The 123,498-nt window shown below is 34.5% G+C and overlaps 2 protein-coding genes across 2 annotated transcripts; one reads left to right on the plus strand and one right to left on the minus strand.

The window, feature by feature from the left end:
* The first annotated feature begins 3,250 nt into the window (after positions 1 to 3,250).
* Positions 3,251 to 99,013, plus strand: SLCO6A1 (solute carrier organic anion transporter family member 6A1). Its single transcript, XM_025993006.2, has 13 exons — positions 3,251 to 3,623; positions 16,888 to 17,148; positions 19,646 to 19,828; positions 21,848 to 21,944; positions 26,127 to 26,248; positions 27,074 to 27,183; positions 39,664 to 39,808; positions 52,869 to 53,064; positions 67,949 to 68,102; positions 77,031 to 77,218; positions 93,489 to 93,553; positions 95,825 to 95,962; positions 98,759 to 99,013. The coding sequence occupies exons 1-13, from the start codon at positions 3,311 to 3,313 to the stop codon at positions 98,893 to 98,895; spliced, it is 2,109 nt and encodes a 702-aa protein (XP_025848791.1). The 5' UTR covers positions 3,251 to 3,310; the 3' UTR covers positions 98,896 to 99,013.
* LOC112915544 (ubiquitin-conjugating enzyme E2 N) lies at positions 13,399 to 15,640 on the minus strand. The gene is given in 3 exon segments (XM_025992991.2): positions 13,399 to 13,885; positions 13,888 to 14,058; positions 15,610 to 15,640. Coding segments are annotated over 3 exon segments (534 nt in total). The 3' UTR covers positions 13,399 to 13,553.
* Positions 99,014 to 123,498: the final 24,485 nt, after the last annotated feature.

Raw genomic sequence — 123,498 nt, forward strand, 5'->3', positions numbered from 1 at the left:
AGACTTTTATATTTTAAAGATACAGTTTTATTATATTCTGGACTGCATAGTTTCTCATAGTATAATTCATATTTATTTATTTATTTATAGATTTTATTTATTTATTCATGAGAAATACAGAGAGAGAGGCAGAGATACAGGCAGAGGTAGAAGCAGGCTCCTTGCAGGGAGCCCGATGTGGGACTCGATCCTAGGACCCCAGGATCATGGCCCAAGCCAAAGGCAGATGCTCAACCGCTGAGCCATCCAGGCACCCCTGATTTATTTTTTAAAGTATTTTTAGTGTAATTTACTTTAAAAATTTGTTATTCCATAAATTATATTTCTTTTTTCTCTCATTTCCTTCAAACTTCTCTAATAGGGCTTGATTTTTAGCAACTTGACTGGGATATGTTTAAGTGTGTTTTTCTTTGTATTTATCTTGCTCGGCATTTTCTGAGATTGTTGCTTATGTGGTTCTACATTTTTCATTAGTTTTGTAAAATTTGTGACCCTTCTATCTTCAAATAATTCTTCTACCTCATTGTCTCTCTCCGGTACCTCAGTTATACATGTGTCAGACCACTCAATGCTAACGTTCAGATGTTGTATATGAAAATATATTTCAGACCAATGTATTTATACCTGGGATTGATGATTCTTCTGTTAGGGTAGATGTGTCAGCGTCAATAGGAATAGAGATGGATTTGGATATTGTTTTTGCTCTATTTTTCTTTAGTGCACCACAGGCTTAAAATTCTTCTAAAGGGGATTGAAACTTCCTTATGCTTTGTCTGAAACCTTGAGAGTCTTTTGTCAGTGTAACTACTCCACTCTCAGCTTTCAGCAGGTATAGTATGCCTGTAACTACAGAGGGGGTCTCTCTCTGCTCTCTTGAACCACTTATATTGGTGTGGTGCCATTGACTTTGTATTCATGCAAAGCTCAAAATGGAAACAGAGGAGAGGTTCTCCTGGACAGCTCTAGCCTTACTTAGGCCCTGAGGATCTAAGCCTCAATGGTTGGACTTTGCCTTGTTTTGGTGGCAAGTCTTGGAAAGATGCTGTTCCTGCCCCTCTCGCTTTGTCAGATGATTTGTATTTCTACCCTTCCCTCTGGTGGTAGCCAACCTTCAGGTGGGCCACAGAACAGAATGTTTTCCCACCTCTTAATGATACATGGCTTTTGTTCTGTTCATCTTGCTTTGCAGTGATTAGGGGGCAGGAGAGTTTCCTGCCTCAATCCCAGGGAAGAACTACTTTGGCTTTGCTTGTTCAAAGGCCCAGGAATATAACACTTTGGAGTAGGAAGGTAAGCAAGGATCCCTGCTTCTCTCTCAGCATCAGTCTATCATCACCCAATGTGTTCCTCGTTAAGGAGGGTTCTCTTGCTCTGTCAAATGGCAGAGATCTGATACGTGGGTATGGATTCCCCTTGTCTCTGAGGTTCCTAGGGTTTCTAAACTATTATGCTAGCCCTCACTTGTCCTTTAAGAATTAATATTTCAAATGTTTTCTTTTAATCTTATTTTATGGTTGCTATCTCTTCCTTCTGTGTTCAACAAAAGATGAAAGAGTCTGTGTCCTATCCTTCTTCCTAGGAGTTTGGAAGCAATTCACCTGGCTGCTCCAATGGGCTTAAAAAGCGATTACTTTTTATATTATCCAGGTTTTTTTTTTTTTTTTTTTTTTGGTTATAGTTGTTAGAGCCAGGTAACATTCTGCTTGGCTTTCTTTCTTTTTTTTTTTAATTTTTATTTATTTATAATAGTCACATAGAGAGAGAGAGAGAGAGAGAGAGAGGCAGAGACACAGGCAGAGGGAGAAGCAGGCTCCATGCACCGGGAGCCCGATGTGGGATTCGATCCCGGGTCTCCAGGATTGCGCCCTGGGCCAAAGACAGGCGCCAAACCGCTGCGCCACCCAGGGATCCCTCTGCTTGGCTTTCTATATTCTGAGTAGAAGCAAAAGTCTTAGAATAATTTCTTTTGAATAGACCCATATTTTTCCCTTTGCTCTCATGTAGTGCCCAGTTGGGTACCATGGCACAAGAATCAGAGTCCTTCTACTTTCCTTCCTCCTAGGCATCCTGTTTCATTTATGCTGATTAATGTCATGAAGCCCTGTGAATGGGTGTCCTAGTTGAGTATGATGAATATGGAAAAACTAGGGTATTTTTTCTATTTACGTAGTGACCATATATTTGACAAACGAGGTCTCTTAATAGAGGCAAATGACTTTTCCACTCCCTGATGGGCATATAGTAAGGCAAGTTAAAGGCTCAGGTTGAAGGTGGAGTCTGTGATATCCTTCTCCCCAGCTCTTCCCAGTGGTTTTTCTCCTGGTCTACCAGGCCTAGCACTTGCTGGCTGCACAAAATTTTGTTGAAGATCTGGATTGTTTGTAGAAACACAATGTCTCATCCACTGGAAGGAAGATAGTTTCATTTCTCCTGTAAAAACATCTAGCCTGTATATAGGGCCTGAATAACTTATATTTCTGTCTCAGGAAAAAAAGCCGAAAGGAAGGTAAGTTTTTACCATAAAAATATACACATTTCACGTTCTCTTACTGTTCTCCTAAATTCTTTATTTTCAGTAAACTTTTTTTGTACCTGAGAAAATAAATTACACCCTAGGTCCCATCCCCCTCTTTAGAGAGGAAAAGAATAATCCTTTCTATTTTTGGTCAAGGATAGTTTCTCTGATAATAATTTCTTTTTGGGAAACACTTCACATAAGAGCATTCATTGGGATATTGGTTTTACCATCTTTTTGTTTGATTTTTCTCCAAATATGGCAGAAATGTCTTCTTTTCATGTCTCTGATTTCCCCCTGGTCCTTCAGCAATTTTCGGGTTGTTTACAGTGAGATCATCCAGGTCAAAAAAAAAAATTAGGATAAGATAAGTGTGGGGAAACTGGGGGACAGTTCCACTGTCCCCTCGCTGCACGGTTGTCTTTCGTTGCGTCCTAGCAAAAACTATTAAATCTAGCATCTTCTGACTTCCATTAGGGTTACTCCAGCTAGAATCCAGTAGTACTAGCTTCCCTCCCTCCCCACCCCCCACTCCTCTTCCCCACGTGGAAGCAGAGAAGGAAACAGCCTTGGAAGTTCTCTTTGGGCAACTGTCAACCTTGCAGGGACGTTTGCTTTCTGCTCAAGGAGAAAGGCTCCCTCTGGAGGCTGGGGCCTCTGGTGGCCACCGGTTGGCGGTTGGCTGACGTCTGGGCCTGCTGGCTTTTCGGTGGAGCAGGGGTAGCGGGAGGCCCCTGGGAGCAGCAGGCCCCACCTCCCTCAGCTGCCGCCCCCGTGTGACCCCAGCCCCCCACCATGCAGGACGCCCTAGCAGAAGTGGAGCCCGAGGTGGCGCCGGCCCAGCTTGCTGAGAATGCTCAGGGCAAGGAGGACAGGAAGGACAAGAAGCGAGTCTGGCGTATAAGGACAGTTCCCACTAGCCTGCTCAAGTTCCGTGCTTTCCAAAAAGGGAGAGGTCAGCCTGAGGCCAATCTGAAGAAGACTCGAGAACGGAATGAAAGTTTGGAGGGACGCTGCGGCCTGGGTTGCATGGTTATTCCCTGCTGCCAGCGTTTAAACAACATCTATTGTTTCATGATTTTCTACTGCCTCCTGGTCACCTCTCAAGGTGAGCCTGAGTGGGAGTGGCTGTCATTCTGGTGAGGGCAGCCCCCAGGGACCCTTGGGGTTGCTACCTGGTGGACGAGGAGGCCAGGAGAGGGATGAGGCCTGAGTGGAGGACTCCTTGGGGTGCCCCAGCTTGAAGCAGCTGTACGTTCTCAAGGTTCTCAAGGTCTACCTGGAATCAAAACAGGTTAAAAATGGGCCATTACCTCCGGTTTGTGCACCTGTCATTGCTTCAATTCAGCAGGTGCCTGAGGGAGCCAGTCCACCCTAGGGAGTGTGAGGCCATATGATGGGCTTGGCCTCCAGAGAACAGCCGGAGGGAGGGTGGTGTTGAGTCATTTAACATTGTTTGGTCACCAACCCTGGGAAGTTCAAGGTTAAATTATTCAGGGGGATTAAAATAAAATTGAATATGGTGTCTGTGACCACCCATTTGTTTCTGCTTCTGCTCACAAATTGGAGACATGCTGGCCAAGCTGCTCCCCGCCTGGATTTGGTATCCTTGTGTATGAGTTGAGGAGGTGAAGTGGAACCTCAAACAACCCATGTTAGAGATGGCAAACTGGAAGGTGTTTATCCTTGTCCACACAGTTAAACAAAGGATGTGAATTTGAATGCCTTTAGAGAGGGTATTCATTCTTTACTTGGCCACAGCCCTTACCACTCCCATTACACGTAAGATCCTTTACTATCCTGTTTACACTGATGGTATTCAAGTTTGCCAGGCATGATCTGGTTTTGCTCTAAAATGTTATTTCTAAATAAGTACAAAAAAAAAAAGGCTGTATGTGATAAGAACCATATGAGAAGAATGCATAAATAATGATCAGTTTATCTTGATTTTATTGAGGAACTTTCTTGGGGAAGGGGCATCTTAATTATACCCTAATAAATAGGGTACAATTGTAATAGCTGGAATGTAGATAAGGAGTATTTACTGTAAAAGGAAATGAATGAATGAATGAATGAATGAATGTTTGGATAAAAAAACCACTCAGTTACAGGAAAGCCTTGTTTCAGAATGGTGAGTGATGACTTTGGCTTGGATGATGGTTTCATCTAAGCACCAAAAAGAGTAATTATATCTGTTTTGTTCATCATGTCTCTCCAGGACCTAATTACTGTGACTAAGACACTTAATTAAGTATGTATTGAATGCATAAGTGAATACAAAAGAAGGAAAAGACAAGTTTTCAGCACATTATGAAGGTCTATAAATAAATACCAGACTGAAAATTTTGAGAGGATACTAAAAGGTGTTCACCTCACTAATGTACGGGGTGATGAGTAAGGTGCTTTACAGGTATTATCTCACTAAATATAATCCCTTCACTAGGTTGGTAATGAGGAGCCATTGAAGGTTTTTGAAGAAGTGGTTTGCAGTGAATGTTTTTAGCTCCACTACTGACTTCATATAGATCATTAGCTCAGTTTGGGTATAACATTGAGCCTTCTATTCATAAAAACAATATATCTCTTCTTGTATACTTATCCGTTGATCTATTTATTATTTGTTGTTACTTTTTAAACAGTTTTGAAGTAATTTCGAACATACAGAAAGGGTGCAAAGGTGATACAAAGAAACAGGTGGCCCCTCACCCACATCCTCCAGTTGTTTGCATTTTACCACATTTGTTCCTTCACCATAATACGTACAGACTTTTTCAGACATGGTGCCCATTACTGCTAAAGATTCCAGGGTGAGTTCTCCCAAAGTGAGGACACTTTTCTCACCACTTTTCAGTCAGGAATATCAGTGCAGCACTACCATCAAATTAGGAATTGGTGGCCCCACTCAGATACTGCCAGCTGCCTCACTATTATCTCATTTTCCTTTCTGGTCCCAAGTTCTATCCAGGAACACACATTGGATATAGCTGTAATATTTTAGACTTTAATCTGTAGCAGTTCCTCGCTTTCCCCCCTGTTTCTTATGTCCATGCAAATCTTAAGGTATATGGGTCTTTCATTCTGTATGTTGAATTTCAACCTGGGTATAGTTTGATGTGTCCTTATGACCAGACTCAGGGCATGCCTGCCTGATTGCATCCAGACTATAATGAAATTGGTGTCAGGCATAATGCCAGAAGATATAGCCATAAAGGTGGGATTTTAGGATTGGTTTTATTATACCTTTAGTCTTGAGGTTCTGAGCCGTTTGGGCCGTGGGAGATGGGTAGTCATTTTTGGCATGTAGTAGCATTGTAATGAATCAAGCTACCACTTGTGTTTGATTGCGATGAGGTACAGCATGTATCTTAGAAGCCCAATTGGCTCTACCCTTTACCTTCTGGTAGTGGTAATGACTGTAAAGGTGCTGGTGATGGATGGAATCTTTTGAATGTTCTTATGAGGAGAAAATGACAAATTCAGTTCTGCTAACTCTCAGCTCAAGTCTGAGAATGCTGGAGCCCCCCTCACAGCCCTAAAAGAAGTTCTCATTTGTTTTAACCATAGAGCTTATATTTTTGGAAATCAAACACAAATTTAAGTGTATGGGTTGATGAGTTATAATGGCAGTTGAATGCACAATCTAGTCAAGTTTGTCCTGCATCTTGTCTTCTGTTATGTATCCAAAAAGAGTTATTAATTTTTTTAGTCCATTAAGTTCGTTACATATTAGGACAGGGTGGTGACTTCTGAGCTCTTACATGTAGAACTGGAACAGTATATAAGTGTTTGTGTGGACACATATTTTCATTTAGAGAAGTGATTTTTATACCCAGGAGTGGAATTGCTGGGTCCTATGGTGACTATGATTCACTTTTTAAGTGTGTAGATTTTTCATATATGTGTTTTATTAGTGTGAGGAAGTTGCCTTCCATTTCTACTGAGTATTCTTATTAAGAAAATGTGTTGGGTTTTGTTAATTGCTTTTTTTTTTGGCATTCATGTGGCTTTTGTCCTTTATTGTATTAATATAATGAATTACATTGATTTCTTTTCATATTGTGGTATGAAATTAAGAAGCCCCATGGCTTTTGCACTTTTAAATTTGGTGAAATATTCAAAATAATTGTAAACAGAGGCAACTTATTTGAAGAGTTTTGTCTTTCAACAAGGTACTTGTCAAAAATTCTCTGAGAGTATTTTGGCAGAACTATTTCAATACAAAAAAAAAAAAAAACGTATTTAGTAGTGTTTCCCTAAGCTTACTAGATATTTATAAACCCCTAGAGAGTGATTTCTCAATTAAAATGTGACCTACAGTGAAGAGTCATTTGGGGCTTCACATTTATTAACTATATAATTGGAGATCCGTACCACCTCCTCATTCAGGCTGAATGGTTAACTAGAAGGATGTGGGACTCAGAAAGATGTTATACTCATGGCTATGACTTATTACAACAAAAGGATACAGATTAAAATAAGTAAAGAGAAAAGGCCCATGGGACAAAATCCAGAAGAAATCAGGAACACACTTCCATGTATCCTTTCTCAGTGGAATTGCATGGACATGCTTAATTTTTCCAGCAGCAACGTGTGTTAACAAATGCAAACAGTTACCAAACAAGGAAGATTATGTCAGTCTTGGTGTCCAGGGTTTTTTTTTTTTTTTTTTTGGATCAGTCACGTAAGCATTTAGCATCTGTGTGATTGACCTTAGCTATTCAGACACCATTACCCCACTCTTGCACGCACAACAAAGAATACATTCACCAGAAATCATATTATTAGCATAAATTATGTGATCGCACTGATATGTGGCCCAAGGCCTCAGTCATACAACAACACATGTTCACCTTGAATCACTTGTTTAATATAAACGGTTAGATCAGAGGGTTCTGTGTGGTCCAAGGCCTCAAGCAGAATATTCCAAGGGCTCAGAGTTATCTTCCAGGAGCCAACCAAAGGCCAGTCTTGAAGATAGGGATTCTTTGAGCAACCAAGGCCTGCTGAAGTAATGCTTTGCTGCAAAACTACACAAAGCCACTTGGATGACTTGCAGCTAATTTGATGAGAACAATTAGAAAAAAGCTCATGTTAAAAGTATACTTTTAGGGATCCCTGGGTGGCGCAGCGGTTTAGTGCCTGCCTTTGGCCCAGGGCGCGATCCTGGAGACCCGGGATCGAATCCCACGTCGGGCTCCCGGTGCATGGAGCCTGCTTCTCCCTCTGCCTGTGTCTCTGCCTCTCTCTCTCTCTCTGTGACTATCATAAATAAATAAAAATTTAAAAAAAAAGTATACTTTTAGAATATATTTCAGAAAAAAGTATGAATAACATTTTATTAGCGATAAATATGGCTAAGAAATTAAGATATGTGAGTACATATCAAGAATCACATTTTTAAAAAGTTATATAATATAAAGGTGTTTGAAAAGTTTTTGAATAAACTTAGCTTCATTAATGTAATATAACTAATTTGCCTATAAATTACAAAAATTATATGATTTTTAAATATACTACTACATACCAGGCATTGAACCAGGAAAAAAAACAAACCATCAAACATAGAATCTAAAGTTGGTTATCTGGTGTGATTAGGCTTGAAAGCAATGCAAAAAAGCAGTATTTGTGCCCGTGAAAAATGGTATACTTGAGGTTTATGTCATGTAGTAATAAGAGTTATTTAAAATGTTGCCTAGAATGAAGTTCTTATTGAAGGCAATACTATGGGAGATGAATAGCTTCTTCAACTGACTTCTTTGGTAGGACTTTTGACTAGAAGGGTTCTGGGGTTGATTGACCGCTTCCAACTTCCCTGGGAAGTTTACAGAAAGATAATAAGAAGGTTAGGGCATGGTCAGGGAAATGTATGAGCTTCTCTGATGGTTCTATGAGATTCCCATCATTGTTAGCCACACACTGCATGTCTTGAACAGTTCCAACCCAGAATTACAACCTAAGCTCAATGCACAGATTCACCAGACCAGTTTTGTTAGAGTTGAGATATTGACTGGAGAAGAGTGGAACTGTAAGAATTGGGTAAGGGCATTTGGCTGGAATTCAATGACTCTGAGGACCATAAGTCCCCAAATCCCAAACCTCCTTTCCCAGTAGGAGCAACTATTTCTCCTATGTCTAAAAAGAGCAATTCCTTTCTTGAAGACACCAAACTGACCTCACCCAAGTTAAGGGAGTGCTGATTGCCCTTATGATGCACTCCACCAACCCTTATTGCTGCCAGACTTATAACTATAATTAGATCCCAGCCTTCCCAGAATGACTAACATAAAGTCTATCCTGGGAGATACTCTACACCACAAATTTGCCTGCCACTTCAGTGATATTTCTAGGAACAATTGGCTTGGAGTATGAGGGCTATCTCTTCTAAAATGAAAGAAAAGTTTCTTGTTTTACTCACTGTTAAGAAGCATAATCTTCAGTGAAGTTGTGGGTTTCTGAAGGTAGAAGTGTGTTATGGTAGCACTATAGCTTCACTGAGGAGCAGCTCTGAAAAAATAGAGGTAAAGGAAATCTTCCTAGTGGGCAGACCATTGAACAATACATCTGATGGTCCAGATTGCCTCAATACTGTGTTGCAACTGCCCAATGGTTTGACCATTTGATGACTAGGAGAACTGGGTGAGTGGCATGTTCCTTTCAATAGGCAGAGTTATCCTATGTGGATGTTCACTAAAAGAAAAACATCACAGTGGAAGATTTCGATGAGATAAGTAGTCATCCTGTGAAATTAGCATCTTCCCCTAGTCATTGTATGTCTTGTTCAGCGAGCTCATATTTACAGTGACAATCCCATCAGGAACGGAGGTTAGGCAAGAACTGAAGGCCTGGATTTATCTTTACCACTGCTGGTGTGGCTATTGTACTTATTAAATACCTTATACACACACCATCATGGTCGTCTTATTTGTTATCACATTGCTTTAAATGAAGGAGTTCATTTTATTAGAGAAAAAGTGTCATCTGGAAGTTCATATTCATCATGGTCTTACCACATATCTCAATAACCAGAAACTCTTGGCTTTATAGAAAATTATAATGTCCTGCTGAAGACTCAGGTAAGACCCAGTTAGGAGAGAACAATTAAAAAAAATTGTGAATGCTGTTCTGTAAGGTGAGGCATATGCTTTGAGATAGAAACCTGCATATGTCATGTGTGATCAAGAAGTAGAAGAGGGGTTGAACAGTGAAAGAAGGTTGTAAATAGCAATTGTGTTTCCATAACCATTTAGAGAAATAAAAACTGCAGCAACTATGAATTTTTCTAGCATTTGTTTCATGTGTAAACACACACACATATACACGTTTGTGTGTGTGTATTTAATTTTTTTCTTTTTCCCTTACTGTTTGATAAAAGAATATTGTGGGATATATTCTTACAAATCCACCTCTGGGTTACAAAATAACCCTGAGAAGAGGAATTTAATATCCCAACCCCAGAGATAGACATAGTTACTGACAGGACATTTATTATTTTTTTTGTTAAACATTTTTTAAAATTTAAATTCAATTTGCCAACATATAACATAACACCCTCAAGTGCCCTCCTCAGTGTGCATCACCCAGTTATCCCATCCTCCCATCCACCTTATTTTACTCAGCATAATACCCTCCAGTTCCATCCATGTCAAAGCAAATGGTGAGTATTCATCTCTTCTGATGGCTGAGGAATATTCCATTGTATACATAGACCACATCTTCTTTATCCATTCATCTGTCAATGGACACTGAGGCTCCTTCCACAGTTTGGCTATTGTGGACATTGCTGCTATAAACATTGGGGTGCAGGGGACCTGCCGTTTCACTGCATCTGTATCTTTGGGGTAAATCCCCAGCAGGGCAATTGCTGGGCCATAGAGCAGTTCTATTTTTAACTCTTTGAGGAACCTCCACACAGTTTTCCAGAGTGGCTGCACCAGTCCCCATTCGGACCAACAGTGCAGGAGGGCTCCCTTTCTCCATATCCTCTCCAACATTTGTTGTTTCCCATCTTGCTAATTTTTCCCATTCTCACTGGTGTGAGGTGGTATCTCATTGTGGTTTTGGTTTGTATTTCCTTGATGGCAAGTGATGCGGAGCATTTTCTCATGTGCTTGTTGGCCATGTGTAGGTCTTCTTTGGTGAAATGTCTGTTCATATCTTTTGCCCATTTCATGACTGGATTGTTTGTTTCTTGGGTGTTGAGTTTAATAAGTTCTTTATAGATCTTGGAGACTAGGCCTTTATCTGATATGTCGTTTGCAATTATCTTCTCCCATTCTGGAGGTTGTCTTGTAGTTTTGTTGACTGTTTCCCTTGCTGTGCAGAAGCTTTTTATCCTGATTAAGTCCCAATGGTTCATTTTTGCTTTTGTTTCCCTTGCCTTCATAGATGTGTCTTGCTAGAAGTTGCAGTGCCCAAGTTCAAAAAGGGTGTTGCCTGTGTTCTCCTCTAGGATTTTTGATGGATTCTTGTCTCACATTTAGATCTTTCATCCATTTTGAGTTTATCTTTGTGTCTGGTGTAAGAGAATGGTCTCGTTTCATTCTTCTGCATGTGGCTGTCCAATTTTCCCAGCACCATTTATTGAAGAGACTGTCCTTTTTCCAGTGGATAGTCTTTCGTACTTTGTCTAATATTAGTTGATCATAGAGTTGAGGGCCCATTTCTGGGTTCTTTATTCTGTTCCATGGATCTATGTGTCTGTTTTTGTGCCAGTACCACACTGTCTTGATGATCACAGCTTTGTAGTACAACCTGAAATCCAGCATTGTGATGCCCCCAGTTCTGGTTATCTTTTTCAATATTCCCCTGACTATTCAGGATCTTTTCTGATTTCATGCAAATCTTAAGATGATTTGTTCCAACTCTGTGAAGAAAGTCCATGGTATTTTGATAGGGATTGCATTGAGTGTGTAAATTGCCCTGGGTAGCATAGACATTTTCACAATATTTATTCTTCCAATGTTTTTCCATCTCTTTATGTTTTCCTCAATTTCTTTCAGAAGTGTTCTGTAGTTTCTAGGGTATAGATCCTTTACCTCTTTGATTAGGTTTATTCCTAGGTATCTTATGTTTTTGGTGCAATTGTAAATGGGATTGACACATTAATTTCTCTTTCTTCAGTCTCATTGTTAGTGTATAGAAATGCCACTGATTTCTGGACATTGATTATCCTGCCACACTGCTGCATTGCTGTATGAGTTCTAGCAATCTTGGGGTGGAGTCTTTTGGGTTTTCTATGTACAGTATCATGTCATGTGTGAAGAGGGAGAGTTTGACTTCTTCTTTGCCAATGTGAATGTCTTTTATTTCTTTTTGTTTCCTGATTGCTGAGGCTAAGACTTCTAGTACTATGTTGAATAGCAGTGGTGAGAGTGGACATCCCTGTCCTGTTCCTGATCTTAGGGGAAAGGCTCACAGTGTTTCCACACTGAGAATGATATTTGCTGTGGGGTTTTTGTAGATGGCTTTTAAGATGCTGAGGAATGTTCCCTCTATCCCTACACTCTGAAGAGTTTTGATCAGTAATGGATGCTGTATTTTGTCAAATGCTTTTTCTGCATCTGTTGAGAGGATCACATGGTTCTTGTTTTTTCTCTTGTTGATGTGGTCTATCACATTGATTGTTTTATGACTGTTGAACCAACCTTGCATCCCGGGGATCAATCCCACTTGTCATGGTGAATAATTTTCTTAATGTACTGTTGGATCCTATTGGCTAGTATCTTGGTGAGAATTTTTGCACCCATATTCACCAGGGATATTGGTCTGTAATTTTCCTTTTTGGTGGAGTCTTTGGTTTTGGGATCAAGGTAATGCTGGCCTCATAAAAGGAGTTTGGAAGTGTTCCCTCCCTTTGTATCCTTCGAAACAGGTTTAGTAGAATATGTATTATTCTTTCATTAAACATTTGGTAGAATTCTCCTGGGAAGCCATCTGGCCATCGACTTTTGTGTCTTGGGAGTTTTTTGATGACTGCTTCAATTTTCTCACTGGTTATTGGCCTGTTCAGGTTTTCTATTTCTTCCTGTTCCATTGTGGTAATTTGTGGTTTTCCAGAAATGCGTCCATTTCTTCTAGATTGCCTAATTTGTTGGCATATGGTTGCTCATAATATGTTTTTAAAATCGTTTGAATTTCCTTGGTATTTCTTGTGATCTCTCCTCTTCCATTCATGATTTTATTAATTTGAGTCTTTTTTTTTTTTAATAAGACTGGCTAATGGCTTATCTATCTTATTAATTCTTTCACAGAACCAGCTCCTGGTTTTGTTGATCTGTTCTACAGTTCTTCTGGTCTCTATTTCATTGAGTTCTGCTCTAATCTTTATTATCTCTCTTCTTTTTTTTTAGAATAACAAAAAATATTTTACTAAAACATAAGATTTACAGAAGTTTCCAGACAAGCCATACAAAACGGTCACAAGCTTTTTCTTGAAGGAAGGATTCTACACTTGACAGCAAAGTCACAATGTTATTAGTGAAGGCTGTGATGTTTGTTTAATGTTCCCATTTTGGTTCAAACAATCAAGCTTGTTCATCTACAGCGTCTAAATAAAGTTAGACTTGGCTAGAGAGCATATTCTAAAGAACTGGTTAGCTGCTTTTAATCGATGCAATTAGATCACCATAAAAAGGGGGAAAGGAGCCCACAGAATTAAAATAAAACTACCTCTCCCCCTCAAAAATAATAATAAAGCAAAACACCCACACCCCTGCAGCTAACCCTGACAACTACCTTCATTCACAGTGCTTTATACTTAAACCATGATGGGGGAAATGAATAAAAGCAGAGAGGGGCCACTGCTTTTAAACGTTTCACAACAATCCAGATGGTACTTCTAGCCTCTGCTCATGCTTTACAACAGTGAATCAGGACAAGACATAGATTTGCTAATGTGCATTTAATCACCAAAGGACTGAAGATGTCTGGGCTTTTATTCTGTAATGTTTCTATGATTGTGTCCATTAAATGCAAACAAAAAAGGAAGAAGTCTTGGCAGAACAGGAGAAGTGATGCACACTTGATGATCAGATCGGTTTTAAATATTATTCATGGCATATAGCCTAGTCCATGCTCTAGCTGTTTCTATGGCTTGGGCTTCGTTGGTCTTCCACTGCTCCGCTACATCATTTGCTAACAGATCATCTGGATTGGGAGCACTTAACAAAGCCTGGATCGATAGCAGAACTGTGCGGATCTGCAGTGCTGGGGACCACTTATCTTTCAAAATATCTAAACATATTCTTCCCAACTTGTCTACATTAGGATGATAAATTTTGGTCATGAAACGTACTTTAGGGGCTGCCATCAGGTATTCTTCTGGAAGGAATAGTTCAAGTTTAAAAGTCCCTCCCTCAAAGGGGGAATCCTGGGGCCAGCAATGACCACATGAAAATAACGGGCGTTGCTCTCATCAGGTTCTGCTTTAATGCCAGGAACCGGTTCTGCCAGCAAATGCTGGGTTTCCTTGATAATCCTGCGGGGCAGCCCGGCCGTCTTGTCAGATCCCGAGTTCGGCCTCTGCTCTCGACTCCCGCTCTGCTCTCCTCACGCATGAGTGGAAGTCCCTATTATCTCTCTTCTTCTGCTTGGTTTAGGTTTTATTTTCTGTTCTTTCTCCAGTTCCTTTAGATGCAAAGTTAGCTTGTGTTGAATTTTTTCCAATTTTTTGAGGGAGTCTTGTATTGTGATGTATTTCCCTCTTAGGACTGCTTTAGCTGTATCCCAAAGATTCTGAATGGTTGTATTTTCATTTTCATTAGTTTCCATAAGTCTTTTAAATTCTTTTCTAATTTCCTGGTTGACTCATTCATCTTTTAGTAGGATGCTCTTTAAGCTCCATGTGCTTGAGTTTCTTCCAGATTTCATCTTGTGATTGATTTCTAGTTTCAAAGAATTGTAGTCTGAAAATAGGCAGAGGACAATCCCAATCTTTTGGTCTCAGTTGAGACCTGATTTGTGACCCAGTATGTGGTCTCTTCTGGAGACCATGTGCACTTGAGAAGAATGTGTATTCAGTTGCATTAGGATGGAATATTCTGTTTATGTCTGTGAAATAGTTTTGGTCGTATATCATTCAAGGGCCTTCTTTGTTGATGTTCTGTTTAGAAGATATTCTTTTGCTGAGAGTGCCGTGTTGAAGTCTTATACTATTAGTGTATTATTACCTATCTATGTCTTTACTTTGGCTATTATTAATTGATTGATACACTTGACAGCTCTCATGTCAGAGGCATAAATATTCATAATTGTTAGATAGACCCTTTAAGTATTATATAGAGTCCCTCTTCATCTCTTATTACAGTCTTTGGTAGACTCTAATTTATCTGATCTGAGGATTGCTACCCCAGCTTTCTTTTGAGGACCATTTGAATGGTAAATAGTTCTCCACCCTTTCATTTTCAGGCTGGAGGTGTTCTTAGGTATAAAATGAGTCTCTTGTAGACACCATATAGATGGCTTTTGCTTTTTTTATCCAGTCCGATATCCTGCGTCTTTTGATGGGATCACTTAGCCCATTCACATTCAGAGTAACTATTGAAAGATATTAATTTAGCTGACAGGATGTTTCTTGCTTTGGCCATTGTTCTTCTTGGCCACATCTAAAATGAGAGTTGAAGAAAATTCTTCTTTTTGATGCAGCAAAGATTTTATATCTTGTTTCCTGCTCGTCTTGATCTGTCAGACTGTTGTTGCTCCAAGTCTGACTTACAGTTTCTTTTTCAGTACAATTCCCTTACCAATTTAGTTAGGTCTATGATATGTTTGAGAAGTTATTTGTTTTTACCTTTTATATTTTTTATACAATTTATACCTGTGCAATTTACTTTTTATATTAAGAAAATCCATTCAGATTTATGATTAACCTAGAAGATGGGTTAACATTACCTTGAGATGGTTATGATGACTGGACTCTGTGTCCTTGTTTTTTTTTTTTTTTTTTTTGAAAGAGTAAGAATATTTTTACAAAAATGAGAATCATGCAATGTTAGAAGCATGACAATGTTGCTGTTAGTTTGGTATGCTAGTTGAAATAGAGGAAGAAGGGTGAAAATGAGTCCTGAGTAGTCTAAAGGCTGAACTCTGTAATTTACTTGTTTTTTGGCCATAAACTTCATTATTCATGATCTGGACTTATTCCTCTTTACAAGGGGCCAAGGGGCCTATGAACTACATTTTCCAGTCTTTCTCACTGGCTTCCACTTAGGCATTGCCATTGAGAGGCTATGGCAGTAGATTTGAAAAAAGGGCAAAGGAAAGCCTCTTTTTTGTTTTTCTCCAGTCTCTGGTGATGTTTTTGGCAATAGCCCAATGCAGGTGAATAAGATCTCCTGGATTTATGCTCAGGCATCACTGTAACAGCTCCGTCAGCAGCAGCAGTGGGTGCTTCAGCAGCCAAGGCTTATGGCTCTGGCTCTGCAAATGCATAAGTTTTGATGAGTAACTCTTTTCCCTTTTCACTCCAACAAACGTACTACTTTTGTAACCAATCTCTATATTAAATTCTTTGTTTCAAATATTTACTGTGATTATTTTTTTCCTAGTTGGTTAGAGAGGGATAGAAATACAGGTATTTGATATCATTTACTTAATGTTTAGAGCATGAAAATTCTTGGGATCCCTGGGTGGCGCAGCGGTTTGGCGCCTGCCTTTGGCCCAGGGCGCGATCCTGGAGACCCGGGATCGAATCCCACGTCGGGCTCCCGGTGCATGGAGCCTGCTTCTCCCTCTGCCTGTGTCTCTGCCTCTCTCTCTCTCTCTCTCTCTCTCTGTGACTATCATAAATAAATAAAAATTAAAAAAAAAATACTATTCTTTAAAAAAAAATAGAGCATGAAAATTCTCTATATTGTTCAAGGATATACACATCGTCCAAAAAAAAAAAAAAAAAGAAAGCATTTAAAAGGGTCAGAAATGATAAACTTTAAATACAGGATATGGGTTACAGAGAGAGAGGGGAATGTGTTTAGGGAACACATGATAGGCTTCAAATATTTTGATGTTTTATTTCCTGTTCTGGTTTGTAGATAAATATTCATTAGATTGCTATTTATTCATTTTTTATAATTGAAATACAATATATTAAAATAAAGATGAGTCCTAAGTAAGATGACTAAAAAAGATCAGCATTTTTCAATAAATAAATACAAAACTGGTACAAAAATTCAATTAGCAAATATTATTATTGATTAAGGCCTATTAGTATTTTAGAAGTCAAATTATGTGCTTATAGATCTTAAACAGTCAGAATATTGTAAAATAAACTTAAATCAATGCAAATTGTTTTGGTTTGTAATGAGTATCATGGTGTTCTGTTTTGTCTCTTAAAATGCATATTATTGCTTTCTTTTTATTTTCTTTTTATATTTTAGGTATTGTGTTTGGTCTCATAGATCTAAGCATTGATACTTTTCAGAAGGCCTATCATCTGAGCAACGTTGAGAATTTATTGTTATCTTTGACTTATGATATTTCATCTTGCCTGATAGTAGTGTTTATATCATACTATGGAGGAAAAGGAAACATACCAAGATGGATTACGCTTTCCTCCTTTTTGGTAGGATTTGGATCACTTTTATTTGCTTTTCCATACTTTAGTGATGGAAATTATCAATCAAGTATAAACATTGAAGGTAAGATTATAGAAGGTACATCTTATTATTCACTTAAACCATTGGCTTAGGAACTTAAAATAGTTATTTATAATATTGGTCTGTACATCTATCCATCTGTACCTATGTATATTACCAAGTTTATTAAGATAATTAATTGTAGCTCCCTACTAACATATGTATGCCATTCTCTCATCTTCTCATGATCATATATACTTTCAAGTAAGAGATAGGCATAGGAAGAAGAAAGAATATTTTGGGATAATTGTTTTATAAAATTGTTTTTCTTTTGTCAGTTTTCATATGTATTATAAACCTCTTGAGAACTTTGGTAATTCCTTATATCTCCCACAGTATATTTTCCCTAATCCTTTATTTTGACCTCAACACACATACATAAAAGCACAAATAAATACGTAAACAAACACACAGAAAAAGAAAGATCAGACTCCTACCATTTCAAAATGGGAGCTGCACTTTGGCATAGGGCTTGGAATTTAAAAATATTAGTGGCTTCTTCACTTTGTTCATTAAAAAAAAATATTCCACAATCTTTTTGCTATTGCTTGTAGATAAAGGCTCTTTTGAAGTTTCACAGAACTATTTCTGGCTCTGTTGTGTTGGCTTCTTTCTTAGTATGTATAGGTCATAACAATGTTAAAATGTTTTTAACCATTTTGGCAACTTTAAACTGGACTTTAGCAAGACATGGTGGAAAAAGTCAATGTGTGTATGTATGTATACATACATGCTTATGATATTTAAAAGTATGCTTATGATGTGTGCTCACAATATAAGTAAACAGTTCACATTAAATGCAATTTATATATTTATGTGCTATATAATTCATATATTAAACAGTATGTTGATATATCATCAAAATATGAACTATATTATATTCACATACATTTATAATATTTTGTTCCCTTGGTGGAAAACATTTGTTTTCAGATGTTGGACAGCAGGGGATTTCAGGACTTTGATCGCTAGGAGAAGGGAAACACACAAATTGAATTTTATAGAAGTCAAGAGTAGCACACTAGCGACATATTTGATTATCAGGAGGCTGAATGATACCCTTGAGTTTCATAATTATGAATTCAAAGTGAGATTTTTGTGGTTGTTTATTTTCCTCCAGCCATATTCAGCTTTACAAGTGTAATAGCAAAGCTGGGAGAATTTAATTTGATGAAGGTTGCAATTTTACCAAGGGATTGCATGATAAGAGGGCAAAGGATTAAAAGTGCTAAGATGTCAATGGGAGAAATTAAGGACATGAGAGGACATTGGGATGGTGAAAAGGAGCAGGATCAAAACCCTAGTGGATTTTAAGGATTGTTGGAATTGGTTACTAGAAGTGAGCTAGAAAGATAGGGGTGTTTTGAGTGTGGAATGCTTGAAATTGCAACTAAGAAGGGTTTGTAGTTGTTGGTTTTGAAAAGTTTAGAATTAAGTGGAACACATATATTTGGGAGGAGAAGAATTGAAGGGACTAAGAGATCAGGAAATTTAAAATATCACATTGATACTGATGTCACCACAAGTTTAATCTATCTATATAAAATTGAATCCTCAGTATTTTGAATCACAATTCTAAAACCTCCTCCCACTTGACATAGCGTCAACTAGCATTCAATATGGATACTGAACCAGACAAAAATTTCCATTAGCGTACTATTTTGCTGTGTGCATTCTAGCCAGTTTTCCATGAAAATATTTTAAGAGCATTTGTTAAATTCCAATCAAAATGAATACATTCAGAGTGATCTAAAAGCATTGCCTGGATCTACCAATCTAATAACAAATGCAATTCTAAGAAACACCCATTTACTACTGTTTTACAAGCATGTGAATAGAAAAAGCATAAGAAATAGACTGCCACCTAAACGAATTTAAAATCTCATGAATTACTATGTAATGACTAACAGAAATAAATTTTTGTTGTATAATGCCTTCTCCTTATGAACCCATGTTCAAGAAGTTAGTGGGTCTGAAAAGGTAAATTATTTAAACAGAGTGACACAAAGTTAATGTGAAGATGGCTGAAAAAATAGATATAGAACTAAACTGATAATGCAGAATTTGATAATCTGATAATACATATAATATATAACATTAGAAATACTTTTTTCCTGGGTGTCAAAACTCAGGGGTGTCAGACGCCAAATTTAAGAGAAATGTGTATATATGTATATATATATATATGTATATATATATGTATGCATAGGTATGCACACATCATTGTGTATATGTTATTGTGCATACACTTATATTTGGTTTATAATATGTTCATATTTTCCAGTATTCCCACAAATTTCCTTTTATAACTTTTTTTTTCTGAGAATGTGATGGTTGATTTTAGAACTGCTACATTGAGTATAAATGAAATGTTAACTTAAAAAAAAATAAGGTGGAAATAGCTTTGTAAAAGGTAAAATATTTCATGAGAGATATTGCATATTTCTTGTATGTCTGACTTTTGACTCATTTAACAAAAAAAAAAATATCTTTTCAAAAGATATTTGCCAAGAAATGAAGACTTCCAAGATTTGCAAGAAATCCTCATCATTCTCAACAAAATATATAGCTTCCTTCATCCTGGGGCAGACTGTGCAGGGAATAGCAGGAATGCCTCTTTATATCCTTGGAGTAGTCTTTATTGGCAATAGTGTTGCCACACACTCAGCTGGTATTTATATAGGTAAGTTTATTTTCCTCTCTAATATGATTGGCCTATTTTGATTTTTAATTGAGCTTTTATACCTTGGTGCACCTATCTAAACTGATACGCAAATGCTAATTGCTGGCCCTATAAGGGCCCTATAATCATTATAATAAGTGATAACTGGTATGTTTGACTTCAGAATCACATTGGACTACCTAATTCTGAGGAACTTCTTGAAGTTTTGGAATTGTAGACAAGTCATCTGAAAGTCATTAAAGAGATAAAGGGAAATAGGAAAAATAAATATTTTTTTATTAAAGATTTTTCATTTATTCATGAGAGACACACACAGAGAAGCAGAGACATAGGCAGAGAGAGAAGCAGGGTCCAGGCAGGGAGACCAATGCAGGACTTGATCCCGGGACTCCAGGATCATGCCCTGGGCAGAAAGCAGGCGCTCAACCACTGAGCCACCTAGGCGTCCCAAATACATACTTTCTTAAGTAATAAAAACTATAGTCTTTCTCTCTCTAAATATGTGTCTAGTATACATATGTTTTCATATCAAACTGTACACGCCACATTTCATTTCTCTAGGAAAAAGTCTCAAATTGTTTGAATTGCTTGAATAGTCATATGTTTAAAGTGGGAACATAGTTGGGAAGTTGCTGCCATCATGTTCATAAGGGGATAGAAGTATTGTTTCATGCCTCCTCAGTACTTGACTCAGTGTGGTATTGAAATCATCATCATCCTTGTACTAAGCCCTTTATGTACATTAACTCGCTTCATCTTTTTGAGGAGCTCAGATATTTTGAAGTTAATGAAAGTATAATCTTGTTCACCCTATCAAGTAGAGAACTGATAGGCTGTTTAATTAACTGCAGTGTAGTACCCTCTGTTTCCAGTGTTTTATGCCATGATATCCTACAGTAAGTTAGCCAGGGGCGTATCTCACAATGATCTGTATTTCTTTATGTTACAATAGCCCTGGTCTTGGTAGATCATTTATCTGTACAGAGTTATCTATCATGTTTTTATAATTAAAATTTTTTAAAGTATTGTGAAGATGACAAGAGTAAATAGCATGTGGCCCCAAAATAATATTTTTTCCACCAGAAATAAGGAAAGTTATGTCAATAAATTAAAATAGATGATATTCATATTTATGTCTGCTTTTAGAAAAAAATTGTAGTGATTTATTAGTGTTAGCTGAGGGTGGCAACAAATCTGCTTTACTTTTGGTTCTACTGCATGGTAATTAAAATGCACATCTACACACTGCAAAAAGAAATCTACTTTATTGCCTCCCCCTGCCACTATGGTAGCTAAGGTGAAGTAAACAAAGCTTCCACGAATTAAAGTGAAATTGGCTATATTGAATTTATATTTATATTAAATGAAAATATATTTATATTACATTAAATATACAGATTAAATGAGATACAGTGATTTGTATAGTTGCCCTATCTAAGTTTCTTTAATATGTGCATTGGATGATACATATGATGGTTGATTTTATGTGTTAACTTCTTTAGATTTGTTTGGTCAAAGATCAGTTTAGATGTTTCTGCTATACTTTTTTTTAGATCTGAGTAACACAATTAGTAGATTTTGTTTAAAGCAGATTACTTATGTGAGTGAGCCTTATCTAATCAGCTGAAGGCTTTCAGAGCAAAAATTGAGGTTTCCCAAAAGAGAAGCAATTCTTTCTCCAGACAGCTACATAGAAACTCTGCCTCAGTTTTCCCATCCTTCTGGGTGACCTCGTGGATTTTAAGCTTCATTATGGACTCAATATTGTAACTTTAACTCTTACCTGGATTTCAAGCCTGCCAGCCTGCCCTACAAATTTGGACTTGCCAATAAATTGCATGAGACAATTCCTTAACAATCTCTCTCAATATCCTATTGGTTCTGTTTCTCAGGAGGACCCTGACTCATATGATAAAGTATGCTATGAGTCTTTCAGAAGTAATCTATTTCAGTGATATAATTTTTATCGTGACAAAACTAGCTTATGTAGTTGTTTTATAATCAGTATTCATTTTACAGGCTTAATTGAATCTTCAGTAGTGCTTGGATATTCTTTGAGTTATGTGATAGTAGCACTCCTTATTAAGGGCACTGAGAACAGTACTTTTGCATTTAGGTAAGCCATTTTATTTCCTTATCTGTTGTTGTTCACATTGTATAAAATATTTATTGGATAGATACTGTACCTATAAACATATATATTTAATTTTTAATAACCATATTTATAGGGAAAATATGTAATGTGACTGATATGCACATGGGTGTACATGTAAATCTAGAATGTACACTTTAATCTTTACTGTTTGAAATATAATTTTAAAAACACTATAATGACAACCTTATTAGTAATTCTGCATATATGCTTTTGAAAAATTGTGGAGAAAACACATGACTTAAAATTTACATCTTAGTCACTTTTAAGTGTACAGCACAGGAGTGTTAACCATGTGTACATTGTTGTGCAACAGATCGCTAGAAATTTTTCATCTTGCAAAACTAAGCTCTATATTCATCACACAGTAAATTCCATTTATCTGCTTCTCCTCAACCTCTGAAAGCCACCATTCTGCTTTCTATGACTCTATTTTATATACCTCATATAAGCAGAATCATGCAGTTTGTCTTTTTATAACTGTCTTATTTCATTTAGCATAATGTCCTTAAGGTTAATCCATGTTGTAGCATATGCTAGTATTTTCTTCCTTTTTAAGGCTAAATAATATTCCATTGCATGTATATACTTCTTTATTCATTTATCTGTCTATGTGGATTTAACTTATTTTGTCCACCCCTTGGACATAACATGTCCACCCCTTGTCTAGTGTGAATAATAACACAATTAACATGGGTGAGCAAATATTTTTTTGAAATTCTATTTTCAGGGGTGCCAGGGTGGCTCAGTTGGTTAAGCGTCTGCCTTTGACTCAGGTCATAATCCCTGTGTCCTGGGATCTAGTCGCACATCGGGCTCCCTGCTTGGTGTGGAGCCTGCTTCTCCCTCTCCCTCTTTCTTGTGCTCTCTCTTTTCAAATAAATAACAAATATCTATCTATCTATCTATCTATCTATCTATCTATCTATCTATCTATCATCTATCTATTGAAATAAACAAATATTGAAATAATATATTTTTAAATATGTAAATAAATAAATAAATAAATATTTCCAATAAATAAATAATCTAAAAAAATTCTATTTTCACTTCTTTTGGATATATTTACCCAGAAGTGGGATCGTTAAATCATCTATTTTTGATACTTTTGAGGAAGTTCCATGCTACTTTCCGTATATGGTTGCACCGTTTACATTCCTACTAGTAGTACACAAGGGTTCTAATTTCTCAACATCTTTGCCAACACTTGTTATTTTCTTTCTTCTTCTTCCTCTTCCCCACCTCTTCTATCTTCTTTCTTCTTCTCTTTCTCTTTCTTTCTTTTTTTTTTTTAATAAGCATCCTGACAGTTATAAAGTGAAAGCTTCATTGCGGTTTTGATTTTCATTTCACTGATGATCAGTGATGTTGAGCACCTTTTCATTTACTTTTGCCTATTTGTATGTCTTCTTTGGGGAAATGTCTAAACATTTAGTTTATAACATCTACATATAGTGCTTCTTCTATCAATACCATTCAAAGACACAGATGCCATATTCATCCCTGTGGTTTCTCATACAGTATTGCCTCTGACTAGGGAGCATCTGATAAGACAATAAAGAGTGACAGTATGACAACTATAGATTTCTCTGTCCCCTATTATTCAGAAATATCTGACTTGATAGAATGATGTCATGACTTGGTACCCTCAACAGTTCTTTATTTAGGGTCATATTGTCTTCAGAGATAATTTTACTCATTCCTTTCTGATTTGAATGCCTTTATTCTTTTTCTTGCCTAATTGATCAGGCTAGTATATCTAGTGCTGTGTCGACTAAAAGTAGGTATCTTTGCCTTGCTCCTGATCTTACTTTGTCATGTATGGTCTTTATTATGTTGATGTATATTCCCTATAAACTTAATTTGTTGTGAGTTTTTATTCTTTTGGCAAATGATATTTCTACATAATCAAAGGATTTTTATCTTTTGTGCTTATGTGGTGTATCACATTGATTGATATGCAGATATTGAACCATCCTTGTGTGCTTGGAATAAACCCCTCTTGATTGTGGTTTATGATCCTTTTAATGTATTGTTAAAATTGGTTTCCTAGTGTTTTGTTGAGGATTTTTGCTCATCAGGGATATTGGCTTATACTTTTCTTATAATATCCTTGTCTGGTTTTAGTTGTGCACTTAAATGCAATGTCCAGTTTCCATTTATTTTTTTATATGACAAATGAATCAAGCTTATGTTTTTCCCCTCAAAGGGATATCTCATTGTACTGATGACACTTATGGAACATTCCATTTTTTAAAATTAATTTATGTTTTACTGATATTATACATTATCTATATCATAAATTTCTTATATACATGGATTTCCTTCTTATCTCTTGTCTCTCTAATCTATTGTCTGATCTATCTCTCTATTCTCATTCCAATACTACAATTTTTTAATAAGTACACCTTTCCATATGATTGTAGCATTTATTGGATAAATCCTTCCTCAAAATGATTTACCAAAGAGCAGAGGTTATTTGTGCAACATTACTCTTTCAGATAAATATAATAATCTCAGGTTATAATTAAAACATTCTGATTTGAAATACTTGAATTTAATGTATCAAGTTGGGAATAATTGTCATCTTTCTATGCAAGAATATGGTATATGTTGTTCTGTGTTCTCTCTTCTTCTTTTATGCCTTCAAAAAAAGTTTTATAATTTTCTTTATTGGAACTATTCCATTAAGCTTATTCCTAGTAATTTAAAGTTCTTTGTTACTATTGTGCATGGAGTCTTTATATTATTAAACTTCCTAATTATTTCTAGTAGGAGGAGAATCTATTGGTAATAGGGCACCCTATTAAATTCTTTGCTTGCTCTTTGTTTTTTCTTTGTTCTTTGCTTACACTTTTAGTTTATTTTCCTCATTCTTCTTGGTTATCAATTATTTACACCTATGTAACAATCATATGTAGCATAATGCATATGGTTATAGTACTTAGCTGGATTCAGAAACAAAAAGAGAAAAGAAAATTTCTAAATATTATAATCAGTGAGGAAACACATAACCCTAATGACAATCTAGAGTTGAAACTCCTTGTGCATAGCCTGTCCAGATATATATACCCATTGGATAATGGAACTCAAGATTGCAACCTTGTAGCATTGCAAGTTGGAACTAGTATCCCTGAATAATGTAGCAATGGCTGAGGAGTTGTCTCATAAATGAATAAAACTGGGAATATTCTCCACCTTCTATGAAAGGCAAGGTCTATATGCAAGCCCCTCATCAGGTCTCTGTTGACAACAGAATTGCCTGTGAGAAACCAGTACCTTCAAAACTGTGGTTCTTGAGTATGTGGATATTTTCCCACAACAGGTGGTTGGACAAGGTCTTACATGCCTGTGGAACTAAAGACAGTGGTAACTATATGGTAATGAACTTTCTCAAATCTTCTCCCTAAATGATACAAAGTAACTTCACAACTATGGAAACTTTTCCAAGATAATGGCCTTAACATGACTAAAGACAAAGAATGTTGAAACTGCAAAATGAACAGTGAGTAAAAAGAGAAAATCAACAAATCCAGCACAGGATCCTTCACATTCCTATCCCACCCCATTCACTGCAAAGTCTGCAAAGGCAGACCAAGGAAAACTACAGCGAAGATGGAAGACAAAGCCTAACAAAGGGTCCTATGGGTCATTAGGTGGTCACTAGAAGGGTAATTAATTAACACTCCATCTGAGTTGAGCCAGAGAAGGAACTATAAGAAAGAGATATCCAAACATAGGTGATTTAAAGAGTCAGATGCCAGATAAAGTGTTGGTTGTGCATCTTAAAGGACCAGAGTCACCCTAAAAGGTGTGCATGATTTAAAGGAGCAAAAATGATTTTAAAGAATAGGTGAGGTTTAAACAGGTAGTCTTCCAAATACATGGCTTCTGCTGGAGAAAAAAAAAATTAAGAAGAACAAAGGATTACTTTTGCTACCTGAGTAGACGTGGGAAAAGAAAGAAACGGGAAAAATTTAGAATCCTGCAGGATAAAAGAAAACTACGTAATTGGAGGACTTACAATCAGCAAAACAAATAGGGACAAATTAACAGAAAATGCTTTTCTCTGTCTTTCTCTCTGATTATGGCTTTATTTGTAATGGAATACACAAAGTTGAAATTTTTAATTTTTCTCTGTTAAAGTGGTGAAGACACTGATGGTGATCAAAGATGGATGCAGAAATGGTGGATTTATTTTGGTTTGGTCTCACTTATTGCATGGTCTACATTAATACCATTATCATGCTTTCCACACAGTATACGAGGTGACTATAAAAATATAATTCATTAAATTAAAAGATGGTAGATTCCTTGTCCTCACCCCCATCTCCCATTGTCAGAATATGGCTGAACTACATTTATTTTTGTCATGGAGATATGGGGACATATGCTAATGTTATTTGAATAAATGAAGCTGCATGTGGCCAAATATTTTATTATGTGCCAGGCTTTCATTAGTATGTATCTTTGCTTCTTGTCATTTTTTAAGTGCTAGAGTTCATAAGTTTTCTTTAAAATGAAACATGTTTAAATCTATTTACCTAGCATAATTTAATACATGTACTTTCTGAAAGAATTATTGTAAGATAAAATAATAACTATTAAAATTCTTTTGGAAACACTAAAAAATTAACATGCAACATTAGAGAAATCAAACACTCTCCTAATGTCAGTACATTTTACTGGCACAGCATATTTTTAGCAGTGTCAAAGATTAGTCTTTTACATTTTAGGGCTTTGCTGTCAAATACTAGTCACTTGCAGCATGTGGACATTTCAATTTCAAATTAAATGAAAATTAGAAACAGTCATAAGAGCTACATTTCTAGTATTTAATAGCCACATATAACTCATGGTTACAATATGAGACAGTACAGATATGGACAATTTTCATTATCATGGAATGTTCTTTTTGACAGCACTGTTTTGGGAGAATGTGCTTTTTGCTTAATTAGACTGGCTTTAGTTTGTTTACAAATAGCTCACTTGTCATTTAAAGAAAAATTGGGTTTATTAAGATATGTGCATATGTTTGTATATATGTTTTAATTATTTAAACATATAAGATTTTTTTACTTGTTATCATGTAGGTACAGCAAAGATAAAAGCTGAGAAGCGTAAACAGCCTAATCCATTCAAATTAAAAATTAAAGATCAGGAATTTGGAACCAGTCTCAAGGATTTATTTTCTACTATTTGGGTAAAGTAATATTTTACATGAACAAGCCAAATAAGTTGACCTGTATACTTTTCTAACAATGGATTTAAGAAAATAACCATAAAGTGTCCGACTTAAATCTGAGAGGGATTAAAAAAAAATCTGAGGGGGATTTTTGAAGTCTTAATTAACTTATTCATTTTATATATAATGGGAAATAGGACCCATCCTTACCTAAGTGGCATTTCCAGAAACAGGTTAATGTCAGAGGATGGTACTAGTGTTTTCCTTCTATTTCTTTTAATTTTACTTTGTGTTTGTTCTTTCCCTGAAGAAATAAATAAGACATTTAATGAGAAGGCTTACAGGTGTTAACATCTTTTTATTATGCTTAAATGATTTAGCAGAGAACTCTAGAAGTTAACAAATATTCTCCCAAACATCATATTTTATGGAAACTCTCTCAATATCAAATGGAGAAGATATCTTTGCTCCTCTAAGTGAGAAACATGGCCTACAATAAAGACATAGTGGGGTTAAAAAATTCAACTATTTAAATTTTTTTAAAGATTGTATTTATTTATTAGATAGAGAAAGTGGGGGTGGGGTGGGAGCAGAGGGGGAGAAGTAGAAAGAGGAAGGGAGAAGGAAAGAATCTCAAACCTATCCCTTGCTTAGCATGGAACTAGACATGAGGTTCAATCCCATGACCCTAAGATCATGACCTAAGCTGAAAGCAAGAGTCAAAAGCTCAACCAACTGAGCCTTCCAGGTGCCCTAAAAAAACCTCCAGCTCCTAAGTGATTCTATATTCAATTTGCTTTCTCTTCTTTTCCTGTACATTGTGGGCAGAACTGTATTGAAGATATAATACTAACACCTGTGCCTTTATGGAGCTATGTTCTTGTGTGGATCTCAGGTCTTAAAAAGTGCAGAGATTAAAAAAAACACTGATTAACAATTGTGTAGAGAAAATTCCATGTAAAATGTAGTTTAGATATGGGGTAAAAGCAAGCATCACTGAACAGAGAGCATTTAAATGGAAAACCCTAAAGCAAAAGAAGGAATTATCCATTTGATGAATGGTCATGAAGAAAATTCTGGGCATAAGAGACACATGCGGAAACATCTTGAGGCAGTGAAGTTTTGGCTATGTTCAGTTTAGAGAAGACTTGTGCGTTTTGAGCAAAGTTGCTTGGAGAGGAGAGTGAAGGAACACTTGGTTGGAAACACAAGCGAAGGCTAGCTCATGAAGGTCCTTGTGGGACATGGTAAGAACTTTAGAGTTTGTTTTGAATTCAATAGGAAGTCAATCTAAATAATAAAATGATGTTTTAAGAACTTTAAAACATGACTTTGTGTAAAAAATGCATTAGAGTAGGGTAAGAATTAAAAAGGCAGTATGATTTGGGTGTTGTTACAGGAAGTTTTCTCTGGGTATTATAAATAGTTATTTTTTTATTCAGCTGTAGTATATGAGACCAAGTTGTAAGAACCAATTAAAGAATTACTTGGCATTTATAAAGTTCAGGGCTATGGACAATGATTTTTCCAAGAAGGAAAAAGTAAACCTTTCACATGGCAACATTATTTGAGCTTCTGGAGCCTTAAAAAAGAAAGAAAATAAATTAAAACCTAAGATGTGGGGAAGCAAATGTTCTAAAGTCTATACATAGACATATAATATTAAGAACCACTAGAAAGCTTATGTATCTACACTCTTGACTTTAACAATTAGCAGGCTGAGTTCAGAAAGAAAATAGAGGGATAATGGGCCATACATTGGGGAACCTTCTAGATTTTGTTTGCCTTGTTTCATGGCTTAGCACCTGCCAAAGCTGAATTTCTCAGTAAAGTACATCTACTGAGCCATGTTGGTGAAATTATTTCATTTTACTTTATTTTATTTTTAATGTTGACAAAATTTAAGTTGAGCGTGTCTTCTCTGATGATAAGGGAGTCAGCTCATCTTTTCTACTATGTTGATGGTTACTTGTGAGTCAGTTTAGCAATGCTATTAAATAATTCATGCAAGGTAGAATGGAGTTGAGCTGTGAGTAATGGTTATAATCCCTCATCAAGGAAGGGCTAGAGATGCTATGACTTTCTGGGAATGAGTAGAAAGTGGAACTAAGGTTAAATTTATGCTTCTCTGTGGTAGATCTCACAGGCAGAAAAATTTTCTTTGTTAGGGTTTGTTACTTTTTGCCCAAGCCCAAAAGTGAGACTATGTGCTAGAGACTGGCCACCCAAGAGTAGCTTCCTTTTTTCTTTGGTAAAAAGTTTTAAAGAGAGCAAGCTCTAGCCTTCTCTTTGTGCTCTGTGGTTATCCAAGGGGTAAAAGGCTAATGATGCATCAGCTCCCTCTCTCTATCCATAGATTCTGATCTGTTAGCAGGCCTAACTGTGAGTAGGCCTACCCATCAGGGACATTATATAGCCCTCCCTACAGGTGATACCTTATGCAAACTTCTAGATTTCTTTGATTCTGAGACATACTTTTTTTCTTCACATTTTAACATCTTTAAACTTGGGTTGGTATTAATTTGATGGAGTCTTGAAATAACTGTAAAGGAGGATGTAATTGTGACATAGTAGATAATGCCTGAGTATGGGTAAACTTGGTCATGGCTGTTCATATTATCATTACTTTACATTACATACTTTAGTGGTGCTGTCCCTATTGAGTGAGATTGCTGGGTTAATTTTTCAAAAAAGATGAATGCAGTATTCAAGCATGGGATTATAAAGTTTTTATATATGTATTATACATATACATATGTATATGTATAATATAAATAAATACATATATGCAAATATTTGATGTTGAAGGAATGACCACTAGTTCACATTTTCTTGTAAAGTAACATCCAGGCATTTTATGAAACTTAAGTAAAGGAGTCCCACAAGTAGAGATAGCTTTAAGATACCTACCACATGTTAAGGTGTACAGCTGAGTCAGGAAAAATTGGCAAGTCCTTCTTAATAGATCTAATGTATTTCAAAAGCTGGGGAGACTAATACCTACATAGTATAGGACTTTCCTTAGAGCATTATCTCATTATGTCAGTTGCAGTGTTTTTTTTCTTAGTGGTACATAAAATAATGGTGTTTCTTACTGTTGATTGTATTTTATATTAAATGAAATAATGGTGTTTTAGCCTGTCTGAGCTCACTTTCTTCAAATAAGAAATTGGTACAGTAATGGTATCTTCCTCATGGGAATGTAGGGTGTATAGATTACTGCATATCCCATAGTAAAAACTCAATAAATACATAATTAATATGAATACCTACTTGAGAGATATTTCTACTTTTAGATTAGGGAGGGAAAGTATATAAAAAATAGGGGAAAAATTCATAAGATTTTCCTTTTATCTTGAAAAGAAGAGTGGGTTATCAACTAGAAGATGAATTTAAAAGACTAGTGTGAAGAATTTGAATAAAGAAAGATCTATTGTCTTCCTATACTACTAACTCTATAGTTCAGTACCTCCTGGTTCATGACACTTAATTGATATTGTTTGTTTGAGGTTCAATGTCTAGTTCACAAACTCCCGATGTAAGGGCTGACATAAAATCATTCCAACAAGCAAATTATTCCAGTCAGTAAAATTATCACCGTCATTATAAGACTTGCTGACTAATAGCTAGTTAAAAAACACATCTCCTCATCTTTTAAGCATAGATTTTTTTTTTAAAGAGTCTTCTTGTCATCAATTTTTATTAAAAGGAGCCAGAGAAGTAGCTGTTTTTAGAATGTTATTCTCTCTACTGTTACCATATTTCTTTCTGGTCCTTATTTATATATTTTAGGAAATTCATCAATTAAGGAAAGAAAAGAGTTTTACTCAAATGTCAGTAAAGCTAATTTTAATTCTAAAATAGGTAAGATGGGAATAAAGAAAAGATAAAAAGCCAGAACAGAAACAAAATATTTAACATACTTGTAAAGTTATACTCTCATTTGCAAAAATTCTAACAAGATATTAGCAAATCCAATCCAATAGTACATTAAAAGAATTATTCATTGCAATTGAGTGGGATTTATTCCGGGGCTGCAAGAGTGGTTCAGTATTTGTAAAACAATCACCATGATGTACTACATTAATAAAAAAAATGGTAAGAATCTATGATCCTCTCAATAGGTGCAGCAAAAGCATTTGACAAAATATAGCATCTATTCTTGATAAAAACCCTCAACAAGGTAGGTATAGATAAAACATATCTCAACATTATAAAGGCCATATATGAAAGATCCACAACTAATATCATCTTCAATGGGGAAAAACTGAGAGCTTTTCCTGCATGGTTGGGAACAAGACAAGGATGTCTATTCTCACCCTTACTATTTAACATAGTACTGCAAGTTTTAGCCTCAGCAATCAGACAACAAAAAGAAATGAAAGGTGTCCAAGTCAACAAGGAAGAAGTAAACTTTCACTATTTGTAGAGGATATGATACTTTATGCAGAAAACCCAAAAGACTCCACAAAAAATTGCTAGAACTGATACATGAATTCAGCAAATTTGCGGAATACAAAATTAGTGTACAGAAATCTGCTGCATTTCTAAACACCAATAATGAAGCAGGAGAAAGAGAAATCAAGGAATCAGTCCCATTTACAATAGCATCAAAAACCATAAACTACCTGGAAATAAACCTAACCATAGAGGTAAAAAATCTGTACTCTATAAACTATAAAACACTGATGTAAGAAATCAAATTATTTATTTCCACAAATAAGTAGAAAAGCATTCTATGCCTATGGATTGGAAGAAAAAACACTAAAATGTCTATACTACCCAAAGCAATCTACATATTTAACATAATCCCCATCAAAATGCCAGCATTTAAAAAAATACCAGCATTTTTAACAGAACTAGAATATCCTAAAATATGTACAGAACAACAAAAGCCCCCAAATAACCAAAGCAAGTATTTTTCTTGAAAAAGAAAAAGCTAGAGATGTCACAGTTTTGGACTTCAAGCTATATAACAAAGCTGTAGTGATCAAGACAGTATGGTACTAGCACAAAAACAGACAACATAGGTCGGTGGAACAGAACAGAAAACCCCGAAATGGACCCACAACTACCTGGTCAACTAATCTTCAATAAAGCAGGAAAGAATATCCACTGGAGAAAAGACAGTCTCTTCAACAAATGGTGTTGGGAAAACTGGACAGCAGCATGCAGAAGAATGAAACTGGACCACTTTCTTACACCATACACAAAAATAAATTAAAAATGGATGAATGATTTAAAAATCTGAGACAGGAAACCGTCAAAATCCTAGAGGAGACACAGGCAGCAACTCTTTGGCATTAACTGTAGCGACTTCTTACTGGACATATCACTAAAGGCAAGGAATACAAAAGCAGAAATGAGCTATTGGGACTTCATCAAGATAAAAAGCTTCTGCACAGCAAAGGAAACTAAATTAGAAGGCAATCTATAGAATGGGAGAAGATATTTGCAAATGACATATCTAATAAAGGGTTGATATCCAAAATTTATAAAGAACGTATCAAACTCAACAACCAAAACTCAAATAATCCAGTTAAGAAATGGGCAGAAAGGGATCCCTGGGTGGCGCAGCGGTTTGGCGCCTGCCTTTGGCCCAGGGCGCGATCCTGGAGACCCGGGATCCAATCCCACGTCGGGCTCCCGGTGCATGGAGGCTGCTTCTCCCTCTGCCTGTGTCTCTGCTTCTCTCTCTCTCTGTGTGACTATCATAAATAAATTAAAAAAAAAAAGTTTAAAAAAAAAAAGAAATGGGCAGAAGACATGAATAGATATTTTTTTCCCCAAAGAAGACATCCAGATGGCTAACAGACACATGAAAAGATGCTCAACATCTCTCATCATCAGGAAAATACTAATCAAAACCATGATGAGATACCACCTCACACCTGTCTGAGTGGCTGAAATTAACAACACAAGAAATACCAGTTATTGGTGAGGATGCAGAGAAAGAGGAACCCTCTTGCACTGTTGGTGGGAATGCAAACTAGTGCAGCCACTGTGGAAGACAGTATGGAGGCTCCTCAAAAAGTTGAAAATAGAGGAACCTGGGTGGCTCATTTGGTTAAGCATCCAACTCTTGATTTTGGCTCAGGTCATGAGTCAAGTCCCTCTTCAGTCTCCCTGCTCAGCGGGGAGTCGCTTGTCTCCCTCTCCCTTTCCCTCTGCTCACACACTCTCTCCCTCAAATAAATAAGTAAATAAATCTTTTTAAAAAGTTAAAAATATAACTACACTAAAATTCAGCAATTGCACTCTTGGGTATTACCCAAAGGGGACACAAAAATATAGATTCAAAGTGGTGCATGCACCCCGGTGTTTTTAGCAGCATAATCACCAATAGCCAAAATATGGAAAAGAAGTCAAATGTCCATCTACTGGTGAATGGATAAAGAAGATGATGTGTATATATACACACACACACTGAAATATTCTCAGCCATCAAAAACAACATCTTGCCATTTGCAATGATGTGGATGGAGCTACAGTATATCATGCTAAGTGTAATAAGTCAGAGAGAGACAAAAACCATATGTGGAGTTTAAGAAACAAAATAGATGAACATATGGGAAGGGGGAAAAAAGACAAGGAAACAAATCATAAGAGACTGTTAGTGATAAGAACAGGATTGATGAAGGAAGGTGGGTGGGCGATGGGCTAGATGGGGAGTGGGGTTAAGGAGGGCACTTGTTACAATGAGCACTGGGTGTTGTATATAAGTGATGAATCACCAAATTCTATTCCTGAACCAATATTGCACTCTATTTTAACTAACTAGACTTTAAATAAAAATTTGAAGAAAAAAATAAGTTATAAAATCCATGAGGCAAAAAGTTATAAATGTCTATGGGTTTAAGCTAAGAATAGAAAGTAGAACAATGAATAACTATAGCTATCAGAATATAATCGATTAGAAGTATATTTTAAAAGAGTAAAAATAGAAAGCTTGGGAGTTAGGGAAATAAATTAGGGAAAAGAAAAAAACAATGAAATTAGCACTGGCTAGAGGCAGATAAGGAATAAAATTTTATAAGAGAAAACTGTTTTTAAATGTATGGATCAGAGAGATGAACACTTTTACCTTGTTTTTCTTCATCTCCTGCCTTAAGTCTCATACCTTATCAGTGGGGAAGACATTTATATACTAGAATTCCAGTGAACAAAGAAGTGTCAGTGACTATTTTGATATGAAAGAACTTTTTGAACTACAGAACTTGGTTCTGTAGAACCAAATGAATATAAAGCATTATTTGTTGCCTGTGTGGCTAGAAATGGATGACAGAGTACATAAAAGAAGGCTAGTGTCCACATTATTTAGATATTACACTCTGGGTGGTCAAAATATTGAATGTTCTTTGAAAGCAGGTAAATTGCTATCATAGAAACTAGAATCAATCAATGTACATTTGACACAAGTAACATGATTCTTAAAAAATATATTTATCATTTGTATTTATATCAGGATGACGTGTACTAGTTTTGGTCTCTGAATTGTCTCCTAGGTTTGGTGGAATAAATTGGTATTTGTAGAAGCAGAGTAAGTGAGGTTTCAGGATAGATGGCTGAAACATTTTTCAGCTTGAACAAGCAACATTTTCTCGGTGAGGTCTTTTATTCTCCTTGACAGATTTAATGAAGATAACCATTACTTATTTTCTGTGGCTAATTATACATGTTCTTCATGAGGAACCAAGACCAGAGAAAGGGAGAAGTTAAATGATCAAGTAAAACACTTGGGAAATTCAAAGGAGCTTATTGGTCTCCTCTTCAACTTATATTTTCCTCCTATTTGTCTATAGACACTAAGGCCTTTTACTGGCAAGGTCATTGTCTCCTGTTATGCTACCTTGCTTAGAGTAGGAAGTAGATGGATGCTTCTCCCACATAAAAGAAAAAGTTCTGCAATTAATTGGGACACTACACATCCCATATTCAATGAACCTTGGTTCATGCAATAGCTCCCTTATTAACATTTGTTTCCTGCTGCTACTCGAGACCTGTCCTGAATCTTAGTCTACTTGTCTGTGTTCACTAGATAATTTACTTTATATTTTGCTGATATTTGCTGATCCTGTTCTTATTTCACACTCATACTAAGTAAGTACCTGCAGGAGTACCTAGTCGGGTTTGAAACCATACCTCCCAGACCACCACGAGCCTCCTCTGGCGTGTCTAAAGATCTTGGTTTTAGACAAACCCAGTGATTGACTAGGGCTGAGAGCCAGAGTGCAGAGAAATATTCTAAGCCATCAAAATTTATCTCTTGCTTAAATTTATCTGCTACTGTGAAGACCTAATTTGATTTCTCCTGTTGTACATTTACACCTATCATAATTCAACCTACCATAATTCAGCCTGATTTTATTACATGAAATCCCTTAAGAAAAAAATAGATTTTTTTTTTAAAGAAGAGAGCCTGGACATTTTATTGGAAAGGTCTGTTGTATTCTGAGTTAGTTATGGTTACAGTTTCTTTTTAAAAAATATTTATTTATTCACGAGAGACACACAGAGAGAGGCAGACACAGGCAGAGGGAGAAACAAGCTCCATATGGGGAGCCCAAAGCTGAACTCATTTCCGGGACCCCAGGGTCACACCCTGAGCCTCAACCACTGAGCCACCCAGGTGTCCCTACAGTTTCTTTCTGAATAAAGTGCCCAGAAGTGGTTCCTTATGCATGAGTTGCCATGCTCTATGGGATGTAGTTCAACTGTCATACTTAAAACTAGGTCTGGGATCAGCACTTGAACCCAGATAGTAACTCCTAGATTTCCCAAAAACCTCTTAAATAGCTTGAGAAAATACCCAATAGGGACACTTGTTAAAAACTGACTTGATAATTTCTCTTTCTTGGGAGAGTATAAATAGGAGAAAGTCTGGGAAACTCAAACAACACAGCCTTAATAAACTGACATGGAATGAATGTGCAAAGGCTGTTGAGAAAGAGGAGCAAATGGAGAGACAATGTAGTCAGAGGCTGTAATAGATGTAGATATAGACACAACAAGCTGATAGAAAGAAGCCGAACATCTGGGCCTTTGAAACAGTTAAGAGAAAGCAGTGGAATGCTCACTAGGGAGCAGACACCAAAGCTGCCATTTGATTCTGAATCATGTTCTGTTTCTTTATGAGTGCTGAATTATTCAGCTACTTGGAAAATGTTTTTGGCTTTCTTACTTTACTGAGTAAAATCAACTGGATTAACCTTTGAATCTATTCATTTTAATTCTAAAGAGTCCAAACACAAAAATTATCTAGTGCTGGTGGTTCTCAGTGTGGCTCCCAGGCCATCATTATCATCATCATCATCATCATCATCATCATCACCTGGGAATTTGTTAAAAATTCAAATTCTCGGGCCCGACTCCAGACGTTCTAAATCAGAAACTCTGAAAGTAAGACCGGGCAGTCTGTGTTTTACACCCTTCAAATGATTCAAAGCACATTTGCAAACAACAGATCTGATAATCTAGCGTGACCCTCTTATTTTATAAATTATGAAAATGATGTGTATGCAGTCTGTGTTTTACACCCTTCAAATGATTCAAAGCACATTTGCAAACAACAAATCTGATAATCTAGCGTGACCCCCTTATTTTATAAATTATGAAAATGATGTGTATGCTTTCCTAGGTACCTTCTATATGCCAGAAACCAAATTATTGCATATATTCCATTCTCATGATCACCTGGAGATACAGATATTATAATTTCTATCTTACAGATGATGAACCAGTAATTTAAAGAGGACGAGTAAAGAAATAAAATGAGTAATTTTTCCAAAGACACATGTATCTTTGGATGTGCACACAGGCACATGCACACATACACATATAGGTGGCTTAATTGAGGTTAAGAATATAAAAATATCTCATGTGACTGACTCTAACATAGTTACTTTGTCTACTATTATTAATACTGCCTAAAAAATAGGATATGTAGAGATGTGATTTACTAGTTGTTCCAAAAATCAGTTGCAGAGAGGAGGGAAAAGCTAGGTTTTCTGTTCCTCATTCTGCCTTTTGTATCTAATACAGACTGCCATTTCATATAAAATCATGGCATAGACCAATGGGACAAAAGTTATAGAACTCAGCAACAGGTTAATGCATGTAAAATCTTGCTATATGATAGAGAAGGCTCTGCAAGGATAGCTGCTCAGTTAAGTGTGGGGACAAATTTGATTCTATGGTGAAATGAAGTTGGGCCTCTCATACAAAGGTGATTTCTAAGTTAATGTAATGTGATTAGAAAAATGCCAGCAGAGTTAATGCTAAACCAGGAAAGAAATATCTTGTGACATAAAGGTAGGAAAGGTTAAACAAGTTTGCAAATGTGTAAAATATGAAGTAAAAATTAATGGGCTAGATTACAATGAAGATTTCTGTTCTGTGAAGGAAACTGCATACTATGTTAAAAGATGAGTAAGAGATCTCTTAGTCTAACAAGAGATTAGCATTTAGAATAAACAAGGAAGTCTTGAAAAATCTCTACAGGAATTTCAGGAAGCCTAATAAAAATGTGGATAAGCAGTTCACACATAATAACTGACCTGAAATAGCTATGAATGATGTGAAGAAATGCTCAGTTGGATCTGAATTTAGAAAAGTGCCAAGCAAAGCATTGTGTGGTATGATTTTTACATCCATCAGCATGGCAAAAATTTAAAAGCCAGCTAATAATATCAAGGATTTGTGATTATGTGGGGGTTTACCAGATATCTATTGCTATGTGACAAACCATCCCCAAACCTAGTAGCTTAAAATAACACAAACAATTTTGAACATTATTTTGAAGAACACAAAATTGTGAAGAACACAATTTTGCTCATTAATCTGCAGTTTTGTCAGGGCTTACTCTGCTCAGCTCTACTTGTCAACTAAAGTGAAGTCTGGAGAATAAAATAACCTGAAGGCTTGTTTACTCAAATACTAGCTTTTGAAACTGTCTGTTTGCTGGATTACCCATGCATGGCCTGGACTTCCATCCGGCCTGGACTTTCTTACAACATGCAGAAAGATTCTCAAAGCCAAAGTTCTGAGAGAGTGAGAATATACAGCAGGAGTCGTACTGTCGCTTTATGACCCAACGTCAGATGTCATGCAGCATCTCTTGCTTTGTTGCGACAGTCATAAAGGACTTTCCAAGGTCAATGCCTCCTGATGGGAGCATGGCAAAGTTCTGGAAGGACTTGGAATGTGGAATGGAAAATACTGCTTGTGGTGAACTTTATAAAGTATAAGTTGCTCCATGAAGAATATGTAACTCTCCTACGTTATGGTCTGATTGTAAGCTGATACATTTGGGGAAAAAAATCTAGAGAAATAGTGGAAGGAGGTATATAGTAGATCTTAATGGCCCAGCAATCCTTGTATGGATATATAGTTCCAAAGACCGTTGACCCTAGTCCGTAACGGTGCACGTACAACGATGTTTAAGACGGCCTTGTTTGTAACAATGGGAGTTGAAGTGAGTCTGAGCATTTAACCCTGTGGGAGTTAGACAGCCCTGAGAAGATGAATTAGATCAATATAGAGAATTTGTTTAGATTTTCAAAATGGTATTTAGGACTAGAAAAAAATTAATTTAACAGTATATACAAACATAAAGCACCACTGAAATTTTCAAAGATATATAGGTATATAGGAAATAGAGAAAGCAGTTAAAAAGTTAGTATTTGCATGTCAATTACTGTCATGTTAATTACTATGTATAGTGTAATAGTATAATAGGTAATAGTACAGCATCACTATACATCCTTGCTAAGGTTTCTGAATTAGTTAAAAAAAAATTGACTAAAATGCAAAATGTAAATGACTTCACTCTATATGGAATTCCCAGGAGTAAAATGTTGTAGAATCTTAATAGTAATACTAGTGATTTTCCTTGAATGTTGCTTATCTTTGTTTTTTTATTTAGGTAAAAAGATTTATTAAGAAAAAAAATAGATTAATTAAAGTAAAAGGACATTCTAGACTCCTGGTTAATGATATCTTTTTTTTTTCCTTAAGTTTTCCAGAAAACTGCCAGACTCACAAATAAAAATTATAGGTGGTATGGAGGTCAAATTACAAATAAAAATGGTTTTGTATTTTAAAGATTTTATTTGTTTATTCATGAGAGACACAGAGGGAGAGAGAGGCAGAGACACAGGCAGAGGGAGAAGCAGGCTCCATGCAGGGAGCCCGACGTGGGACTTGATCCCAGGACTCCAGCATCACGCCCTGAGCCAAAGGCGGTGCTAAACTGCTGAGCCATCTGGGCTGCCCCTAAAAATGGTTCTAATACATGTCTTTAATAGTATTTATATATTGGTGAATTGCAAATTTTGGTTTTTATTTATATATCTATATCTATATCTATCTATATATGTGCATTTTCAGTTTAGATTGGGAGAGGTAAAAGTTTGGCTGATTGGTCATTACTATGTGATTGAAAAAAAATCTCTTCTTTGCCTAACAAGATAATTTGTGTATAACTTATTTCTATTTCAGGTTCTGTTGAAGAGTCCACTATTTATATGCCTAACTCTGGCCAAAGCTTCAGAATCTTTAGTTTATATTGGAGCTTCTGTATTTTTGCCTATATATATAGAAAATCAGTTTATATTAACACACTCTACAGCAACTAAAATTGCAGGTAGACCTTTTCTGCTCATTGTACTTATTTTGAAGTTTTTATGTAAAATTTTCTTGTATGCATCTATGAAATATTTCAAATAAGCATAAAGTAGGAGTGAGAGCATTTACTCAAGTTTTATTTTATTGTTATTTTAAAGTGATTCCATGTATTACTCAATACTCATCACAATAAAATATACTCTTAATCCCCTTTATTTTACTGACTTCCCCACCTGCCTCCCCTCTGACAACCACCAGCTTATTATTTGTATTTAGAGTTGGGGTATTTGTCCCTTTTTTCTTTCTTTGTTTTGTTTCTCATATTCCACATATGAGTGAAATCATATGGTATTTATTTTTTCTGACTTATTTCACTCAGCATTGTACTCTCTAAGACCATCCATGCTGTTGTGAATGGCAAGATTAAGTTCTTTTTTATGGTTGAGTAATATTACATTGTCTATATATTCCACATTGTCTTTATCCATTCACCTATCAATGGACTCTTCAGCTACTTCTATAATTTGGCTTTGTAAATAATGCTGCAACAAACGTAGGGAGGCATATTTCTCCTCCAAAATAGTGTTGTTGTATTCTTTGGATAAATTCCTAGTAGTGGAATTACTTGACCATAAAGTAATTTTATTTTAAAATTTTTTCCATACTGTTTGTACCAGTTTGTATTCCCACCAATGGGTGCACAAGTGTTCCTCTCTCTCCACATCTTTGCCAACCCTGTTTCTTCTGTTTTTGATTTTAGCCATTCTGACAGGTGTGGTGATACCTGATTGTGGTTTTGATTTGCATTTTCCTGATAATGAGTGATGTTGAATAACTTTTCATGTGTCTAAAATGTGTTTCTTGTAGGCAGCACATGAATGCTATTTATTTATTTGAGAGAGAGAGAGGTGGGGAGAGGGACTGAGGCTGAGAGAGAGAGAGGTGGGGAGAGGGACTGAGGCAGAGAGAGAAAGAGAGAAGGAGAAAGAGAGAGAGAGAGAATATCTTTCAGGCTCCATGCCCTTCGTGGAAACTGACATGGGGCTTGATCACATGACCCTGAGATCATGACCTGAGCCCAAATAAAGAGTTGGATGCTTAACCAAATAAACCATCCAAGTGTCCGCCTTACTCTGTCTATTTTTGTAATTCTTCTCTGTTTCTTCTTCTCTTGTAATTAATGACTTTCTTTAGTGTAAAAAATGACTTTTTTTTAATCTCTGGATTGCTTTCACTTTATTTTTTATATGTCATTATAGGTTTTTGGTTTTTGGTTACCATGAAGTTTTATATAAGATCCTAAGTATGTGACAATCCATATTTGATTGATGATTGCTTTAGTTTGAATGCATTTTAAAAGCTTTCTATTTCCATTCTCTACCCTCCATGTTTTATATAGTGCTTTTGCATTTTTAAATTTTATGAAACCCTTAACTAATTTTTAGATGTAGTTGGTTTTTACTACTTTTGTCCTTTAACCTTCATACAAGCTTTATTAGTGATCTACTAGCTTTACTATATATTTGTTTTTACCAGTGGAAATTTTCCTTTTATAATTTCTTCTAGCTATGGCTTTTTATTTTCCACTTAAAGAAGTCTTTTTAACCTTTCTTATAAGGCTGGTTTAATGGTGATGAATTCTTAACTTCTGTATGGGAAATTCTTTTTCTCGCATAAATTCTGAATGATAATCTTTCTGGGTAGAGTATTCTTGGTTGTAGTTTTCTTCTTTCAGCACTTTGAATATTTAGGCTACTCCCTTAGGGCCTGTAATTTTTCTACTGAAAAATCAGGAGATAACCTTACAGGGTTTCCCTTCTATGTAACTAGTTACTTTATGTAACTATTTGGCTGGTGTTTCTTTAAGCACTTATGAATTATGAATATGAATATCCCTATGGCCTGAATATACCATTTTCACTTGACGAGTAAGTAAGACTGGTCAAATAGTTGTGAATCTGATTTGGTGTATCTCAAAATGAGAATATCAGTCCACAGAGTCACAAAGCCTGCTTGCATCAGGGCTTCAGTTCTGACAAGAGGCTAGTAGTAAGCTAAGAGTTGTTTTTCCAACTTAGCTGTTTTAGGGAGTCAGTGAACCCCAGGGAATGCTTCTGAACGGAGGCTGGCTCCCTCTTACAGAGGCTCTAGTACACTAAATCATCAGTTATAGAGACCTGGAGCTCAAATGGGTCATTAGGTTTGTGTACCTCAAAGCAAGAAGTGTACCATAGCCTGTTGCTTGGCTTTAAACGTAGGTCCAGATTACACCCATTGTAGGTTAGCTGAGAGAATTAACCACTGAAATAGAGTATCCATATGAGTCATCTACTCTCTGTAATACTCAAGAGTCCAAAGTGATGCCCTGCGACCTTGTGGTTGAGGGGAAGAAGGACAATAATTTGTCCCTAATTGCCAGAGTGGTTGAGCATTTTGAATCTGTCTGCATTGTTCCCCCAAAACTTAATGAGCTGTCTTCTGGGTTTCATTGAGCTTTATCAGTCATCTTTGCTGATGAAGATATGGTTACACCAAAGTTGGAGCCTTTGAGGCTGAGACTTCTGACCTTCCATCCAACCAGATATTTATCTATCATTGAAAGCTTTTGGCATTGGTGAGTAATGTACTCACAATAAATCCTGACCTACCTCTTTGTAGTAGGAAATGTTAGGGGAGTTTAGGGAATACTGCAGATTTATTATTCGTGGCCTTATAGCGTGAATGAGAATTGGTCTTTGTCTTTGGTTGCTAATGGGATCCAAAAGAAGGTTTTGACAATGTCCAAGACAGCGTCTCAAAGTGCCATTCATGTGTGCCATAAATTTAGTTACTTCATAATATCTGGAACTTCAAGGGATATAGGAGCAACAACTAAATTGAATTGGTGGTTAATCTGTTAATCTCAATTCTCTGATAACCATTTTCGGTGGGCATAAGTTCTGTTGAATTGAGTTCTTGCTCAATTCTTACTCTCTTACTAGCCCTGCTTCCTTTAAGACCATAAGTAAGCCTGGGATTTTTCTTTCCCATCCTAGGATTCTATGTTACTTCTGTTAGGCAAGAAGAGACAGGGGCACAGTTTTGGGTATTTCAACTTATGTATTTCATCTTTACTTTTGAAGTTTAGGAGCATGTATAGTACAAGTTTTAAGTGTAATTACCAATTATACCTTTTAGAATTGAACATACAATTGAAAGCCACATCATTAGTATATTGAAGCAACAGCAAAAGCACATTGAAATTGTCCAAATCCTCACACACAAGGTCACTTTGCCTCCTTTTCAGAGGCATTTTAAGAATCCAAAGTCTGTAGTGCCTCATCTATGATTTTACACAGGAAAATGTCTTTCTTAGGGTATCTTGCTGAGAGGGTGACAATGTTATAGAAAAACAACCCTGAGATGTTTTACTTTTGTCTTAGAATAGATCCAGGTTTGGCATAATAGACTGTAGGAGGAATCGAGCCCACAGACAGTCCATCTATGACCGGTTTGTTACAATGGGGCAGACCTGGGATTTTTATGGTTTCAGATCTCATATTTAAGCCCTTAATCCATTTTGAGTTTATTTTTGTATAGTATAAGGGAGTGGCCCAATTTCATATTTTTGCACATCCATGTCCAGTCTTCCCGACACCATTTGTTGAAGAGACTGTCATCTTTTTCCCATTGCATATTCTTTGCTACTTTGTTGAAGATTAATTAACCAAATAGTTTTGGGTTTATTTCTGGGTTTTCTATTCTCTTCTGGTCTATATATTTTTCTATATATTTTTGTGCCAGTGCCATACTTTTTACAGCTTTCTAATGTAACTTGAAGTCTGGAATTGTGATACCTCCAACATTGCTTTTATTTTTTAGGGTAACTTTGGCTATTTGTGATCTTTTATGGTTCCATACAAATTTTAGGATTGTTCATTCTAGCTCTGTGAAAAATGCTGTTGGTGTTTTGACAGGGATCGCTTTAGATATGTAGTTTGCTTTGGGTAATATGGACATTTTGACCATATTTGTTCTTCTTCCAATCCATGATCATGGAATGTCTTTCCATTTCTTTGTGTCATCTTCAATTTCTTTCATCAATGTTTTATAGTTTTTAGACTACAGGTCTTTTACCTCTTTATTTAAACTTATTCCTAGGTATTTTATTATTTTTGGTGCAATTGGAATGGCAATTTATTTATTTATTTTATTTTATTTTATTAAGTTATTTTCTTAACTTCTCTTTATGCTGCTTTGTTATTTGTGTATAGAAATGCAACAGATTTCTGTAGATTGGTTTTATATATCACGACTACTGAATTTATCAGTTCCAATAATTTTTTGGTAGAGTCTTTAGGGTTTTCTATATATAGTATCATGTCATCTGCACATAGGAAAAGTTTTACCTCTTCCTCACCAATTTGGATGCCTTTTATTTCTTTTTGTTGTCCGATTACTATGACTGGGACTTCCAATACTATATTGAATAAAAGTGGTGAAAGTGGGTATTCATGTCTTATTCCTGACCTTGGGGGAAAAGCTCTCAGTTTTTCCCCATTGCAGGTGATGTTAGCCATGAGTTTTTCATTTAAGGCTGTTATTATGTTGAGATATGTTCACTCTAAATCTACATTGTTGAGGGCTTTTATCATGAATGGATGTTGTACTTTGTCAAATACTTTTTCTTCATTTATTGAAATGATCATATGGTTTTCTAATTTATTTTTTGATCATATGGTTTTTATCCTTTCTCATTGATGTGATTACCACCTTGATTGAATTGTGAGTATCAAATCATCTTTGTAGCCTGGCAGTAAATCCCACTGGATTGTGGTGGATAATTTTTTAATTTATTGTTGAATTCAGTTTGCCAATATTTTGTTTAGTATTTTTGCATCTATATTATCAGGGATGTTAGCCTTTTGTTCTTTTTTTTCATAGTTCTTTACCTGGTTTTAGTATCAGGGTAATTCTGACTGCATAGAATTAATTTGGAAGTTTTCTTTCCTCTTCTATTTTTTTGGGAAAATTTTGAGAACAAGTATTCACTCTTTAAATGTTGGGTAGAATTCACCTGTGAAGTCATCCTGCCATGGACTTTTGTTTCTTGGGAGTATTTTGGCTACTGATTCAAATTCATTGCTGGTAATCAGTCTGTTCAAGTTTTCTTTTTCTTCTTGTTTCAGTTTTGTTAGAGTATGTTTCTAGGAATTGGTCCTTCCCGTCTAAGTTGTATGATTTGTTGGCATATAATTTTTCATAAGATTCTCTTACAATCCTTTGTATTTCTGTGGTGTTGGTTGTTATTTTTCCTCTTTTATTTGTGATTTTATTTGAGTCCTTTTTTGTTGTTGCATCTGACTAAAGGTTTGTCAATTTGGTTTATCTTTCCAAAAGACCAGCTTCTGGTTTCATTGATCTGTTTTTTTTTTTTTTTTTGTAGTTTCTGTATCATTTATTTCTGTTCTTATCTTTATTATTTCCTTCCTTCTGCTGGTTTGGGGTTTTGTTTGTTGTTCTTTTCTAGTTTCTTTAGGTGTAAGGTTAGGGAGTTAATTTGAGATTTTTCTTGCTACTTGATGTAGACCTTTATTACTATGAACTTTTCTCTTAAATTTGCTTTTGCTGCCTCCCAAAGATTTTAGACTATTGTGTTTTCATTTTTGTTTTTCTCTATGTAATTTTTGATTTGTTTTTTGATGTCTTGCTTGACCCATTCATTGTTGAGTAGTGTGTTATTTAGCCTCCATGTATTATGGTCTTTCCACATTTTTTTTCTTGTAGTTGATTTCTAGTTTCATAGTATTATGGTCAGAAAAGATACATGGTATGACTTAAGTCTTTTTGAATTTGTTGAGATTGTTTCGTGGCCTAATATGTGATTTCTTTTGGAGAATGTTCCATGTATACTTGAAAAAAATTATAATTTGGTGTTTTAGGAGGGAATATTCTGAACATATCTGTTAACTCTACCTGGCCCAGCAGGTTATTCAAAGCCATTGTTTCCTTGTTGGTTTTCTGTATGTAGGATCTGTCCAGGGCTGTAAGTGGGGTGTTAAAGTGTCCTACTATTACCATATTACTATTGCTTATTTCCTGTATGTTTTTTATTAACCTTTTAGGTATTTATTTGGCTGCTTTCACGTGGGATGCATAAATATTTACAATTGTTAGGTCTTGTTGGACTTTACTTTTTATTATTATAGAGTGTCCTTCTTTGTCTCTTGTTACAGGTTAAAGTCTATTTTGTCCAAAAAAAGTATTGCTACCCCAGCTTTCTTTTCACACCCATTTGCATGATAAATATTTCTCTATCCCCTCACATTCAATCTGTGAGTATCTTTACATCTGATACCCATCTGATACCTGAGTCTTTTGTAAGCAGAATATAGATGAGTCTTTTGATTGGAGCATTTAGTCCATTTACATTTAAAGTAATTATTGATAGATATAAATTTATCACCATTTTATTACTTGTTTTGTGGTTTTTCTTGTATTTCTCATCTGATCAGTTCTCTTTTTTGCTCTCTTCTCTCACAGTTCATACTTGGGTTCTTTTCTCTTTATTTTTTTGCATATTAATGGGTTTTGATTGTGGTTACCATTAGGTTTGTATATAACGTCTTCTGCATATAGCAGTTTATATTAAGTTGATGGTCACATATGTTTGAGCTTGTTCTTTACTCTTCATCCTCTCCTCCCCCCATGTTTTTGGTAAGGTATCATAATTTACATCTTTGTATTTTGTGTGTTCCTTGACTGATTTTTACAGATATGCTTATTTTTCACTGCTTTTTACACTTCCTGTTTTTCTTACTCTTATTGTTTTTGTTTTTCTCTCACAAAATCTCCTTTACATTTCTTGTAGGGCTGGCTTAGTGGTTAAGAATTCTTTTAGCTTTGGTTTGTCTGGAAACTCTATCTCTCCTTTTTTTTTTTAAAAGATTTTATTTATTTATTCATGAGATAGACAGAGAGAGAGAGAGAGAGAGAGAGAGAGAGAGACAGGCAGAGGGAAAAGCAGGCTCCATGCAGGGAACCTGATGTGGGACTTGGTCCCAGGACTCCAGGATCATGCCCTGGGCCGAAGGCAGGTGCTTAACTGCTGAGCCACCCAGCGATTCCCTTTATCTCTCCTTCTACTCTGAATGTTAGCTTTGCTAGATGGAGTATTCTTGACTGTAGATTTTTTCCTTTCATGCCACTTTCTTCTGGCCTGCAAAGTTTATGCTGAAAAATCTGCTGATAGCCTTATGGTGCTTTCCTTGTGTGTAACTGTCTTCTTTTCTCCTACTGCTTCCCCTTGCCCTTTCTTACTGCTTTTAAAATACTCTTTTTATCACTGCTTCTTGCATTTTTAGTTACTGTGTGTCTTGATGTGGCCATCTTGAGTTGATTTTTTTGGGAAATTTCTGTGCCTCCTGGATCTGGATAACTGACTCCTTTCCCAGATTAGGGAATATTCAACTATTCTTTATTCTTCTAGAATCACTATAATGTGAATGTTACTATGCCTGTTGGAGTAACTGAGTACCCTAAGTCTATTCTCGTTTTGCATGATTTCTTTTACCTCACCTGATCAGCTTGATTACTTTCCATTATTCTGTTCTTCAAGTCTCTAATTTGTTCTGCCACTTCTTCTATCCTGCTATTTATTCCATCTAGTGTATTTTTAATTTAATTTGTTGTGTTCTTCATTTCTAATTGGTTCTTTCTTTGTGTTTTCTATCACTTTTGAAGGGTGTCATTGATATTCTCCACTGTTTATTCAAATCCAGGGAGTATCTTCATGATCATTATTTTAAATTCTCTATCAGGCATATACTTCTATCTGTTTCACTTAGATATCTTGCTGTGGTTTTGTTTTTTCCTCTTCTTTCATTTGGGACATATTTCTCTGTCTCCTCATTTTGTCTAACTCTCTGTGTCCATTTCTCTATGTCTGCCCCCTAGTTTTGAAAGTAATGGCTTTATGAAGAAGAGGTCCTGTAGTGCTCTGCAGTGCAGAGTCCTTTTATGTTGACCAGAACCTGGCACTTCAGGAATGCTTCCTGTGTGTGTTGCATGTACCCAACTATTGTGTCCTGGCTAATTTTCCCTTCAGTTTAGTCAAGTTCAGAGGCTCTCTTTGCCTGTTGTGTGCAGTGTGCAGTCCCCAGTCAAGGTGGGGAACAGTTTTAACTAGGTACACCTCAAGCTTCCACAGGGCGTACTCCTCTTGCTGGAGCTGAGGCCCCTAAAACATATGAGTTAGGAGGTATGGTGTTGTCAAGATTTGTACCAGTCTTCTGGAGAAAGGGACCTACAGCCCTGGGACTGAGGTAAATATGACTGGAAAGGGTGGATCTGCTGAAGTCTGGGGGTTCAGGGCATGGTGTAAGCAAGTTAGGTAATGAATGTGGGTACAACTCTGGGGGAACATAATCTTATAATAGATAGACAGTAATCATGCTCACCTTTTGATCCAGAAGAAAACATTATCTTTGTTATACTTGACAGTAAATGTATCTTCTCTTAATTCTAGGAGGGACACGATAATCTGTTTTCCAAAACTATGAGCAAACTTGCCTTCTTCTCTTGAGGAGAACACTATCTCTATTATCCAAGGCTGTTTTTTCACTATACCCATATCCCTGAAAAGATAGAACAAAGATAAATCAGGGATTCTGCTTGCTAGATATAGATAAACATGAGATACATGGAGAATTGCTGCCTGATAAATATAATAGTAATTATATTACATAGGAATAAAGATTTTCAGATTAGTCTGACAATTCAGTATGTTACCTGCAAGAGATACTCCTTAAATATGAGGAAATGAAAAGGTAGAAAATCCAGGATAGAAAAAGTTCTAGTATGTGAATGCTAACCAGAAGGAAAGATGGTATAACTATAGTAATTTTAAATGACATATTCTCCAATGCAAGAGGCATTACTTGTTATGAAAAGATCATTTATAATGACAGGACAGTCAGCCAGTGAGGCAGATGAAACAGTTATACATGGGCATACCCTCAACAATGTAGATTTAAGATAAATAAAACAAATAGATCACTTAGATTTTGATGACATTGAGTCAATTAGGTATCCTTATGCAAAAGGTAAATGTTGACCTCTACCTCACTACAAACACAAGTATCAATTCTAGATGTATTGTAGATCTAAATGTATATGGTAAGACTATAAAGCTTTTTAGAATAAAATATAGGAAATTATTTAATGGCCTTAGAGAAGACAAAGATTTTTTTATATAGGACAGAAATCACATAATAACCATAAAGGAGAAAAATGGTATTAAATTAAAATTTAAGAATTGTGTTCATCAAATGTCAGCATAAGGAGTAAAAATGAAAGCAGACAATCTTTTCAATAGAAATATTCTACAAAGAACTTAAGTCTATAATATGTAAAAATATCTATAAGTAGTGAGTTAAGTAATCCAATAAAGATGGACAAAAGTATTCTATAGAAGATGATATCCACTGGACATTATTCATATGAAAGTGGGTTCACTTTCATTGGTTTTTAAGGAAACACATATTAAAACCACAAGGCAATACCATTATTCATTCACCACAATGGCTAAAATGAAAAAGAGAAATACACGTTGGTATGGATGTGGAGTGGTGGCATTTTATCCACTACTGGTAAATGTGTAAATGGCTTAATCATTTTATAAATCTGTTTGGCAATATCACAAAAATCTGAACATGTACATATTCCCTCATTCAGGACCTCCACTCCTAGTTATATACCAAACATAAGTTTGTCTCTTAAGAACATACCTAGAAGAAATGCATATTTTTTAAAAAGGACATGTACATGAATTTTTAAAGTTGCATCACAATTCACAATATCACAGTGAGTAAGTTGTGGTGTATATATATTCTAGAATGCTATTTAGCAATGAGAAGGTATCATCTATTGTCATATATAAAAACGTGGGTGAATTTTTCAAAGATCATACCAAACAAAAGAAGCCTTAATGTACTTATACTTTATGATCCATATTTTATAAAATCCTCTAAGTGCATGAAAGAACCTCTAATCTTCTGGCAATGTTGGATTTTTTATATGGGTTGTGGCTTCATAGGAGCATTCACTTTGAAAACTCATAAGTATGTACAATTGTGATTTGTGTACTTTTCTATATACCAGTGAAATCTTTACGTAAAAAGTTGATTGGAGATTCTGTGCATTGGTTGATTTTTCAACTGTTTAGTTTCCTTTTGGGAGAGGCTTCAAAGAGCTGGCCATTTAGTTTTTGAAATCCCTGCATCCAGGATTTTCTTATCGCCCAGTGCAATTGGCCTGACAGCCAATATTTTCTTAGCTGAGTTGCATTCTCAGTTTTCTGCTCACAAATGTGCTTGGTTTCCCCAAATCCGATAGTTGTTTGGTTCAAGTTGAATAAACCAAAGGTCTTTTCCTGGGTCAGTTATATGGAGTAGAGATGGAGATAGGACTTGGAGCTAACATTTTATATAGACTGGCATCCATTCCCCTTGTTTTTACCTTTATCCCCCTCCTTTTTAGTGGTAGCTCATTGCCCTTAATTTCTGAGACTCTAGGGTAAAATATGGTTTACTTCTTGATTTCCCTACCCACAGGCTTACTTCTCTGAAGTCTGCTGACTCAGTTCCAATTCCTACAATTTTCTTGATAAATACTGCCTCCACTCTATTTATTTGTATTTTTTTGCTTTCTAAAGAATTTGTTTGTAAGTCTACCTTTTATCAAATACTCATATGTTTGCTTTGTGGCCAGATACTTTTCTAAGTGTTTAAATATTGACTCACTTAATTCTAACAACCTTATCATGGTGGTATAATTATTTACAGATTTTCCTTAGTAGCACCTCATCCACTTAGGTATAATCATTATTTTTCTGTTCTAAGTATTTTAAAATTATAATTATCATATTTTCATTTAAGCCATATTTATTGAGAAAAGCTTTTAGTTTCTAAATATATGGTTTTGTTTCTCTTTTTAGATAACTGTTCACATTGAGTATTAGTTTCCATAGCTTGCTTTCTTTCTTCTTTCTTTCTTTTTTCTATCTATCTTTCTTTCTTTTTTCTTTCTTTCTTTCTTTCTTTCTTTCTTTCTTTCTTTCTTTCTTTCTTTCTTTCTTTCTTTCTCTTTCTTGATTTTATTTATTTATTCATGAGAGATGCAGAGACAGAGACACAGGCAGAGGGAGAAGCAGACTCCTTGCAGGGAGCCCAGTGTTGGGCTGGATCTCCCAACCCATGATCCAGGATCATGCCCTGAGCCGAAGACAGATGCTCAACCATTGAGTCATGGTCTCCCCTCTTATTAACATCTTACATTAGTATAGTAGTTTTGTTATAATTAATGAACCAATATAGTACTAAGTAAAGTCAATATTTTTATTTCCTTAGCTTTTACAAAATGTCCTTTTTTCTATTCCCGGATCTCACTCAGGATACATTACCTTTAGTTGTCATGTCATAGAATTCTATTGGGCTTGACAGCTTCTAAGTCTTCCATTGTGTTTTATGACATTGGCTGGTTTGAGGAGTGCTGGTCAGGTATTTTTTAGAATGTTCCTTTTTTGGGAATTGTCTGATTTTTTTCCCCCTGTGATTAGACAGTGGTTATGGGTTTTATTTATTTTTTAAAATTTCCAGGCGCCCTGGTTATGGATTTTTTTTAAAAAGATTTATTTATTTATTCACGAGAGACAGAGAGAGAGAGAGAGAGAGAGAGAGGCAGAGACACAGGCAGAGGGACAAGCAGGCTCCCTGCAGGGAGCCCGATGTGGGACTGGATCCTGAGTCTCCAGGATCAGGCCCTGGGCTGAAGGCAGGGCTAAACTGCTGAGCCACCAGAGCTGCCCCTGGTTATGGATTTTAGAAGGAAGATCACAGAAGTAAAATGACATTTTCACCAAATCCTTTCAAGGGTGCATATTATCACCATGGCTTATTACTTTGGAATTTGACCTTGTTCAACTGAGTCATGTTAACCATATTTCTCCACTGTATTCATTGTCTTTTAACTACTTGTTTTGGTTATTCTCTTTTCTCTCTCTCTCTCTCTTTTATTACATAGGGGATGAATAATGATGTTCTTATCCAATTTATAAGCTTTTCAAATGTCTCTGGTCTGGGACTTCCATTTTTATTTTAACAATTATATTTTTAAATGTCTAGATTTACTGTTTTTTGTTCATCTGCGCTTATTTAATTCCTTTGACTTTTTATTTAATTTTTCATTTTTATGGAAGTTATACTGTCATTTATCTTTTTGAGCATCCTAAAATTAGTATTTACAAGTCTCCCACAGACTCTCAATGATATCAATTTAATCTGTTGTTAATGGGACTCTTTTTTTTTTTTTTTGCCTTATATTTCTTTTGCTATATTACTATGTAAATCTACCACTTTATGTTTAGAGCAAAGGAGATTACATTGATATATGCATTCACTGTGCTACTTTCATATGATTGAATATTTTCCAATTATTATATATTTCTTATATTTATAAATAATTATATTTCTTCTTCCTCCACATCCTCCTCTTACTCCTCCTGCTTGCCTCTAACCCTTTATGCTTGATTGAAAAGAAAACTATTTCTCATAATGACTATTCTGAAATCCCACTTTGTTGTGAGATTTCTAATATTGCACACCCATTCACAGAACCAGTGGGTGGCTTAGTTTAATTTTTTGTAATGAATCTGTTTCTGAACTCTTATCATGGGCATGTCTCTTGCTATAAACTATAAATCCAGGCAGCTATCCAATAATAGTTCTGAATAAGACAGTTCTTGTCTTCTGTTTTGCATGGATAAGTTCTGGGTTTATCTTAGATGCCATTATCACAAAGGAGCAAAATTTCTCCATCATTCCATTAGGCCTCTAGCTTCAACCCTATTCCCAAATTAGTACTTCTTTTAAGGTTCAGGTTCATTGAGATATTTATCATGCCTTTAGATTTTCATTGTCTTTTTATTTAAATCTATGTTGTTTGGAGCAGAGGGATTGCATCAACATATGAATTTTCTGTACTATATTTAGCTGACTATTTTTTTTTAACTGTTTTCTTCTCCTCCTCCTCCTTTCTTTTAGGATTTGTTTTATTTCCAGGAGGTGCACTTGGCCAACTTCTGGGAGGTACCATTGCTTCCATGTTACACATGTCTTGTAAAGCCCTTATGAGATTTGTAATGGTTACATCTGTTATATCAGTTATATTCTTTGGGTTTGTAATTTTTGTACACTGTGATCCAGTACCATTTGCTGGGATCAATGAAGATTATGACGGGTAAATATTATTTTGTATATTTGATTTTTACATTCAAACCAACAATGTATTTCTCAGTTAATAATTATTTATCTAGTAACCCAATATGTTTATACCATTCTTGGAATTATTCAACATGTAAAAGAAATATAAAGCATACTTTCACCTTTCATAATAACGGCAGAAATATCATGATGGTAGCTTGTGATACGGCTGCTTATGTATTCATAAAGTACTAATAAAAAAAGCACTGAAATGGTTCAGAACCTAGAAATCATATTCTGTATTAAAGTGGCTAACAACTAGGAGACAATACTATCTATACAAAGCCTTACCTTGTGTTCCTGAATTGGTATGTCTGTCTTTTTATAGACATCAAAGAATAGAAATGAAGTACATCTGAAAGTATGGTATAGTAATGTCTCCTTTAAGGTAACCATGCAAAAATTCAAAGAACTTGGCAGAGATTGATATTTAATACAGGGGAACAGAATTCAAATAGAAAACCTTAGGACTGAGCAAGTAAAATAAGTAAGGAGAATAAGATTTTCAGTTCTATCTTCAATGGAGTAGCTTGTGGCAGGTCTATAGGCCCACTGAGATCAACTATAAAAATACTGAGTCAAGTTTAAAGACCCGTCTAAAGGCATCAGAGGACTGTTTAGGCAAATAGGAATTCAAAGGCCAAAATTCTGGAATGAGGCAGACCCTTAAGAAGTATCTTTCTGCAGTTGCATACTTTAAAGATATTTGCTAATTCTCAATACTAGCAAGAAGCTGAGAATTTGGGCAAAGGTCTGGACAAAAATCACCTATTAGATGACAAGAAATCAGCATACATTAGTGACTGATGTGTCAACCTAGAGTCAAAAACAGGGTCGAGCAGGATATCAGAAGAGAGAGAGACAAATGAGACAACACTCTTGGGTTTTCACTCAATACATTTGCTGAAGCTGAATACATTTGTAAGAGGCTGAAATCAAGCAGAAATCTTTAAAAAAGTAGAGGAAAATTCTAACACTATTGTGATACTCTGTAGATAAGAGTGAGTTTAGAATACAGTGAAGAGAGGAACCATGATGGACACTAGGTATTCTCAGCTGATATCTCTTTAAGGCTAAGACGTAAGAGTGAGGGCATTCCAAACATACTGTAACCTAGCCAGGAGTTAATTTGGCCACTAATTAGATGAATTTGGTCATCCAGCACTTTACCCAGCAGCAGAAAGACCCAACACTCTAAAAAAAAGATAATGCCAAAAATTATGAGACAAAACAAATAATAGAACAGACCATAGGGGATCCAGATATCATCATTATCAAATAAGAATGTTAAAACAATTTTGATATGAGCAATAACACAAATGACTGAATTTCTCTTCAGAAACCATGTGTTCAGAAGAGAGTAAAACAATATCTTTACAATTCTGAAAGACAAAAATGAAACAAAACAAACTGATGACTCATAAGTTATTATCCAGTGAAAATATCCTTTAAGAATAAAAATGAAGTAAAGATATTCTCAGGTGAAGGATAACTAATAATTTATTATTAGCACTAAAAGAAATTATTAAGTATTTTTTAAGTCTGAAGCAAAATAATCCTAGAGGAAAACTTAAAGGATAGAGGAAGAGTAAAAGAAGTAATAAATATACTAGTAAGTAGACTAATTTTTCATCTTAAGCTTAAAACATAAGTAACTATTGAAAGCAAAGAAATATAACATTGGTATAGTTTTTCAAAGATATATATCTATATCTATATCTATATCTATATCTATATCTATATACAGGACCTCTGTGTTTATAAGACTTATACAATTTAAATAGAGTGGTAAAATATCAGCTCAAAGTAGAAAAGTAAGTATGTATATATAGTTTAGGTACATATCTATCTATGTTTCCTGTTTATATGGTCTGCATACTAAGATTGTTTTTATATTATTAAGTATTGTGAAAAACAATAAAGAACAGTAGGACTTATAGTTACAATAAAGAATAGTAGAACTTATAGTTTCTACTCCATTATGTTAAGAGCTTGTAAGTCATCACTCCTATCCTCACAATAAGAAAAGAGTTGAACAACAACAAAAAATTAACAGCAGAGGCAGAGCGGACAAAGTGCTGTCCCCCTAAATGGAGAGATAGGCAAATAGAGAGAATTGTTTACTGGGAGCAGAAGCCATTGGAACTGAGTATTAAACAGCACTTGATTAATTACTGGAGGTGGAACATGGGATAACTTGAGAGTTGAAATCTCCTGGCGACCCAGTTGTAGGACTCCACACACTTTTATGTCTTTTACATCCAGGTGCTCTACTAGGTTTTCAGAGTAGAAACAGGGGAAAAAAATTGTCCTGTGTTTTGGGCAGGAGAGGGAAAATAACCATTTGAAATATGCCCAAGAGAAGTCTGCTGTCTGTAACAAAAGCCTATCCTGTAGGAAACTACTTTCCAGAATTTTCCCATCAAACTTTAAAAAGGAAGACAATCAGACAAGTCAATTCTTTTCTAACTTTCCTGTCTCACATAGGGAGGAAGAAAAAAGGCTAAGAAAACTTCTGAAGTTGACAGCTTAGAGATCAGGCCCACTGGGGTGGAAGAGACACAAAATATAAGGTTTAATCATATGATTTTAGAGTGCTTTCCCTCAACAATATTTTACCACCACATCAATAGGTATTTAGTTTTATAACAGTGAAGCACAACTGAGAGAGCTGCAAGGCACACTCTATTTAGTAAAAAGATTCTAGGGAAACCCAAAGATAACTGGGAAGACGGAATGAGGATACCATGGGAAACTGAAGCCTTTGTCACCTATAGCTACAACAATCTTTAAACACAGCCTAACTCCTAGACAGATAATCATAAAAACCTCATACATAAAAGCCTATTTACCTCTTTATTTTATTTTATTATTTTATTTTATTTTATTTTATTTTATTTATTTATGATAGTCACAGAGAGAGAGAGAGAGAGGCAGAGACACAGGCGGAGGGAGAAGCAGGCTCCATGCACCGGGAGCCTGATGTGGGATTCGATCCCGGGTCTCCAGGATCGCGCCCTGGGCCAAAGGCAGGCGCCAAACCGCTGCACCACCCAGGGATCCCTACCTCTTTTTTTTAAAACCTGATATATACTATCTGATTTTCAACCACACAGTACAGGGTATTCTAAAGGCAAGAAAATATGCAGACTGAAAAACACAGAAAGCATTAGAACCAGACTTAGATATAGCAGATGTTTGGGAATGATCAGACTGGGAACATAAAAATAGCTATGATTAATACGCTAAGGGCTCCAATGGAAAAAAGTAGACAACATGAAAGCAAAAATAGGTAAATGTAAGTAAGAGAAAAAAATTCTAAGAAAAAACAAACAAAAAAGTAAGTTTAAGGGAGCAAAAACTCTTTAAGAGGGATGAAGAATCCCTTTATGGGCCCATCAGTAGACTAGGGAGAACTGAGGAAAGCATCAGTGACTGTGAAGATAGATCAGCAGAAACTTCTCAAACTGAAAAATACAGAGAAAAAGATGGAAAAAACAAACAAACAAACAAACAAACAAAAAACCCTGCCTGGAATACAATATGCAAGAACTGTGCTGTAATTACAAAGGTATAACAAATATATGACATAAACACTAGAAGTAGAAGAAGAGAGAATAGAAGTGAGTAATAATGACAGAATTTTCCAAAATTTGCAAGCACCAAACTACAGATCCAGGAAGCTCCGAGAATACCAAGAAAGAGAAATACCCCCAAAATTACAACTAGGCATAGCATATTCAACCTATAGAATCAGAAAATAATGACAAAATCCTGAAAGAAGCCAGAAGAAAGAAACTCACTGGTAGAGGATTGAAGATTATTTATTGCAGACTTATCTTACAAACCATACAAACAAGAAGAGTGTGGAATGAAATATTTAAAGGACTGAAAAAAATCATTAACCTAGAATGGTGTATGCAATCAAACTGTCTTTCAAAACTGAAGTAGAAATAAAGATACTCTTAGATAAACAAAAATATATGGGGATTGTAAACCTGCTTTGCAAGAAATGTTTAAGGAAGTTCTTCAGAAAAAAGAAAAATTACATGAGTTAGAAATTTGAGTTATATAAAGAAAAAAGAACACCAGAGAATGAATAAATGAAGGTATAATTTTCATTTTTTTATTTTCAGTTGGTGTAATAGAGAACTTGTGTTCAAAATAATAATGGTGATAAGATGTTAAATGTTTATAGTTGCTGTATAGTGAAATGGATAACAGAAACCTTATAAAAGATGAGAGAGAAATTGAAAATTCTCTCTTCTGAGGTACCTGCACTACCCATGATGTGGTATAATGTTATTTGAAAGTAGACTTAACCTGCTTGTATTCTGGGAATTCTAGGGAAACTTAAAACATTAAAAAAGTATATTTTATTTATTTATTCCTGAGAGGCACAGAGAGAAGCAGAGACACAGGCAGAGAGAGAAGCAGGTTCCATGCAGGGAGCCCGAAGTGGGACTCGATCCTTGAACTGGGATCATGCCCTGAGCCAAAGGAAGATGCTCAACCACTGAGCCACCCAGGTGTCTCCTAAAACATTTTTAAGAAATATAATTGCTGTGACACCTGCGTAGCTCAGTCGACTGAGTGTCTGACTCCTGACTTTGGCTTAGGTCATGATCTCGGAGTCCTGGGATTGAGCCTCCTGTCGGGCTCTGTGTTTGGCAGACAGTCTGCTTGGAGGTTCTCTCTCTTCCTCTGCACAGCTCCCCTCCCCTGTGCATGCACATTCTCTCCCTCTCTGTCTCAAGTGAATAAATCTGTAAAAAATAATAAAAAGTATAATTGCTATGCTAACAGATGAGAGAAGATGGAATGTCATAAAATAAACCCAGAGGAAGCAAACAAAAAACAAAAAAAACCAAAAACAAAAACAAAAAAAGAGGAAAAGATGAAAGCAAGAAAGAACAACTCGTTGGCATGTAATTGTTTATAGTCATGTTTTATGATCTTTTGTATTTGTGTTGTGTCATTTGTGATGTCTCCTCTTCCATTCATAATTCATTTGTTTGACTCTTGTTTTTTCTTTTCTTGGCAAGTTTAGCTGAAAGTTTGTCTATTTCATTTATCTTTTTTTTAAAAAAAAACCAGCTCTTGGGACACCTGGGTGGCTTAGTGGTTGAGCATCTGCCTTTGGCTCAGGGTGTGATCCCGGGATCTGGGATCGAGTCCTGAATCTGACTCTGCAAGGAGCCTACTTCTCCCTCTGCCTATGTCTCTCTCTCTCTCTCTCTCTCTCTCTCTCTCTCTGTCTGTCTCTCTGTCTCTCAGGAATTAATAAATCTTAAAAAAACAGAACAAAACAAAAACAGCTCTTGGTTTCATTGATCTTTTCTATTGTTTTATTAGTCTTTATTTTATTTGTTTCTCTTCTGATCTTTGTTATTTCCTTCCTTCTATTAACTTTGGGCTTAGTTTGTTGTTTTCCTAGTTCCTTGAAGTGTAAAGTTAGGTTATTTATTTGAGATCTTTCCTTTTTCATAATGTAGGCATCTATCACCATGAACTTCTCTCAGAATTTCCTTTGCTGCATCCCATAGATTTTGGTATGTTCAATATCCACCTTATTTATCTCAAAGTATTTTTAAAATCTCTTTTATGATTTCTTCTTTGATTTATTGGTTGTTCAGTAGCATGTTTTTAAATCTCCACGTATTTGTGAATTTTCTAGTTTTCTTGTTGACATTGATTTCTAGTTCCATACTATTGTTGAAAAAGATGCTTGATATGATTCCAGTCTTCTTACATGTAATAAGACTTATTTTGTAGACTTCTATATGATCTATTCTGGAAAATGTTCCCTATGTACTTGAGAAGAATATGTATTCTCCTGTTATGGATGCAATGTTCTGTAAATGTTGGTAGGTCCTGCTCCCTCTGCACTGAACCCTGTGGGAATAGCTGATTTAGAACCATTTCTTTGTTTGTTTCAGTACTATGGAACTCTGCAAGCCCTGTTGGTTATGAGTCAGACCATCAAGGGGCTCTTTCCCTGGGAGGATTGTGATGAGTTCCTGGATATGTATTAAATTAGAAGTCTGACCCTCAGGTAGTGATTTTTAAAGTATGCAAATAGCCTCTTTCATGCAAAGATACAGATGGACATGTTTTGCCTTCTCTTTCTGTGTTGAGCCTTGGGAGGATAGCCAAGGTGAATCTGCAGAGCCCATTAACTACTTTACTACAGTCTTGTTTTTGGATACAAGCCTGTTGGTTTTTTGAGCTAAGTGTTTTTGGGCACCCACCACTCATGTGTGAGTCTTAAAAGTTGGCACACTAGATGTGGTGTCCATACTCTTTACTCCTTAGGGAGAAGTTGTTAGTTGGGAGGTCCTTCCTGATTATTAGGCACTGTGCCTAGGGTATGGTTTATGGTAAAATTGTGTTTCAGGTTTTCCTATCTATTTCAGTGTGGGTGATGGTATTTTCTCATTTGCCCAATGTGTAGGATTTACTCAGCTAGTTTTTAGATTTCTTTCAGAGGGAATTTCTCTGTGTGGCTGTAGATTTGGTGTGTCTTTGGGAGGAGATGAGTTCTGGAGGCACCTATGTCACCATATTGGACTGCAACCAAGATAGTTTTTTCAAGAAATGGTGCTAGAAAAATGAATATGCACATGAAAAAACAAAACAAAAGAAAGAAAAGAAAAAAAAATCTACAGACAGAACAGACTTTCAGCCTTCATGAAAATTAAATCAAAATGAACTAAAGCAGTGTATGTTCTCATTCATTTGGGGAATATAAATAATAGTGAAAGGGAATATAAAGGAAGGGAGAAGAAATGTTGGGAAATATCAGGAAGGGAGACAGAACATAAAGACTCCTAACTCGGGGAAACGAACTAGGGGTGGTGGAAGGGGGGAGGAGGGCGGGTGTTGGAGGGGAATGGGTGACGGGCACTGAGGTGGACACTTGACGGGATGAGCACTGGGTGTTTTTCTGTATGTTGGTAAATTGAACACCAATAAAAATTAATTTAAAAAAAAAATAAAATAAAAAAATAAAAATAAAAAACAAAAAACAAAAAACAAAATGAACTAAAAATGGATATAGACTTGAATGTAAAACACAAAACTAAAAAACTTCGGAAAGATAACATAGGATAAAATCTAGGTAACCTTGGCTTTTGTGATGACATTTCAGGTGCAAAAAAAAAAAAAAAAAAAAAGCATGAAAGAAAAAAATGACATGTTAAATGTTATTAAAATTAAAACCTTTCTCTGTGAAAGACACTGTTAATAGAATTAAAAGTCAATGCCCAAATTGGGAGAAAAATACATATTTTAGTTTATATGCTGCCAAAGTGAGCATGAGAAAAATACATATTTGGTAAGTATATATCCAAAATATTGAAAGAACTCTTAAAAGTCATCAATTTACAGAGAAACAGCCCAATTAAAATGGCCAAAAGGTCTAAACAGACACCTCACTAAGGAAGCTGTACAGATACTAGATACTGATAAGCATATGAAAATATGTTCAGTATTATAGGCCATCAAGGAGCAGAGACTTAAAACAACAATGAGATACCACAGAACGTTTATTGAAATGTCTGAAATCCAAAAACCTGACAAAACCAAATGCTAGTGAGTATGTGGAGTAACAAAGACATTTGCGGCAATTAGTAATATAAAATGGTAAGTCACTTGGGCATTTTGGCAGTTTCTTATATAGCTAAACATAGTTTTGCCATGCAATTCAGCAATTGTGGTTTTAGGTATTTAATCAAATGAATTGAATAATTATGTTCAGACAAAAACCTGTCAGTGAATGTTGACAGCACCTTCATTCATAATGGCTAAAATTTAACCACTCAACACACCCTTCAGTAGGTGTATAGGTAAACTGTAGTATACCATACATAGACTATTATTAGTGATAAAAAAAAATCAGCCATCAGGCCACAAAAAGATGTGGAGGAAGCTTAAATGAATATATTGCTAAGCGAAAGAAGCCATTTTGCAGGCTATCTATTGTATGATTCCATCTATATGACATTCTGGATAAGGCAAAATTATTGGCAATTTGGTTTGAATTTTTAGAAATATCTTCTGCTTAACCTTTTGAGCATATGGAATACTGATGTAATAACTGATATGATAAGATCAATCGTAAAAAATATATCACACTAAGGAATTTACTAATAATAGCTGAAACTGTGTGTAGAGGGAGAAGAGGTATATGGTAACTCTCTTTATGCTCAATTATTCTGTAAAACTAAAGTTGCTCAAATATATAGTTTATAAATCAGAATATAATAATCTAAAATGATTTTGAACTATAGGCACTTTTCCAAATGATTAGTAATATAAAATAAGACCCTTTGGCTTCATTCTAAATTTATACTTGGAAATTGTTCTGGGCTTTCACTTCCAGCCAAGATGGAATAACAGATTTCCTTTCCTACCAAAACAACCAAAAATTCAACAAAAATAGAAATGGTGGCTTTCAAGACATTGGAATCAGTCAGTGAAGGGCAGTGGTACATGAGAGAAGCATTCAAGGTGAGCCTGCAGTTCCTCCAGCTTACTGCTTCCACAGTTTTAAGATCAAAGCACAGGGAATGGGAATGAAACAGATTCTGGCTGGTTCTCTGAGTTGAGGGAATGGAGCTGAGAGTTCTGAGAGACCAATACAGCTAGAATTCACAAGATTGTGTACTAGAGGACAAATATACAGAAGACCTCCTTAAGTATTCAGCAAAGTAGTAACTAGGATATGTGTGAAGAAAGTTATTGAGTCTAAATCCATCAAGAGAATTAGAATTATAGTGTACACCATTCACACAGGATTGGGAATAATTTCTATTCTCATCAAACTATGAAACCTCAAAAATCACAGTACATAAAGTATACAGAGGGATCTTGTCTCAACAGTGGTTAATGATTAATTCTAAACTCTGGCCCTTCCTATCAAATATGGCTATCCAACTAAAAAAGATTAGAGTGTTCCAAGTAAATTAGCTGCATTACAGAATAAAGCTTAAAAATACTAACGAAAATACAAAAATATTCGACATTCAGGCAGCCTGGGTGGCTCAGCGGTTTAGCACCGCCTTTGGCCCAGGGCATGATCCTGGGATCGAGTCCCATGTTGGGATACCTGCATGGAACCTGCTTCTCCTCTGCTTGTGTCTCTGTCTCTCTGTTTCTCATGAATAAATAAAAATCTTTAAAAAAATATTCTACATCCAAGATTGAAACTTACAAAGTTCAATATCCAGTAAAATGTTGTAAGAAGCAGAAAAATACAACTCATAATAAGAAGCTAAATCAATTGATCAGTCTTAATGTTTGTAAACCTCATGAATGAGCTTTAGAATGTGTGAAGCAAAAGCTGCAAGTAGATGCTAATATTGCCAGAGTTAACAGTTATTATATAATTATTCCATATGTTCAGAAAGTTAAGTAAAAGCTATTTTTAAAAACTCAAATTGAGCATATAGAAATGAAAGCCATGAAGTTTGAGAAAAATACTACGTATGAGATTAATGACAGATTAGACATTTGCATAAGATTAAATAAACTTGAAATTGATAACAATAAACATCCAATGGAAAATACAGAGACAAGAAAATTAACAAAACAAAACATCAATAAGTTGGACAACTTCAGGTGGCTGACCATATATATATAGTTGGAATCTCCAGAGGAGGGGCCTTGGAGATAGAAAAATATTTGAAGAAATGTAAAAATTTTAAAAACTTCATGTAAACTGTAAACCTACAGACCTAGGAAACCTAGCAAACCCTCAGAACAAGAAACATGAAGAAAATTACACCATACTACATAATAAATCTCTCAAGTGTAAAGAAAAAAATCTTAAAAGTAGTGTGTGTGGGGTGATACTTTATATACAAATGACCAAAGATAAGTCTAAGAGTATAGTTTATATCAGAAACAATGCAGATAAGAAGACAGTAGGAAAATATTTTAGAAGTACTGAAAGAAAAAAATTAACAACATTTTGTACCAAGTCAGAATGTCTATAAAAAATGGAGAAATAAAAAAAATGGAGAAATAATTTTACACATTAAAAATGTAAATAATATTTGAACAATAGACTTACACCTCATGAAATGTCTAAAAGTCTTTCTGGCTGAAATAAAATGATACCAGATAAGAACTACAAAAAGCAAAGAAGACCAAAGGAAATGGTAATTATCTAGGTATTTTTTTCTTATTTAAATCCCTTTAAAAATAATTGTTTAAAACAGATAAATATATAATATGGATTTACTTGAAGAGGCATTATATCACACATTGGTAGATTGTGTTAAGTTAAATATGTATAATATAAACTTTGAAGCACCACTAAAATAACAGTCACAGTTAATAAGCCCAACTGACACATGAATTAAAATAGAATTTTACAAAAACATTTGTTTAATCTCAAATTAGGCAAAAAAAAGAGAACAAAGAAGAGATAAAAAAAGAAAAACAGAAAGGATAGATTCAAACCTATTATAGTAATCACATAAAATGTAAATGTTGCAATATTTCAATTGAAAGGCAGAGATTGTATAATTTGATTTTTTAAAGAAAGCAAGACCCAGCTATCAATGTTGTATAAAAGAAATGTACTTCAACTATAGACACAAGTAGATTATATGTAAAAGGATGGGGAAAGATATATCACATTAACAGAAATCTAAAGAAAGCTGGAGTATGATATTATACCAAGTAGATCTGAGAGCAAATACTATTAGGAATAAAAAAGGTGATTATGTTATGCTAGAATGGTCGATTCATTAAGAATTCAAGCAAGTCTTAATGTTTGTGAACCTCATGAATGAGCTTTAAAGTATGTGAAGCAAAAGCTGCAAGTAGAAATATAGAAATTCCTGAATGTGATCAGATATTTTGATTTTCTTAATAATAGAAGTAGGCCAAAAAACCTCAGTGATCATACAAAAGATTTGAATAACAGAGCCAACTTGACATGATTGACATTTGTAGAAATTTTACCTGTCAAAGAAGAATACATTTCTTTTGAAAAGCACTGGAAACCCAAAGTAAACCATATTCTGTAAAGCAAGTATCAATAAATTTAAATGACTAAATCATATAATGGAATTTTCTGACCATGATCAAATTAAATTAGAACTACATGAATAAAAAAAAGATTTCTGGAAAAGTCCCAAATATTTGGAAACTGAATAACAAACTTTTAAATAACTTGTGTTCAAATAATTTTTTCAAAAGAAAAATTGTAGAGTATTTTGAAGTGAATGAAAATGAAAATACATGTAACAAAACTTATAGAGTGTTGCTAAGACAGTACTTAGGGGAAAATGTATATTGCCTAATATTAGAAAAGAAAAAAAGTATCAATCCAATGACACTTGCTTCTACCTTAAAAAACTAGAAACATCAAAGTATAATGATCCCAAAGTAAGTAAAAGGATGGAAACAACAGAAATTAGAATAGAAATTAATGAAATAGAGATGAAAAAAACATGGAAGAATTATAATCAGGTCAAATTTTGAGGAGATTGATAAAATTGTTCAACCTCTAGAGAGAGAAAACTACTTATATCAAGAGTTAGAGATCTGATGTGATATTTTTGTAGATTCCACCAATATTAAAGAGATAGTAAGGTAATATTATGAGCAATTTTATGCCCATAAATCTGACAGCTTCCATGAAATAGGGAAATCCCTCAAAAGACACAAACTCATTTAAGAAAAAAATAATATGTCTCTAATAAATAAATCAAATTTGTACTTAAACAGTTTCTGACAAAGAAAGTTCCAGGCCCAAATGGTTTTACTGAAGAACTAAACCAAATATTTAAACAATATCTGATTTTGCACAATTTCTAGAAAATTAAAAGGGAGTACATACTTTCCAACTTATTCTATGAAACTGGCATTATCTTTACATCAAACCTGGACAAAGACATTGTAAGAAAAGAGAACTATAAACCTATTTCTCTCATGAAGATAAATACAAGAACTCTTAAAATTCTGGCAAATTGAAACCTCCCCCATATTAAAATAAATTATGATCAAGCAATACTTATGAAAGGAATACAAGGTGGCCACCTGGGTGGCTCAGTCACTTAAGTGTCTGCCTTTGGCTCAGGTCATGACCCCAGGGTCCTGGGATTGAGTTCTGCATTGGACTCCTTGCTCTGCGGGGAGCCTGCTCCTCCCTCTCCCTCTGCCTGCCACTTCCCCTGTTTGTACTTTCTTTCTCGCTTTCTCTCTGTCAAATAAATAAAATTATAAAAAGAAAAAGAATGCAAAGTTGCTTTAATATTTGAAAATCAGTTGGTATAACCCACCATATTAATAAACTAAAAAAGCCCATTATCATAATAGATGCCCAAAAGGCCCATGATAAAGTACAACATCTATTCCTGATAAAGTAGGAAACTAGGAATGGAAGGGAACTATGAAAAATATAGTTAACACTATACTTAGTGATTATTATGGAATGAATATGTTTCCCCTCCTACCAAAATCGTATGTTGAAGTCTTAGTCTCCACTGTGGTAGGATTAGGATTAAGGAGATCATTAGGTGTAGATAAGGTCATGAAGGTAGACCAACCTCCCCATAATGATGGAGATTAGTGTCCTTATAAGAGAGGGGAATAAACCAAAGACTTCCCTCAATTTGCCATGTGGGGATACACTGAGAAGGTGATGGTCTGCAATCTGGGAAGAGAGCTCACACAGACACTGTGGGAAATAAACGTTTGTTGTTTAATCCAATCTATGATGTTTTGCTACAGCAGCCTGAGCAAAGACAATGGTGAAACATTGAATGACCAGGAGTATAATATCTACTTTTCAGCACTTCTATATTAACACTATTGTGGATATTCTAACCGTTATAATACTGTAAGTGAAAGAAAAGTCATCCCAATAAGAAAATTGGAAGTAAAATTGTGTTTATTTGAAGGTGACACAATTGTCTATACGGAAAATCCAAAACGCACCATAACTGAAAAAATGAGCTTAGCAAGTTTGTAGGACACAAGGTCAATATGCAAGAATTCAGAGTATTTCTACAGACAACCTAGAAATAAGCAGAAATTAGTGTCAAAAAAACTCCCAGTTCTAACAGTATTAGGAAAAAAGAAATACTGTAGAAGAAAAGATCATTATACAAGAATTTATGGTGTTTTTATGTACTACCTACCAATAATTGGAAATTGATAATACATAAAAACGCCATTAGTAGTAGTATCAAGAAGCAGAAATACTTAATGATAAACATCAGATATGATAGTCCAATTCACAATTACTAAAAAATATTCCTGAGCTAAGTTAAAAGCCTAAATTTTTAGAGAGATATCCCATGTTCATGAGTTGGAAGACTCAATATATTAAGAAGTTAATCCTCCTCAAATTGATGTATGTATTCAATGTGATCACAGTAAAAAATCCCAACAGGCTTTCTCTTTTAGATATTATATAAGTAACCTAAACTCATATGATATACAAAGGACCTAGAAAAAAAAAAAAAACAATTCTGATGAGTAGAAGTGGAGGGTAAACACAATTTGATTTCAAGAGTTTTAGCTAATATAATAAGGAAAATAGTATTTTTTTGTAAATACAGACAAATATATCAGTGTAAAGAATAGAAAGTCCAGAAATAGGCCTATATATAAATGGATAATTGATTTTTGACAGGATGCATATACAATTTAGTAGAGAATATATGTCATTTTAACAAACTATGATGGAACAATTAGATATCTATATGTTAACATATGAACTTTGGTCTATATCATGTAGCACATAAAATAGTTAAAATGGATTGTAGATTGAATATAAAATATAAAATACCAAGAATATAGGAAAATGTTTTGTAAACTTGGGTTCAGCTGAGTTTTCTTAAATATGGTACCAAATACATGATCCATAAAGAAATATATTGATTAATTGGTCTACATCAAAGTAAAGTATTTCTGCTCTTTGAAAGTCTCTGTTAAAGGGAATGAAAAAAACAAGCCATAGATTGTGAGAAGATATTTGAAAGTCATAAATCTAAAACAAAAGAAAATCATAAATCTGATGGACTTGCTTCTAGAATATATAAAGAAATTTCAATGCTTAATAAAAGAAAATAATAAGAGCAGGCAAAAGGTTTGAACAGACATTTAACCAAATATATACAGATGAGAAACAAGGATATGGAAAGATGGCCAACATCTTTATTCATCAGGGAAGGTAATATTAAAAACCATAATATGAACTACTATATCCTTGTAAGAATGTCTAAATTTAAAAAGGCTCATTATACTAAGTGTTGATGAGGAATGTTGAAAGTGACTGAAACCCTTATACACTGCTGGTGGAAATATAAAATAACAAAACCAAATTGGAAAAGTGGCAGTTTCTCAAAAAGTTATATGAACATCTACTGTATGATTCCTCCACCTTAGTATTTACTGAGACATGGAGACATATCACCATACAAAGATCATATAAAGAATAACTATATGAAAGAGGCCAGACAGAAAGTGTACATACTGTATGATTCCATTTCATAAAATGCTTTAAAATTCATATTAATGAATAATGACAGAAACCAGCAGATGCTGGGAGCAGGGGCAGAGGTATTACAAAGGGGCACAATGAAATTTTGGAGGTGATGATCGTTCGTTAACATGATTGTGGTGGTGGTGGTGATGATTTCACAAGTGTATACATATATCAAAAAATTTCAGATTGTATATGTTCATTGTACATATTGAGTTAGTCCTTAATAAACCTGTTAAAAAGAAATTATTTCAATAATCATATTTTTATGGATTTCATTGATATCCTGATATATACATTATAAGTATAATACTGTGGTATAATTACATTAATTCTTTCTTTTTTTTTTTTACAGAACAGGACACTTGGGAAACCTGACAGCTCCTTGCAATTCTCATTGTAAATGCTCATCTTCATTTTATTCTGCTGTCTGTGGAAGAGATAATATTGCATATTTTTCTCCTTGCTTTGCAGGCTGTACACTATCCAAAACATTTAATCATCACAAGGTAATTATTATTTCACTATGATTCTCTCTCTCTAATAAGATGTTCAATTTGTAGATGGTGTTTACATTTTACTCCTAGCTCTCTATAAAAGCTTTTTTCCTCATAAAGTAAAAAAAAAAAAAAAAAAAAAAAAAGAAAAAAAAAAAAGAACAGGAAAAGAGTATTTGTTTTATGTGGCCATGATACAAAGGGCTTATGGGAATTGGCAGTGGAAAAAAATTCTTCTACATTAAAACATGCCTCAATAAGTAAGAAAATTATGAAAGGAAAAAACTCATTGGTAAATAAAAACATAATAAAAGTATTAGATTAGTCACTTATAAAACCAGGATGGAGATTAAAGCACAAAAGCAGTGAAATACCACTTAGAGCTATAACAATCAGTCAAGGGATTCACAAAATAAAAGGGTATAAAATATGGTATCATATACATAAAATGGGGGAGGGGAAAAACAAATGTGGTGCTTTTAGAACAGGTCATACTTAACCATCAACTTAATATTGATGAGTATATATATAGGATGTTATATATGAACCTAATCAAACAAATAAAAAACCTAAAATAGATATGCAAAAAAAGAGACAGGAATTCAAGGATATCACTAAAGATAGCCAAAAAACCACAGAAGAAAGAGAGAAAAAGAAGAAAGGAATGGAGAACTGCAAAAACAACTATTTAAAAAAAAGATAACAAAATGGCAGTAAGTAACAAAAGGCACACCTATCAATAATTGCTTTACCTGTAGGAAGACTAAATGCCAATTGAAAGACATAGGGTGACTGAATTAAAAAAGCAAGACCCATCAATATGTAGCCTACAAGAGACTCACCTCAGAGACACATGCAGATTGAAAGTGAAGAGATAGGAAAACATTTGTCATGCAAATGGAGCAAAAAGAAAGCTAGGGTAGGAAGACTTTATATCAGAAAAAATATACTTTAAAATATACTTTAAGACTATAGCAAGGAACAAAGAAGGACACTACATAATGATAAAACAATCCAACAAGAACATAAAAAATTGTGAATATTTATGCATTCAACATGTGAGAACCCAAATACATAAAGCAACTATTAACAGACATAAAAGCAGAAATCAATAGTAATACAATAATATTAGGGGGCTTTAACATCCACTTAAATCAATGGATAGACCTGACAAAAAATTAACAAAGGACACGGGCTAAAATGACACATTGGAACAGATAGACCTAACATGTATTCAGAACATTCCATTATAAAACAGCAGAATATACATTCTTTTCATCCTGGAACATTCTCTAGAATAGAACATGTATTAGGCCACAAAACAATCTCGACAAATTCAAAAAGACCTAAGTCATACCATGCATGAAACCTTTATCTTTCATGCATCTTTTCTGACCACAACAGCGTAAAACTAGAAATCAATTACAAGAAAAAATCTGGAAAGCATACAAATACATGATGATTAAATAATATGCTACTGAACAATGAATGAGTCAACCAAGAAATCAAAGAGGAAATAAAAAATTACATGGAGGCAAATGAAAATGAAAACACAATGTTCCAAAATCTTTGGTGTGCAGTAAAAACTGTTTTAAGAGGGAAGATCATAGCAACACAGGCCTACTTCAAGAAGCAAGAAAAATCCCAAGTAAACAATGTAACCTTGCACCTAAAGGAGCTAGAAAAAGAATAAAACCCAAAGTGAGTAGAAGAAAGGAAATAATAAAGATTAGAAATAAATAAAATAGAGACTAAAGAAACCATAGAACAGATCAATGAAACTGGTTTTTTGAAAATATCAAGAAAATTGATAAACCTTTATCCAGAGATATCAAAAAAAAAAAAAGAAGAAGACTCAAATAAAATCAGAAATGAAACAAAAGAAATAACAACATCATAGAAATTGTAAGAAATTTTACACCGCAAAGGGTTATAAGAGAATATTATAAAAATTATAGGCCAACAAATTGGATAACCTAGAAGAAATGGATAAATTCATAGAAACATATCACCTCTCAAAACCTTGCCAGGAAAAAATACAAACTTAGAACAGACCAATTACTGGTAATACAATCGAATCAGTAATTATATGGAGAACAAACTGATGGTTACCAGAGGAGAGGTGGGCAGGGGGATGGGTTGGGTAGGTGATGGGGATAAGAAAGGCACTTGTAATCAGCACTGGGCATTGTATGTAAGTGTTGAAACACTAAATTCTACACGTGAAACAAATATTACACTGTATGTTACCTAACTGCAACTTAAATAAAAACTAGGAAAAAAAAAAAAGAAACTTCCAAGAAACAAAAGACCAGGACCAGATGACTCCATCAGTGAATTCTACTAATTTACAGAAGGGTGAATGCCCATTCTTCGCAAACTTTTCTGAAAAACAAGAGGAAGGAAATCTTCCAGATTCGTTCTATGTGGACAATATTACCCTGATACCAAAACCAGATAAAAATACTACCGAGAGAGAGAAAGAGAGAGACAGAGAGTGAGTCAGTCCAATAGGCTATTATCTCTGATGAACACAGAGGCAAAAATCCTGAACAAAATATTGGTAAATCAAACACAACAAACATTACAAAAATCATTCACTATAATCAACTGGGATTTATTGCTGGGTTGCAAAGGTGATTCAGTATTCACACTTCAATGTGATACATCACATCAATAAGAGAAAGGTTAAAAACCATATGACCATCTCAATAGATGGAGAAAAACATTTGACAGAGTACAATGTCCATTCATGATAAAAAAAAAAACTCAACAAGGTAGATTTAAAGTGAGCATAGCTCAACATAATAAAGGCCATATATGAAAAACCCACAGCTAGCATCATATTCAAAGGGGAAAAACTGAAAGCTTTCCCCCTAAGATCAAGAACAAGACAAAGATATCCACTTCCACCACTTGTATTCAGCATAGTACTGGAAGTTTCAGCCACAGCAATTAGACAAGAAAAATAAATAAAAGTCACCCAAATTGGTAAGGAAGAAGTAAAATTTTCACAATGTGCAGGTGACATGACACTAAACATAGAAAACAGCAATACAAATGACTTACAATTGAATGACTTACCCTCTGTCTTTTGTCGTTTGTATCTATCAGGACTCAGTTTAAAATTTCCACATTTGCTCATATGTTGGCCATAACCTTCAGAATTCTTTATTTCCCTTTTACCAACCTCCAGACAAATTTTCTTATTTTGTCATATACAGTTGACTACTCTTATTTGACTTCATGTTAATTTTCTTATGTCTTAATCTGCTTTTGGCTAAATAAAGCACTATAACTTCAGCGTCTTCCTTTTTTTTTTTTTTTAATTTTAAGGATTTTATTTATTTGACAGAGAGAGCCAGAGAGCCCAAGCAGGGAGAAGGGAATAGTAGAGGGAGAGGGAGAAGCAGAATCTCTCCTGAGCAGTGAATCCGACAGAGGGCTCCAACACTGGGTTCCATCCCAGGATCCTGGGATCATGAGCTGAACTGAAGGCAGACACTTAACCGACTGAGCCACCCTAGCACACCTAGCTTCTTCCTTTTAAGTGGCACCAAAATATTTTTTTCAATGAAAATATGTCAACTTGGAAACAATTCTGATTAAGAGGCAGCTGGGTGGCTCAGTAGGTTAACAGTCCCACTCTTAATCAAGCTCAGGTCTCTATCTCAGGATTGTGAGTTCATGCCCTGTGTTGAGCTTCACCCCGAAGGTAGAGCCTAGTTAAAAGATTTTTTTCGCCCTGAAATAATTCTGATTAAATGTTTATATTTAAAACATCAGAGTCAAAGGGAATCAGAATTGGATGCTCTTCAATTACACTTAATGTGAAAGTTTGAGTGGTAGAAAATATCGTATCTCTGAAGATTTCTAAGTTTCTACTCTTAGAAACTCTCTACTCTTAGTTTCTATAGAAAATTAGAAAAAACTAGTTTCTATAGAAAATTAGAGCTTTTCAAAAGCTGAAAATTGCTATCTGTTCTTCATATTGATAATATTCCTGGGGAGTTTTGCCTCATTGACACCCACATGCATTTTTCCTATCTGTGCTACCAGAGATCTTCCAATTTCCTTAATATAGATAACAAAGAAATCTTGGGCTTTCTTCGTGATTTTGTCATTGAGACTAATCCTTTTCCAGCTGATAGAGACTTCATATAAAATCATAGGATCATGGTGCTTTTTCCAGAGGTTGCCCTATTACAATAGGAGACTCACTCTAATTATCTGTGGAGGGGGATATTAATCTCACATAACACATTAAGGATTGTAAGAAGCCAGGTTTCAAGGTCTCCTTCCATTGACACATCCTTAAAATATTTTAATTTCATGTACTCCTCACCTTTGTGTTATTTTTACCATATATTGTATTTCTTCATGTATTTTAAATGACATGTACTATTATTGTTTTTTAAAGGCAATACACACTTAGATTTCCTCATTTCCTTGCATTTCTATGTTTTCATATGACATTATTTTCTTTTTTCCTGAAGAACCATATTTCACCTTCATTTTTGGAAAAAAACTATGTCAGTGGGCCTGGAATTCTATATTGGCAGTGACCTATCCACCCTCAACCCTGCCACCCCGGCATGTAAAAGACGCCATTTGATTGTCTTACATCTCTTACTGCTTGGTGGCTCTTAAGATTTTTCTCTTTGTTCTTGGTTTTCAGCAGTTTTACTTTGATAGGCCTAGATTGGATTTTCATTACATTTATTTTTCTTGGTTTTCACAGGACATCTTTAGTCTGTAGATTTTTGTGTATCTATTTGAAAATTCTCAGCTGTTGTTTCTCATTTACTCTCCTCTTTTTTGAAGGGGGGTGGGTAACCACGTATTAGTTTACTATTGCTACCCAACAAATTAAAGATTAGTGTCTTTAAATAATTTTATGTATTTCACAGTTCTAAGGTCATGAGCCCAGACACCATGACTGGGTCCTCTATTGAGTGTCACATGCTGAAATCAGGGTGTTGGCTGAATTGTGCTCTTTTCTGGAGGCTCTGGGGAAGAATCTTCCAAGTTCATTGGGGTTATTTGGCCATTCAGTTGCTTGGGCTGTAAAAAAATGAGATCTGTGTTTCCTAGCAAGGAACCTACCTGTCAGCCGAGGACCAATTTTAGCTCTTAAAGGCCACTCCCATTCTTTACTGCAGGGCTCCCTCCGTCTTCAAGGCTGGTAGCAGATAATCACTAGTAGGCCACATGCTTTGAATCTCTAATTTCAGAAAAAAATGAAATACCTTTTAAGGCTCACCTAATTAGGTGACATTTAGCTTCTCTTTTTTTCTTTCTTTTTTTTTATTTTTTAAGATTTTATTTATTCATGAGAGACACAGAGAGGCAGAGACATAGGCAGAAAGAGAAGCAGGCTCCCCACAAGGAGCCAGATGTGGGACTCGATCCTGGGACTCCAGGATCACACCCTGAGCCAAAGGCCATTGCTCAACCACTGAGCAACCCAGGTGTCCTCTTAGCTTCTCTTTCGTAAAGTCACCTGGTTATAACATAATTTAATAAGGTGAGAAAATTTCATCATTCCATAGTCCTCAGAATCGTGCAGGCTTATGGAAGAGAGAGTGGGAATCTTAGGTGGCATCTTAGACTTCTGCCTCACAACGACTACAAAGAGGCTTTTCCACTGTCTATTCAACGTGTTTTTCAGTTCTAACATTTATATTTTTGTAGGATTCAAACCCATGGTGAAATTCCACATCATTTAAAATATTTTGTCCCTTTTCCCTTCTATTTCTTGGAAATTATTAATCATCACTATTTTAAAGTTCTTGCTTTTAGGTGCAATATGTGGATCATCTAGGAGTCTTACTTGTGTTTTTTCTTAATCATAAGCCAATTATTTTATCTCCCAATAAAATTTTACAGTTGTCTATTTCTCTTCATTTCAGCCTCATGTATTTTTAGGCCGTTATGTGTATACACATTGATAATTGTCATATCTTATTGCTGAGTTCCTTTTATCTTTATAAAGTGTCTTTTTCCATCTGTGCTAATAGTTTTGTCTTAACATCTATATTTTAAATAGTCACTTTAGCTTTCTCTTGCTGACTGTTTCCATGTGTTATCTTATTTCTATCATTTTATGTTCCAACTACTAGTGACTAACATTTGAAGTGTTTCTTGTAGCCAGCATGTAATATGGTTTTGCTTTTTCTTCAATTCTATCGATCTCTCTTTTTATTTTTTTTTATTTTTATTTTTTTATTAATTTTTATTGGTGTTCAATTTACCAACATACAGAAAAACACCCAGTGCTCATCCCGTCAAGTGTCCACCTCAGTGCCCGTCGATCTCTCTTTTTAAACAGACGTACTTATTTATTGAGAGAGAGAAAAGAATTCAATTCAATTTCTTGTGAAAGAGAGCATGTGCAAGTGGGGGAAGGGGCATGGGAAGAGGGGGAGAAAATCTCAAGCAGCCTCCCCACTGAGTGAGGGATCTGACAAGGTTTTCCATCTCATGACCCTGCGACCATAACCTGAGCCACCAATTTCAATTTCTTGTGAAATCAAGAGTTGGACACTTAACCAACTGAGCCACCTAGGTGCTTTATCTGCTAATCTCTTTTAATTGGAGTTTTTAGCTATATAAATTTATTGTACTTATTGATATAGTGGAGTTAGATCTATCTTCTTCCTTTTTTATTATTTGAATTGAATATATTTTTACTATTTCATATTAAGGTAATTTTTGGCATTTTGATTATATTACGGAGTATAACTCCACTGTCCTTCAACCCTTCCTGGGCCTTATATCTTGTAATTCTACCATTTGCTTACTAAACCTTCTTCATATTTTCATTTCCCCCTTGGTCAGCCTAGTTTCTATTGTCTGCAACCATTTATTGTGCATTTATCTTTTGTCTGACCTCCAGGTCCACTTGGCACTGTTCTCTACAGTCCTCATTGTTCAAGGAGACTGAACAAGGGGATGAGAGCTTCCTTAGCTTCTGAATGGATTAAGATAATAAGAAATCCTAGTAGAAAATCAGAAAAATGGGGAGAAAAGTGAGGTTGTTGTGCTTATTTTCTTAGTTCCCTGTCTGAGCCATGGATTGACTTCATCTCTTAACTGAAGGTCTTAATTCCTCTCAGGGAGCCCTCCTCCATATGACTGTCCCCTTGGGTCCCCATTCTTACCCTAAGACCATTCAGCAAATCCTTTCAAATTTACTCTCAAAATAAATGCTGGATCTGACTAGCTTTGTAACATTTTCTGCTATCACTGTGGCCACCATCACCATTGTCTTGCAATTTATTTCAGTAGCTTTTTAACTGTTTCCTCAGCATTCACTCTTCCCTTCATAGTCCAATATAGCTATTGGAGTGATCTTTTAAAACATATCATTTATACATTTATCTCTCCAGAGTTTTTACATTATTAAGAATAAAAACCAAAGTTCTTACATTTTTCTTGCAGTTACTTACCTGTTTCTGTATAATTTGCCTTTCCCCTTTTATTCTGATTTTATTTTTTCTTAGTTTCTTTCATGTTTACTCGGCTCCAGCCATTTGTCTCCTTGCTTTTCTTTCAGTTTATGAAGCAAGCTCTAATCCCATGGCTTTTCAATTTCTGTGTTTTTTTTTTTTTTTTTTCCTACCTGGAATACACTTCTTTCAGATAACCACATGGCTCACTTCCTTGCCTTCTTCTAATCTCTGCTCAAATATCACTGTATCCCTGAGGCATTCCCAGATCATGCTAAAGTTATTTCTATAATCCCTCTATTTTTCATTAATTTTCTTCCCAAAGTATTTGTCACCATGTGTTTCATTATAAAGTGTTTTTTTTTTTTTTAATTACCTGTTTCATCTGAGTTATCGACATGATGGCAGGGATTTCTATTGTATTGCTTACTGTGTTTTCCTAGCACTTAGAATGGTGTTTGGCACATAGATACTAAAAAGACTATGGTGGAATGAATTAAGTGCAATTTGGATATTTGAATATTTCCATTTGTTATTTAATAGATCTAGTAATCACATAACAACTACCTCAAAGAAGCAGACATGATTTTTGGATCACGATTTTATGAATCATTCAAATTCAAGTCATCTCCATTTCTTCTTATCCTTTAACTAGTAACTTAGTACCATATTTCTGTCGAGTTTATTATTTTTTTTAAGTTAGAATAGTTTCAGTAGATTAATAAGTTGCTAACTGGTCTCTATATCTCTAAACTCTGTTTAGTTCTTCTTAGAAAATATTACTTATTCATCTTCTTTGATTTATCAACCCTGCAAGAACAACCCAAAATTTTCATTTGGAGCTGCATTGTGACTATAATTGGCTTTAGATTCATTTGCCGTTGTAAGCCCTTTTCCTCACTTAAAAAAAATTAGTATAGAACTTCTTTGTTATGAAAACAAGTTGATCCAGCTGGATTAATTATTATCATATTCATTTTTCCTGTAATTTTAGAAGACACTAAAACTATAACATTTTAGGGGGCTCTTAAAGTATTATGAGCCCTATGCATTGTGGCTACTCTGCCTAATAGATAACAGCCCTGTCATCATCTCATGATTCTAACACCTTCTAGAGTTGGGTAACTGTCCATTTTTCCAATCCCAGCTAAAAATCCACTTTATTCATTATCTTAATTGTCCTCAATTTATTCCACTCTCTAACAATTATTTGTGCAATTGAATGTAAATATTTTTGGTGAAATTTTTTTAATTAATAGAATTTATCCTAAGTCACTCTAGTTATACATAAACATATTTTGTTACATAAAAAACTTAGGGTTTATCATTAATATTTCATTTCTAAATAATGAATGGTGGATTTAATGTAAGAATATTGACTAATAAAGCTAGCTAGTGTCCCTGCAGTTGTTGATTTTGTTTTATTTTACAATAATGAGTTTTTGCTTTATATTTCTACAAGATTGTTTTCTTATCTTCATTTTCGTAGGCATACTACAATTGTTCTTGCATTCAAGAAGGATTAACAACCTCAGATGATCAAGGTGATTTTATTGATGCTAGACCTGGGACATGTGATACAAAGTGCTATAAATTACCTTTGTTTGTTGCTTTTATCTTCTCTACGATTTTATTTTCTATTTTTTCTCGGATACCAAGCACCCTGACCATCCTTCGGTATGTATATATTATTCAAAATCATTGTTCATTTAATATATGAGAAAGTCAATTTAAGGAAGATTTTAGAATATTGCTATAAATGATTTACTCTTTTGTTTCAAGGTAGCAGCTGTAAGATGGGAAATTGTTGTATTGTTAAAATTCATATATTTGTTTATTTCTATGATTTAACTAATTTTATTTGTTTAAAGTTTGTAACTATCACATTTAGTTTTAATTAAATTTAACTTACAATATGGTACCTTCATATACAGGAAAATTGTTACGTTGTCAAAATTCATCTATATGTTTAATTTGCTCTCATTTAATTTATTTACATAAAACATATAGATATCACATTTAGCTTAAGTTTAAAACTAAATTTTTAATTTAATACACCTGGAAAATTCATAAATATAGGAATATTCTTAATTATAACACAAATGTGATTATCATGTTGATTCATTAGTTACAGATATTTATAGAATATTTGCTTGTATACTAACCAATTTGACTATGAAAAAACATGTGTCACTAATGAAGGAACATGAAAACTTAAAAACTATTAGAAAATCAGTACACAAGTTTACTCTAAATTAAGGCTACATTTGCTATTTATTTGTTCTTTCTGAATATGCGAAATATATTTAATATTTTTTTGTAGTAGCAAAATAGTTGGTTATTATTTTTTATTGTTTTTCAGGAGGCTAACATAAAACTTTAAGTTGTGATAAGTAATTTGTTGTCCCCTAGGAAAGCAGAGTGGAAAACATGAATACATATATATGCAAAAACAATTCTGAGAACTTGGGAACATGTAGTTTATGCTTTCAATTAATTTGCAATTCAGATGGGAGCAAAAGTTGCACATATCACTACAATGAAGCAGCTTTTTTTATTCATTCATCTGTGTCTGGACTAAAATTACAGGGACCAATAAGATATGTATCTTGTCTTCAAGTTGCTTGGAGTATAAAAGGGTGAGAAAAACACATAAGAAGTAGAGTGGATACTTAGAAGTGCCTTAGTTAAAGCTTGGACATTGACCCAGGAAAAGGTGGAAGAAATGGTAATTTTTATCTAGATAGGATGATTTGGAAATGCTTATCGAAGGCATGGTTCTTGAACTGAGTTATGAAGATAAGTGATTTGTCATAATACAGGCAGGTTAGGGAAACATTCTTAACAGGAAAACTGAGCAGTAAAAGTAGAGGCCAAAATGTGTGAAATACCTTGGCAAGGAGTTTGTTTTGACCAGAGTAGCATGATAGTAAAAGGGACAGGAAGATTTGGATTCCATCAGAGCCTGATCATGGCAAGATGTCTTTGCCATATTAACCTGAATGATTTTATAATGTGTGCACCTGGAGGCCGTTGAAAACAATAAACCTCAGAATTAAAAGTGGGGGGATCCCTGGGTGGCTCAGCGGTTTGGCGCCTGCCTTCGGTCCCTGGCGTGATCCTGGAGGCCCAGGATCAAATACTACGTTGGGTTCCCTGCACGGAGCCTGTTTCTCCCTCTGCCTGTGTCTCTGCCTCTCTCTCTCTCTCTCTTTCTCTGTCTGCCTCTGTCTCTCATGAATAAATAAAATCTTTAAAAAAAAGAATTAAAAGTGACCAGCTATGCATGTTAGATAGAGTACTTTGAAGATACCGTAAAAGATGAAGCTGGGGGAAAACCAGAAAAAAAGGTAGATATTTAGGATTCCATCTTTGAACTTAATAGTGGTATTTAGGGATAGAGGTGATAGAATATATGTGAGAAACATTTAGTTTGGATATAAGGGCAAGATTATTACTTTGATGTTCCTCATACAGAATATAAAAAGAATTAGGATTATGTGCAGGTTTCCAGTCTAGGGAACTAAATGCCTGACAGCCCATTAACTGAGGTAAGAAATTCAAGAAGAGAATGCTTAGGTCAAAGATAATCAGTAAATGTTAAACATGCCTTATGTAAAGTTCATGTAAAACACCCAAACAAATATTTCCAGCAGTAAGGTGAGACATATAGTAATATTCCAGAAGTTTAGTTCTGAGTTTTCTCACTTCTAGTAACTATACAGAACAATAGAAAATTAAATAAAATAAATAAGAAAAGGAAAACACATGTGCATGTGTGCATGTATGTTATAGTTTCCATGTAATTATGAAATAGACTTAAAAATCACAAAGTTGAAATTGCATGTAAATGTTCCCAAAATTGAAGCAGAACTGGAAGCTAGCTATCACAAAAATATTACAAAGACTGACATGAAATATGGAAAGGATTTCAGGATTGGCAGATCTCCTGTGTTGCCAGCATATATTTCCGCTCAGAAGGTGGGGGCCCCACCTTATAATGGAAGTTTTGGGAACAAACATAGGTGGATAAATCAGGATAGACTCCCTCCAGAAAAAATGAGAGAAAAGACTTGGAAAATGCCCAGGAGGTCAAGACATGGCAGATCTCAAAAAGTGCCAGCAAAATATACATCTAATAATTGAATACATAACCATGAAAAGCAAGAAATGTAAAGAGATCTCAGAAGCCCATAGCTTGCTGAACTTCTTTTAAAGCACACCAGAAAAAGAAAAAAAAGAAAAAAGAAAAAAAGAAAGCACACCAGAATTGGAGAGGCATAGGAGGTAGAACCACACATGGGAATTATAGTTACATCGTCCTCTATATCAACAGAGGAGTTAACTTCAGTTTTGAAGCATGGAAATCCTGGCTTATGTTCCATTCTCATAACTTACCTCTAATTTAAGAAAGTTCATGTCATTAAAATATGAGTAAGTGGGAAAGGAAAAGGTTATGCCTACATACAAAATTACTATAGTAAAAGAAGTGAAAGTTCTTGAGCATTACTTTATTACACACATTGAAAACTCAATAGAAAATTGTCACCATGAACCAGATAAAAATACAAATGTAGCTATATGTAAGTTTAAGCTAAAAAAAGTTAAATAATTATGGCCACAAGATGAGAAAAATAGCTAGATGAAAGAGGCCATGGAATGTAAACTAACAAATCTCAGGAAAGAAATTAAAAGGAAAAAATTCAGAAATGAAAACTAAATTATAAAGCAAACAGAGAAGAAAAGACAACATAAAAACCAAGTGTGGGGCATAAAAGTAAGAGAAACAGAGAGGGATGGAGAAATAGAGAATATAGAATAAAAATGAGAAAAAAGTATTAGAGAAAAGGGACAAAAAAAGAAGATAAGTGAGAAGATCCAACATAAACATAATTGAAGTCCCCAAAGAACAAAACCAAAACATTCCCACTACAAATATCTAAATTTTGAGTAAAACTTTACTGAAATAATATTTAATAAACACTGAAATAATAAGCAATAATAATAAATAATGAATAAATACTGAAGTATGATTGATTTGTATTTACATTTTGCAATGGCACATCGAGCATCTAAGGAAATTGACCCAAAACAATCAACAGTCAGATATGTAATTGTCAAATTGTTATATTTAAAGGTGAAGAAATTGTCTTTTTGTCATCTAAAGAAAGAGGAAAGCAAAAGCTTGGCACCAGATTTCTGAACAGCAACATTCCTCTGGAAAACTAGAGAGGCACTTAAAAGATTTCTGAGGAAGAAAATGTGAGCTAATGATTGTATCAACAAACTGCCCCACAATTATAAACAGTTTTGATGTAACAGAACCCAGGAGATGCTGTTATGAGATACTTCTTAAGAACTGACAGCAAAGCAGGTTGTAACTAGCCAGAATAAGATAGGGAAAATTTTGATAAAAGGTCTGTTGGTGAGCATTGGATAAGCTAAATGAAACTGATTTAACTACTTATATTTAACTATTATATTTTCTAAATATAATTAATTTTATGCTAGAACTAAGACAAATATGCTGAGCCTAAAGGTGACAAAGCAGAATGCAATGTGATACACTTTGATGAAGTAGAAATTACACAACTAGCAAAAATGGGAGAAGACAACAGAGCAAAAGGACAAACCTGTTGGATGCCTAATAGATAATAAATGGGGAGTCAGGGAAATCATCTTTCTAGACAATTTACTGAAGTATAATATATATTCAGAAGAGTGTGCATCTCACTAGTGTACAGTATGATGGATTTTTATAAAGTGAAGACACCAGCATAACCACAGTCTAGTTCAAAAAAAAAAAAATCAGTCATTACAAGTATTCCCAAAGTCCTTCCACAAACTCCTTTCTTGTCACCAAGCCCTTCGTCCCTTAAGACTACCACTATCCTGACTTCTCTGCTGAATAGAAGTGGTAATTTGTTCTGGAAATTTGTACTGTTTGTACTTTATGTATTAGGAGATTATGGCATGTAGTCATTTGTGTCTGTGTTGTGTTGCTCAACAGTGTGCTTATAGGAGTCATTGTTGCATATAAAAGAAATTCATTTTCATTGCCTTATAGTAGCAGTGCTGTCCAATCATATTTTCTAAAATAATGAAATGTTTTATATATTTGCTGTCCAAAATGGTTGTCTCTAGCCACATGTGCATGTCGATATTTGAAATGCAGTTAAGTGTGAATGAGGCACTGAACTTTAATTTTGATTTAGTTTTAATTGACTTAAATTTAAGTAGGCACATATGGCTAATGGCTACCATATTGTATAGCATAGTGTATAGTAGTCCATTGTATGAATATACTAAAATTTGTCCTTTTTTCTATAGTTAATGTTTCCAGGTTAGACTTGCTGTTTCTATGAACATTTTTCTCTTTTGGGAAAGACATGGATAAAGAAATAGCAGAATTGCTGGGTCATAATATTTACATACATTAAGCTTTTTAATTTTGAAAGTATTTGCACAAATTCATGTTTCTAGCAGTCTGTTATTGTTTTTTAACTTGAGCAATTTTGATGGGTGTGCATGTTAATATTTCATCATGTTTTTAATTTCCTTACTCAGAGGACTGATGTTATTGGACATATTTTTCTTATTAGCTATATGAATATGCAATTTTGTCAAATATCTGTTTGATTCCTATGTCTATTTTTGCATTGGATTATCTGTTTATTATTGATTTGCAGCAGGACTTCTTTCTATTTTGTTTATATACCCTAAGTCAGGAGTCACTTGTCATATATATTCATAACAAATATCTTCAACTGAGTGGCTTGCTTTTTCAGCTGTGATAATGTCATCTTTCTAGTGAAATAAATTTTTAATTTTAATGTACTATTTAAGAAATATTTCCCAAAGCAAAATCATGAGGACATTTACTACATAACTTTAGTAAAATTATAAAATCAGTAATTCAGCTGGAAATGCTTTTTTTAATATAATGTAGGGATCCAGTTTTTTTTTTTAATTTTTTTTTTAAATTTTTATTTATTTATGATAGTCACACAGAGAGAGAGAGAGAGAGAGAGGCAGAGACACAGGCAGAGGGAGAAGCAGGCTCCATGCACCAGGAGCCCGACGTGGGATTCGATCCCGGGTCTCCAGGATCGCGCCCTGGGCCAAAGGCAGGCGCCAAACCGCTGCGCCACCCAGGGATCCCGGATCCAGTTTTTTTATATGAATACTAAGAGATTCCCCACAATTTACTTAAAGGCTACACTTGCTCTAGAGCAGTGCACAATAGACTATATAAGTGGATCTATTTCTGTACTCTTTTCTGTTCCATTGGTTTATTTATGCATCCTTGCAGGAGTATTACTCTCTCTTAATTGCTGTATAATTATTGTGAATATTTGTATCAGTCTTTTGTCATAAGTACTTCTTCGAGATTTTTCTTGGCCATTCTTCTATTTTGAGGTGATTGAAATCAAACTAATCAATGTTCATAGTAGCATGATGAGATTTTTTTTAAAAAGATCTATTTATTTGAGAGAGCAAGAAAGAGAGAGAGAGAGCTAGCAGGGGGAGGGGCAGAGGAAGAGAATCCTCAAGCAGACTCCCTGCTGAGCAGGAAGCCTGACCTGAGGGGGATCTCACCCCATGAGATCATGACCTGAGCCAAACCAACAATTGGATGCTTAGCCAACTGAGCCACCCAGATGCCCCTAACGTCCTGAGATCTTGATCAGAATATGTTTGAATCTATTTGAGAGAATTGCTATACTTACTGTGCTGAATTTCTTGATCAGTCAATGAGATATAATTCCTTCATTTATTTAAATCCTCATTTATTCAATAATTTTTCATAATTTGCACTTTCAAGATAGAGGTTTTATAGCTCCTTCATTAGATTCATTCCTAGGTAATTAATATTTTTGATACTTAGTATAACGTGTATAATATAGTGTTTGCTGGTATGAAGAATGCAATTTATTCTTTTTGTGCCTTGGGTTTGTATTTGTGACAATACTTAGATGAATTACTAGTGGTTGGTTGGTAATTTAACTTGAGATGTTCTATGTACATAATCATGATCTGCAAAAAATGATTTTTATTTTTTTCTAAGCCTTAATCTTTTTTTCCTTGCTTAAGTTTTCCTTTACAACGCTGAATAGAAGTAGTGATAGTTACTCTCCTTGTTTTTTATGCTCATCACAATGAGCACGTTTCATTGTGAGATATGAAATTGATATCTGAAGGATACCATCTATCAGAATAAGCCAGTTTTCTTTCATTCCTCATTCACTAAGACTTTTACTTTCACTTTTTAATACATTTTGAAATTTATCAAATACATTTGATGATATATTGAGATCACAGTATCATATTTATACTTTATAAATTGGACTTGGTTAGTTGCTTGATTCAGTAGGCTAATATTTCGTTTAGTATTTTTACATCTGTCTTCTTTGTATCTGGACTATTTTATGAAGGTGTGGTTATATTTTCTTAATTAAATCTTTGGAAGAAATTACTTGTGATGCCACCTGGCCTTGGAAATTTCTTTGTGAGGTTTTAAATTAAAAATGGAATACCTGTGTGTGTGTGTGTGTATGTGTGTGTGTGTGTGTGTGTGTGTGTTTGAGAGAGAGAAAGAGAAAGAAGCTAATCTTTTTTATTTTAATTTATAATTTCCATTATTTTACTTTTATGTTCATTTTTTAATAATAAATTTATTTTTTATTGGTGTTCAATTTACCAACATACAGAGTAACACCCAATGCTCATCCTGTCAAGTGCCCACCTCAGTGCCTACCACCCAGTCACCCCCACTCCCCGCCCTCATCCCCTTCCACCACCCCTAGTTCGTTTCCCAGAGTTAGGAGTCTTCCATGTTCTGTCATTATATTTTTATTTTATTCACATATATCTTCTGTATATTGATATATATTCATTTTCTATCCAAATATGTATATAGCTATAATACAAAAGTATTAATATGTATTTTTCTCATTTTCAATTCAAATATGTCTTTCAATGTATTTTTTAAGATTTTAGCCATATATTTAGAGGTGTATAGTTTAATTTCTAAACATTTGGAAATTTTCTTTTTTATATCATATATAATATAAACATAATTAATATTCCACTTATTTTTAGATGGAGTCCACTGTATTCAGGGAACATGTTTTTATTTTTCCTTGAAAAATTATTTAGACTTACAAATTATTTAAAATCCTTATTATGGTGCATTTGTCCATTATTTCTGTCATTTTTGCTATATATATTTTGGGGCTATATTAGTTGAAAACAAATTTAGAATTGCTACAATTTGTTGCTTTATGACTCTTTATCCCTTGAAATCTTTTTTATCTTTAGTAACTTCTTTTCTTATACTTTTTCTCACTTTAATATTTTTATCAGCTATATTTCTATTAGCATAATATACACTTTTCCATTCTATTACTTTCAATCATTCATTGATTATATATATTAAAGTATATATACTCCAGTTTTGAAACTAGAGTACAGACTACTAAATTAAAAATAACTAAAAGTTATTTGGTCTCCTTCAATTGGGGAATATAAAAATTAGTGAAAGGGAATAAAGGGAAAGGAGGGAAAATGAGTGAAAATATCAGTGAGGGTGACAAAACATGAGAGACTCCTAACTCTGGGAAATGAATAAGGGGTACGGAAGGGGAGGTGGACGGGGGATTGGGGTGACTGGGTGATGGGCACTGAGGGGGGCACTTGGCGGGATGAGCACTGGGTGTTATGCTATATATTGGCAGATTGAAATCCAATAAAAAAAATAAAAAAATAAAACTAACTGTCGTTATGTTTAGATTTTTGTCTCATTTTAGTATTTGCTTTAAAATATTTTCTACCTGTTCTTTTAGTCCTTCTTCTGCATTGATTATTTTTAGTTTTGGAATTTCCTTTTATTATTTTGCTAATTATGTATTATTTTTTCTTCTTGTAGTAGTCAAGACATTATAAGAAAATATATGGTTCCCTAGAGTCATATTAAATTAGTACTTTTGCCACTTTTGCCACTTCAATGGCCTGAGAATACTTTAACTCCATTAACTCTCTCCCATACTTTTGTTAGTGTTGCCATAGATTTTGACGTTACACAAATTTTATAACCTAAGTGATGTAATTTTATGTATATTTAATATCATATCATCAGATTCTCTTTATATCTTCCTGAATTTTTGTCTCCTTGCTTTCTTCAGAGATCATTTCCTCTTAAAAAAAATTGTTGGGAAAAAAAAATTGTTGGGGATCCCTGGGTGGCACAGCGGTTTGGCGCCTGCCTTTGGCCCAGGGCGTGATCCTGGAGACGCGGGATCGAATCCCACGTTGGGCTCCCGGTGCATGGAGCCTGCTTCTCCCTCTGCCTATGTCTCTGCCTCTCTCTCTCTGTGTGGCTATCATAAATAAAAAAATAAAATAAAAAATAAAACCATTCATTTTTTAAAAAATTATTATACTGTGGGTCTAATGGAAATGAATTTTGTTCTTTTTGTTTGTTTAAATATATATTTAAAAATTTAAAAAATATATCTTTAATTCACCTTTTTTAATAAAATTATACTTTGGTTGTGTATGGAATTTCAAGTTTAGTGGCAATTTTAGTATTTTACAAAAAAATATTTAACTGTTTTCCTGACCTCTATTGAGAACATTCTATTATTCCTTTGAATAATATGCCTTTTTCTCTAGATGCTTTTAAGATTTTTCTTGTCTTTGGTTGTCAGCAATTTTACTATGATATTTCTTAATATGATTTTGTTTGTGTTTATGTTGCAAGGAGATGTAATTTTTCTTGTAGCTTTTAAAGATAGGCTTATTGTCTTCTCCTGTTATCTTTTATGATGGTAAGTATATTAGTTTGCTAGGCTGCCATGGACACAATTCAGCCCATAGCAGTAACAAAAACAAAAAAACCCCTAAATTTATCACACTTTATTTTCTTTCTCATAGCTCTCAGTTGGCTGAGCTCAATAGGATAGTTCTTAATTGGGGTTTTTCTTGAGCTTGTGGTCAGATGCCACATGACACTCATAGTCTTCTGGTAGCATGACTGGGCTGGATTTCCCAGACCACTGACAATTTAGGCTAACTTTTTGCTGGGAGCCTAGTTGAGGCTGATAGAACATAAGTAGCCTCTTTATGTGACTTGTACTTCTGCTAACAAAGTACAAGAGGTCTGAAAGGGGACGTCCCAAGTCCTAGTGTTCCAAGAGACCGAAGCATAAGCAGCCAGGCTTTATTTGACCTAGGCTAGAAGTCCAAGAATGTCACTTTTCTGTATTCTATTTGCTAAAAAAGTCATTATGTGTCAGGAAGAGGGTCATTAGGTTCCACTTTTTGATGTCAGGAGCAACTAGCATGCACAGAAAAGAAAAAAAAAAAAACGTAATTGATGCTTGCCAATTTGGGTGATTACCTACCACAATACCTTTCATTGATTTAGGAAAAATTTTAAGTATTTCTTCAAATATTCCTTCTGCTCTATTCTTTCTTTACTCATCTTTGGGATATTAATTATACATATCATACCCTTTTTTGCTGTGTCCATGTATCTATCACTGTCTTTTGCTTTCTATTTCTATTTGTTTTTATGCTCTGTGCTTTAGACTAAAGTTTTCTTCACTTTTCCAATTTTTGATGTATTTTTATCTCCATCTGCTTTTCTAGAGCTATATTCTAGTTTACTAATCATTTCTTCATCTGTGTCTAGTTATTAAATTATCTATTGAGTTCTTAATTCTAAGTAGTGTATTTTTTCAGTTACAGAATTTCATTTCTTTTTAATAGATTCTAGTTCTCTGATAAAGTTCTCTATTTAATCATTTGCTTTCTTGGATATATTAATTCCCCATATTTAAAATCTCTGTCAGGCATCTAGTATCTGAATATTCTGTAGAATTATTATATTGTATTTTTTCCTTTGTTTCTGTCTTTTATAATTCCTGTAGTTATCTTTAATCATATGTGAGATTTTGTATACCAACAATAGAGGCTATAGACATTAATAACTTCAAAATTTTTTACAATAGCTTTATTAAGATGTAAAGAATTGAGACAGTTCACTGTAATCCAGACAGAAACTTAGAGGATAAGTTTAAGCCTCTAAAAGACCTTATCAGTTTCCAAATTGCCCTTTATCCTAGGGCATAGTCTTTCAAGGAGTCTTGATTGGAAGAAAGGTACGTTAAACATAGGATCCTTCATTCTTGGTGAGATTTGAACTCCAGTGTTTATCTTTCAGTTAAAATATAGCTTCCAAGAAAAATATTACCAGTTCTCTTTATGTTGTATTGGAAAATAATAGCTAACACATTTAGAATAAAATTCAGTAAGCTCCAGGATATAAAAAATAACATACACCTAGAGCTACACACACTCATGGACACACACACACACACACTCACACATCCAGTTAAAAATATTTTTTTAACCTGAATTGACTGAAAAATAAAAACCAGATTAAGTTCAATAGTCTGGTCAATAGAAATAAATCAATGTCATATTCCTGGTTTTAATATTATGTAATAGTCATGTAAGATTTCGTCATTGAAGGATGCTGGGCAAAGGAGCACATGGTATTTCGTACTAGTTTTACAACCACCTGTGGGTTTCAAAAATAAATAATTTCAAAATAAAAAGTAAAAAACAAAATGAAACACACATATATGAATGTCAAAAAAGCAGACTGACTTTCCAAAAAAAAAACCAAACAGTTGGGAAAGATATATCCCATATTATAGATAGAAGACCTAACATCACCAATATATCAGTTCTCCTTAAGTTAATTGATAATTTTAACGTGATGATGAAAATACCAATTATTGAAATTTAAAATCTGACTCTAAAGTTCTTAGGGAAAAATAACAAACAAGAGTAGTTTGGGAATCTTAAGCAAAGAAACACAATAATGGAGCCTTGGCCTTATAAGCTAAAATGTACCATACGTTTCAATTATTAAAACAATATAGTATTGATTTATAAATAGAATAGCAGTAAGTCTAGAAATAGATTTTAACTCATGTGGGAATTTAATATAAAATGGAGGTGAAATCTTAAATAGGTGAATCAAAGATCTTTTAGAAAGTGGTTTGAGTATAATGAGATATACTTCAGGGAGAAAAATATATCCAGAGCCCACATAACATGACAGGAAAACCTAAGATGGAACAAAGATATAAATGTAAAAAAATTAAACAAGTGCTAGAAAAACAAATTCACCAATTTCATTAAGATCTTTAAAAGAGCAAGGTATTTCCAACTATGACTCAAAATCTAAAAGTGGGAAACTGATAAAATTTACTTCATAAAGTTAGAAATAATAACCAAAGTCAAAAGTCAAGCAACAGTAAATATAAGCAACTCATGTCCTATAAAAAGATTAATCCCTCTAATAAGTAAAACTCTTTACATTAATAGCCCTACAGAAAAGTGGAAAAGTATCAAAGAAAAAGCACAAATACAAATATGAAAGGGTGTTCAGTCACATACATAATAAGGGACATAGAAATTAACATTTTAATGTGATAATATTTCTCATATATCTGGTGACTGGAATAAAGCTTTAATTGTAGAATCTGCTTATGTGGCTGTGTAGGAACAAGTACTTTAATAATATTTCTTGAAAGAGCACAAAATAGTACATCTCCTATGAAAGGTACATATTGTTAAAACTTAAAAAATTTGCAGATGTGCTTATCCTTTATGCCAGCACTTAAACTTCTTGAAATACTTATTGTAGATATCCTGCAAACAGATAAATTTACATCTGTATGATTACCTATATCGTATATATATGATATATATATATATATATATATATATATATATATATACATACATACAATATAACATGAAGGTATATATACCCATCTCCATATCTATTTATCTATAACAAAACGCTGGTAAAAACCTAAATGTGAAGGAGCAACAGACTGATTGAATAAATTATTGCATTTCTGCACAAAGAGATATAATGCAATTGAAAAAAATGAATAGGGAGGAGCTCTACATTCATGTACAAAAGGGTCTTAAGAGCATATGGTTACATGAAGAAAGAAATCAGATACAGAACAGTGAACATAGTATACTACGTCCTATGAAGAAAGAAAGTAATAGATATGCATTTACAGTTACTTGTATTTGTGTAAAGGAACACCAGGTATAACCAAGAAAGTAATTAAAATGGTAATCTAAAGGTAGCCTAAAGGAATGGGGGTAGAAATAGAGGTAGATGAAGGCAGAAGTAGAAGCAAGCAAGTTTCTCCAGCATATTCTCATAATTTATTTTGTTTTGCTTTCCAAAGCATGTTTTTATACTACAAATTCAACAAATAAAGTTTAATTTAAAAGCTACGATAAGACTCAAGGCCAGAGACACAAATTGTGAAATCTTTGGCAAATAAATGATAAAGTCAAGGAAGAGGTGTGGGATGAAGTAGTTTGTAGCAGGGCAATGGTCCCACACGAGGCAACTAGAAAAGCTGTGTTAAATGATAAAAACCCTGTATTTAAAGGCAGAAAATGACAAGAGGACTATAGGGATTAAAATTCCAGAGAGAGCAGATGTTTTTAGAGGTGATTTGGAGATCTCAAGGTGTCCCTGAGATTCTTGCCAATTCTTGATGGAGGTTAGGTGCTGACAGTCTGGATTAGGTCAAAGTAGAGGATCACTACTGAGGGCAAATAAACTGGCAGAGGTTTTGGTGATCACATAGGAGTAAGAATGACAAAGTTATTGTTTCTCTGGAGAAATTTGTTGAAATTTGATGCTGTGTGGGCCGAAGTCTGAACAAAAAGTATAATGACTTGTCTTTCTCTCTCCATCAAGGTGCTCATTAAGAAAGACTAGTTCTTTAGTTTCTTTCCTCCCAGCCATCATTTAGAAAAATGTTTATGTCTTCTCAATTGTGATAGTCATCATAGATACAAGCAAGAAGTTAGAGGAGCACTAGTGGAATAAAAGCTAAAAGTGTCAATTTCCTCCTGTACTGGTGGGTACAGGTGTTGGAGAATGGCAAGAAAAACAGCAAAAAAAGTGTTTCTACTAATAAGTATTCAATTACAATATTAAAACACAGTGCAAAGAAAATGCAGGCAAATACAATGAGAAAATTATAGGACAATCTAACTCAGTCCAAGGATTCAGAGAGGGCGTTCTTGAAGAACTGACCTTTAACCTGAGTCCTAAAGGTTGGGGACTGAGTATTTCACACAGTGGGAGCAACATATGCAAAGATTCTGAGTAGGGGAAGCAGCTTCATAAGATTGTTGTGTTATAGAATGTCATGAACAAGGAGGATGATAAAGGCAAAAATGAGGTGTGAGATGGTGTGCAAAGAGACTGATTCAATCAGGCTGACCCTTGTAAAGTTTTCTGCAATTCTAGATTTTATCATAAGAACAAGGGGACAGTGAAATAACCATAATTTCACAGTAAAAAAAAAAAATCACTTTGGCTGGTTTGTGGAGAGTGGATTGAAAGTATAAGGATAGATTTTGGGAGGTAAAATATGTAGTCATTTCATTTTTTTAAGGAGAAAGACACAACCTTGCAATAGGCCAGTGGAATTAGAGATAAACAATTAAAAAAAAACAGAGAAAGAGATATGAAAAAGCTATACTTAATAAAAAAATCACAGTCCTTGGTTATTAATTCCAGTCAAAGAGGAAAAGGATGGTATCAACGATGCCTCTTTTCACATTTTGGGCCTGAGCATTGCATGATGGTGCATGACATTTCTACTTCTTGTGACAGGGAACACTAGGGAAAGAGCAGCTTTTGTGCAAAACAGGAACTTAAGTGTAGAAATGATGTCTTTTAAGAAATATATGGAGTGAAAAAACAAATTTAGAAGTCATAAGACAGTAGAAGCTGCCTTTTTACATTTTGGAAGACTACTAACAAATTTTTTGTTTATTCCATGAAATTCTTAAATCAGCCTATCATAGACTTATTAGGCAATATACAAAAAATATTCACTTTGTTGTTAAAATACATTCATTTTTCATTAAATATTTTAATAAATATCTTTTTTATTTTGTGCTGTTTATTTAACATTATGGAAAATCCTGGGAATCATTACTTTTTTCATCTTGTTTTGTATATCAGAAAGATGGTTATAATCAAACTGAAGATACATAAATACATCTTAAGGATTATACTTTTGAGTTATGGTCAGCTCTATTTATGCTTCAGAAAGCAATGATAATCCATGTAAGAAAACTACATGTACTAAATGAAGCAGAACGTTCAAATTATAGTTAGGTATATCATTACTATTTCCACATTATGCCAAGACCTATGCTAAAGTGTGGTTCTAAGATGTGATACTTCCTTTTTCTTACCTTAAGAATCTGCTCATTATAGAAGTGTAAATTGTTTTTTTATTTAAAGGCATCATTATCTTTTGAAGATTGGTTAATTTATTTTCATTTTCCTAGTAGTAAACATTTGAGGAAAGAATATATATTTTTATCAGGTCGATATGGGTAGAATTATCTCACTTTTTGCAAAATAGTCACAAAATATTGTACATATGCTACATTTTAGTAAATTGAGTCAGTTTGGATGAAAATATTGGTCACACTAGTTTATTGTTCAAATTCTAGAATAAGGAAACAAAGGCTAAGCCTAGAGTTTATTTAAAATAAAATAAAATATAGCTCTTATTTTTTTACTTTCTAAAATGTTCAAAGCTTGATTATTTTTTATTGTATTTTTCAATTTATTTTCCAAACTACTAATATGTGGCATTATGCTTTTTTTAAATGAATTTATTTTTTATTGGTGTTCAATTTACCACCATAAAGAATACACCCAGAGCTCATCCCGTCAAGTGCCCACCTCAGTGCCCGTCACCCAGTCACCCCCACCCCCCGCCCACCTCCCCTTCCACCACCCCTAGTTTGTTTCCCAGAGTTAGGAGTCTTTCATGTTCTGTCTACCTTTCTGATATTTCCCACTTATTTTTTCTCCTTTCCCCTTTATTCCCTTTCACTATTTTTTATATTCCCCAAATGAATGAGACCATATAATGTTTGTCCTTCTCTGATTGACTTATTTCACTCAGCATAATACCCTCCATTATGCATTTTTTTAAACAAATACTTGCTTTGACCAATAGGAAGTACAGAAAGGTTCATTTTTTTATATTTGGGAAAGTTATTTTTTGTTTATTTTTTTGTTTTGAATAGTGAGAGGAACAGTCAGAGGTCCAGTAAGAAAGAGAAGTCCTCTCCCCAGCTAGGATAATTTGAGCAAGGTTGAAGAAAATGGCTATTTAAAATGTGGGTGGAGTATAAGGAATAATGTGGTAGTGTACCTCCGTCTGTTTTTGACCAAAAGAAAGAGAAAATAGAGGTAGGAAGGATAGAGACCTGTAGAGGGAACTGCTTTGCCTAGGGGCCCAGGCAACCTGATATAACTCTGCAGGGAGAGTCTAGGCATGAACACCTTGACTTCACTTTTCTTCCTAACTCTGGAGCACCCAATTCACAAACCCTAACCAGAAGGCAGAAAGCAAGAGAGCCTATTAATGTACTACATTTAGGTCAGCCTCCCATGACAGAGATATATAGAGAAATGCAGGGAGTGGATCTCCCAAGGGCAAAAGGGAAAAATCTAAAACAGTGGGTATGCACGTCAAAATGGAAAAAGGTAGGTGTGAGAGTTAGTGCTAAGTCTTTTTCAGCAAAGGAGAAAGAGATTGGGCCAGAGGGTTTGGTCCCTAAATGCTTCCTCCTTGTGAAGAGCTAGAAGCTTTGGGATCAGTTGCCAAGGGGCAGGATATGAAGAAATTGAAAGAGTTGTACTTCTTTTATTCACCCAGATTGAACTTTGTCAACTGCTAAAGATTAATTAGTTTAATTGATGCATAGGGAAAAAATAACCTTGAACCTAACATAAATTCTCTATAGCTAATAATAATGATGTTTTGGTAATATCATTACTATTTGCTTGCAGGATTGTACCAGACAATCAGCGTTCTTTGGCCTTGGGTCTGACCTATGTGATTTTGAGAATATTTGGTATGGAACTTTTGGCAATCTTTTATTACAATGAATTGTTCATTTTTTGTAATGTGTGTCTACATATATATTTGGAATTTCAGGTAAATAATAATGGTTAACTGACACAAAACAAGCAAATGGGGGAGCTACTTTGCAGAATTTAGGAGACAATATTTATGCAAAAAGACAATACCTAATGCAAAGCCTATCCTAACTATCATATAAAATATGCACTAATATTAAATTTGATTAGATGGGACAATCTATTTGATTAGAGATATATTCATCAAGCTTACACAACTAGCTTCGTAAGCTGAAACAAAACACATAACCACAGCATTGCTTGCACATTTGGGAAGTCACTAACTTAAACTAGTGCTTTTAAACATTTTCATTTTCAAAGACTCTAAATCTGTTTTTAAGAGTTTATACTCAAAGAACAAATTGGTCTTGCTGAGAATAGTGCACTGTGTATTTCAGGCTTTCTTAAAGTAGCAAAAATTAGCTTTCAAACCTACATTATATTAGCACCCCTGATTCAAAAGTTGATTAAAATATTGATGGAGCAAGAAACTAGATTGAACTGGATTGTAGACTGAAAGACATATGATAGAGTCAAGAATGTAGAAAAATTTAAGCGTGGCTTTGATGGGAATCAGAAAAATAATAATTCTATATCTAGATCAATATGTGGGTTAAAATTAGCTTTCTTAATAAGGAAAAATTAGAGCATATTTTTATGTGAATAATGACCCAATAGAAAGGAGAGATTTTTAAAAAATTGTTTATTTATTTGAGAGAGAGAGGGAGCATGAGCCGGGGGAGGGACAGAGGGAGATTGAGAAGCAGGCTGTCTGCTGAGAGGGGCTTCATAGGAGTTTGATGCTAGGGTCCCGGGATCATGACCTGAGGGAATGGCAGATGCTTAACTGAGCCAGTCTGGCATCCCCAAGAACAGATTTATAATGCAAGAAGGAACATAAGAAACAGCAAGTATTATTAACAGTATCTGCATCAGAAAGGAAGCCAGTGAGACTAATACATTTTTGATGGAAAAGGGTGGAATATGATATTTTAGATAGAGACTGGGTCTATATCCAACTGGATTTTGCCAACAGAGAATTTGAAGCAGAAGATAGAGATTATCTGATTTACATTTAAAAGATAACTGCTTCTGAGGGAGAAATGCTTATAGAAGATAAATGTGGGGAGGGAAAAAAGGCTTCTGCTGAAGTCTAAGTGGGAATTATATGAAATCGGATTCTGGAACTTGTAAAAGACACAGAGAAATCAACATATCCAAGATATGTTTGGAGTTAGTGTCACAAAGATTTATCATGGATTGGAAAAATATGATGGAAAACAGAAAAACATGAATAGTAAGTATAAATTTGTCACCTTGAGCAGTTATAAACAGAGTGCCAGCACTCAATGAAATTGGGGAAATCAGTAATGGATAGTGATCTTTGGCAGGAATCAAAAGTCATAAAGCATGAGGGTTTTGACAGAAGGAAGGTGGTTAAGACATGTTAGTTCTAGGGCCTCTTTTCTAATGCCTTTGGGATTTTTTTTTCCCCTAAGATTTTATTTCTAAGTAAGCCCCATACCCAAAGTGGGGCTCAAACTCACAACCCTAAGATCAAGAGTCACATGCTCCAATGACTGAGCCAACCAGGCACCCGAGTGGCTTTTTTAAAAAAAATCAGTTGTAATTCACTTTTAGCTGAAATTGTTGCTGAGTAGATGTTGTCTCTGGGAGTATATAAAGATTTCCTTCAGGCAGTGCACAGCTGTTCCTCTGGATTTGAGGTCCTCTGAATCTAAGGGTGCTTACAAACATACCAAAGCATTTTCATTTTCAGGTATTTCTCTCAATATCTTGATAACAGATGTACACTGCAATACAAAACTATTCATTGATTGAAAATGACACAATTTGAAATCTTTGGAGGCACACTGAATTCACAAAAATAATATTTAATATCTGTTTTAAATACTTCCTCCTAAATTTTTATTTGAAAAATTAACAAAAGTTTTGAGATATCAAATAACATGTACACCATTCTAAAAATATGAAAGTAACTAATTTTTTATACCTACAGAGATAAGGATTTTTAAAAATACAGTAATTGCTTCGTTATTAATAATCCTATAAATAAATTCATAATTTTAAATGATATATTTAAATGTGATGATGACTAAATTTATGTTTAATTTTAGAATAAAAGCATTCTTATCCTTACTTGTAGTGTTTTCATGGAGAATTTACAATTAATGCATTTTTCACAGGGACTATACCTGGACCAATACTTTTTAGAATGGTAGGAGACACTTCTTGTATCTTTCGGGTGACTGAATACTGTGGAAACAAAGGAAATTGTAGGATCTATAACAAGTTAAAAATGGCCTACCTTATGGTAGGAATATGTAAGTGACACCTATTGAAGGAATATAGAAAAGTTTAATTGTTTTAAAAATGTATAGTTGTTTACGGTAATGTGCAAGAATAATAAATTGTGGACAAATGGATACCTTGATGATTAAAGGAGCCTTATATAGAAAATATTTTAGAAATGTAAGTATTATAGTATTCACTTGAGTATTTGAGTCACTGCATTAAATACACAATTATTTCATGTTAGTCTTGAATAAAGGGTGGTAATTAGCAAAGTTTCAATTTAGAAATCAATTTTGTCCATATACAAACACAAACAAGTTGCTTGACCTTATGCCCGTTTCCATTTCATAGTAAAGGATTAGATAATTAAAAATATTTTTTTCACACCCCTAAAGAGCATCAAGATATTCTTACCCTACTTTCATTAAGTTTCACTTTTTTATTTTTATTTATTTATTTATTTTTGCTTAATGATATAACAATCTACATAGCAAGCATTCATTATTTGTTGAATAAATAAGAGATACAGGGAATTAGGAATTATTTGTTGAATAAATAAGAGATACAGGGAATTAGGATACTATGGTGGTATGAGTTATGGTCAGTGTTGAGAAAGTCTAAATATTCTTGTATTACTTTGGAAAGTTCACTAGATTTTTCTGGATCTCAATTTATTCATCTATAAGGTGAGGATGTTGGACTACACAATTTCTGAAATTTTAATCAATACTAACATTTAATGATTTTATCGTATAGATGTTGGTGTGATAAATATTTAAGTGTTTATATGTTTTGTGACTTTAATGAGTGTGTTCATTCAAAGAAACACATAATAATAGATGCTAATATTTAATAGTAACAAACACCTCTGTGACATATCGTACAGTGGTGCCTTGTAAATCAAAAGTCATTTATCCAGCAAGCTTAGTCTATACTGACACTTGAGTAAAGTAAAATTAAAAAAAAACTATTAAAAAAGTAAAAAGATGACATTTAAGTAGTCAAAATTAATTTATCAGAGATAGTTCAACAAAACTAGGCATTGTTCATGATGAAGTCCTCTTAAGACACTGCTAAGTCTTTTAAATTTTATTTTAGATACAACTGTAACATGCTTAGCTATTTTCAAACACAGCACATAATTGAGAAAGCTGGTGAACTGCTGGGGATCCTGCTAAGGAGCTCCTAAAAGGAGATAGCAATAATAAAAAAAAAAAAATAAAGAATTATGTCAGAAAGGGTAGATGAAACCCTTTTTCATAGGAAATAGGAATATGCTTTTGTGGCAGTTAGTGTAAACTAGTCCATTTTAAAGTTCTGATCATCAAAAGAAATAATTGAAAGATAGCCACAGTGTAGAAGGTAAAATGTGAAAAAGAATCAATGTTCAAAATATATAAAGAACTCCCATAAATCAATAATAGGCAAAGGATTGACAATGGAAAAATAGACCAAAGACTTGAAGGAACTCTTCACAAAAGTGGATAATGGAACAGTCAATAAACAATGGCTTGGATAAATTGTGATAAAATCAGCAATGGAATAGTATACAACAATGAAAATGAAAGCTACACAGTTGCATAAATAATGAGCGAATCATACAAACATAATGTTGAAAGAAAGCAAGCAGAAACAAATGATTATGCAGCATGTGATTCCACTTACATAGTTTTGACCTGTTTTAAATATACTTCAAAAGCAAACTGGGTTAGTGACTGAGAAAACATGAGGAAGGCTTTCTGGGTGTTGACACTGTTTCGTTCTTGATTCAGATGCTGGTCACACTGTGTTTAGTTGGTGAAAAATTTATCAAACAGTATCCTTAAAAAATTTGAGATGTAATTAAGATACAATTAGCATATATCTCAGTGTTTGGTTTGATGGCCTTTCATAATTCAGTGCACCTGTGGAATCAGTGCCTCGGCCAAGCAGAAATTTCCTGTGTCTCTTTTCAGTCAATTTCCAGATAAATCTCTTTCAGATTTCTATTATGTTGGTTCTGCATGTTCTAGCAATTTATGCAAATGGAATGCAGTATATACTGTTGTTGCTTTTTTTCTGTGTTGCTTACTATACTTTGGGGAGATTCAGCTGTATTATTCCATAGCAGTAGTTTGTGCTCTTAAAAATTTCTGAATACTACTTCATTTCATGAATATATTACAATTTATCCATTCTCAGTGTTGGGCTATTCTAAATGTGTGAAAATTGTGTTCTTATAATGGCAGACTAATTAATGTTTCTTACTTTATCTTTTTTAACCATTATAATTGATATTGTCAGATAACTGATGTTCCCCTAAAATAATTTTTACTTTAATTTTCAGGGTTATTTGCATCCTAGGCTCAAGCACTTTTATATAATGCTTGTAATACATTAATTTTCTGAAACTTGAAAATGAATAAAAACCCTACGTAATCAACTACTTTTTCTAACATATTTGTTTGTATTTGGAAAATGGTATATATTTCAAAAAGACTGCATGAAATGAATTATATAGGTTCCAGTCCCTATTGATATTTAAGTTTTGAAAGCAGAAATATACTTTTAAGCTTTAGAATTAATTCATTCTATGAAATAATAACACACCTTGCATTTTCTTGGGATATATCTTCAAGAAATCTAAAAGTTTTTGTAAACATTAAAAATATCTCCTTTGAGTAATATAAATTTATGACACTAATTACATTTTAAATTGGAAAATTGATATTTTATAGCAAGGAAATATACTTACCTTTTCTTTGGTAAATGTCATTCTCTCTACAAACAGTTTTGCTCTAAATAGATTTGACACATCTGATGCTTGTATTTTTTTTTTAATTCAGGTTCTATTTGCAAATTAATCACTATATTCTTCACTGCTATTGCATTTTGCCTATATAAATGTTTATCAGAGGAAAACAGTGACACGCTGCATATACCTGTGAAGAATCTAAAAGTAAAAAGAAAGGGAAAGAACTAATTTATAACTGGATCAAAATGAAGAATTACACACTGTCAGTCCATCAATGGAATGCTATATTAATAAAATTTGAAATAATTACAATATAGTTACATGTTTAATAAATGAATGTGATTCATATGACCCCGTAAGTTTTATTATAATTTGAGTACAAGTATAATAATATGGTCTCTGTGTTTGGATTTTTAAAAGATATTGTAAAATACACATTTAATACTTTCTTTTTTTTTTTAAGATTTTATTTACTCATGAAAGACAGAGAGAAAGAGAGAGGCAGAGACATAGGCAGAGGGAGAATGATGTGGGACTTGATTCCAGGACCCTGGGATCACAACCTGAGCCAAAGGCAGGCGCTCAACCACTGAGCCACCCAGTTGTCCCCACATTTAATACTTTAAATAGAAAGACAATACTATGAAAAAAAAAGATGAAGCAAGAGTGGGAAAATACACATAAGTTAATTCTGACTACAAAAATATGTATTAATTATTAGCCTTTGTTTATATAGGACTACTTAGGTTTCATATAGTTTATTCGTACTACTTTTCATTTGGGCTGTGGATGTTTATTTATAAACTCAGTAATTTTTCAAGATAACATTAGATTTATCAATTTGATTCATATAAGGAGAAATTAATGTCCTATTTATTTCTCCAAAAGAAGACAGCTTTAAACCTTTTAAAAATTACCATTTTCTTTATCTTTTATTTCACCATGGAAAGGTTTCTTTGGAAACTTTCTCTGGTCAGCTGGCCAATGTGCAATACATATTTTTATGCTCCTTTAATTTTATCAGACGCAAGATTCAGTATGATCATATATTTTTACTTTGACTTGAGTTTTATTGATAAAGACTATCTGATACCTGAACTGAGTTCCATTTTTGTGCTTTTATATTTCATTGTATGATAATTATAATTATTTCATGTGAAAAGATACTCAAATTTAAATGTAGAAACTGTGTCAACCATTTGTGGAATTTTTCTCAAGCTTAAATGTGTTTCTCTAGAGAGTTTTTGTTACAATTATTTCATACATCATTGTACATCCATCCAAATTATATAGCAATTTTCTAAATACTGGAATAAAAATCAGATTGTTATAAAACAAAAACTTATCTACATTGTTTCTGTTGTTCTCTTGGGAGAAGAAACAACTGACAAAATTTCTCCTTTATTATGTACATTAGTCACTGACCCTGCATGTAAGGGTAGATAGACATTGCTCTATTCTTTTTTTTTTTTAATTTCTCCAAATTTTTAAATTAAATTCCAGTTAGTTAACATACAGTGTAATATTAGTTTCAGGTTATTTTGCTTACCATAATACTTTCAAGCCTCATCCATGTCACTACAAAGGGCCTATTCATGGTATTGGCTGTCAGAGAAAAGGTGAAGCAGTGAGTATTCGTATTTTACTATATATATTTCTTTCTTAACTTCAACGTGCACTTATGAAAACCTATAAACTAGTCTTTATGTGAAATTCTACTTGGCTGCTTGACTCTTCTCTGTTGAGACCTTTATGATTGCAGGATATCTGTTGATCAGAGTGTGAAAACAGGAGTTTCTCCTTGAAAGATTCTCAAGGATCTACTGCTATGCCCTACGTTCAGAAAAAACAAACAAAAAACCCCACACATGATGTTTACCTAAGTAGTGGAAATGTATCTATGGTGATCTGCATTTTCAGAATACCTTCTTAGGAAGCATTTCTCATGTTCTTAAAGTGTATAGGATTTCAAATATCAGTGAATAACAGTTTTTTCTAGAAAAATTAAAGTTTAATAATTTTGGGTTACATAAGCTTAATATTCTCTGTGTAAAGATTTTTTAAAATTTTTAAATTTTAATTGTTTTGTCTAAAGATACTGACAGAAAGAAAATTTATACAACCAGGAAAATAAGGTAAAACAATAATACTCAGATCCATTTTGCAGGTGCTTGTTGCACGTGTGTGTATGTATATATTATCTATATATCTGTCTTTTTTCAAAAAACAAAGGTAAAACAAAAATTATAATAATTTGGGGAGTAGTGTTAAGACTTTAAATTTGATTATAGCTTCTTGATACTACAGAACATTTGTTTCTGTCACAAGCTAGTTTATAATGGATTGGTAAATAGAAAAATGATACAAGTTATAACCCAGAAGTTTCACTGGTTAACACCAAGTTAGCAGCTTTTTTTTTTTTTTAAGATTTTATTTATTTATTCATGAGAGACACAGAAAGAGAGAGAGGCAGAGACACAGGCAGAGGGAGAAGCAGACTCCATGCAGGGAGGCCGACGTGGGACCCGATCCCAGGTCTCCAGGATCACGCCCTGGGCCGAAGGCAGGTGCCAAACTGCTGAGCCACCCAGGGATCCCCAGTTAGCAGCTTTTGAAACCATCAGGGGACTCTTTCTTACTATTAAAAGATCTTATCATTAAATAAAATCTTAAGAAAAAACAGCTAAAAATCATACAGGAGCAACTTTCTTTGAAATCAGTTTTGAATAGTTTAATGTTATCAAGAATCATTATGCTTTTTACAATGTTAACATATCCAGTGAGGCTGCAAGTTCAGGTGAAGATGCTGCAAAGATATTTCTAATTTTTTTTTTTTTTAATGAGACTGACCTGTATTGGGAATTCGTGTCCTCAAAGAGCTATATCTCAACAGAAGAAGGTGAGCTCTGTGTTTAAACATAGGAAAGGTATCACAGTACTGAGTGAAAACCTAGTGTGGATTTAATTGTGCTAAAATGTATTAAAATTGTGGTTGTTTTTGTTAGAACTCTGATTAGAAAGTTGTAGTGGTTTACCTCTACATTGTTTTTTCCAGAAGACTAGTTATTTATGGTGTTTGATTTTGCCTAAAGGGATGTTTTAAAGGAATATACACATGATATCATAGCAGAAATGCTAATATTTTTAGAATCGAGAGCTGCAAATTGCATGTTCTCCAAAATCTTAGGATAATTACCATGAAAATCCTAGTTCCTCAATCTTTTAAAAAATTAATTCTTATTAATATTGAAGATTTCCTGCTTTAACGTCTAGCAATCTTCCATATGTAGTCTAGAAAAGTGTCAAGTTTTGATTTATTAATGGCATATTTCCCTTCTTAACACAAGAATTTACTCTTATTTTCCCCAAGCTCTGTTAAGACATAATTGATATACAGCATTGTATAAGTTTACGGTATACAGCATGACTGGATTTATATATACTGTGAAATGATTACCAAAATAAGTTTAGTTAACATCCATCATCTCGTATAAATACAAAAAAAAAAAAAAAAAAAAAAAAGGAAAGCAATGTTTTTTGCCTCATGATGAGAACTCTTAGTATCTCCTAACTTTCAAATATCCTATGAGCAGTATTAACTGTAGTCATCGTGTTGTACATTATTTCCCCAGTACTTCCTTATCTTACAGCTGGAAGTTTGTATATTTGACCATTTTTGTCAGATTTCTATACCCCTCCCCCATTTATGGTAAGCACAAACCTAATCTCTCCTCCTATGAGTATTATGGAGTTTTTTTGTTTTATTTTGTTTTTCAAAAATTTTATTTATGAGAGAGAGAAAGAGAGAGAGAGAGCGTGCACATGAGTTGGGCAGAGGCAGAGGAAGAGGAAGAAGCAGATGCCCCTTGGAGCAGGGAGCCTAGGGTCCCAGGATCCCATCTGAGCCTAAGGCTGAGGCTCAACCAACTGAACTATCCCGGCGCCCAGGATGGTGGCTTTTGTTGTTGTTGTTTGTTTTATATTTCACATATAAATGAGATTATAAAGAATTTGTTTTTCTCAGAGGCGCCTGAGTGGCTCAGCTGGTCGAGTGTCCAACTCTTGGTTTCAGCCCAGGTCATGGTCTTGTGGTTGTAGGACTGAGCCCCACGTTAGGCTCTGTGCTCAGTGTGGAGTCCGCCTGAGATTCTTTCTCCCTCACTCTCCCTCTTCTGCCTTTCCCTTCCCCCCCTCCTCTCTCTAAAATTAATTAAATCTTAAAAAAAAAAAAAGAATTTGTCTTTCTCGTTCTTATTTCACTTAGCTTAATGCTCTCCAGGTCTACCCATGTTATCACAAATGAAAGAATTGCTATCTTTTTTTGTGGCTGAATAATATTCTATTGTGCATACACAGCCTCTGTATCATTGATGGACATTTGTTTCCATGCTTTGACTGTTAGAAATAATAATGCTATGAACACAGGAGAGCAGATACTTCTTTGAGAGTGTATTTACTTATTTTGGATATGTTTCCAGGAGTGGAATTGTGGATCATCTGGTAGTTCTATTTTAAGTTTTGAGTGACCTTCATACTGTTTTCCATAGTAGGTGTACCAATTTATAATTGTACTAATGTGAACAAGGGTTTCTTTTCCCCACAAACTCATCAGCATTTGTTACCTCTTATCTTTTGACGATAGCCATTCCAAGAAGCATGAAGTGATACACCTCAGTGTGGTTTCAATTTGCACTTCCCTGATAGTTAATGATGTTGTACATGTTTTCATGTATCTGTTTGCTATCCGTATATCTTCTTTGGAAAAATGTCTATTCAGATACTCCACCCATTTTTAAATTGGAATGTTTGTTTGGCTATTGAGTTGTATGAGTTCTTTTTTTTTTTTTAAAGCCTATTTGTTTTAAATGTTTTTATTTATTTATGATAGTCACACAGAGAGAGAGAGAGGCAGAGACACAGGCAGAGGGAGAAGCAGGCTCCATGCACCGAGAGCCCGACGTGGGATTCGATCCTGGGTCTCCAGGATCGCGCCCTGGGCCAAAGGCAGGCGCCAAACCGCTGCGCCACCCAGGGATCCCTGTATGAGTTCTTTTTATATTTTGAATATTAATCCCTTATCAGTTAGTTATATAATTTGCAAATATCTTTCCAAATGGTAAATTGTCTTTTCATTCTGTTGATCATTTCTTTCGCTGTGCAAAAGGTTTCTAATTCGATGTAGTCCCACTTTTTAATTTTTAATTTTGTTGCGTATGCTCTAGGTTACATATCCAATAAAATCATTGCCAAGACCTATCTCAAGGAACTTTTTTCCTATGTTTTCTTCTAGGGGTTTTATAGTTTATGGATTTACATTCAAGTCTTTAACCCATTCTAAGTTAATTTTTACAAGTGATGTTAAGTAGGGAACTAGTTTCATTTTTTTATATGTGAATGTCCAATTTTCTCAGCATCAATAAATGATTAAATGAGGAGAAATACTCATTTCTCCATTGCGTATTCTTGAACTCTTTGTCAAATATTAATTGATCATTTATGCATAGGTTTATTTCTGGGTGCTTGATTATGTTCCATTAGTCTATGTGTTTTTATTTATAGCAGCACCATACTGTATGGATGGTTCTCCTGACCTCAGTGTGCATCTTTATGACCATTATTTTGAACTTTTTAATGATTTTGTAATAGAAACCATACTGCTATGAAAATGAATGAAATTTATGTGTTGCTATCAAAATGAATAAGCCTTACAAAATTTTGTCAAAACTGCCAAATTACAGACTACATATGTATGTTTATAATATTCAATATTACTTATGGGCATATACATCTGTAATAGACTTTTAAAAATTTTAAAGGAATGATAAAACATCAGATTTAGCAGCAAAGTTAACATGCTTTATTGCTTATACAGTGGGAGCAAAATAAACTTTTTCTTCAAATTTGAAAAATAATATAAAAAAAAGCTCAACCTGACTGCCTTGCTTTAGTCCGGTTGGACAGATTTTAGTTCTATGCCCACACCTGGAACAGTAACAGTTGCAAAGATAATAATAACCAGACTGACTTAAATTTGAGCTCCTAAATTATTTTCCAAGGTGAATATAATTGCTATAAATTATATGATTTAATCACACCCTAGCCCTGGAATTGAACGTGAAATCAGCTTCCCCAGGTCCACAGGAAATTTGGGAGAGGCATATATCATGAACAAAGTGGAATTTTTTTAGGAAGAAGAAATCTGTAGGAGTTTAAGTGTTACATGACCAAGACTATAGTAGTGGATTATGGATACAAGGTGAATGGTGAGGGATGAGAGGTGAGGGAGTGAGAGAAGGGGAAGAAAGAAAGAATTGGGGTGGATGCGGAGATGTAGAGAGAGAGGGAGGGAGGGAGATTAAACCTGGTACCCTTGTAGTTAGCTTGTACGCTTTTATTTAGGGTGTTAACATTAATAGGTGAAGCATAGGAAGAATGGAGGATTTAGAAAAGGAGATGAGTTCAATTTTGAACATATTGATTTTGAGGTACCAATGAGACAGCCAAGTGCCATTTGGCAATTGAAGATAAAGATGTAAAGCTAAGGAGAGAGATTTCAATTGGAGTCATATTTAGGGATCATCAATACAACAATTTGATCCATGGGAAAAAAAGATAAATTTGCTCAAAAAAAAGAAAACAGTCTACTACAAACTGAGGAATTCTGAAGAATATAACATGTAATAAATGTCTAGAGGAAGAGACTAAGAAGGAAAAGCAAGAAGAAAACCAGAGCTGAAATCAGTACAATAAAGGCAAGGATAGAGGGCATATGAAGATGATGGGAGCCGTCAAAATTGCCACATGTTGCTGAGAATTCAAGGGAAGTAATGATAATGTTTACTGGATTTAGCAACAAAGAGTTTGTTGGAAAGTACAATGAGAGAAATTTCAGAGAATTATAGGAGCAGAAGTCAGATGGCAATAGGGTAAGAAATGTGTTGGAGATGAGCAATTGGACACATCAAATGTAAATAAGATCTGTAAGTTTAGCTGTGGAAAAAAAAAAAGTATAGCTGTGAACAGAAGATACAAGCCTGTAGTTGGCTGCAGTGCTGAGGTTTGTTGAGGGTGGCCGATGAAGTAATTGTTGCTATAAGTGTTGTGACGGATGGCTGGAGCATGTTCAAAAGCTGATAGGAAGAGATCGGGGTCTAAGAATAAGAATTCAGTTAGTAGAGCAAGATCACTAAGGAGGGCGTCGGATGGGTTCCAAAGCACAGGACAAAGGATTAGCTTTAGTAAAGAGAAAGGACTTCTTCCTTTGCAACAGAGGGCACAAAGGAAGGGATGGGTGCAACTGTGGGTAATTTTGTAGATTTGATGGCTGGAACTTGAGCTCGTGCAATCTTCTGAATGTGTCTCCTCTCCTTACAATCATTTCCTCATGATCTAACCTTTGCAACCTATGTTCTGTTACATAAACAGCATGATACCTCTCTAACTAGTCTCTTGTTTTGTTTTTTGTTTTGTTTTTTTCTTCTTCCAACACACTCTCTTCCCTGTTGTGAAAGGAGTCTTTTTAAAATGTCAGTCTGATCATGTTATGCAATGAGTTGTAATTGTTTACCTGTCTGGCTCTTTTCTAGATAAGGAGACTATGAAGGGAAGTATTGTGTCGTTCATTACTCTGTTCTCAGACTTTTTTTTTTTATGTAATGAATGTTCAAAAGATATTAGTTGGGTGAATAAATGGCTGGTGACTTTATCTCTAATGCCATTGGCACAAAAGTGTTTGTTTTTTATTGAGATTATCAGAAAGATAGATTGCTGAATACAAGTATAAAGTCTTCTGTGGGTGGGACACCTGGGTGGCTTAGGTTGGGCGTCTGCCTTCAGCTCAGGGTGTGATTCTGGAGTTTTGGGATCAAGTCCCACATCGGGCTCCCTGTGTGAAGCCTGCTTATTTTCTGCCTATGTCTCTTCCTCTCTTGGTGTGTCTCATGAATAAATAAATAAAATCTTAAAAAAAAAAATCTGCGGGACTTTGAGAATTCACAGTTAAGATCTGAAGGACTTCATTTCAAAGCCACTTCCCCACTTGCTCAAGTCTCCCTCACTTTCTATTTAAAAGCCCATTTCAGCAAAGTTTATTGAGTTTTAGGTTGAATTGTGACTCTACAAAAGCTATATTTGAGTCCCAACCTCTAGTACCTGTAAATGTGACCTTCCTGGGAAAGAGGACCTTTTTAAAAAATTTTTGTTTTATTTAAGTAATCTCTACACCCAATGTGGGACTCTAACTTATGATCTTGAGATCAAGAGTTACATGCTCTTCCTTTTTTTTTTTTTTTTTTTTTTAAGATTTTATTTATTCATCAGAGACACAGAGGGGCAGAGACACAAACAGAGGGAGAAGCAGATTCCATGCAGGGAGCTCCATGTGGGACTCCATCCGTGGACTCCAGGACCACGCCCTGAGTCGAAGGCAGATGCAGAGCCACTCAGGCATCCCAAGAGTCACATGTTCTTCTGACTGAGCCCCCCAGGCATCCTGGGAAATAGAGTCTTGGAAGATGGAATCAAGTTAAAATGAAATTGTACTGGATTAGGGTGGGCCCCAATCCAATGACTGGCATCCTTCTAAGAAAAGGGAGATTTGGGCACAGAACACACCGGGGAGAACACTCTATGAATAAGGGAGAGATTGGAGTGATACATCCAAAAACCAAGGAACACCAAGCGTAGGTAGGAGAAAGATAGGAAGACTTCTTCCCTACCGCCTCCAGAGGGACATGGGCTTCCTGATACCTTGATTTTGAACTTCTAGCCTTTAGAATTGTGAGAGAAATTATGTTGTTCTAGCTACCCAGTTTGTGGTACATTGTTATGACAGCCCTAGGAATCTAATATACCTTATATATATGTATATAATTTTTCTTGATTAGATTTATTTCAGGAATCTTATGAAACTTCCAACTTAGGTAAGTCTTTGCACTTCTTGAATGAAAGTTTCTCACTCCTCATCCATCCAGGGAGATATTCTTTCCTATTACAACATAAAGTTCAAACAACAACACTGCAATAACTTTATTATCTTTAGAACAAAAATGCACTAATCCCAAGGCTCTGGGCTTTTTTTAATTTTAAAAATTTTCCTCTATGACTTTCTTTTTTTATTTCAATATTGTTGTTTGACTAGGAAGAAAGATTCTAAATGACATTAATCTGTTTAAATTGCTATGTTTAAAACTCAGGAAACTACGACTAAGTACGTGGTGGGAAAGATCTGCCACCAGTCATGGACCTCACAAAGAAATTTTACAATGTAATCTCCATGTTATATGATTTCATTAGAGTCATAAGATAAAAAAACTGTGAAACCTCTGAACTTCAAACTACTTCACTATGGAAGCTTACAAACAAACAAACAAAAAAACCCAAAAAAACCTTCCATGAGAGTTTGTTTTCAAACTACAAAGGTACATCTGTCTTACTTTTATTGAACCTAAAGACAACAAAAGGGCACGTTAGTATTTCTTTAAAGATATTTTATCAATTTAAAATATGTAAAAATGTAATCCTTTTTTCAGTAGTAAACATTTGGGACTGTATTAGAACAAACACCTAACTTTTTAACTAGGTTTTAATGGGTATATTTCAATTTATGCAAAATTGTTTCAAAAGAATGAATATAAATTGAACTATTGAACTTTTATGTCATGAGCTGGCAAATGAAATCACTGTTAAATTTAGTCATGTGATACGAACCAAGGCAATTAAGGATAATAAAGACCAACAAGAGATATGGTTTCTGGTTTTTCACTTACTATAAAGTATTACAAGTTAATTCATCTTACAATATATGGTGATTAATTATCTAAAGTGATTATTGTCATATACTATTTTTAATATGTAATTTTGCTTTTTTTGAAAAAGATTTTATTTATTTATTCATGAGAGACAGAGAGAGAGAGAGAGAGAGAGAGAGAGAGGCAGAGACACAGGCAGAGGGAGAAGCAGGCTCCATGCAGGGAGCCCGATGTGGGACCTGATCCCGGGACTCCAGGACCACACCCTGGACTGAAGGTGGTGCTAAACCACTGAGCCACCCGGGCTGCCCATATTTTATCATTTTAAAGTAGGTAAAAATGTAATCTGTTCTCTGCATCTCTGAGTTGTATTATTTTAGATTCCACATGTAAGTGAGATCATACAGTGTTGGTCTTTGACTTTTTTCACTTAGCATATTCCCTGACAGAATTTCCTTCATTTTTGTGAGTAAATTAAAATTCCATTATATATAAAAATATGTATGAGTTAATATATATGCATATAAATATATAAAATAATAATACAAATATATCACATTTTCTTTATTTTTTCTTCCATTGGTGAATAGTTGTTTTCATATCTTGGCTATGGTAAGTAATGATGCAATAAACATAGAAATGCAGATATCTTTTGAATATACAGCCTCTGACTTGCAATAGTTTGACTTTTTCTGCTTTGTTATGGTGCAAAATATACATTCAATAAAAACTACACTTCAAAGATTTTAGATACTAACCCTTTATCAGATATTTCATTTGCAAATATCTTCTCCCATTCTGAAGGCTTTCAGTTGTGTTGATTGTTTCCTTCACTGTGGAGAATCACTAGATTCCATTCCTAAATCTAATATCACACTATATGTTCACTCACTGGAATTCAAACAAAAACTTGAAACTACAAAATAAAATAAAATAAAATAAATACCATACTTTGAATTTTTATCTTTCCTGGCTAGTGATATGTCGTATCACTCTCTTATGCTGCTGGGCTGTGGCAGTGAGCTGTAGCTCCCCGTAAGCCATGCCATCATAAAGTTGAACAACCCATACAGTGACAACCATTGTTTTTTACTTTCAGTACAGTATTCAATAAATTATATGAGATATTCAGCACATTATTCTAAAATAAGCTTTGCATTAGAGAATTTTGCCCAAATGTAGTTCTAATGTAACAAATATAGGTTTCTAAGCATGTTTAAGGTAGGCTAGATAAACTATGATGTAAACTAGGTGTCATAAACAGAGTTTTGACTTAGGATATTTCTAACTTATAATGAGTTTATTCGGAGGTAACCTCATCATAAATTGCGGAAGACCTGTAGTGGTTTCATTTCCTTTGGATATATATATACCCAGAAGTGGGATTGCTAGTTCATAAAGTAGTTTTATTTTTAATTTTTTGAGGAAGCTCCATACTGTTTTCCATCGTAGTTGTGTCAATTTACATACATTCCTATCTACTACGCACAAGGGTTCTCCACATCCTCATATTTCTTGTCTCTTTAATAATAACTATTCTAACAGGTTTGAGATGACTCATTGTGGTTTTGATTTGCATTTCCTGATGGCTAGTAACGTTGAGCACCTTTTCATGTACCTGTTCATCATTTAAATGTCCTCCTTGGAAAAATGACTATTTAGGTCATCTTGCTCATTTTAAAATCAGATTATTTGCTTTTTCTTGCTATTAAGTTGTATGAATTTCTTATCTATCTTGCATATTAATCTCTTATCAGATGTATGGATTGCAAATTTTTTTGTTCATTTGTAGGCGGCCTTTTCATTTTGTTGATTACTTTCACTGTGCAGAGCTTTTTAGTTTGATGTAGTTGCACTCTTGTTGCTTAAGGTTTTGGTGTCATATCCATAAAATCATTGCTAAAATCACTGTCAAAGAGCTTTCTCCCTATGTTTTCTTGTGGGAGTTTTATGGTTTCTCGTTTTATATTTAAGACAATTAATGGCTAATTTTATCCTAGGGATTTGAATCAAGAAAGTTAGATAAGAGTTTGAACTGGAAAAGAATAGGTAAGAGAAACAGCACTACAGTTTAACCAGTTTAAGGTTTCTTAAAACCTTTTGTAATGTCTTAAGGGGTATGGATGTCCTTGGGAGTATCAATCTCAAACAAGAATTTGGGAACAGTGAATTTAGAAACCTGATTTAGGACAACTACTTACTATATATAGGCTCTTCTGTGAACTAACTGAAAACATCTGGTCTAGCTGGAAGTAAAGCCTGGAGCCCATTTTCTATAAGTGGAATTTCACTACAGAGAACATAGGATGTATATGATCACGAAATGAAAGAGTCAGGGAATCGTGACTATAACAACAACAATGCCAATTAGGGATGTATTTTTCCTAAAAAGTTGAAAGGCTCATCACTGCTTTTCAACATTATACTGCAAGTTCTAGCTAATACAATAAGACAAGAAAAGGAAGTAAAAAGTATACAGATTGGGAAGGAAGAAATAAAGGTGTCTTTATTCACAGATGATGTACTCATTTATGTAGATAAACCAAAAGAATTGACAAGCTCTCAGAACTAATAAGCAATTATAGCAAGGTTATAGAATATAGTTAATATGCAAAAGTTTATCAGTTTTCTATATACCAACAATGAATAAGTGGTATTTGAAATTAAAAACACAATACTATGTATGTTACCAAGAAAGAGAAAAGAAACTCTATGGTATAAAGCTAACAAGATATGTATAATGTCCATATGAGGAAAACTGCAAAACTCTGATGAAAGAACAAACTGAGAGATATCCCATGTACATGGATAAGGAGACTCAACATTATCAATATGGCAGTTCCTCCCAAGTTAGTCCTTAGATTAAATATAATTCCAACAAACTATTTTATGGATCTTACAGACAGAATCTAAAGTTTACATGGACAGCAAAAAGACTCAGACTTGCCAATGAATTATTGAAGGAGAAGAACAAAGTTGCAGGACTGATGCTATCTGATTTCAAGACAATATAAAACTAAAGTAATCAAGGTAGTGTGGTATCGGTGAAAGAATAGACGAAAGATTAGTGGAACATAATAGCCCAGAAGTAGAGCTACATAAATTTATTTTTGACAAAGGAGCGAATGTAGTATAATGGAGCAAAGATAATCTCTTCAAATAATGGTGCTAGAACAACTGAACATCCTCATGCAAAGAAATGAATCTAGACACAGACTAAATAACCTTTATGAAAAATAACTTTAAATGAATCACAGACCTAAATGTAAAATGCAAACCTACAAAACTCATAAAGAATACCTAGATTATCTTGGGTATATTGTTGACTTTTTAGATTAAATATCAAAGGTACAATCCGTGAAGGCAATAATTGATAAGCTGGATTTAATTAAAATTAAAACTTTCTGCTCTGTAAAAGACAATGAAAAGATGAACCACAGACTGGAAGAAGATATTTGCAAAAGGACTGATAAAGTACTGATATCCAAAATATAAAAGAACCCTTAAAACTCAACAATAAGGAAACAACCTGGTTTAATGAGCCAAAACTTTGACAGATATCTCACCAAAAAAGATATACAATGGTAAATAAGCCTATGAAAAGATGTTCCACATCATTTGTCATCAGGAAAATGCAAATTAAAATGAGAAACCACTATATACCTATTAGAAGGTCAAAAATTTGTAGTACTGACAAACCAAATTCTGAGAGGATGAAAGCAACAGGAATTCTCATTAAATACTGGTGGGGGCAGCCCCGGTGGCTCAGCGGTTTAGCGCCGCCTTCAACCTTAGGGCCGTGATCCTGGAGTCCGGGGATGAGTCCCACACTGACCTCCCTGCAGGGAGCCTGCTTCTCCCTCTGCCTGTGTCTCTGCCTCTCTCTCGGTGTCGCTCATGAATACATAAATAATGTCTTAAAAAAAAATTACTGGTGGGAATTCCAAATTGCACAGCCAGGTTGGAAGATAGTTTGGCAGTTTCTTAGAAGAGTAATCATACTCTTATAAGATTCAGCAATCATACTCATTGGTTTTTACTCAAAGGAGTCGAAAATTTATATCTGCACAAAAACCTGTACATGTAAATTTACAGCAGATTATCTAGAGTTAATAATCTTGGAAGCAAACAAGCTTATGGATAAATAAAATGGTACATCCAGACAACGGAATATCATTCAGTGCCAAAAAAAAATGAGCTATCATGCCATGAAAAGATATATGGAGGAAATTAAATATATACTATTAAATATATTTATATTTTTATATTTTATATTCATAGGTATATTTAAATATACATTAGTAAGTGAAAGAAGCCAATGTGAAAAGTCTATAAACCATATGGTTCCAACTATATGGAATCCCAGGAAAGGTAAAACTGTGGAAATATTATAAGTGTGAATAGTTGCCAGAGGCTAACGGGGAGGGAAGTGTGCATAGGCAGAGCATACATAATTCTTAGGGCAATGACACTGTATGATATTATAATGGTGGATACATATCATTAGAAATTTGTCCAAATCTATGAAATATACATCAAGAGTAAACCTAAAGTAATTTATGGTCTTTGAGTGATAATAATTTGTCAGTGTAGTTTCATCACTTGTAACAAATGTGCTAATCTGCTGAGGGATGTTGATAATGGAGGAGGCTACGCATGTGAATGTAGGACAGGGGCTAGGGTTTACATGGAAAATCTTGTGCTTCCTCTCATTTTTTTGTGATAAACCTAAAACACAGCTCTAAAATTAAAATCTATTATAAAGAATTTACTCCTGACATATAAGACTATTTTTTTTTCCCATATAATTACTCATTTCCCCCTCCTTTTCTTCCTGACATAACTTATTTCATGCTGGGTGTAGCTAGTTTTGCCTTCATGTGTATGACTTCGCCACTCTAAGTAAATGTCATACTCCTTAAGGGAAAGGGTTCTCTTTTATTCCTTTAAATTTTCTTTCTTCCAAGTACATAGATGCCTTTCTCTCTCTCTGTTTGTAAATAAAATATAAGAAAATGTTTATTCTTCAGAATAATGTTCAATATTATTTTCCCTTCACTTGTATTCTGTATTCTATAATTTTTCTTCAGCAATGCTGACATCATTACTGTTTTTTGATTAATGTGATTTTTAGCACTTCTTGCTTCTTAAAGCATTGGAGACAGCCAGTAGCATTTTCTCTTTTAAGGAGAAAAAACTTATAGGACTCCTTAGGAAAACAGGATTTACTTGTTCTGGAAACTGATACTGAAATGAGTATTACTGAGTTATTTCTTCCTTGTCTCTAAGACTAAAAAGAAAACATCTTATGTTACTTCACTCTCATGAACTAATAAAAGGAAGTATGTTCTTAAAGTTTTCAAATGTGAATTTTATGTAAAAGTCATTGCATAATATAATAAGCATTATTTTAAATAGCAGGTATGTTAAAGCTGCACAAGTGTTTTTCATATCCTATTGTGTAGGCAAAATGATGACTCCTCCAAAACATCTATCTCCTGATCTCTGGAGGCTGAAGATGGAATTACGGTTCTAATTAGATAATCCTTCTAATTAAAATAGAGGGATTATCCTGGATTTTCTAGGATAAATGTAATCACAAGGATCCTGAAATGTGGAAGAGAGAAGCAGGAGAATCACTGTCAGAATGATGTGATGTGAGAAACACCGAACTGCCTATTTCTTGCTTTGAAGATAGGAGGGAGGGGGGCTATGAGACAAAGATTGCCAACACCTTAATTATAATCCAGCAAGGCCCCTTTTGCATTTCTGACCTTCATATTGTAAAATAATCGATTTTTATTGTCTTAAAGTCACTAGTTGTGGTAATTTGTTAAAGCAGCTATAGGAAACTAATCATACCTATCCATATCAGCCTTCAAAAACACTTAAAGGAATGACACTATCATAGATATAATCTTCGTCAAATATTGTATTTCTTCCCCTCGCTGACATTTTCCGGTCACCTCGAAGTTAGATATTACTCATTCTGGCCAATGAAATGTGAGCAAAAGTGCAATGGGTCTCTTTCAGATCAGAATATTTTCTTCTGCTTGTATGGTTCAGATGGTACAACTAAAGTGGTAGGTTCTTGATCACCCCGGGGTCACAGAGTGTATACGTAGAGCAACCACTCTCAAATCCTTATTGAACATATAGTGAAGCTACACAAAAACTTTTTATTATGTTAAGCCACCACAATTTGAGTGGCAATTTGTTACTGCAATAGGACATAGTTTATCCTTTAAAAAAATACAGATACCAAGTTATAGCTTAGTAAAGATCAGGGACTAAGTTTCTCTGATTTCTACAATTCTGGCTTAAAGATAGAGTTTACAGTATTTAAAAGATCGTCTTTTAAATCCTATCTACATGGTCTATTACATCCTATCTACACTTTCGCACACAAGATTTCCAATTCCAAATTGTGCTCTCTGGCTACAGACTAAAAGGAAAACCGGGTATCTTCCTGAAAAAACTTAAAAAAAAAAAAGCCATACCTTCTTTATGAATGGTGGTTGTGGTCAGTAGCAGAATAAGATGCAGTTATTCACATTAAAGATGGTGTTTTATTTTTGTTTAGAGGTAATCCCATCTTTTCATGAAAGTGCCTGAACCAGGGTCTATTGTAATGCCTGGTGATGAGCCAGCATTTTTCTTAAAGAGCTTTAAGCCTCTCATATGCCTGAACAACTATTTCTTTAGAAGTTGAGAGTTCTCTAAAAACCAAGAGTTATGACTTTATCTTAGCCTGGAAGTTTTTAAAGGCAAGTTGTTGCCGTTTGATCCAGTTAATTATAGAAGAACCTCAGTGTGAATTTGTTACGTAAATTAACTGAAGGTGGACTGTAGGTTGTATATTTCTTCACAGAGCCCGGGAGCTTATCAACCCAAAGACCACTAGGTGCCAAACTAAAATTTTTACACATCCAATGTTTTTAGCATAGCCCAAGTAAACATATTTTTATTCATTTTGAGCTGGTTTGCTTTGCATATCATGGAAAACTACATCTTGCCATAGTTACACTCTGTAGGTATAAAACATTGCAAGCTACTGCTGCCCTGTGGAGCTCTGTGATCCAGACTTCCTGCTCAGCTGTTGAGTGACATCACCTGTCTATCATATGGTTGTCATTAGGATTCAGTTTTTTGAGGGAGGTTGGACCAAGGGCCTCAGTGACTCACTAACTTTTGACTAGACGCAACTCTCAGTTCCTTGTCATGTGGGCCTGTCCGTGTGGGCTCACATCATAGACCTTGCTTCATTAGAGCAGCAAACTAAAAGAGCCACAGAGTAAGTACAAGCAAAATAGTTTTCTATAGCCTAGTCTCAGAATGGACATCACATCAGGTTTTTTTTTTTTTTTTTTTTTTTTTTTTGTAGGCTTAAAGTCTTAATTTTTACACTTATTTTGCCATTAATTCATAGGAAATGGATTCCATCAGCTCAGGCTCCTTTCCATTGGTTCTCACCAAGTATGTGGCTCTGGGTGGAGCAGGTTGGCACTTCAGTTGAACCCAAATACTTTTTTTGCTTCCTTTTTTTTCTGGTCACTTTCTTTCACACACTTCAAGAAGCAATCTTGGCTCTTTGAGTGCTTAATACACTTGATATGTACATTAATTCCCTTGACAAGAATCTCGCCTTTAACTTGTTTACAACAATGCCAACAGCATGCTGGGTAACACTGTACATGGTAACGTTTGCCATGGTAACATTGTGGAGTGTTCCTTTTTGAACAGTGCATACTCCCTTGATGTCTACAATATCACCTTTCTCGTGGATTCATATATATGAAGCCAAAGGAACAACTAAGTGTTTCCTAAAAGGGCTAGAGAACATACAATGGGTACCTCTCCTGTTTCCCTTTGTGTTAGTCATCTTGGCGACTTACTGGAAGATGGTGTTTCTGGCTGAAAGGCAACATCATTTTTAAAAATTTAAACATTTTAAATTTATTTTAGAGAGAGAGAGCGAACAGAAGGTGAAGGGCAGAGAGAAGGAGAGGGAGAGAATCTCAAGCAGACTCCCTGCTGACTTTGGAACCCACATGAGGTTGATCTCAGGACCCTGAGATCATGACTCTGAGATCATGACCCAGAGTCAGATGCTTAACTGACTGAACCACCCAGGCACCCTATATCTCAATACTTTTTTAAAAAGCTAAACTATAACTTTATTCTGATGTCACAAGTTTTCCCACCCATATTCTTCTATTTTAGGACCTAATTCGATATGTCACATTGTGTTTTGTCATGCTTCCTTAGTCTCCTTGATCTGTGATCATTCTATCCTCGTGTTTCATGAACTTGAAATTTTTTTAGAATAACTGGTGGTTTTTGGTAGAATGTCCCTCAATTTGGGTTTAATTGATACTGTTTCATGATTATGCTGAAGTTTTACATTATGGGAAAGATTTCACACAGAGGTGATCTTCCCTTTGCTTTGGATCATATCATGGATACATGATGTCATTATATATCGCCAGTATTGTTAACCTTGATGATTTGGTCAAGTTTGTATAAACCAGGTTTCAGTCCAGCAAAGTTCCTTTTTTTTAAATCATTTCACCCCTTCCATTTTTGGAATATTTTGTATGTTGGAGACAAGTTGTTACTTTTAGCCAGTACACACAAGGGATGGGGATGACATAATGGCCTAAGTACCAGAAGACAGGGTTCATTGAGAGCAATTTCAGAAACTGCACATCATACTATGAAAGGAAATGCAGACATACAGTGGTAGGTAAGGTAAAGATGTAGTGGGTAAGGTAAGGATGCAATAATGTACATAAATGATGCAACATGTTTCTGTCAAGATGAAAGGTAGCTATTATGATAATTATTACAATAATTGTTTTGTGGCTCTCAAGTTGACTCATTCAACAAATGTTCGTGGAACTCTTACTAGGATAGAACTGGAAATACAAAACTCTGGTTTTGGAGGATAATAATAAACAGGTTAAAGGAAATATTTGTGAATTATAACAAATGATATAAGGAAAGCAATCAGGACAAGGTGACACAGAATGTGTATCTGTGTGCATGTCTGATGACTACTTCAGTCAAATAGAAAAAGCCTTCCTGAGATGACATTTATGCTGGGATTGAATGCTCAGAAAACATCAGCTTTACAAGATCCTGGAAAGTAACATCCCAGGAAGAGAGAAAAGCAAGTTCGAGAGCCACAAGGTGGAGAAGAGTTTGCTATGTGAAGGAAATAGGAGAACCTCATGACTAAAGCATATTTAGCAAGGGATAAAGTGCCGTGGACTAATGTTGGAGGTAGGCAGGGGCTAAAATATATAGGACCTTGTAGGCCATGTGAAGAACATCATTCATTTTACTCTAAGTATGATGGAAAGCATTGGAGAGTTTTATGAAAGGTAATAATAACAAGATCTTATTTTTACAAATTTTGGTCTAACTGCAAAATTATAGAAACCTTGCAAGAATAGTGCAAGGAAGTTCCATACACCCTTCACATGAGGTGAAAATTATATGACAATGCCAGCTTTGTATTTTTCTGATCAAATCTATTTTATTCAAAACATCTAACATGGTATACTGGCCTTTACTTTTCCAGGATTCAAAAAAAAAAAAAAAAAAAAAAAAGAGAGACAGTATTCCTATCCTATTATATAAGAACCAGAAATAATAATAATAATTAGATCCCATTCTCTTTAAATTTTTAGATAATAACTGAAAAAATGTTGGGGGAGAACTATTAAAATTGTCTGTAGTGTTTATGTTTAGGACAGCCACAGATTGGTACCTATTGGCTAATGGGAAACTATTTTCCTGATCGTCTTCTATTGTCTTTTGTCACTCCAAGTGTTCCACAAGCAATTTTATTTGCTGGTTGAGTTTTAGCTTAGGATGTTTGCCTTTACTCTTGACTTTTTAATTCTTTTTTGACAAGGAAATACAGGTATAATTTTCAGAACCATGGACATTATAAAAGAATGCGTAAATGATTCCAAAGCTTTGATACCAGCTATGATGCTTGGATGTATGACACATGCATTATAGTAACCAAATAATGTTTATGCTTACAGTATCTTCATGTTTTTAGCATACCACACTTACTGTTTTATTATCCTTTGGTAAGTCTTGCGTGGCATTTGTTCAATATACCTTTTGTATTCAGGTACATTATTTGGGAGAGTATTTGTTGGTGTACAATTGTGTATGCCTTACTGTTTTATGATTCATCCCACTCCCTGAATGACCTCAAAAGCAGGTAGTCTCCTCATCTGGCTACATTCTTGTTTTCTCACTTTCCACCCACATCCCAGAACTGAATCTTTCCTTCTTTGCAAACATGTACTTTAAATGCCTTAGACGCTTGTAGAGAACAAGAGTTTAGCTAAACAGGATATCAGAAGCCTGAGAAATCTTGAGTCTATTCAGTCAAGGAGTTCTAAGAAAGGAAAGTAGTTCTAACCAACAAACATCTTAGTCAGTGAACTCATGAATGTTCCAGTTAAAATACAACACGGTCCATTTATTTGCTTGGCCAAAGCAAACCTTCTTTATCTCAGATAATAGTCTTTGCTCTGACGTCCACTTGGAGTGCTATTAATGCAGTAATTCCAGCTTTCTTTTGATTAGCGTAAACATATCATTTTCAATTTTTTACTTTCAGCCTATTAGCATTTACATTTGAAGTGTATTTCTTGTAGACAGTATGTAATTGGCTCTTGCTTTTTATGTGACATCTGATCATCTTTTCCTTTGAAGTAGAACATTTATCCTATTTCCATTTAATGTAATTATTAATATAGTTTGGCCTAAATCATCACCTTGTTCCATGTTTTCTTTTTGTCTTATCCATTTTTGTTCCTTTTGTTCCACTTTTCAGCCTTCTTTTGGATTAATGGAATATTTTTTATCACTCCACTTTATCTCCCTTATCGGCTCTTTTATTGTTGCTATTTTAGAAGTTGCTCTAGGACTTACAAGTCATTTTAATATTCTACCTGTGACATATTACTGCACATATAAATGTATAAATATGTCATTTCATATATAATATTTATAATAATATCCTTCCATATATGTATGTATGTATGTATGTATGTATGTATTTCCATTTCTCTTTACCTGGCCTTTGAACCTCTGTCATACATTTTAGCTTTATGTAACTTAAGAATACCACAATGCTTTAAAATTTTTGTTTAAGCAATTTATCTTTTAAAGAGACAGAAATAATTTTAAAAATCACATATATTATCGATCTTGAACTACATTTCGTTTCTGGTGCTCTTTATTCCTTTGTATGATTTATAAATCATTATTTACACAGGGTATCATTTTCCATCTGCCTGAAGGACTTCTTTTAACGTGTGTGTATGTGTGTGGGGGGGTCTGGGTATTACATTATTCCAGTTTTCTTTTCTTTTTTTGCTTTTAATGTCTGAAAACTTCATTATTTTACCTTCTTTTCTGAATATTGGCCACTGTCTCGCTAACCCCTTCATATGAATCTCTCCGTGGTCTAGGATGGTTTCTACATATGAAGATGCTATCTGTACTGTGCTGAATATTTGAGGGAACACTCTGCATAGCAACTCTGCAACTTTCTCCTCTCTAGTATTGTTTTACACATTTTAGCCATCTTGGTGACTCTGAACCTTCAATTTTGTCTCCTCAACTCAGAATCTGCTGGGTTTTCTGCACATTTCACATCCAGCCCCACCCTTCCCACGCTGTCACTTGAAAACTTGCTCAAGGCAGTAAATTGCTCACTTAGTTCACTTCCTGTCTCTTAAAGACTACTTTTTCTATTACTTGAAATCTACGTGTCTTGAAACTTTTTTTCCTTCATCTACTTTTTTCTTCTTTTAAGTATTTCAAATAGAAGTTAAATCTGGTCTCTGCTATTATTCTATCTTGTCTGGAAATGGAAGTCCCTCCCCTGGCTGTACTTTTAATGCCCATTTAAATTTTTTTTCTTGCAAATATGCCTTTGTTTCACCACTGCCTCAGAAGTTTTACTTCCTGCAGTTCTTTAGTATTCTTTTCTCTTTCTAGTCTAGCAAAATTTCCGCTCCTCTGATAAGTTGAAGTATGGAGATCTTTGTGTCTTCTCTTCAATCAAAGAAGACACTTTGATTCTGTGAATTTTCTCTGATGCCCACTTAAGAAATTTTCTATTTTCTTATCTCTTGTGTAGGGTATAAAATCGTTGTCCTTGTCCTTTAGGAACATGCTCTGAGAGCTTTCACAAGCTATAAAGTAGAAATGTAAAGGTTTTTAAAGGTTTTGCTTTGTTTTATTCATGTCTACAACTTGAGCTCTGTTCATTAAAGCTCTTATTTGTATTTACATTATTTTATCAATTAACAGTAGCCTGCTAACTCTCTCAACCTCATACTAGACCTCTACCAACTACCAACAAATTGTAAAAAGACTACTATGAAAGAATATCCTCACTCACCACTATCACTCCACCTGTTACTGGCCTTCTCCTGCTTCTTATTGCATCGAGCTTTTAGGTGCTTTTAACATTAATCTGCCTAGAAACAGGCTGCTGGAACAAATAACATCTTGATGTCCCTTGTAGTTCCATAAATCTAAATTCTAATAACCACCATCATCTACTTTGTTAAGAAACAGTAGTGGTAAAATTATAGGAATGACGGGATTAGAGTGGCAGCTGGCTGCTTTTCTATTTGGTAAAACTGGTATTTTGTCATGATAATGACATTGTGATTATGCAAATTATATAAAATCATAATATTGAAGACTGTTTTTCTGGCATCAAAATCAGATCTTGGGTAGCAAAGAAATATAATTTATAATATTACCCTAATTGTTCATTTGCTATAGGATAATTTCTTCAGTTTAAAGCATTTCTTGATTTATATATAAACCCACCTATGCCATTGTCACTATACCGAATGTGATATTTGTATCATAAATATCCTCCTATAAAATTCCCAGTGTTTTGAGTAAATTATAATAATAATCACTTATCAGTAAAAAGCTTAACGATACTGTACAGTAAAGTTTACACTAGTATGCGTTTTTCACTGCCTACTGGGTTATCTTTCTTATGGGATTATAGTATAAAATGTTTACATGTTTTCCTTTTTAAAATTATAATCATACATGTTTATGGATATTCATCTTTCCATAGATTTATGATTACTATTACTAAAGAAATTGTAATATTTTTGAAACATAAATGTATCTTTCTGTGTGACTGCAATCAGAAAGTCTTAAAAATAATCTAGTTCAGCATTAAATTTTTTCTTAGATATGATTTAATTATGCATTTTACAGGGCATTTAAAATAAAAAAGACAAATGAATAATACTAAGAAGATCTCTTAGATTGTGCCATTTCTTTTATTTAATAAATATAAGATCCAGTGGTATTAATAAGTCCTTAATAGTGGGATTTTTAATCACCTCAATAAAATCTGCACTTGACCATCTTTGTATTCAGGCTCTCTCAAGGTCCTATAATTTTAATATTCTGTGAACATCATAGTGTTTTACTACTAAAGGATTTACATCCAGTTTACAATTGGAAGGGAACTAATAGACTATTAAAAGCACACAGAAAGAAAAATGGTAAAGTGCTCAAGATAGGCATATTAGTATATTTCCATCCTATAGGTATATCTACCTGGAAGGCCAACATATAATGATAAGATTTCTTTTAGGCATGGAATCAGGGCAAGGGGAGTTAGTGAATAATCTTGATAGCTTCTGTCATGAAGCCACTTTATCTTGTTGTTATCCAATTCCTGAAGGGAAAGACCTATGGCACATTCCAGAGAATGGTCCCTAGGCAAGGACATCTGCTCCTGTGTACATTGTTGAAGCTTTACCATAAAATTTGGATACTATTCTTTATTCCATTCTCTACCCTTTAAGAATTCAGCAAGTGAAATCCAGTAAAAGAATAGAAATTTATTAATTACCTTCTGAAATTTAACATGGTGTATTTTGACTTTACCCTATATTGACCAAAGAATTAAAAAACAACTATCCACAGAATTATAAGGAAAAAAATCAATACAAATTTATTCTGCTTCGTTTTGTCTTTGTTGCAAACATGAACCCCCTTCCTTCCATCATTGCAGCACAAAAGATGTAAGGGAACAGGAAAGTGGTGTTGATAACACTTTCAGTAAGAGCAAGAAGTATTTAAGATGAAGCAACAGCACTTTCACTAATCTTTAAATAAATTTCTACTCTCTAGCACTGCAAGAGTGCAGATTTCTCCTTACTCAGGATGAATTTAAGTGCACGATGATTATGCTACTTTGATTTTGGTAGTGTATTTGAATTTGTTAATTCAAAGCTGCAAAAGAGTTCTTAAGCCATGGCTGTGTTTAATCATATTTCATCAAAGCAAAATTTGCTGGTTGTTTAAATTACTTCATAGATGAAATGGTGATAATACATATATTTACACATTTAGGCATCCCTCAAGTCCATTTCTGTGGAAACTTTTTACAATAGAAGGCTATGGAGATTCCATATCAAGCCTAATTTGCATATCTGTAAAATCTGAATATCTGCAGTTCAGAGCAGACTTAGTCTTCCGATCCTTATCAACATCAGATCACAGGACTGTTGACCTCTTAGAACTGTTAGAAAAAATTCTACCGGACAGTGATAGGCTGTAGCAATTCAAAGAGAGAAAATGCAAGGTTGAGGAGGATATCTGACTGAGAGAACTTTGAGTTCAGGTCCTGCACAAGTGTCAGGCCATTTACTAGCTGTATAACTTTAGGAGAGTTACCAATCCTCTCTGGAAGTATAGATTCTTTAATATGTAACATGTTGATAATAGGTATTGCTCTAGTAAGGATTAATAATGGAATATAGAGGGGATCTCTGGGTGGCTCGGTGGTTTAGCGCCTGCCTTTGGCTCAGGGCGCCATCCTGGAGTCCCGGAATCAAGTCCCACATCGGGCTCCAGGCATGGAGCCTGCTTCTCCCTCTGCCTGGGTCTCTTCCTCTCTCTGTGTCTCTGTCTATCATGAATAAATAAATAAATAAATCTTTAAAAACATAACGGAATATAGAGAAGAAATTTAAAAAATAATAGTTCCTACTTC

The sequence above is a fragment of the Vulpes vulpes genome, chromosome 14 (assembly GCF_048418805.1).
Source record: "Vulpes vulpes isolate BD-2025 chromosome 14, VulVul3, whole genome shotgun sequence".
Taxonomy (NCBI): domain Eukaryota; kingdom Metazoa; phylum Chordata; class Mammalia; order Carnivora; family Canidae; genus Vulpes; species Vulpes vulpes.

Excerpts from the sequence above, each read along its gene's own strand:
- SLCO6A1 (XM_025993006.2), top strand. The coding sequence starts at position 3,311 with ATGCAGGACGCCCTAGCAGAAGTGGAGCCCGAGGTGGCGCCGGCCCAG. Across the intron at positions 19,829-21,847 it reads CTCAGCTGGTATTTATATAG|GCTTAATTGAATCTTCAGTA; the intron begins GTAAGTTTATTT and ends TTCATTTTACAG. Across the intron at positions 21,945-26,126 it reads AACAGTACTTTTGCATTTAG|TGGTGAAGACACTGATGGTG; the intron begins GTAAGCCATTTT and ends TCTCTGTTAAAG.